Raw genomic sequence first — 144,179 nt, 5'->3', positions numbered from 1 at the left:
TTCTTCGACCTCAACCTTCAAACCTGCCTGTCCAAAATGGCTACCGGCTCCTCGACATAATATAGATCTTTGTCCAACTGGACTGAGCTGAAGTCTAACACATGAGACGGATCGCCGTGATACTTCCGGATCTTGGAAACACGGAATACTTTATGAACTGCATAGAGACTAGGTTGTAGTGCAAGTCTCTAAGCCACCTCTCTAACCCTCTCAGGAATCTCAAAAGGCCCGATATACCTAGGGCTCAACTTGCCCTTCCTCCCGAAGCTCATAACACCTTTTATGGGCGAAACCGAGAGCAAGACCCACTCCCCAACCTTGAATGCAATGTCACAAACCTTCCATTCCACATAACTCTTCTGTCTGGATTGGTCTATACGAAGTCGATCCTGAATCAATTTAACCTTTTCCAAAGCATCCTGAACCAAATATGTACCCAATAGCCTAGCCTCACCCGGCTGAAACCAACCCACTAGAGACCGACACCATCTATCATACAAAGCCTCATATGGGGCCATATGTATGCTCGCCTGATAACTGTTGTTGTAGGCAAACTTTGTAAGTGGCAAGAACTGATCCCAAGAACCCCCAAAATCCATCACACACGCACGAAGCATATCCTTCAATATCTGAATAGTGCGCTCGGACTGTCCATCCGTCTGAGGGTGAAATGCTATACTCAACTCCACCTGAGTGCCCAACTCATGATGTATGTCTCTCCAGAAATGCGATGTAAACTGCGTACCCCAGTCAGAGATGATAGATACCGGCACACCATGACGCTTGAGAATCTCACGAATGTAAACCTGATCCAGCTACTCCGAAGAGTAAGTAGTAACCACATGAATGAAATGAGCTGACTTGGTCAATCTATCCACAATCACCCAAACTGCATCGAACTTCCTCTAAGTCTGTGGCAACCCAACAACGAAATCCATAGTGATGCGCTCCCATTTTCACTCTGAAATCTCTAGATTCTGAAGCAATCCACCTAGCCGTTGATGCTCATACTTCACCTGCTGACAATTTAGGCACCAGCTACATATTTCACTATGTATTTCTTCATCCGCTTCTACCAATAGTGCTGCCTCAAGTCCTGATACATCTTCACGGCACCTAGATGAATGGAGTACCATGAGCTGTAAGCCTCCTGGAGAATTAACTCATGCAAACCATTTACATTGGGCACACATAGCCTGCCCTACATCCATAATACACCATCATCTCCAATAGTGACTTTCTTGGCATCACCGTTCTGAACTGTGTCCTTAAGGAAAAGCAGATGGGGGTCATCATACTAACGCTCTCTAATACGATCATAAAGATACGATTGAGAAACCACACAAGCCAAAACCCTGCTCGGCTCTGAAACATCCAATCTGATAAAGTGTTTGGCCAAGGCCTGAACATCCAAGGCTAAAGGCCTCTCTGCTACCAGTAGATATGCCAAGCTGCCCAAACTCTCCGCCTTGCGACTCAAGGCATCGACCACCACTTTGGCCTTCCTGGGATGATATAGAATGGTGATATCAGAATCCTTAAGCAGCTCCAACCATATCCCCTGCCTCAAGTTAAGACCCTTATGTTTAAACAGATGTTGTAGACTCCAGTGATTAGTGTAGACCTCACAAGGGACACCATATAAATAGTGCTGTAAGATCTTCAAGGCATGAACAATAACCGCTAACTCGAGGTCGTGGACATGATAGTTCTTCTCATGCACCTTTAGCTATCTAGACGCGTAAGCAATCACCCTACCGTCATACATCAACACCACGCCGAGACCAATGCGTGACGCATCACAATACACCGTATAAGACCCTGAACCAATAGGCAACACCAACACTGGGGCTGTAGTCAAAGTAGTCTTGAGCTTTTGAAAGCTCTCCTCACACTCCTTGGTCTACCTGAATGGAGCATCCTTCTGGGTCAATCTAGTCATAGGTGCCGTAATAGACCAGAAACCCTCTACAAATCGACGGTAATACCCCGCTAAGCCAAGAAAACTCCAGATCTTAGTAGTTGAGGACGATTTGGGCCAACTCTGCACAGCTTCAATCTTCTTCAGATCTACTTTGATCCCCCACTTGATACTACATGACCCAAAAATGCCACTGAATCTAGCCAGAATTCACACTTCAAAATTTTTGCATATAGCCTCCTTTCTCTCAAGGCTGAAGCACAGTCCTCTGGTGCTGCTCATGATCCTCCTGACTCCAGGAATACATCAGAATGTCGTCAATAAACACAATGATGAAAGAGTCAAGATAGGGCTGAAATACATTGTTCATCAAGTGCATGAATGTTGCTGGGGTGTTGGTCAGCCCAAAAGACATCATAAGGAACTCGTAATGACTATACCGAGTCATGATAGCAGTTTTCAGGATATTTGGCTCCCGACTCTTCAACTGATGATAGCCTGAATGCAAGTCGATCTTAGAGCACACTCTGGCACCCTGAAGATGATCAAATAGGTCATCAATATGTGGCAATAGATACCCGTTCTTCACTATAATCTTGTTTAACTGGCGATAATCAATACACATTCGCATAAAACTATCCTTCTTCTTTACAAACAAGATAGGAGCACCCTAAGGCGATATACTTGGCCGAATGAAGCCCTTATCGAGCAACCCTTACAACTATTCCTTTAATTCTTTAAACTCTGTTGGGGCCATACAATAGGGTGGAATATAAATGGGTTGAGTGCCCGATAACAAATCAATACCAAAGTCGATATCTCTATCGGGTGGCATGCCCGGAAGATCCGTCGAAAATACGTCTAGATAATCCCTCACTACCGGAACTAACTCGACGGTGGGAGTGTCAGCACTAACATTCCTCACATATGCCAGATGCACATCACACACCTTCTCAACCATCCACTGAGCCTTTAGAAATGAGACAACCCTTCTAGGAACATAATCTAAGGTACCTCTCCACTCTAGCCGTGGTAGACCTGGCATAGCCAACGTCACCATCTTGGCATGGCAATCAAGGATAGCGTGATAGGGAAACAACCAGTCCATGCCCAAAATAACATCGAAATCCACCATACTGAGCAATAATAAATCAGCTCTGGTCTCAAAACCACTAGAACAACCAAATACGACCGATACACACTGTTAACAGTAATAGAATCTCCCATGAGTGTAGACACATAGATAGAAGAGCTCAGAGAATCACGGGATACACCTAAATACGGAGCAAAATAAGATGATACATAGGAATAAGTGGAGCCTGGGTCAAATAAGACAGATGTATCTCTATGACAGACCGGAACAATACATGTGATGATAGAGTCAGATGCAACTGCCTCTATCCTAGAAGGAAGGGCATAATATCTGGCCTGGCCTCCCCCTCTAGGGCGACCTCTACCTGTCTGACCTCCACCTCGAGCTGGCTGTGTAGGTGGAGAGGTAGCTGGTGTTGTAACCATAACCTGAGGACCCGATGGAGCACGCGGTGTTGATGTCGCCTAAACTCACACCACAAATATAGGTAGTGAGGCGGTCGAAGCAATAATAAAACCCAACGCAAGTCGGGGTCGAATCCTCAAGAAGTTAGAATTGGGATTAGGTATATATTTAGTGTAATTGTACAATATGCCTTAGATTACACTTCCACATTCTTGTTTGTTGTTTCTACTTCTACTTTAAACTATTGATTGTAATTAGAAAACTAGAAGACAATATTTTTGGTTTTGGTTGTTTTCCAAATGATAAAAGATCTAGGATCGTGACTTCCACCTAGTTGGTTACCTAATGGGTTGAAAACTCTAGGACAAGCCTACTTGATCGAGGTTGTAATATAGCAATCACACGCAATTACCCACTCTATACCTCTTGGTATTTTGAGTGGTTTTGCCCAATTTGACTTTCTCAAGTCCAAATGGGTATTGTACAAAATAAGTGATAATTGCCCAAGTCGGGTCTTACTATCTCTAGATTCAACCCTTTAATTGGGGCTACCAATTTCTTGTGTTCACCCCAATTTCTTGTTAGCCAAATTTTCCTAGACTTAGTCTCTCTTTCTCAAGTAGATACTAAGTCAATTAGGCATGAATCAATATTTGCAACCAATAATTCTTGAATTCAAGCAAGAACTATGCCAAAATATCACTAACCCAATAACAAACAAGTCCTAAATCAAACACCCATTAAGTACCCACACTAGGGTTGAGCCACAACCCTAGCTAGAAATTTAGCTACTCATGAAAAATGAAGAAATACAAAAAAATATTAAGATAGAATGCATAATAATTGATTAGGGAAAGAAAATCTAATGTTTAGAAGCTAATCTAGTACAATATTACTCAAAACAGTTAAGGAAAACGGCTCAGGTGCTCTCCCAAAACAAAACTTGCCCTAAAAATGACAAAAAAGTCTATTTATACTAAGCTAAAAATATCTGACAAAAATGCCTATGCGGAGGTTGTGCGGTCGCATAATTATGTGTGCAGTCCGCACAACGAGACTTGGCTTGACAGGTTCCAGTTCTGCGGCTGCACAATTCTGGATTACGACCACACTCCTTCAACTACTGCGGACCGCATATTTGTGAGTGCGGCCGCACTTTTGCTTCTGCGGCCGCACAATTATACTGCGGTCCGCACTCCTTGATCTTAGGCTCTGGCTGTATGAGACTTTTGTGGACCGCATAAAAATGAGTGCGGCCGCGCTCTTGATTATGCGGCTACACAAAAATGGTGTGGTCCGCATTTCTTCTTGAACTTGAAATCCCATCTCTCTGATATTTGTCTTATGCAGACCGCATAATATTGAGTGCGGCCGCACTTAACATTCTGCGGCCGCACAATTATGGTGCGGTCCGCACTCTTTCAGCTTGCCCAAAACCAGCTCTCTGAATCTCCTCTTCTGCGGCCGCACAATATTTGTGCAGTCCGCATGATATTTGTGCGGTCCACATACTCTGAAGAAGAACTGACATGACTCTTCCTTTATTTTGCGGCCGCACACAGTATTGTGTGGTCTACACTGTGGGCCTTTTGCCTTATTTTGGTCCTTGTCCACTTTTGACTCCTTTATAAGTTGATTTTGACTCCTTTGGCTCGTTTCCCAATGTTCCTGTACAAAAGCACATTTCATTAGTTTTCGGGAATACCTTTAAGAATTTTTGAGCTAAAACGCAAGTAAAATAGAGCAAATAAGCGGTCAAAATCCCTAGATATCAACTCCCCCAAACTTAAGCTCTTGCTTGTCCTCAAGCAATTAAGGTAATTCCTATCTCCACTAGAAAAAAAGGATATTTTAGCTAGCCTAAGGTGAATCAATCACACATCAATTGGGACCAACAATTACCCATATAACATATGAATTATCAACAATGCAATGATTTGACTTTTTGAGTACCATAGTTCTAATGCAACACTAGAGCATCAAGAGTTGACTCTATTCATCAAGGACGCTCACTCTTTCACGTAGGTCATTTTGGATCCCAAACTCCTCCTCCGCTACTCTCCATTAGCAAATCTCACTTTAGAATGTAACACTCGAATCAAGGATTGCGAAAAATGCGCTCATCTCTCTTAAAAGAATGTCACAAGTCCGGCTCTAAGTACCATAAGCTTGCCCCTCATGTAAATCACCACTAATGTAAGCTCACTCAACCTGAAATCATATAGGGCTTTTGCGGGATGTAATGAAGGCTTTTGGACCAAGGTAGGACTTGTTGGAATAGAATGGTTTCATCTTTCCTCAAGCACTCCATTTTCTCTTTTCGGCTCATACTTTTTCGACTCTTTGAGTTATTTTCTTTTTCCTCGGGGGAACTAGAGAGACGCAACGTCACTCTTTCTTGATCATGACATTTATTTTTTTCTTATTTTTTTACTCCATGCCTATCATCATTGTTTTCTTTGAACCCCTTCAACTTTTTACCTTATTCACTTTTTTTTTGGCATTTTTCTTTTTGTTCTTTCTTTCTTTCTTTTCTTTATACCTTTTATCACTTCCAAACTCCTCGTCTCTCCCCCAAACTTATGTTTTTACCGATTGTTTCTCAAAAATTCTAAGGAAAGATCGGGTGCCAAGAGAGGGTCATTACAAAACGGATAAAGGCTTGTAACGGGGTTGTTTAAAGAAAAAGAGCTTAGGCTCAAATGGGTTGACTAGGGATATCATATTGGTAGGCTATGGAAGATTTCAAATTTCAAATTGGACCAAGGAGAGCCTACAATCATTTCTCAAGCCAAGCTACACTTAGAATTTCGCCTAGAAAAATATTCGGGGCAAGTTCTAGACTATTAGCACGGGAACTTGGACTTGCAATTCAATACCTCACCTTTCAAGCTGCTGGATTGCTAAGGAGAACAGAGTCGAGGACCCACAATAACCCTAGTTGAGATTGAGAATCACAAATGGCTCGACTGAACCACTCGACGACTGCTTAAGTCAACACAAGAGTCAAAAGGTCACAACTAGAGATAATTTCTGCCAACAACTTAGTTTTAACCATAAGGTCGTGGGTAAATGTGTTGGTACCAAGTGAAGCATATTTGCCTAAACATAAAAGAAAACAGACTCAATCCCTTAAGAAGGTTGCCACGCCATCTATCATTGGGAAGAGCCACCCGATTCACACAAAATCCACCTTTGGAAAGAACCGTGGCATTAAGAAAAACAAAGGTTTATTGTTCACTCAAGCGTAAGAAGTTATACTAAAATAAAAAATAAGTTACTAAAATAAATAAGAAGTTATACTACTAAGAAAGACAAACTAAAGAAGCTAAACTACGGAAAGTAAGGCAAATGAATATACAAACTGAGGGGAAAATTAATATAAACATCAAGGGAAAGGGAAGAATATATACATAACCAAATAGAAAATAAAGATAAAAGAAAAATAGTATAAGAGTTATTACAGACCAAATGTCAATGTCAAATTAATCAAAATAGACCACCCCCCGAATAAAAATGAGCATTATCCCCAATGCTTATCAAAAATAAGAACAAGAAGGGGTAAAGAGTTAAGAGAACTACCTATGTGGTCTCAGTCTGCATGGCATCCTCAGCACCCTCGGTCTCCTCTAGCTGTATCTCATCATCACCTGACTGAGGGACAACAGGGTTGTTGAGCATCTGTATCATCTCCTCAGCGGTGTGGGCAGTCGCAACCGGCTCCTCAGACTGGCTGGCTGCTATATGTGATGCCTCTGGTAATGCTGGTGCTGAAGGTGCTCCCTCCATAAGTAGGTCCAGTGGTAGATCTCCAGTAGATGCAAGCTTGGTAACTATTATTGTCAACTTATCCACAGACTTCTTCGAAGCTTGATACTTCCACATTTTCTTTACCTGCTTGCCCAAATCCTCAATGACATCCCCATGTGCCACCAGAATCTCCATAATGGTCTTCTGGTTGTTCAAATTCTTCTTCAATGTTTCCTCCACTGACGGAGGTACCTTTGGTGCAGCCTGGGCAGAAGACTGTGCTGCAACAACACTGGATATGTCAGACAACTTTGAAGTAGCTGCCTGCATCCAGTTGTTGAGACTCGCCAATGTCTGGGAGACTCACAGCGCAGTCAGTGGATAAGTAGATGAAGCTGGCACTGATAATGGAGCTGATGGTCTGGAATAAGAGGGTGGTGGCATGTCTGATGTTCCGGTGGAAGGTCCGGCTGCTGTGGAAGGCATAGTATTTGTGGAAGGCTCAGCAGCTGAATCAGTAACTACTACCGTTGGCTCCTCAGACTAGCCAGCGGAGGTAGTTGCCTTACCCTTGAACTTCGGGTTGTCAGAACCCTGCAGGTGGTACCATGAGAAAGGCTTCTTGGCCTTTACCTTAGTATCATACTGCCTCGGCTCCACCTTTTGATCATTGAAGTACTATGTGAGGAAGTTCGGGTAGGGGTAGGATCTCTCATCCTTCTGGATAGCCAAAGTGATGTTGATTGACATTATAGCACCCACATTGATCGAGTACCCAGCCATAATTGAAGCCACCAGGACTGCTCGGGGAAGTGGGAGGTTGTTTTAATTCAAGCACGGGTCAATGCGACTGCACACGAAAGTCTGCCACCCTTTAGCTTCAAAGTTTAGGGTGGCTCAGACTATGGGAACACCTGCTGTGAGCCACAGAGGTGTTGATCCTCAAATAGCCAAAATCTATGCTAGCCACGGGCAAGCTGGATCACCCATAGCCAGCGTTTCCAAGTATTGGGCTGCCTCCACTTCTTCAAATCCCACATAAGAGTTCAAAGCACAAGAGTCGAATCGGATTTTTAGATTTCGCACTTTTGTCACCTTGGTACCCTTCTTAATGTGAGCTACATTGGTATAAATTTATTTAACCAAGTGATCATTTGCATCGAGGGCTCTTTGGGTGAACCCTTTCCATCATTTTCTCTCCTGGAACTTCCTGAGGACATTTGGGTTGTGCTTGTCCAAATCCTTCATCAAGAATTGTCGCTCAAAAGTGAGCGATCTCTGGGACCACCACTCTCTAAATCTATTAAAGGCAGTCAAGCTGACAAATCTGTCCTCCCACATCTCCTTCTTCTTTGTCCTCTCAAGACCACCCACTTAAGTGTCTCCCCCTCTACCGTCATCCGGGACGTTATCATCATCATTAACATTGATTGGTGCAGCCGAGGCATGTGAGGAAGAGGTCTCAGAATCATGGCTACCCTCTTCTGAACCTTTAGAAGAACTAGCAGCAGAAGATGATTCAGCAACCAAGTGGAATATACCCTGGACTTGTTGAGATTGGGTGTTAGGTGGGGCTTGGTTAGAGTTTCCCTTAGAAACTTCCCTAGACGGGAGATACTCACTGGTGTCTGATGATTCAAGGACTCTGTTGGCTGTAGCCTTCTTACTTAATACTCTCTGGATGGCTAGTGGTAGGTTACTCTTGCTTCGTCCTCGTCCTAGGCCACGGGAGGATTCTGCCCTCACTTTTGATGTATCTCCTCCACCACGTGATCTAACCATCGTCTGCAATTCATAACAATAAGAATCAGTTAGAGTTCAGGTACATAGGACACATATATATGCATGATAGTTTCAGGTTAGTTATGAAAAAAAAAACATAAGAGGCAGTGCAGACCGCACAAAAGTGAGTGCGGCCGCAGACTGCCAATTGAGGACCGCACAAAAGTGAGTGCGACCGCACAATCAAAAGTGCAGACCGCACAATTTTGAGTGCGGCCGCACATCCCTAAGTTCAGACTACTGGGTCTCTGATCATTTAACAGTGCGGACCGCACAATTTTGACTGCGGACTGTATAATTTCACTGCGGACCGCATATTTTTGAGTGCGGTTCGCACAATGCAAGCATACAGATGCCTTAACTTAGAGACTGCAGACTGTACGAAAGTGTGTGCGGCCATACAATTTGGATTAACACGGCACTGCTTTATGATTCATACAAGTTTTGCAAGAATTAGACATGGCCCTAACAATTAAGCATGATTAGCTATTTACCCATGCCTCAATTAACAATTATGAAGCTACCTATATGATTTTGGGAAAAGATGACTAACTATTAACATTTTTAGGCATGAAATTAACCCTAGACAAAAGAACAAAACTAAGAGAAGATAAAAAATCTAAAGATGAAATGAACATACCAATGATGGAGGATGCATGCGAGAATCTAAGATATTAAATGCTTGAAATTTGAGAATTAGTGGGGGTTGCACTGTGTTTTCTTAGGGCTTGAAGGTTTAGAGAATGTAAAGTGTAAAAAGTTGAGAAAAGACCTATTTATACTTTGACCCGTCGGGCCCAGACCAACCTGAGTGCGGCCGCACAATTTTGAATGCGGTCCGCACGTATTACCTGTTCCTTCGAAGACATTCTGCGGACCGCACAAGAGTGAGTGCGGTCGCAGAATTTGTGTGGACCGCACAATTTTGTGTGCGGCCGCACTTTGTTAAAGATTTTTGACAGGCCAAACTTCAGAGAGCATGCAATTTTGATCTTCCAGTTATGCGATCGCACACAGAATTGTGCGGCCGCAGAGTGATTGTGCGGTTCGCATAATTTTGGTGCGGTCTGCACTTTTGTGACACTTAGGCCAATATTTCTTGCTTAGTCCCTGCAATGCACACCCATTCCTGCATATACTTCAAAACTAGTTAGCACAAAACAAAGCCTATCTAACAAAGGAGAAAGAGAAAAAGAAAAAGACACATGTGTTGCCTCCCAAGAAGCGCCTGATTTAACGTCGCGATACGACGCAAATTATCAATCATTTAAAATGAAGGACCGCCACAATGTGGCCATCATCAACCTTGCCAAGATAATGTTTAACCCGGTTCCCATTGACTCTAAACACCTCGTCATTCTTATTTTTCAAATCTAGAGCACCAAAGGGGGTTACATTCACCACTTCAAAGGGGACACTCCATTTTAACATCAACTTGCCCGGAAATATCCGTAACTAGGAATTAAACAATAGCACAAGATCACCCTCTTTAAATTCCTTGTTGTGGATGTACTTGTCATGGAGGTACTTCATCTTCTCCTTGTAAAGGGACGAGCTTGTGTAGGTATGATACCAGAATTCATCAAGCTCATTCAATTGTGACACCCTTAGATTTGTCGCGACATCCCATTCAAGGTTCAACTTTTTCAAAGCCCTCATGGCCTTATGCTCAAGTTTTACCGGAATATGGCACGCCTTCCTGAACACAAACCGGTATGGAGACATCCCGATCGGTGTTTTGTAGGCCGTTCTATAAGCCCCAAGAGCATCATCAAGTTTTCTTGACCAATCTGTCCAGTTGGCATTGACTGTCTTTGACAAAATACTCTTTATCTCTCGGTTGGAGACTTCAACTTGTCCGCTTGCTTGAGGATGGTAGGGGGTTGATACTTTGTGAGTAACACCATACTTGTTGAGTAAGGTATCAAAAGCCTTGTTGCAAAAATGCGAACCCCCATCACTAGTAATGGCTCTTGGGGTACCAAACCTCGTGAAGATGTTCTTTTTCAAGAATGCCACCACATTCCTTGATTCATTGTTGGGCAAAGCAATGGATTCAACCCATTTAGATACGTAATCCACCGCAACTAGAATGTAGGTGTTCCCACAAGAGCTAACAAACGGACCCATAAAATTAATACCCCACACATCGAAAATATCTATCTCCAAAATGGTGGTGAGAGGCATTTAATTCTTCTTTGAGATCCCACCGGCCCTTTGGCATTCATCACACCGCTTGACAAGCTCACTAGCATCCTTGTAGAGAGTAGGACAATAGAATACACAACTCAAAACCTTTGCCGCCGTTCTTGATCCACCATGGTGACCACCATACGGTGAAGGGTGGCAAGCTCAAGAATACCCATTTGTTCTTCCTGCAGCACACATCTTCGGATCACACCATCGGTACATATCCGGAAAAGATATGGATCATCCCAATAATAGTCAAGGCAATCCCGTTTGAGCTTCTTCCTTTGGTTTGAAGAGAACTCATTTGGTACAATGCCACTCACAAGATAATTGGCAAAGTCGGCGAACCATGGAATCCCGGTCATAGAAATGGCTAGGAGTTGCTCGTTGGGAAATGAATCATTTATTTCAAGGCCATCATGTGGCCTCCCCTCCTCCTCCAATCGGGACAAGTGGTCCGCCACTTGATTCTCACTACCCTTGCGGTCTTGAATCTCTAGATCAAACTCTTGCAATAGAAGCACCCACCACATCAACCTTGCCTTAGAATTCTTCTTACTCATCAAGTACCGAAGCGCCGCATGGTCGGTGTGAACAATCACCTTTGTACCCATCAAGTACGCGCGGAACTTCTCCATAGCAAATACAATAGCAAGGAGCTCTTTTTCGGTCACTGTATAGTTGACTTGGGCTTCATTCATGGTCTTGCTTGCATAATAGATCGGATGGACGATTTTGTTGATACGTTGCCCCAACACCGCTCCAACCGCCACATTACTTGCGTCGCACTTGAGCTCAAAAGGCAAGCTCTAATCCGGCGCGGTAATAATAGAAGTAGTAGTCAACTTGAACTTAAGCAACTCGAATGCCTTAATGCAATTTTCATTGAAATGGAACTTGGCATCCTTCTCCAAAAGTTTACACAAAGGGTTCACCACCTTAGAAAAATCCTTGATGAATCGGTGATAGAACCCCGCATGACCCAAAAAGCTCCTCACTCCCTTTACGGATGTAGGGGGAGGGAGTTTGGAGATCACTTCAACTTTGGCCTTATCAACCTCAATACCATACTTTGAAATCTTGTGACCAAGGACAATGCCTTCCTCGACCATGAAGTGACATTTCTACCAATTCAAAACCAAGTTAGTTTTCTCACATCTTGCCAATACCTTATCCAAGTTGTTCCAGCAATCAACAAAAGAATTCCCAACGACAGAGAAATCGTCCATGAAGACCTCAAGAATATCTTCCACCATATCCGTAAAAATAGCCATCATACACCGTTGAAAAGTCGCCGGTGCATTACATAACCCAAATGTCATCCTCAAGAATGCAAAGGTACCATATGGACAAGTGAAAGTGGTCTTCTCTTGGTCTTCTTGAGCAATAAGAATCTGATTATAGCCGGAGTATCCATCCATGAAGCAATAAAAAGCACATCCGGCCAACCTATCCAACATTTGATCAAGAAATGGAAGCGGAAAATGATCTTTCCGAGTGACTTTGTTGAGATTCCTATATTCCATGCACACTCTCCACCCGGTAACAGTTCTTGTGGGGATCAATTCATTCTTGTCATTAGTTATCACAATCATGCCCCATTTCTTTGGGACACATATTGCACCGGAGAAGTCCATGAGCTATCGGAAATGGGGTAAACAACCTCGGAATCCAACCACTTTATGATCTCCTTCTTCACTCCTCTTGCATTGCTTCATTCAATCTTCTTTGATGCTCCACAGAGGGTTTGGCATCCTCCTCCAAAATTATCTTGTGCATGCAAAAGGCGGGGCTTATACCCCGAATACCCGCCAATGTCCAACCTATATCTTTCTTCCTTTTTTGGAGCACCGCCAAAGTAGAATCGACCTGTACGTTAGTCAAGCAAGAGGAAAGAATAACAGGTAAAGTGGAACAAGGGCCAAGAAACTCATACCTGAGATATGAAGGCAAAGGCTTTAAATCCAAAGTGGGAGGCTCCTTGATTGAGGGCTTTGTTGGAGGAGTCTTCCGGTTCTCAAGATCTAAGGACAATTTTTGGGATTCATAAGTATATGACCCCATTCCTTGCAAAGCATTGACACATTCCACAAAGCCTTCCTTCTCATCATCATCATGATTGAGCAACACAGCTTCCAAGGTATCCTCAACATTCATCACATCACTAGCATCATCAACAATTACTTCGGTCACTAAATCCACGAATGAGCATACTTCGTTGCTATTTGGTTGCTTCATCGATTTGCACGCATGGAAAACCACCTTTTTGTCACCCACCCGGAAAGTGAGCTCGCTAGCTTCCACATCAACAAGAGTCTTCCCCGTAGCAAGGAAAGGTCTTCCCAAGATAATAGGCACCTCATAGTCAAGCTTACAATCAAGGATCACAAAGTCAGCTGGAAGGATGAACTTATGAACTCGGACTAACACATCATCAATAATTCCTGATGTTCTTTTCATAGTCCGATCCGCCATTTGCAACCTCATAGATGTGGGACTTGGTTGCCCAATTTCCAAGGTTTTGAACACAGAGTAGGGCATCAAGTTGATACTTGCCCCTAAATCACATAAAGCTTTGGCAAAGTCTGCGCTCCCGATAGTGCAAGGGATTGTGAAAGCACCTGGATCTTCCAATTTTGGAGCCATTGAGTGCATAATAGCACTCACTTGATGTGTCATCTTGATAGTTTCACAATTCATCGACCTCTTCTTGGTGACCAAGTCCTTCATGAACTTTGCATAACCCAACATTTGTTCCAACGCCTCAACCAATGATACATTGATAGACAAATTCTTCATCATGTCAATAAAGTTTTTGAATTGGTTCTCACTATTTTTCTTTGCAAGCCTTTGAGGGTATGCATGAGGAGGCCTTGACATTGGTGCCTTAACCTTTGGCACTACCAGTTCCGGTATGTCAATCATGTTCTCCCTAGACGGGTTCACCTCTTCTTGTGTCTCCTCCATGTTTTCATCAATATCAATTCTTACTTCGTCATTAGCTTGAACCACATTTCTTGGAATTTCATCTTCTTGAACTACAACATCATCATCCATAATTCTTCTTTGATTTGAGGTGGTTGCATCTCCATCTTTTCCACTTCTCGTAGTCATGGCCATAGCATGTCGCGTATTATTTCCCCCCCTTGGGTTCACTACCGTATCACTTGGTAGTGCTCCCATAGGATGAGTGTTCAATGCTTGTGAGATTTGGCCAAGTTGAACCTCCAAATTGCGGATTGAAGTATTGTGGGAGGCTAATTGAGCATCAGAGTTGGCATTTTTCTCCATCATTTGTTTAAAAATAGTTTCAATCCATCCCATCTCATTGTTAGAAGAGCTTGGGCCTTGAGAAGGATAGGGAGATGGATTGCTCGGTTGTTAGAACATCGGGGGATTTTGAAAACCCGACCACTGGTTGTTGTTGTTGTTGTTGTTCCACCCTCCTTGATTACCTCCCCAATTACTTTGATTGTTGCCACTCCAATTGCCTTGGTTTTCTTGATTATTCCAATTGATTTGATTGTTGTTGCCACCACTCTAATTGCCTTGGTGGCCTTGGTTGTTCTAATTTCCTTGTGATCTCCATTGTTGTTAATTTTGAGCATTGTTTCTTTGACCTTGATAATTGTTGACGTATTGCACTTCTTCTTCTAGCTCATTATACGAATCACCTTGGTCATACCCACTATCATCTTGCATGAATTATTCCGGACGGCTTTGCCCTTGTTGACCTTTTTGCCGTCTCTTGTTTATCATCATATTTACACCTTCCATCGCATTCACTTGTTTCTGCCCTTGAATTTGTTGTAGCTGAGCTTTGGCCAATCGGTTCATTGTGGTTGTTAACACTGCGATAGCTTGCCCATGATCTTGAAGTTCCTTGTGTAGGTGAATGACATTGGGGTCACCTTGCAGAACATTGGCCCTACTTTGCCATGTCAATGAGGTATCCGCCATCTCATCCAAAATTTCACAAGCTTCGGCATAAGGTGTGTTCATGAAGTTCCCGCCAGCGAGTTGATTTACCACACAGATTTGTTGTGTTGATCCCCCTGTACAAGGTTTGTTGGATCATGACCTCGGTCATATCATTATTCGGGCACTCTTTAACTATGGTACGATATCTTTCCCAAATCTCATGCAATGGCTCATTGGGCTCTTGCTTGAACGCTAGAATTTCATCCCGTAGTGCAGCCATGTGCCCCGGAGAGAAGAATTTGGCAATGAATATTTCGGCCAACTCATCCCATATATGGATGGATGATTAGGCAATCTCTCTAGCCAGTCCAATACTTTTCCCCGTAAAGAGAAAGGGAATAGCCTCAACCTCAGCGCGTCCTCAGAAACATTGGTTTGCTTGCTCCCCCAACAAGTATCGACGAACCCCTTGAGATGCTTGTAAGCATTTTGATTTGGAGCCCCGATGAAGAATCCCTATTGCTCAAGTAGTGTAAGCATCACGTTGGTGATTTGGAAGTTGCCCGCCCTAATGTGGGGCGGGACTATAGCACTTGCATAACCCTCGTTCGGCAATACCCGGTGCGTTGCCGCTCTTGGTGGAGGTGGGGGAGGGGGAGGGACGGGAACATTATTATTAGGTGGTCAACCTCGCCTATTTGCTTCAGGTTCGGGAAGAACCTCATCTCCTTAATCATCGTCCGCTTCCTCCCCCAACTGCAAATTACCAATGGGCTCGTTGTTGAGAGCCATTCTCGTACCTATAAGCAATTCAAAAACAAAATTAGTGTCTCGGAAGGAAAAGAAGACAAATCACACAAAAACTTAGATATATAGCTAAATCCGTTTAACTCCCCGACAACGGTGCCAAAAATTAATGTCGCCAAAACTCACACCACAAATATAGGTAGTGAGGCGGTCGAAGCAATAATAAAACCCAATGCAAGTCGGTGTCGAATCCTTAGAGAGTTAGAATTGGGATTAAGTATTTATTTAGTGTAATTGTACAATATGCCTTAGATTACACTTCCACATTCTTGTTTGTTGTTTCTACTTCTACTTTAAACTATTGATTGCAATTATTAAACTAGAAGACAATATTTTTGATTTTGGTTGTTTTCCAAATGATACAAGATCTAGGATCGCGACTTCCACCTAGGTGGTTACCTAATGGGTTGAAAACTCTAGGACAAGCCTGATTGGTCGAGGTTGTAATATAGCAATCACACGCACTTACCCACTCTATACCTCTCGGTAGTTTGAGTGGTTTTACCCAATTTGACTTTCTCAAGTCCAAATGGGTATTGCAAAAAGCAAGTGATAACTGCTCAAGTCGGGTCTTACTATCTCTAGATTCAACCTTTTAATTAAGGATATCAATTTCTTGAGTTCACCCCAATTTCTTGTTAGCCAAGTTTTCCTAGACTTAGTCTCTCTTTCTCAAGTAGAGACTAAGTTAATTAGGCATGAATCAATGTTTGCAATCATTAATTCTTGAATTCAAGCAAGAACTAGGCTATATATCACTAACCCAATCCCAAACAAGTCCTAAATCAAACACCCTGTAATATGGCCATTATTTTGTCAAATGGAGTCCATCTCACATAAGCATAAGCATCTTTGCAAAGTGTAGACTTTGTTGGCAATATTCTTTGGGACCCAAAATATTGCATTGTGTGTTGGACATCATTTGCACAAGTTGTATCTCTTCTTTTATACCTAAGAGGTCAAGACTTTTTTGCCTATAAAAGGGAAGGCCATTAGTTCATTTTACACACACCAACAAGACTTGTCTTTAATTCTTGTTTCTTCCTTTATTAAGAGTGTTTTGTATGAGAGTTAAGTGTTGGGAAGCACTTGTGTGAACCCTTTCTTTGGAGTGATCTTGTGAGGTTATTCTCTTAGGGTATTTGGGATTAATTAGAGTGTTTACTCTAATTTTGTACTCTCTTTTGTACTCTTATTCTTATAGTAAATTGCTCCTCTCCACTTGTGGATGTAGGTCACTTTGACCGGACCACGTTAAATTTGTGTCTTCTTTATCTACTTCAATTGTCGTTGTTATCAACTTCCATTGTCTTTGTTATTGTCATTATACTGTTGTTTGGCTATATTCCGCACTACCCGGGTTCCCGATCCTAACAAATTGGTATCAGAGCCGGATCTAACCAGGTTAGTTTCAATAGCCAAAATGACTGTAACAAAGACCTATGTTGAGAAATTTGACCGAAGTGCAAACTTCGGAATGTGGCAATTAAAGATGGAAGCTATCCTAATTCAGGATGGCTTAGACTTGGCGTTGCAAGGAAAAGAGAAGAAGCCGGATAAAATGACGGATGAGGAGTTTGCCATCATAGACAAAAAGGCAAAAGCAGGTATTATTTTAAATCTCTCAAATGAGGTTTTACGTGAAGTTTCTGTAGAAACCACAGCTAAAGGCATGTGGAAAAAATTGAAAACCTTATATATGAAGAGGACAGTGGAAATTAGACTTTACCTGAAGCAGAAGCTTTATACAATTCGTATAGGTGAAGGTACCTATATTCTCTCTTATCTTGACACATTTGATTCCATTCTTATGGATTTGAGTAATATAAATGCTGAAATTAAAGATGAGGATCAAGCCGTGTTACTGCTTTGTTCTCTACCCCCATCTTTTAAGCATATAAGAGATACTATGCTTTATGCAAAGGATAATATCTCTTATAAGGATATTAAATCTAGCTTAAAATCAAAGGAAAAGATAGATAGTGATATTACTGGGGAAGTTAGTGGAATTCAAGCGGAAGTTGGCTTTTTTGTTAGGGGCAACTCCGACTCCATATCCAGATACAATAATTTACAGTGTCGCTATTGTCATAAGAAAGGTCACATTATCTCCGAATGCTATAAGCTGAAAAATAAAGAAAAGCATAAGGAAAGAAAAAATGAGCACAAAAATACTGACACCGCCGAAGCTAGTATAGCAACTGATGAGATTGAGGGAACTATATTGTTAGCAACTGAAACTAGTTTCAGATTAGACAATGAGTGGATTTTAGATTCCGGTTGTTCATATCATATGTGTCATAGAAGGGACTTATTTTCTACATATGATTCAGTTGCCGGTGGAGTTGTCCAATTGGGTAACAATATTACTTGTAACGTTATTAACAAAGGTACAATTCGGGTCAGAATGCATGATGATGTGGTGAGAACTCTCACCGATGTTAGATATGTTCCTGAGTTGAAGAAAAATCTCATATCTTTGGGCACTTTAGAATCCCTTGGGTGCAAATTCACTAGTGAAGGTGGAGTTCTGAAATTTTTTCAAAGTGCTCGTTTGATCATGAAAGCACACAGATCTGGTTCGTTGTATACTTTATTGGGATCCACTATTATAGGCCCTACTACAATTTTGGTATCAGACAATTTATCTAATTTTGATGGCATTAAATTTTGACATATGCCCATTGGGGCTTTTGCGGAGAAGGTGGAACAAATTTACTATATCATCCAAAATTAGGCCAAGGTGGAGATTTGTAATATGGCCATTATTTTGTCAAATGGAGTCCATCTCACATAAGTATAAGCATCTTTGCAAAGTGTAGACTTTGTTGGCAATATTCTTTGGGACTCAAAAATATTGCATTGTGTGTTGGACATCATTTGCACAAGTTGTATCTCTTCTTTTACACCTAAGAGGTCAAGACTTTTTTGCCTATAAAAGAGAAGGCCATTAGTTCATTTTACACACACCAACAAGACTTGTCTTCAATTCTTGTTTCTTCCTTTCTTCCTTTATTAAAATTGTTTTGTATGAGAGTTAAGTGTTGGAAAACACTTGTGTGAACCCTTTCTTTGGAGTGATCTTGTGAGGTTATTATCTTAGGGTATTTGGGATTAATTAGAGTGTTTACTCTAATTTTGTACTCTCTTTTGTACTCTTATTCTTATAGTAAATTGCTCCTCTCCGCTTGTGGACATAGGTCACTTTGACCGAACCACGTTAAATTTGTGTCTTCTTTATCTACTTTAATTGTCGTTGTTATCAACTTCCATTGTCTTTGTTATTATCATTATACCGTTGTTTGGCTATATTCCGCACTACCCGGGTTTCTGATCCTAACACACCCATTAAGTACCCACACTAGGGTTGGGCCACAACCCTAGTTAGAAATTTAGCTACTCATGAAAAATGAATAAATACAAGAAGAAATTAAGATATAATGCATAATAATTGATTAGGGAAAGAAAATCTAATGTTTAGAAGCTAATCTAGTATAATATTACTCAAAACAGTAAAGGAAAACATCTCAGGTGCTCTCCTAAAACAAAACTTGCCTTAAAAATGACAAAAGGTTCTATTTATACTAAGCTAAAAATATCTGACAAAAATTCCCCTGCGGAGGTTGTGTGTCCGCATAATTATGTGTGCGGTCTGGACAACGAGACTTGGCTTGACAGGTTCCAGTTTTGTGGCCGCAAAATTCTGGATTGCGGCCGCACTCCTTAAACTATTGCGGACCGCACATTTGTGAGTGCGGCCACAGAATTATAGTGCGGTCCGCACTCTTTGATCTTAGTCTCTGGGTGTGTGAGACTTTTGTGGACTGCATAAAAATGAGTGCGGTCGCGCTCTTGATTATGCCGCCGGACAAAAATGGTGCGGTCCACATTTCTTCTTGAACTTGCAATTCCATCTCTCTGATCTTTATCTTCTGTGGACCGCATAATATTGAGTGCGACCACACTTATCATTCTGCGGACGGACAATTATGGTGCGGTCCGCACTTCTTTAGGTTGCCCAAAACCATCTCTCTAAATATCCTCTTCTGCGGCCACACAATATTTGTGCGGTCCGCATACTCTGAAGAAGAACTGACATTGCTCTTCCTTTGTTTTACGGCCGCACACAGTATTGTGCGGTCCACACTGTTGGTCTTTTGCCTTGTTTTGGTCTTTATCCACTTTTGACTCCTTTATGAGTTGATTTTGACTCCTTTGGCTCGTTTCCCAATGTTTCTGTATAAAAGCACATTTCATTACTTCGAGAATACCGTTAAGCATTTTTGAACTAAAATGCAAGTAAAATAGAGCAAATAAGCGGTCAAAATCCCTACTTATCAGGTGACTGAATGGTCTGTGGAGGTGCACCCCTCCTGAGTCTGGAGAAATCCCAAACCACATGACGAGTGTCACCACACTCAAAACAATCTCTCGGAGGACGTGGTTGCTGTGACTGGCTCGGGCCTGATCGACTGGACTGACCGCTGAAAGCATCCCATGCAAGAGGTATACTAGACAATGGCAGTGTATAATATGGAGCCTAGGGCCTAGGAGTGGCCGGAGTATCGTTGGCTGATGGAAGTGCTGAATGAACAGGGCGACCCACATAGCCCCTACCCTGATGAGCTACAGCTGGGGCACGAGTACCACTATATGTTCCAGACTCTCGAGACCTCTTGGCCTTTCTCTCCTCCGTCTCCCAAGGCAAAATACCCTCAAATCTCCTAGTATTCCCCACTACCTGCTGGTGTGCGATGTCCATCTCCAACTCTCACGCCATGCTAAATCTGATACTTGGATTGAGCCCCTCAATAAATCAACGAACCCCCTCCCGAACAGTAGCAACCAAGGCTGGTGCATGCTTGGCCAAATCATTGAACCGGACCGCATACTCTGATACGGTCATAGAACCCTGGCACAGCTGCTCAAACTCTGCGCGCCGTGCATCTCTGAGTCTCTAGGCGACACTCCCTCAAGAACATATATGAGAACAGAGTCCAAGTAAGTGAAGCTGCCTTGGCCAGACTACCCAACTCGTATGCTCGCCACCACTGATAGGCCGCTCCTCTAAGCTTGAACGTAGTGAAAGAAATCCTACTAGACTCCGCAACATCCATAGTACGGAGGATACGCTCGCACTCCTCAAGAAAATCCTGGACATCCTCTGACGCCAAGCCACTGAAAGTAGTGGGTGGTACTTCTTGTATCTCTCAATCCTGAGCTGCTCCTTCTCAGAAATTGTTGCCCTAACCTCGGGCTGAACTGGGGCTACCGGCTGCATCGGTATGACCTCAGGAACCTGGTCGACCTGGACCCGCTGCTCTGGGGTACGGGCGATGGGAGTCTGTGCTCCTCCCCGGGCCTGAGATGTGGCAGGAGCAAGTGGTATCAACCCTGCCTGAGCCAATTATGAGCACCTAAATTTTGCCCCACATAGAAAATTACTCCTAAAAAAGTCCAAAATAATTTTAATCTCTTTTATAAAGTTTTAGGAATTTTTCTTTATTTGTTTTGCATTTATTCACGTTATTCATGCATATTTGCTTTGTGATGCAACCTGCTTTTGTAAGTTGAGCAAAAGTAAGAGAAAGTTTTGTATATTGAAGTCATATTGTCGTAATTAGTGAGGTAGCTTAATTCACTTTAATGACTTTACTTCTTTTCCATACAAAGCGCCTGATGATTTTATACAGATAAGGATCCATGAGTAAGCATTTGTTTAAACTAATTCTTTAGAGGGATGTGTGCAACTCTGTATTTTAAATGACTAGTAGGTAGTTTAAGTCAGAGTCCTCGCAATGATCCAAAGCTTAGGCAACAAATACTCAATATCGTAGTTTTGCTTTAGGCGCGATTAATAAATCATCGTGGTCATGGGTACAGTTCCCGTGGCATGATCACGATACATAAATCCCAATTCGAGTGTGTGTTTCACGCAACTTGATCACAACTCCAAATAATAATAAAATAAATATGTTGTAAGTCGCGGGTGTATTTCACGTTACTCGATTTGCAATGTGTACAAAAATAGCGAGTGCGCGACATCGCGACTTGTTCAAATAAATTCCATAAACACTAAAAATGCGATTAAATTAATTGAAAGCGGTTAGAAGTTAAAAATGCACAATAGGTTCTAAATATGTCATAAATCAGATAATTAGGCCAAATATTAATTATGAAGCGACCGTGCTAAAACCACGGAACTCGGGAGTGCCTCACACCTTCTCCCGGGTTAACAGAATTCCTTACCCAACCTTTTGTATTCGCGGACCATAAAAATAGAGCCAATTTCCTCGATCTGGGATTTTAAAATAAACCGGTGACTTGGGACACCATAACAATTATTCCAAGTGGCGACTCTGATTAATTAAATAATCCCATTTCGATTAACGTCACTTTAATTGGAAAAACTCCTCTATCCCTCGGAAAAAAGGAGGTGTGACACCAATGTGCTGAACTTGTCAGAAACTGGGCGAGAGTCTCCTGGAAAGTTGGTGCAGTAACAGGCGTCTCAGGTGCTTGCCCTCCAACTGGAGCTACTGGTGGCTCATATGTAGTAGCTCGTGCGGGTGCTGTGGCTTCACCACGTGGACGTCCTCGGCCTCTACCCCAACCCCGACCTCTCACAGCTCTAGTAGGGGGCGCAGGTGTCTGGTCATCTGATCCAGCTGTAGGTATCCTCACCATCTGTGAGAGAATAGAAATACAGAAATTTAGAATCCGAAGTCAATATCTCGCACGATAAGGAATCAAAGAAGTGAAGCTTTTCCTAGCAGTTCCATAGCCTCCCAAAGATAAGTACAGACGGCTCCGTATCGATCCGCGAGACTCTACTAAACCTGCTTATGACTCATAATACTTATGAACCTAGAGCTCTGATACCAACTTGTCACGACCCCAATTTCCCTCTGTAGGTTGTCGTGACGACACCTAGTCTCTAAGACTAGGTAAGCCTAACAATTATGCAGAATAACTGAATATAAAGCTGAATCTCAACCTCAACATCTGAAATAAATAAGAACTGCGATTCAAAATAGTTACAACTCCCAAAACCTAGTAGAAATAAGTCACAAGCTCCAAAGAGAAAATAACTAAACATCTCTATACTTCAGAGTCTAATGAGGAATGAGGAAAACAACATAATAAAGATAAAGGGGGACTCCGAGGTCTGCAGACGCTATTAGATGTACCTTGAAGTTTCCACGTACAAGCTATCTCACTAGTACCTGGTCTGGTAAGCAGTACCTGGATCTGCACAAAAAGATGTGCAGAAGTATAGTATGAGTACACTACAATGGTACCCAGTAAGTGCCAAGCCTAACCTCAGTAGAGTAGTGACGAGGTCAGGTCAAGGACCCATTAGAAATAATTAGAAACAAGGCAGAAGATATAATAATATATTGAAATGACTAAGAAGTGAACAATTACAATTTACAGAAAGATAACAACACGAGATTCAAGAAGACAACTACAACACATGAGGAAAACAAGATTCTTACAAGTTAAGAAAATAACAACAACAACACAAAAAATAGAAGTAAACAACAGGGGCGCTCTCGAGGTACCGCCTCTTCCCAAATGTAAATATGCAACAGGGGCGCTCCCGAGGTACCGCCTCGTAGTCCCAAAAGTAAATATGCAACAGGGGTGCTCCCGAGGTACCGCCTCGTAGTCTCAAAAGTAAATATACAACAGATAACCAATGAGACAATGAAATTACAACAAGGAATCCTACAGTTAAAGGCTGGATACAAAATCAAGGAAGCAGGTAATTCAACTAAGCATGTTGCACAAATTTCAAGTAAGAGATAAGACACGTAGACAAGTGACATTAGACTAAACATGATGACTACAAGTGTTAGAGTAACTCAATTAAGGAAATAAAAGGAAATATTTAATAAAAACAGGATTTTCAATATTTAGCCCGTGTACGCACTCGTCACCTCGTGTACACGGCCTTCACGTATTGCAATTTACCATAACAGTACCAAATCCTAAGGGAAATTTTCCCCCCACAAGGTTAGACAAGTCACTTACCTCAAACCTCGCTCAATCAATCAATAAGGAGACCTTTACCTATATTTTCCAACTTCGATCGACTCGAATCTAGCCAAAACAATTACATACTACAATATAACTATAATAAACTAATTTGAATAATGAAACTACAACTTTAGCAAAGAATTAAAAATTCACCCCAAAAAGTCGACCCGATACCAAGTCTCGGAACCCGACCAAAATTAAAAAAATCGAACACCCATTCGATATTGAGTCCAACCATAAAAGAATTACTCAAATCCGACCTCAAACCGTCTTTCAAATCCCCAAATATTTGCCTAAGAAGTCTTTCCAATTTTTCCCCAAATTTCCAACTAAAAACACTAATTAAATGATGGGAACAACAATAGATTCGTGGGAATTAATCAAAATCGAGTCTAGAATCCTTACCCAAATGTTTTCTCTGAAAATCACTCAAATTACAATCCGAGCTCTATATCTCAAAATATGAAGAAAATGGCAAACCCTCGATTTTAAACCTTTTGCCCAACAATTTTTGCTTTTGCGGACAGAAATTCCGCTTCTACGGTACCGCACCTGCGGTGAAACATTCGCATATGCGGAGCTCACTTGAGATCCCAGACTTCGCACTTGCGCACCAAGATCTGCATCTGCGGAAGCGCTTCTGCGGAAACCCTTACTACCTCAGCTTCCCTCACTCTCTGCTTCTGCGACCATCCTTCCGTAGGAGCGACTCCGCTTCTGTGACCTCCTCGTCGCACCTGCGACCACTGGCCACCCTCTTCAGTCCCTCTTCTGCGCTTTCCCTCTTGCATATGCGAGCTCGCACCTACGATCAAACTTGCGCAGGTGCGGTCGCGCCAGAACTGGTTCACTTCAGCCATTCTTTAAGTTTCAAACTCGATCCGTTAACCATTCGAAACCACCTCGAGGCCCCCGAGGCCTTAACCAAGAACTCTCACAAGTCCTAAAATATCATACAAACTTACTCGAGCCTTGAAATCACATCAAACAATGCTAAAGACACGAATTGCACATCGATTAAAGCCTAGTGAACTTTAAAACTTCTAACTTCTATATTCGACGCCGAAACCTAACAAATCAAGTCCGATTGACCACAAATTTTGCACACAAGTCATAATTGATATTACAGACTTATTCCAACTTTCAGAATCAGAATCTGACCCCGATATCATAAAGTCCACTCCCGGTCAAACTTTCTAAGAATCATCCAATTTTTCAACTTTCGCCAATTAACGCATAAATGATCTACGGACCTCCAAATCAACATCCGGACACGCTCCTAAGACCAAAATTATCACACAGAGCTATTGGAACCGTCAAAACTCCATTCCGTAGTTGTCTTCATATAATTCAAACTACGGTCAACTCCTACAACTTAAACTTCCATTTTAGGGACCATGTGTCCCATTTCACTCCGATACCAAAAACCAAACCTCCCGGTAAGTCATGTAACCACAGAATATAATAGAGAGGGAAATAAATAGGGGTTCAGGGCTAATATTCTCAAAACAACCGGCCGGATCATTACAAAGCTGGTTGCCATAAAGGGTTAGAGGCAATCCTTAGATTTACAAAGAGTTCTGTCGAGACACAAATAAGAAACACATCATATGATCGATTAGCAAATTTAACACTTATCGTGGACTGTGTCGGAGCCAGAATTTCCGTCGAGCAGATTTAAAAAAAATTAAGGGAATTTAACACCTAATATATATGCAGTGTAATTTTCCAGCGAAGGAGTTCGAATGAACCCTCTTCCGCCACCCTAGCTCCATCCATGCCCATGGAGCCTGCATATGAACAAGGCGACGCTAGATTTGAACTCTATGAATTTTAAATTTAAGGATAGTAACCAGTGACAGACCCAAAAATTTATACAAACGGGTTCAATCAGAGATCACGGTAGTCAATTGTATAAGTGCACCAATAAACACCATTTGTGCAATGATCTTTTTTTGTTTCCATCACGACTTCAAAATGAAATCACATTTTTTTTAAAAAGTTGGGGAAATATTTTTTTAAATGTTTAAAATTTATCTATATAAATTTAAAAAATTATTTTAGAAAATTTAGCAATTTTAACCAAAAAAGTGTTTAACCAACTTAAAAATTATATTATAACTCTAAAAAATATAATGTACAAAATTATAAACAAAAGACACATCAAAAAAGAGTTTTAAACTAAACTAATTAATCCAAGATGATTAAAGAAAAAGATATTGTACGCCAAGCTAAAACTTTGAGTATAGCACAAATTAACAATTTCAATATAAACTAAACTAAATTAAAATAAAAGATTACAAGTAATTTCAACAGAGCACTCTCATTCTTTTAGTAAAACTTATGAAAAAGAGAACCAAAATTCACTTTGTAGAAAGCTTTAAATTTTTTTGAACTAAACTGAAGTTTAATAGCAAGGAATCATAAAAAGGAGAAGAAAAAGAAAGACAAGAAAAGGAATAACAATGAAACAAGCCAACAATACACAAAATAATATACTCCTACGACTATAACAAAAGTGATGAAATGGAAAATAAATTCAAATGTGTGTTCAAAATACACATTTAACAACAGGGGCAAAGCTAAAAGAAAATATGTTTAAATTCAGTGCCTTAGGAAAGGTTCGAACTGCCAACAATGGACTTATTTTGAATCCATTTGAACGTTGCTCTGCAACTTATGTTTGTGCCAAGTTGGTTCAACTACATTAATATATATCCCTTTCACGTTTTTCTGATAAAATTCACAAATAAAAATAATTAATTTTTCTGATGAAGCGGGTTCAACTGAACCCCCTTCATACAAGGTGGGTCCGCCCCTGATAGTAACATCAAATCTGATTTTAACTTTCGTACGTAATTAATAGTCTTCTAATACAAAAATAAAATTTGGATTAAAGCTACTGAATTACCTTCTAGCTCCGTCTCAGCATATGAATGATCAATCACTCTTACCCTGTTATAATGATATGTTTTTTAAAACACATATATAATTTATTCCTAGAAGAAGTATTTAATTGAAACTTCCCATGCCTTGAAGCACAAGGTAAGATACGAAGAGCAGTGAAGCCATAACATATTAGCTTTCTCGGGAATAAGCAACCTCTTCTACAATAATTATTCCCCGTCTCAATTTATGTGCAATTTTCTTACATGTCTTTTAAACATTTTTGTTGTTGTAGTCTCTATAAAATTTATTTGGACAAAGGGAGTATATTACAATAATGTTTAATTAAAAATTTAAAAGTTTGTGTGATGACCCGATAGATCATCTAGAGTTTTAAAATTTAATTCTATGTTTTGAAACCCCAAATAGCTCCTTTTTGCCTTTTTCGATTTGCGTGCGTGGTCCGTGTCTTTTTCCGGAAGGCTTTTATGTGAAAAATTGATTAAAATGTGAATTCATGCCTTGAAAATTCATTTGAGTTGACCTCGGTTAACGTTTTATGCAAAAGGACCCGGATCCGTATTTTGACGGTCCCGGTGGGTCCGTATGGTGATTTGGGATTTGGGCGTTTGTTCGGAATCGAATTCGGAGGTCCCTAACTCGAGTTATCGCATTTTGTCGGAAACTTGAAGTTTAAAGGTTTAAAGAATTGAAAGACTTGACCAAAGTTTGACTTTATTGATACCGGGTCCGAATTTTAGTTCCGGAGCTTGGCATATGTTCATTACTATATTTATGACTTGTTTGCAAGATTTGGTGCAAAACGTAGTTGGTTTGACGTGGTTCGAACGTCCGGTTGTTATTTTGGAAATTCTTAAGTTTCATTGAAAATTTTATTTGGTTTGGTGTTCGATTCGTAGTTCTAGGTGTTATTTTGGTATTTTGATCGCGAGAGTGAGTTCGTATGAGGTTTTTGGACTTGTGTGCCTGTTTGGTTTGTAGCCCCGAGGGCTCGGGTGAGTTCCGGATGGGCTACAGAGTGAATTTCTACTTAGAAAATAGCTGGTGCAAAACCTGTTTCTGGTGCAGGCCTCAGATCTCGCAATTGCGAGGTCTGGCTTCGCATTTGCGATATGGTAGTGTCCCTGCCAGGTTCGTATTTTCGAGCTACTTCCTTGCATTTGCGAAGAATAGATGGGCACCAATGGTTCGCAATTGCGAACAATTACTTCGCAATTGCGAAGTGGGGCTGGGAGAGCAGAGTTCGCATTTGCGATCATAATGATCGCAATTGCGAGGAGTCCAAGTTCGCATTTGCGAACAAACCATCGCAATTGCGATGGCAGCAGTAGTGTGAGACCTTAGCATTTGCGAAGTGTTTTTCGCATTTGCGGGGTTCGCAATTGCAATTGCGACATCTGCGCCTGGACTTAAGCTGAGTTAGACGAGATTTTTCTCATTCTTCCCAATTTTCAACCCTAAATACTTTAGAGGCAATTTTTCCAAGAGCTTTTCCTCCCCAATTAATTGGTAAGTGATTCTAACCTACATTCTTTCAATTATTCATTACATTTCATAAGATTTCAACTTTAATTCTAGGATTTTCATGGTAGAAATTGGGGATTTGGGTAGAATTAGGGATTTTTATAAAAAATAGAATTTAGACCTCAAATTAAGGTCGGATTTCGAAATAAATTACATAATCGGGCTCGGGGTGAATGGGTAATTGGATTTTTGTCTGAACCTTGGGTTTTGACCAAGCGGGCACGGGGTTGATATTTTTTGACTTTTTGGGAAAAGTGTAAAAATCCTATCTTTATGTATATTAATTGATTCACTTAGCATTATTTGACGTTATCGAGTCGATTGTGGTTAGATACGATTGGTTTGGAGGCAGATTCTAGAGAAAAGGCCTCTGTAGAGCTCTGAGTTGACAACGGATTGAGGTAAGTATTGCGGTTAACCTTAACTTGAGAGATTACGACTATTTTGCCTAGTTGCTATGTGTTTAAATGTTTGGGTACAATGTATATGTGAGGTGACGAGTACTTATATGTTGTTGTTCGGTCAAAGCATGCGGGTGAGACTTGTTTCTCACAATTTATATCCTTCTTTGATTACGATATCCATGCTTAGACTAGTCTATTACTAAATTGATCGTTTTTATGCATTTTTGAATTATTTATGATAATTGAGTATTTTTGGAAGTTGATGTTTGGTATTGTGGAACTGTTGTTGGTAGTAAGGTTTATTCTTACTTATTCTATCTCCCTCATCATATATATATTCACTGCTACCTGGTAAGGGAGAGTATTAAAGCACGAAGGGTGATGTCGTGCCGATTATTATTTTATTATTGATTAATACATAGTAAGGAAGAGAGTTAAAACACGAAGGGTGATGCCGTGCCGTATATATTGTTTCATGATGAAATTGAGAGTAAAAACATGAAGGGTGATGCCGTTCCATATTTTTTATTTTATGGAGAGATTGAGAATAAAATCAAGATGGGTAATGTCGTGCCATTATTGTTGTTCCATGGCGAGGTTGAGAGTAAAAGTACGATGGGTGATGCCGTGCAGTCTTTACTCATTATGTTATCCATTTCCATTTGTTGGTGATTTACTTGACGGTTTTATGTTGTTATTTCTCTGATAGCTATCGTATCCTGTTCCCCTTCGCATGCCCCTTCCCAATAGCACATGTTTAATCTTTATTGTTGTTATGTTGTACGTATATTTTTGTTTGCACATGTTTTATTACGTGAGTATCTTATCATAGCCTCGTCACTATCTCGTCGAGGTTAGGCTCGACACTTACGGAGTACATTGGGTCGGTTGTACTCATACTACACTTTGCACTTCTTGTGTAGATTTTGGTACTGGTCCCAACTGTACGTGAGGTGCATCAGCTCGGATTGGCATATTTGGATACTCGAGGTAGATCTGCTGGCGTCCGCAGACCTTGAAGTGTAACGACCCGACCAGTCGTTTTGAGCATTTACGTTCCTTTCAACTATTTGAAGTCTTGAATTACTTCCTACGAGGTATTATGACTTATGTGAATTGTCGGTTTTGGTTTTAAGGTATTTCAGAGTTAGCTTGGAAGAATGAATTTTTATGTTGGAAGCTTAAGTTGAAATAGTTGACCGGATATTGACTTATGTGTAAACGACCTCATAATTTAATTCTAATGATTTCAATAGCTCCGTATGGTGATTTTGGACTTAGGAGCATGTCCGAAAAATTATTTGGAGGGCCGTAGTGGAATTAGGCTTGAAATGTCGAAAGTTGAATTTTAGGAAGTTTGACCGGGGGTTGACTTTTTGATATCGTGGTCGGAATCCGATTCTGAAAATTGGAATACCTCTGTTATGTCATTTATGACTTGTGTGCAAAATTTGAGGTCAATCGGACATGATTTGATAGGTTCCAGAGTCGTTTGTAGAAATTAGAAATTTCAAAGTTCATTAGGATTGAATTGGGGTTTAGTTCATGGTTTTAGCGTTGTTTAAGGTGATTTGAGGATTCGACTAAGTTCGTATGATGTTTTAGGACTTGTTGGTATATTTGGTTGAGGTTCCGAGGGGCTCGGGTGAGTTTCAGATGGTTAACGGGTTGGATTTTGGACTTGGAACTCTGCTGGAATGTTTCGGATGCACCATCTGATTTCCTTCATCTTGTTCGCGAGTGGAGCCTCGCGTTCGCGAAGAGGAATTGAGAGGCTGGCAATATTTGCTCTTCGCGTTTGCGAAGAGAAGAACGCGTTCGTGAAGGGTGGACTGGGTGTGCATCGCGAATGCGAGAGGTGTTTCGCGTTCGCGAAGAAGAGAGGAAGCACCTGAGGACCCCAGGCAATTGGTCTACGCGTTCGTGTAGGGGTGTCGCGTTCGCGTAGTGAGGGGAAACGAAGCATCACTTTCGCGATGGGTGGAACGTGTTCGCGTAGAAGGCATTGAGTCAGAGGCATTTTGTGCATCGCGAACGCGAGGGTGATGTCGCGTTCGCGAAGGAGGAATTTGGACGGGAACTATTTTGTGCTTCGCGAAATCAGTTTTTGACGATTTGGAGATCGGATTGAGGCGATATTTGGGTGATTTTCAGAGGAAACTTTGGGATAAGTGTTCTTAACTCAATATTGGTTAAATTACTCGAATCCATGGTTATTTTTATCATTTATTTAGTGAATTGAGTTGGGATAGTTTGCAAATCCTCTTGGTTTAAATTGAAGATTTGAGAGTTAAGTTGGGATCGGATTTTAGTAAAATTGGTATGGTTAGACTCGTGGGCTGCACGGGCATTTTTGAGCTAATTTTTGGATTTTTATGGAAAATTATTATTTTCTTATGGAATTAATTCCAATAAATTTTATTGACTGAAATGAATTATATATGGCCAGATTCGAGGCGTTTGGAGACCAATTCACGAGAAAAGGACATTTCAGAATAAGAATTTCACGTCTTGATGTAAGTAACAGTTTTAAATCTGGTCCCGAGGGTATGAAACCCCGGATTTTAGTATCATTTGATTATTTTGGAGGTGACGCATATGCTAGGTGACGGGCGTGTGGGCGTGCACCGAAGGGATTGTGACTTGGTCCGTCCCGGGAAACTGTAAAGTTGAATAATTTATTGTTAGCTATATGCTCTCTATGTGTTGATAAAACTTGACAGTAAATCATTTTAGAAGTCATGCTTAGGCTATGTGATAGTATTGGTGAGACCCACAGAGGTCGCGTACTTGTTGAATTGCCTACTAAATGTTATATGTACTCAGTCTCAGTTGTTACTTGCACATTTTTTCTCAGTCTCTGTTATTATTATTGATACATCATATCATTGTTGTTTGGGCTGGTTTCGTGGTAATTGAGAGCCCGAGAGACTAGAGAAATTTATGACTGAGTGAGGCCGAGGGCCTGATTGTGAAATATTGATATTATAGCACATAAGTTGTCCGTGCAGCACGTGAGTTGGCCGTGCAGATTCTTATATTATACTATAGCACGTGAGTTGGTCGTGCATCACGTGAGTTGGCCGGGCGGATCCTTATATTATATTATAGCACGTGAGTTGGCCGTGCAACACGTGAGTTGGCCGTGCAGATCCAGATATTTATATTATGGAATGTGAGTTATCCGTGTAGCACGTGAGTTATCCGTGTAGATTATAGCGCTTGGGTTGTAGGAGCCCCTCCGGAGTCTGTACACCCCCAGTGAGCGCAGGTACACATTGAGAATGAGTGATGAGGACCGGGAGCCCAGGGAGTGATGATGGCTGGGAGGCCAGTGAGTGGTTGTTGTCCTAAGAGGTTGTACTTGATTTCCATTTGTTGTCGCACTTATTTGCTATCTGTCATTATTGGGAAATCTCTGAAATATTATTGATATACGGATTACATGAACAGGAACTGTATAAAAATTGATTTGATATTAAACTGCCAGATTTGATAGTATGTCTATTCTTTGCTGGAATTACTGGAAATAAACCATAATTATGTAGCTCGTTATTTATTATTGTTACTTACCGAGTTGGTTGTACTCATACTACACCCTGCACTTCGTGTGCAGATCCAAGTGTTCCCGGACATAGCAAGTGTTGATCCTTTCACGCGATTGATTTTCAGGAGATTTTGAGGTTGCTGCCGTGTTTCGCAGACCTTGTTTCTTCTTCCATATCTCCTTGTTTATTGTATTTGGTCTCAGAATATTATAGACTGTATTTTCCCGACTTGTATTTAGATTAGATGCTCATGTACTCAGTGACACCGGGTTTTGGGAGTCTTATATTTGAAATTATGAGATTTCTTTTGCTGAATTTAATTATTTGTTTTCAATTTTAAAAGATATGGTGGATTATTGAGATTTTTGGCTTGCCTAGTATTGAGATAGGCGCCATCACGACAGGTGAGATTTTGGGTCGTGACAAGTTGGTATCAGAGCCTAGGTTACATAGGTCTCACGAGTCATGAGCAAGTTTAGTAGAGTCTTGCGGATCGGTACAGAGACGTCTGTACTTATCTTCGATAGGCTGCTGAACCCTTAGAATAATTTCACTTTCTTGTATTCTATCGTGCGGAATTGATTCAGCTTGAAACATAACTCTTTGAATTCCTTCCACGTATTCGTATGCGCACATGAGCGCTCGGTATCAGTTGTGCATCACCGGCTTGTGATTCTATAAACGATGTTTGAGGTAAGTATTCTGTGTTTTGGTGATGGGCCAGTCTGGAGGACTTGAGGCCATGGTTAGACTGTAGCTTGAGCTCGATAGTTTCAGTTGTAACCTGTACAGTGGGACTCATATGTCCGGTAATGACCCTACAATGGAATTTGTGGCTCGATAAGCAGTGGAATGACTTTGTGATGAGTATGATGTAACTGCGGGATGTGTTAAAACGATTTGAATGTGACGAGAAGTGTTTTCTTGAAATGTAAAGGAAGGCCATTGAGTGCTTTATTTTCTTTTTGATGTGACGTACAATCTCGAGTGTGAATATTTTGAAAGATCTTTCACGTTGTTAAATTTTGGGGCAAAGTAAATTTTCGTGTGTGATTAATGAGTTTGGACTCGGAAAGATTAAGTGATTTCATAGTAATTGTGGCTGTGAAAGGGTATAACAATATGCCAATTTGAGACTAAGCAGGTGGATTATCCCATGCGCAGTAATTTATGTAAGTGTGTTCCTTATGATGTGAATAGAGAGTTTCTTTTCTGCCAACGGGGTGTATGTGTTGAGACTTGAATTTGAATCTGGTCGAGAAAATGACTTGATTGTCGCGAGAATAAATGCTAACTTAGCGGATGATTGAGGTATTTTATGGTGGGTGTTGCATAAGCTTGAGAATCATTTTCGTTGAACTAACTACAATATTATGATAGTAATGAAGTATGGGTATTATGAGTTATCGAGTGTTTTGTTCTATGGATTTGAGCCAAATGGGGGAGTCTGTTATTGACAATTCAATTTCATGGATATATGTTAAATTTTAGTTTTGGTTTGAGGCATTCTTGTGGGTTAGTTATGACTTACAGAGGTGGAGATCGAGGATGACTCGGGTAAGTAAATTCCTGGATACGGGTTACATTGAACTTTATGAAAATATGAAAATTATGGAATGATTAAGTTGTTAATTTGAAGGATGTAGTGCACACGAAGTATGAATTCGATTGGTCGTGTTAAGGCAGGGTTACTTCTTTGAGTGTTAATCGTGCTAAAGGAGCACATATCTTTCGGCTCGTTTGGGGCGGAGTAAATTAGATTTGAGCAGAGTGGATGACTCTCGAGAGGGTTTTAATGGATTCAAAATGTATATGTGGAAATTGAAATTTTTTCGAATTTGTATATCATTAGAATCGGTTACTTACATTGGATGGTATCGGGATGTGCGGTAATTCTGTTTGACTATGGATTCTACATTTCAGTATAAGAAAGTAAAGAGGAACAATTTTAAATTCGCATAAGGTATTTTAAGAGTGAGTGTTATGGTTGGGGTATTTATGAAGGTGCTTAAGAAGAATACAATAGCTTATGGGCCTTAGGGCGATGTGGTTTTATGTTAGGACGTCTTGTAGTGAGCTTGGGTAAGGATAATAGTGTTTTGACAAGGAGAAATGTCAACCTGAGGGTGATTCAGAAGAAACTCAGAGAAAATAGGACAAATGGTTAACATGATGGATCAATATGGTAATGGTATGCTCGGTTCTTTTGGTTCATATGATGATGTGAGGCTTTACGGGTGTTTGGTGGCAATACTCTTGGATTTGGCAATTTGTGTGGATTGGTGGAGTTAGAAGGATTCAGTTCTGATAGCTTGGTTATGTGCAAATGGATTTCAAAGTGTTCTTAATGGTTTATTCCATGGATTGAACCAGATATATTCTACCTGTGTAGGGAATGTGTTGCGTATTATGAATTCCTCCTGGAAGGAAGCAAGATGAAGGTTACTGAATGACCGGGTATGTAATTTGCTGGTTACCCAAAGTTGATAATGAGATTCTCGTGCTTGTCACATAATGACATGATAGATGTGGTATGTGGCGCGGGATTACGATTTACATGTACAAGGTGGCAGTTTATTTTTGAAAGGAAGATCACGAATTTTGGACAGAATGGTCAATTTCAGATAATTAGATGAATATTATAATTGCTCGGTAATCCTTGAGAAGGGTGCGCATTTCAAAGGGCGCATTGTGTTTTGACTTACGGATGTTCATTGGTATTGTAGTACTCAACTGGTTGATAGACTACTGATATTCAAATTATTGCTATGTGGCACGGAAGAATTATGAAAGTATTCCTTATGGGAAAATGGTGAATGGAAAATGTGTTAGTCATTCTAGTGCTGGAGTTGGGATCAGTTACGGTGATTCATGTGTTTGATGAATTTGGAGACTGGGAGTTCTCAGAAGTATATTATTTCGGGTTGCGGCCTGTTTGAGGTGAGTATTTTATTTTAACTCAGTGGATGCACTAGTTTCGTTAATTATTTGTGATAGCTACGCGCTATAAGTGTGCATATATGTGAGGTTGGAGCCCATGTGCAGGCATTAGAGCAAGTATTCATATTCGGAAGAATGCTTAGGCTTATATATGCCTAGAGTCGACTGTTAAGCGTAAAGTTATAACGTTTCCCATATTCGTACCTTTGTTGAGAACTATCTGGGATGTACTTGAGGTTACAAAGAAGATGATTCCCTAAATAAACTGGGTAGTTACTAATTCTGCGTAAAATTGCCAATTTGAAGTGTGATAGCAGACTTTGCACATTCTTGCACTATGGAGTGCTATTTATTCCAGTCCAGGAGCATGAAAATATTATTTCATTATCATATATAAGTGTACTTGTTTAATTTCTCCTCTATAATATGCTGGGACTGGAGGCCTGTGACCATGCTGGGCGATTCATATTATTGGCACATGAGTTGTCCATGCCATGTGTGAGAATTTTATTTCTATGATAATTTATCTGATTCATTAATTTCCTTCCTCTACAATTGTGCTCATGCGCCTAGGTTATCCTCTTCACGAAATTTGAGGAGTTGGTTGTAACATTATGGTTGTGGTGGTGCTTGTTGAACTTGCAATATGGTTCCCTTCCATAAAATATCTCCCACATTTGGGTACACGGATTGCGCAGTTGTGTCTTGAGTTATATTGATGTGGCGTGTCTGTGGGATAGTTGTGTTTAATTATATAAGTTCATTGGACCTAGAATGGGTACTATCAGGTTTGATTACGGTATATTCGGGAGGATAATATTGAAAGTCGGCTTAGAAGGTGATTATAGTTCTGGTTGGGGCGAGAGAGCTCCATGACTTGTTGCTCTGATAAGGGGTCATGAGATTTTTGCATGTTTCTTTTATTATCAGCAGTGTACGAAGGTTTTGGAATGAGGTTTAGCTTGATATGAGGTTTTATACTAGTACTTGGTTGGTTTGGAGTAATTACTGTGATCGGAAATTGTGCTGTGAGCATGTGAGTTGTGTAGTATGCAATGTGATTATATCTGGGGTTATGGCTATAGCTTGATACAGCTTGTTCAGGCTTATACAGTGTGTAGATGGGAGATTCGGGTCTTGAAAAGAATTTTGGATATTAGAAATTTGGCTCCCAGGTTTTTGGGCTAATGTTAAATTAATGATCTTCAGTTATGTTGTGTGGTCAGGCCTATATAGAATAGGGTAACATGAGATCACCCCCGGGTATGTGTGTGGTAAGGTGGAATAGAGATTTGAAGGTTAAGAACAACTGTTGGCACGTTCGAGGACGAACGTATGTTTAAGTGGGGGAGATTGTAATGACCCGACTAACCGTTTTGCGTATTACGTTCATTTCAACTATTTGAAGTTTTGAATAACTTCCTACGAGGTATTATGACTTGTGTGAATTGTCGGTTTTGGTTTTAAGGTATTTCGGAGTTAGCTTGGAAGAATGAATTTTTATGTTGGAAGCTTAAATTAAAATAGTTGACCGGATATTGACTTATATGTAAACGACCTCAGAATTTAATTCTGATGATTCCAATAGCTCCGTATGGTGATTTTGGACTTAGGAGCGTGTCCGGAAAATTATTTGGAGGTCCGTAGTGGAATTAGGCTTGAAATGCCGAAAGTTTAATTTTGGGAAGTTTGACCGTGGGGACTTTTTGTTATCGAGGTCTGAATCTGATTCTGAAAATTGAAATACCTCTGTTATGTCATTTATGACTTGTGTGTAAAATTTGAGGTCAATTGGACGTGATTTGATAGGTTCCGGAGTCGTTTGTAGAAAATAGAAATTCCAAAGTTTATTAGGCTTGAATTGGGGTGTAATTCATGGTTTTAGCATTGTTTTAGGTGATTTGAGGGTTCAACTAAGTTCGTATGATGTTTTAGGACTTATTGGTATATTTGGTTGAGGTCTTGAGGGGCTCGGGTGAGTTTCAGATGGTTAACGGGTTGGATTTTGGACTTGGAACTCTGCTAGAATTTTTTTGATGTACCATCTGGTTTCCTTCATCGCGTTCGCGAGTGGAGCCTCGCGTTCACGAAAAGGAATTGAGAGGCTGGCAATATTTGCTCTTCGCGTTCGCGAAGAGAAGAACAAGTTTGCGAAGGGTGGACTGGGTGTGCATTGCGAACGCGAGAGGTGTTTCGCGTTCGCGAAGAAGAGAGGAAGCAGCTGAGGACTCCAGGCAATTGGTCTACGCGTTCGCGCATGGGGTGTCGCGTTCGCATAGTGAGGGGGAATGAAGCATCGCGTTCGCGATGGGTGGAACGCGTTCGCGTAGAAGGCATTGAGGCAGAGGAATTTTGTGCTTCGCGAACGCGAGGGTGATGTCGCGTTCGCGAAGGAGGAATTTGGACGGAACTATTTTGTGCTTCGCGAACGCGAGGCACTGACCGCGTTCGCGAAGAAGAAAAGCCTGGGCAGTGAGTTTTTGACAATTTGGAGCTCGGATTGAGGCGATATTTGGGTGATTTTCAGAGGAAACAACGGGGTAAGTATTCTTAACTTAATATTGGTTAAATTACCCGAATCCATGGTTATTTGTATCATTTAATTGGTGAATTGAGTTGGGAAAGTTTGAAAACCCTCTTGGTTTAAATTGAAGATTTGAGGGTCAAGTTGGGTCATTTTTTGGTAAAATTGGTATGGTTAGACTCGTGGTTAAATGCGCTTCCGAATTTTGTAACTTTTGTCGAGTTCCGAGACGTGGGCCCCAAGAGCGATTTTTGAATTTTTATGGAAAATTATTTTTTTCCTATGGAATTAATTCCAATGAATTTTATTGATTGAAACGAATAATTTATGGCCAGATTCGAGGCGTTTGGCGACCAATTCACGAGGAAAGGACATTTTAGAATAAGAATTTCACGGCTTGATGTAAGTAACGGTTTTAAATTTGGTCCTGAGGGTATGAAACCCCGGATTTTGGTGTCATGTGATTATTTTGGAGGTGACGCACATGCTAGGTGACGGGCGTGTGGGCATGCACCGAAGGGATTGTGACTTGGTCCGTCCCGGGAAACTATAAAGTTGAATAATTTGTTGTTAGCTATATGCTCTCTATGTGTAGACAAAACTTAACAGTAAATTATTTTAGAAGTCATGCTTAGGCTATGTGATAGTACTATTGAGACCCACAAAGGCCGAGTACTTGTTGAATTGCCTGCTAAATGTTATATGTACTTAGTCTCAGTTGTTACTTGCACATTTTTTCTCAGTCTCTGTTATTATTATTGATATATCATATCATTGTTGTTTGTCCTGATTTCGTGATTATTGAGAGCCCGAGATACTAGAGAAATTTATCACTGAGTGAGGCCGAGGGCCTGATTGTGAAATATTGATACTATAGCACGTGAGTTCTCCGTGCAGCACGTGAGTTGGCCGTGCAAATTCTTATATTATACTATAGCACGTGAGTTGGCCGTGTGGATCCTTATTTTATATTATAGCATGCGAGTTGGCCGTGCAACACGTGAGTTGGTCGTGCGGATACAGATATTTATATTATGGCACGTGCGTTGTCCGTGCAACCCGTGAGTTGTCCTTGCAGATTATAGTGCTTGGGCTGTAGGAGCTCCTCCGGAGTTTGTACACCCCCATTGAGCACGCGTACCCATTGAGAGTGAGTGATGAGAGCTGGGAGCCTAGGGAGTGATGAGGGCTGGGAGTTCAGTGAGTGGTTGTTGTCCTAAGATGTTGTACTTGATTTCCATTTGTTGTTGCACTTAGGTTCTATCTTTCATTGTTGTGAAATCTCTGAAAGATTGTTGATATATGGATTACATGAACAGGAACTGTATAAAAATTGATTTGACATTAAATTGCCAGATTTGATAGTATGTCTATTCTTTGCTGGAATTACTGGAAATGAACCATAACTGTGTAGCTCGTTACTATCTTCAGTTCCTTATTTATTATTGTTACTTACTGAGTTGGTTGTACTCATACTACACCATGCACTTCGTGTGCAGATCCAGGTGTTCCCGAACATAGCGGGTGTTGATCTTTTCGCGCGATTGATTTTCAGGAGATTTTGAGGTAGCTGCCGTGTTTCGCAGACCTTGTCTCTTCTTCCCTATCTCCTTGTTTACTTTATTTGATCTCAGACTATTATAGACCGTATTTTCCAGACTTGTATTCATATTATATGCTCATGTACTCAGTGACACCGGATTTTGGAAGTGTTATATTTGAAATTGTGAGATCTCTTCCGCTGAATTTAATTAATTTTTTTTCAAGTTTAAAAGATATGGTGGATTATTGAGATTTTTGGCTTGCCTAGTATTGAGATAGGCGCCATCACGACAGGTGAGATTTTGGGTCGTGACATGAAGTCCCCTTCCTCCTTCCTTATTTACTGTTCATTTCATTCGAGGCAGTTATACTTATTTCACACTTTATTTGTACCAATTTTAGAAGCTCGTGCACTTGTTACTCCAGATCCGGGTTGTACTTAGATATTTTGGGTGTTATTCCACATCGCACTTTGTTTTAGTTTCATTTCAGTTTAAATTGTTTAATTATTTGAGTTGTTTAAAACTGGCTTAAGAATTTCTCGAATGTTGGCTTGCCTAGCAAATGAAATGTTAGGCGCCATCATGATTCTGAAGGTCAGAAATTTCGGGTCGTGACAAGTTGGTATCAGAGCACCAGGTTACCTAGGTCTCACGAGCCACGAACAGGCTTAGTAGAGTCTGGAGGATTGGTACGGAGTCGTCTGTACTTATCTTCCAGAGGCTACAGAGTTTAGGAACAATTTCACTTCTATTCTTCTGTGTCGTGCGATTTTGTTCTATTATTGATGATTGAACTCTTCTACTCTTGTTCTCTCGCAGATTGTGAGGACACGTGATGTATCTTCAACTGAACAACAGCTGGAGCCCCTAGTGGCAACTCCTACGAGAGGCAGAGGTCGAGGCCGAGGTCGCGCCAGAGGCTGAGGCTGAGGCTGAGCTCAGCAGTGGAGCCTCAGGTGGATTTTGATGAGGAGGTTCCAGCTCAGACTGTACCTGTTGGATCGGCTCAGGTCCCGGAGGGGTTCATCGCTACTCCAGTGCTTCAGGATGCTCTAGTCCATTTGGTGGACCTTATGGAGAGTGTGACCCAGGACGATACATTTCCGGTGGCACCAACAGTCTCTTAGGATGGGAGAGGAGCACAGACTCCCACTACTCATACTCCGGAGCAGATGGCTCCCCAGTATCAGACTCCAGTAGCCTCGCCAGTTGGGGTAGTTCAACCAGTTGTTGCGGCACAGGCCTGTGATAGGCCCGCCATGTCTTTTGAGGGCTTATTGAGGTTGGACAAGTTTACTAAGCTCTTTCCAGTTCACTTCAGTGGTGAACTTTCTGAGGATTCATATGATTATCTTGACCGTTACCATGAGGTGCTGCGGAACATGGGTAGAGTTGAGACCAATGGAATCGATTTTGCTGTGTTTCAGATGACGGGTTCCGCCAAGAGGTGGTGGAGAGATTAGATGTTGAACAAACCAGCTGGGTCACCTACACTTACTTGGGAGCAGTTCTCATAGTTATTTCTAGAGAAGTTTCTCACTATCACACTGAGAGAGGATTACCGCAGGCTGTTTGAGCATCTCCAACAAGGTAGTATGACTGTTACTTAGTACGAGACCCGTTTTATGGATCTAGCTTGTCATGCTCTTCTCTTACTTCCTACTGAGAGGGAGAGGGTGAGGAGGTTTATTGATGGACTCACTCACCCTATAAGGATACATATGGACAAGGAGACCTAGGGTGAGATTTACTTTCAGACGGCTACTAACATTGCTAGGCGGATTGAGATGGTTCTTGCACAGGAGAGAGAGGGCAGGGGTCTGATAAGAGGCCTCATCATTTCGGGTTCAGTGGTGCCTCGTCTAGAGGCAGGGGTACTTTTGGTAGAGGCCATCCTCCCAGGCCGTTTCACTCAGCGCTCCAGGCATCTCACAGTGCTTCAGGTGATCGCGGCCCTTATATGTCTCATCCCGATCAGCTAGCCTACAGTGCACCACCAGCTCCTATTAGTGCACATCCGCTCCAGAGTTTTCAGGGTGGTTACTCAGGTCTAAAAGGTCAGTTTTCAGGGTAAGCATTCACAGCACCTAAGGTAATGTTATACTTGTGGTGATCCGAGGCACATTGCTAGATTTTAGACTTAGGCACCAGGCATCTCACATCAGCAAGGTTCTCGTGCCATGGTTCCGGCATCAGTTGCTTCACCGCCTTCTCATCCACCTAAATGCAGGGGTCAGACATTCATAGGTGGAGGTCAGGCCGTTAGAGGTAGAGGCCAGCCAGTGAGAAGCCGTCCTAGGGATGCGGTTCAGAGTGGTGGGGTCCAACCCTGATTTTATGCTTTTACAACGAGGTCTGAGGCTGAGTCATTTGACACTGTTATCACAGGTATTGTCCCAGTTTTCCATAGAGATGTTTCAGTTCTATTTGATCCGGGCTCTACTTATTCTTTCGTGTCATCCTACTTTGATGCTTCCTATCTGGTTGTGCCTCGCGATTCTTTGAGTGCTCCTGTGTATGTGGCCACACACGAGGGAGATTTTATCGTAGTAGATCATGTCTATCGTTTGTGTATGGTTACTATTGGGAGTCTTGACACTAGCGTAAATCTTCTACTTCTTGATATGGTAGATTTTGATGTCATCTTGGGTATGGATTGGCTGTCACCTTATCATGCTATATTGGATTGCCACGCCAAGACAGTGACCTTAGCCTTGTCGGGGTTGCCTCGATTAGAGTGGAGGAGGATTCCTGGCCATTATACCATTAGGGTTATCTCTTATGTGAATGCTCGGCGTATGGTCGAGAAGAGGTGTCTAACTTATTTGGCCTATGTCCATGATTCTAGTGCGGAGGTTCCTTCCATGGATTCAGTGCCTATTGTTTGTAAGTTTCTAGAGGTATTTCGTGCAGACTTGTCGGGGATGCCGCCCGACAGGGATATTGATTTTTGTATTGATTTGGCTCCGGGCACTCATCCCATTTCTATTTTACCGTACCGTATGGCCCCGCCAGAGTTAAAATAATTGAAGGAGCAACTACAAGATTTTCTTGATAAGGGCTTCATTAGGCCTAGTGTCTCGCCCTGGGGTGCGCCTGTGTTGTTCGTGAAGAAGAAAGATGGATCGATGAGGATGTGCATAGACTATCGACAGTTGAATAAAGTCACCATCAAGAACAAGTATCCATTGCCGAGGATTGATGACTTATTTGATCATCTTCTGGGTGACAAGGTGTTTTAGAAGACTGATTTGAGGTCTGGCTACCATCAGTTGAAGATTAGGGCATCCGATATCCCTAAGACAGCTTTTCGGACTCGGTATGGGCATTATGAGTTTCTAGTGATGTCATTTGGGTTGACAAATGCCCCAATAACATTTATGGATTTGATGAACTGGGTGTTCAATCTCGACTTGGATTCCTTCATGATTGTATTTATTGATGATATCTTGATCTACTTCCATAGTCTAGAGGAGCACGAGTAGTATCTTCGGATTATACTTCGGAATCTGAGGGATATCCAGTTATATGCCAAGTTTTTAAAGTGTGAGTTTTGGTTGGACTCGGTCGCATTCTTGGGGCATGTCGTATTGGCAGAGGGCATACAGGTAGATCCTAAGAAGATTGAGGCAATTCAGAACTGGCCCAGACCCACTTCAGCTATGAAGAACCGGAGTTTCCAGGGTTTGGCGGGTTATTACCGTCGGTTCGTGGAGGAGTTTTCATCTATAGTAGGCCCATCGACCAGATTGACCAAGAAGGTGCCCCATTCAGATGGTCGGATGAGTGTCAGTTGAGCTTTCAGAACCTCAAGACTTCTTTGATTACGACGCCAGTGTTGGTGCTTCCCACAAGTTCAGGATCTTACACGGTGTGTTATGATGCATTTCGTATTGGGCTCGGCGCAGTATTGATGCAGGATGGTAGGGTGATCGCATATGCATCGCGACAGTTGAAGGTTCATGAGAAGAATTACCCTGTTCATGACTTAGAGTTGGAAGCCTTTGTTCATGCACTAAAGATTTGGAGGCATAATCTTAACGACGTGTCGTTCTAGGTGTTCACGGATCATCGGAGTCTACAATATTTGTTCAAGAAAAATGATCTCAATTTGAGGCAGAGGAGGTGGTTGGAACTGTTGAAAGATTATGATATCACCATTTTGTATCATCCTGGGAAGGCCAATATAGTGGCCGATGCCTTGAGTAGAAAGGCAGTGAGTATGGGAAGCCTTGCGTATATTCCAGTTGTTGAGAGGCTGCTTGCTGCGAATGTTCAGACTTTGGCCAATCAGTTCGTGAAGTTGGATGTTTTAGAGCCCAGTCGTGCTCTAGCTTGTACAGTCGCTTGGTATTCCTTGTATGAGCTCATCAGAGAGCGTCAGTAAGATGACTCTCACTTGCTTGTCCTTAGGGACACGGTGAGGCACGATGGTGCCAAGCAGGTTACTACTGGAGATGATGGGGTTTGGAGGATGCAGGGTCGTATTTGTGTGCCCAATGTAGATGGACTTGGTGAGTTGATTCTTGAGGAGGCCCACAGTTCCCAGTATTCTATTCTTCCGGGTGCAACTAAGATGTATCAGGATTTACAACAACATTATTGGTGAAGGAGGATGAAGAAGGATATAGTTGCATATGTAGCTCAGTGTCTAAATTGTCAGCAAGTCAAGTACGAGCATCAAAGACCTGGTGGTTTTCTTCAAAAGTTAGAGATTCCCTAGTGGAAGTGAGAGCGTATCACTATGGATTTTGCTGTTGGACTTCCACGGACTCAAAGGAAGTTCGATGTGGTATGGGTCATTATGGACATGCTGATCAAGTCAACACATTTCATTCTTGTGGCAGTTACCTAATCTTCAAAGCGGTTGGCTGAGATTTATATCCGCGAGATCGTCTGCCTTCACAGTGTGCCCGTGTCTATCATTTCTGATCGAGGTACACAGTTCACCTCGCACTTCTGGAGGGCAGTACAACGTGAGTTTGGCACCCAGGTGGAGTTGAGCACGCAAGTGGGATTGTGCACATCATTTCATCCCAGACGGACGGACAGTCCAAGCGCACTATTCAGATATTGGAGGACATGCTTCGCGCTTGTGTTATTGATTTCGGGGTTTCTTGGGATCAATTCTTGCCACTTGCGCAATTTTCTTACAACAACAGCTACCAGTCGAGCATTCAGATGACTCTCTATGAGGCATTATATGAGAGGCGGTGTCGTTCGCCAGTTGGATGGTTCAAGCCAGGGGAGGCTCGGTTGTTGGGTATAGATCTGGTACAAGATGCCTTGTACAAGGCCAAGATTATTTAGGATCGACTTCGCACAGCTCAGTCTAGGCAGAAGAGTTATGCCAACCGTCGAGTTCGTGATGTTGCATTCATGGTTGGAGAGTGGGTATTGCTCCGGTTTCACCCATGAAGGGTGTGATGAGGTTTGGGAAGAAGGGCAAGTTGAGCCCTGATAAGTAGGATTTTAACCTGTTATTTGCTATCTTTTACTTGTGTTTAGGGCCAAAAATGTGTGAAGGTATTCCCAGAAACTAATGTAATATGCTTGCTTGCAGGGATTGTTCAAAATGAGCCAAAGGAGTCATAATCAACTCATAAAGGAGTCAAAACTTGAACAAAAACTAAGAATAGGGCAAAAGATATGAAACGCGGACCGTACAAATATTGTGCGACCGAGAAAGCTACAACGCGGTCGCGAGCACTATTTTGAGGTCCACGAAAGAAAGATTCAGAGAGATGGATTTTTAGGCTAAAACATGAATGCGGACCGCGTCAAAAAGGTGCGTCCACGAAAGTCCCTGCGCGGCCGCGATTGGAATTACGCAGACCGCGATTGCTGAAGTTCAGAGAGCTTACATTTTAAGCAAAAACAAGAAGTGCGGTCCTCGTCAAGATTTTGCGGCCGCGGAAGTCTCCTGCGTGACCTCGATGGAAATTACGCGGTCCACGAAACCCAGATCCTGAAGTGAAGAACGCGGACCGCAACCAGAATGACGCGACCGCTAAAGCAGGAATGCGGCTGTGGTCAGAATTACGCGGCCGCGTAACCTCCGCAGGGGTATTTTTTTCCCGAAAATTTTAGCTTAGTATAAATAGAACTCTTTGTCATTTTTAGGTTATGTGGTGTATTTGCTGAGCACGGGAGACGACTGGAACTTCCCTTTTGGGAAAGTTTGTATTAGATTCACCTTTTAACATTAGATTTTCATCTTTTAATTTAGTATTATGAATTTTATCTTCTTTTCATCTTTGATTTCTGCTATTGCTATGAGTAGGTAGACCCATAGCTAGGGTTGTGACCCAACCCTAGTGTGGGTATTTAATGGGTACTGAATTTTAGGGCTTGAATATTTATGGGTTAGCGATATTTAGCCTAGTTCTTGCTAGAATTGTAGAATTAGTGGTTGCAAACACTGATTCATGCATTTATGACTTGGTCTCTTCTTGAGAAAGATGGATTAAGTCTAGGAACATTAGGCTAACAAGGAATTGGGGTGAACTCAAGAAATTGATAGCCCCAATTAAAGGGTTAAATCTAGAGATAGTAATACCCGACTTGAGCTAATATCACATGACTTGCATGAATACCCATTTGGACTTGAGAAAGCCAAATTGGGCAAAATCACTCAAACTATTGAGAGATATAGAGTGAGTATTTGGGTGTGATAGCTATATTACGACCCCAAATTAATCAAGTTTGCCCTAGATTCTTGCTACCCGTTAGATGTCCACCTAGGCGGAAGTCACTACCCTAGTCCTTTTAAACACTTGAAAACCAACATAAAAAATATTGTACTTAGCTTTAATCATTGCATACAATAAAATAGAATTAGAAGTAGAATCAAAACCAAAATGTGTGGAAGCGTAATTAGGAACAAAACACGCAACTAGACTTAGATATAAACCTAATTCCAAATCAATAACTCCTTGTGGATTCGATCCCGACCTTGTTGGGTAAAACTGGATCGACCATCCTCACTACTCAATAGTAGTGCAGGCTTAGACTCAATCAATTTTTGGCGCCGTTGCCGTGGAGTTAAACGGTCTTAGCTAAATATCTAACTATTTGTGTGTTTTGTTTTTCTTTCCTTCCGTTTTTCTAATTTTTGTGTGTCAATTGCTTTTAGGTACCAAATGGCTCTTAACGAGGTCCTCGAACATATTCCTCAGGGGGAGGAGGTAGATGAAAATGAAGTGGATGAGGTTCATCTTGAACCTCATGTACAAAGAAGAGGATGCTCTCCTCATGACAACGTTCCAAACCCTCCCCACCTTCTCCAAGGGCAGCACACCAGGTGTTTTCCAATGAAGGCTACGCAAATGCAATTGTCCTGCCCCGGATTCGGGCAGGCAATTTTCAAATAACCAATGTCATACTTACTCTCTTGGAACAGAGGGGTTTCTTCACCGGAGCTCCACATCAGAACGCATATAAGCATCTCAAAGGTTTTGTAGATACATGATGGGGGAGCAAGCAGACGAATGTATCTGAGGACGCTTTGAGGTTAAGGTTGTTCCCTTTCTCACTTAGAGGGAAGGCTTTAGATTGGCTTGAGAGGCTACCCAACCTTTCCATCTCCAGTTGGGATGAGTTGGCCGAGAAGTTCATAGCGAAGTTATTTTCTCCGGGACATATGGCAACATTGAGAGATGAAATCCTTGCTTTTAAACAAGAGCCAAATGAACCATTACATGAGATTTGGGAACGGTACCGGGCAATGGTCAAAGAATGCCCCAACAACGATATGACTGAAGCAATGATCCAACAAACCTTTTATAGGGGTATCAACACAACTAACTAGTGTGTGGTGAATTAGCTCCCAGGGGGTAACTTCATGAGCATTCCATATTCAGAAGCATGTGAAATATTAGATGAGATGGAGGACACCTCTTCAACTTGGCAAAGTCGGGCCAACGTTCCTCAGGGTGACCCTAATATTATCCACCTTCACAAGGAACTTCATGATCACGGACAAGCCATAGCAGAGTTGACAACTACCATGAATCAGTTAGCCAAGGCACAACTTTAGCGGGTTCAAGGGCCAAAGCAAGTAAATGCCATGGAAGGAGTGAATGTAATGTTTAACGAGAGGAGACAAAGAGGTCAACAAGTTCAACACAATCAGGATCAATTTGAGCAAAGTGGTAGTGGGTACAACCAAGATGACTCTTATGACGATCAAAGTGAAGAGGTTCAATATGTGAACAATTACCAAGGTCAACGGAGCAATGCTCCAAATCAACAACAGTGGAGATCACAGGGAAACAATCAAAATTGGGGCAACCAAGGCCAAGGGAATTGGAATATTGGCAACAACAACAATCCGAACAATTGGGGGAACAACAATCAAAATTGGGGGAATCAAGGAAATAAACAAGGCAATTAGGGTGGTAATAATAATAGTAATTGGGGAGGTAATGGAAACCAAGGGGGTTGGAATAACAATAATCAAGGGAACCGGGAGTCGGGATTTCAAAGGCCTCCGATGTATCAACAACCCAACAACCCGCCTCCATATCCGTCACAAGGGCAAAGTTCTTCCAACAATGAGATGGGACAGATAGAAAGTATGTTTAATCAAATGATGGAAAGAAACACCGACTCCTATGCCTAAATAGCCTCCCACAATACTTTTATCCGCAACTTGGAAGTCCAAATGGGTCAAATTTCTGAAGCCTTGAATACTCGCCCTAAGGGGGCACTACCAAGTGATACAGTAGTAAACCCGAAGGGTGGAAACAATATGGGCCATGCTATGGCGGTGACTACAAGAAGTGGTAGAGGTGGAGTTGCTAGTACCTCCAAACCAGGAAAGATCATGAATGATGATGTGCTTTTGCAAGAAGAGGATGAGCTAAGAAATGATGAGAATCTGAATGATGAAGTGAGTATAGACATTGATGAAAACATGGAGGAGACACAAGATGATGTGAACCCGTCTAGGGAACACGTGATAGACATACCAGATCCGGTAGTACCCAAAGCCAAAGATCCTTTGCCAAGGCCTCCTCCACCATATCCTCAAAGGCTCGCCAAGCAAAACAATGAGAACCAATTCAAGAAATTCATTGATATGATGAAAAGTTTGTCCATAAATGTGCCTTTGGTTGAAGCTCTAGAACAAATCCCGGGATATGCCAAGTTCATGAAGGACTTGTTAACAAAGAAGAGGTCAATGAACTGTGAGACGATCAAAATAACACATCAAATGAGTGCCATTGTGCATTCCATGGCTCCAAAGCTAGAAGATCCCGATGCCTTTACAATTCCATGCACTATTGGTAGTGTCGATTTCGCCAAAGCCTTGTGTGATTTGGGAGCGAGCATTAATTTGATGCCATATTCTGTGTTCAAGATATTGGGGATTGGGTAACCAAGACCTAATTCCATGAGGCTGCAAATGAAGGATCGAACAATGAAGAGGCCATTGGGGATAATTGATGATGTACTAGTTTAGGTCGACAAGTTTATACTTCCCGCAGATTTTATGATACTCGACTGTGAGGTTGACTATGAGGTTCCAATCATATTGGGGAGACCTTTCCTAGCTATAGGGAAAGCCTTAGTTGATGTGGAAGCTGGGGAGCTCACCTTCCCGGTAGGCAATGAAAGAGTTGTGTTCCACGTGTGCAAGTCAATGAGGCATCGTAATAGCAATGAAGTATGTTCGTTTGTGGATTTTGTGACTGAGGTGATTGTTGATGACACATGTGCTATGATGAATGTGGAAGACCCTTTGGAAGATGTGTTGTTGAATCATGATGAGGATGAGAAGGAAGGCTTGGTAGAATATGCAAATGCTTTGCAAGGAATGGGATCCTACACATATGAACCTAGAAAACTTTCCTTGGACCTTGAGAACCAGAAGACTCCACCAACAAAACCCTCAATCGAGGAGCCACCCACATTGGAGTTGAAGCCCTTGCCTTCACACCTCAGGTATGAGTTCTTAGGCCCTTGTTTCATATTACCTGTTATTCTTTCTTTGTGCTTACCTTACGTGCAGGTAGATTCCACCCTTGTAGTGCTTTAAAAAAGAAAGAAGGCAATAGGTTGGACATTGGCGGATATTCAGGGTATAAGCCCCGCCTTTTGCATGCACAAAATCATATTGGAGGAAGATGCCAAACCCTCCGTGGAACATCAAAGGAGGTTGAACGAGGCCATGTAAGAGGTATTCAAGAAAGAGATCATCAAGTGGCTAGATGCAGGGGTTGTATACCCCATTTCTGATAGTTCATGGACTTCCTGGTACAATGTGTCCCAAAGAAGGGGGCATGGCTGTGATCACAAATGATAGAAATGAATTGATCCCCACAAGAACTGTCACCGGTTGGAGGGTATGCATGGATTATAGGAAGATGAACAAAGTGACCCGGAAAGACAATTTTCCATTGCCATTTCTTGACCATATGTTGGATAGACTTGCCGGACGTGCTTATTATTGCTTTTTGGATGGGTATTCTGGATATAACCAGATTCTCATTGCACCTGAAGATCAAGAGAAAACCTCCTTCACTTGTCCGTATGGCACATTTGCGTTCTCAAGGATGCCGTTTGGTTTGTGTAATGCACCGGCTACTTTTCAGCGGTGTATGATGGGAATATTTATGGATATGGTGGAGGACTCTCTCGAGGTGTTCATGGATGATTTCAGTGTTGTGGGGGATTCCTTTGAAGAATTCTTGGATAATCTTGATAAAGTATTGGCCCGATGTGAGGAGACTAACTTAGTGCCTTAGTGCTTAATTGGGAGAAGTGCCACTTTATGGTCGAGGAGGGCATTTTCCTCGGCCATACGATCTCCAAGAACGGTATTGAAGTGGACAAAGAAAAAATTAAAGTGATATCAAAACTCCCTTTTCCGACTTCCGTCAAGGGAGTGGGGAGATTTCTTGGTCATGCAGGGTTTTACCGTAGGTTCATCAAGGATTTATCAAAAGTAGTGAACCCCTTATGCAAGTTGTTGGAAAAAGATGCCAAGTTTGTGTTCAATGATGATTACATGAAAGCTTTTGAGCTACTCGAGTATAGGTTGACTACCACTCCCATCATTACCGCACCCAATTGGAGCTTACCATTTGAGCTCATGTGCGATGCTAGCGACGTTGCAGTAGTAGCGGTATTGGGGCAAAGAATCAACAAGATATTTCATACGATCTATTATGTAAGCAAAACAATGAACGACGCCCAAGTCAACTATACGGTGACCGAGAAAGAGCTATTAGCCATTGTCTTCGCCGTGGAAAAGTTCCGCCCGTACCTCATGGGTACCAAAGTGATTGTGCACACCGATCACGCGGCACTTCGTTATTTGATGAGTAAAAAGGACTCTAAGGCTAGGTTGATGAGATGGGTTCTTCTTCTACAAGAGTTTTACCTTGAAATCATAGACCGAAAAGGGAGTGAGAATCAAGTGGCAGACCACTTGTCCCGCTTGGAAGAGAAGGGGCGGTCCCATGTTGGCCTCGAGATTAATGATTCATTTCCGGATGAACAACTCCTCTCCATGTATGTGACTAGGATACCTTGGTTCGCCGATTTGGCTAACTTTCTTGTGACCGGCATTGTCCCGAATGAGCTCTCTTCAAACCAAAGGAAGAAACTCAAATGAGACTTCTTGGATTATTACTGGGACGAGCCATATCTTTTCAAAATTTGCAATGATGGTGTTATCCGGAGGTGTGTTCTGGAAGAAGAGCAATTGAGTATTCTTGAACCTTGCCATTCCTCGCCCTATGGTGGTCAACATGGTGGGGCAAGAACTGCTACAAATGTCCTAAGCTGTGGATTCTATTGGCCTACCTTGTACAAAGATGCTAGCGAGCTCGTTAGGCATTGTGATGAGTGCCAAAGAGCCGGAGGAATTTCCAAAAATAATGAAACGCCTCTCACTATCATCCTTGAGATTGATATTTTCGACGTGTGGGGCATCGACTTTATGGGGCCATTTGGGAGTTCATGTGGGAACACTTATATTTTTGTTGCTGTGGATTATGTTTCCAAATGGGTTGAAGCTGTGGCTTTGCCCAACAATAAGGCACGGAGTGTGGTGTATTTCTTAAAGAAAAATATCTTCACAAGGTTCGGCACCCCAAGGGCTATCATTAGTGATGGGGGTTCTCATTTTTGCAACAAAGCCTTTGACACTTTACTTTCCAAGTATGTTGTCAATCATAAGGTGTCAACCCCTATCATCCCCAGGCAAGTGGACAGGTTGAAGTCTTCAACATGGAGATCAAGAGCATTCCATCCAAGACTGTCAATGCAAACTGGACTGATTGGTCAAGGAAACTTGACCATGCTTTATGGGCCTATAGAACAACTTACAAGACTCCAATTGGTATGTCTCCATATTGGTTGGTATTTGGAAAATCATGTCATTTTTCGGTTGAATTAGAGCACAAGGCCATGTGGGCGTTGAAGAAATTAAACCTTGAATGGGATGTAGCTTCCAATCTCCGGGTAGAGCAACTAAATGAACTTGAAGAGTTCCGATTCCATGCTTATTCCAGCTCGTCCTTGTATAAGGACAAGATGAAGTACTTACATGATAAGTATATCCGAAACAAAGAATTCAAGGAAGGTGACTTGGTTCTTCTATTCAACTCTCGATTACGGATGTTTCCAGGAAAGCTCAAGTCGAAGTGGAGTGGTCCTTTCGAAGTGGTACATGTGACTCATTTCGGTGCTCTAGATGTGAAAAACAAGAATGGTGAGATCTTTAGGGTCAATGGGCACCGAGTGAAGCACTACTTTGGCAAGATTGATGATAGCCACGTTGTGACATTGATCCATTTCAAATGATGATGGTAACATGCGTCGTGCCGTGACGTTAAATCAGGCGCTTCTTGGGAGGCAACCCATGTGTTTTTTTTTTCTTTTGATTTTCTTCGTAGATTAGAAATTGTTTTGAACTAACTTACTGTGAAGTATATGTAGGAATTGGTTGTGCAGTGCAGGTAATTGGCAAGGAAAAAAATTGGCTAAGTGGTAAACTTTCGCGGACCGCGCTCAAAACTTTGCGGACAGCATGAGCACTTCGCTGCCACACAATTCTGCGCGCTGTCGCGTAGCTGAAATGGGCAAAATGCTAACTCTGTCAAGTTAGCCTGTCAAAATTTCTTTAGAGTTCGCGATCCGCATTCAAATTTTTGTGGTCTGCACAAATTGTGCGGCCGTGACCAGTCTTTCGCGGACCGCGCCCGTGCATATGAGGCAGACCTACAGAAAGGTAAAAAGTGCGGACCGCGACAAAATTTCACGGCTGCACTCAGGTAAGGCGGTGGGGATACTGGTTTCTGAGTATAAATAGGAGTTCTTAAAACATTTCACACTTTACGAACCCTAACCTCTCAGACGCACCTAAAGCACTGTGTATCCTTGCTTGGTTTCAAACTCATCTTATTCTCATCAATTATAGATTTCCAACAATATTTTACAACTGGTATGTTCATTTCAATAATTTGATTTGATCTTTTTCTTTTCTTTTCTCTTTGTTTTAATTTTTCTTTTATGATAGGGTTAGAATCATGCCAAAATATCAAATTAATGCTTAATTTTTGATTATCAACATATGGGTAGTGTTTGTATGCATAATGGGGGTTGGGGTTAGTAACTTTGCATCTTTAATTGCTAGAATTCTTGGGTAATTAGTGAAAACTTTAGTTTTAGGTGTTCATCAGTACCGATTTATTTTGAATTTCGCGGTCGTGGTCATTTTTCCGTGGTCCGCGATAGGGTATGCGACCGCGTCCAAAAATTACGCGGTCCGTGATACCCTAGCTTCAAGGCACTGATAGGTGTTTAGAATTCGCGGCCGTAGTCATTTTTCATGGTTCGCGATTGGTCTTTCGTGGCCGCACCCAACTTTTTGCGGTCCGCGCATTTGAACTTCAGAGACTCTATTATTTGCGTTCGCGGCCGCGTTCATTTTTATGCGGTCCGCGATTGGTATTTCGCGGCCGCACTCATTTTTGTGCGGTCCGCGGTTGATCAAGTTCAGAGAGCCAATAGTCTGAGCCTGGACTCTTCGCGGTCACGTTTACTTTTACGCTGTCCGAAATGGGCAGTTCGCGGCCGCACTCATTTTTGTGCGGTCCGCGATGCCCTGTTCTGAGAAGCATTGTTATTCATTTCATCTGTACTGCTTTAACACATAATTGAACCCTAATTCTAACTGTCTTTCACCACTTGTGTGTTGCAGAAAATGGTGCGCTCTTGTGGGAGAGGAGACACTTCAAAGGGGAGAGCAGAATCCTCCCGAGGCCGGGGTAAAGGAAAGTAAACCTTACATTTACTATCTCATAGGGTAGTAGGCAAAAAGGCTACCCTCGTTAGACCTCCTACCAACTCATCGGACACAAGTGAATACCTCCCATCCCGGGAGACATCTGAGGGGGATTCTGTACAACCACAACCGGGGGCACAATCATAACAACTCCCCGACAAATTCCATTTAGTCGATGAGCCTACCTCCTCCTCGAGTTCTTCTGATGGCTCAGAGGGAGGTAGTCAGGCATCCGAACCATCTCCCCATCTGCTACAACACCTGCCTCAACAGCTGCCCCAATAAATATTGATGATGATGACGAGGTCCCGGATGACGGGAGAGAGGGTGAAACAATTATGGGAGACCTGGCTAGATCAAAGAAGCTGGAGGTGTGGGCTGATAGGTTTGTAAGTGAGAAGGCGTATGGCAAATTTCAGGAATGGTGGCCCTAAAGGTCGCTAACCCTTGAGCGACAATTCATAACAAAATACCCAAGCCACCACAATCCGAATATCCTACGGCAATTTACAGAGAGAAAAGGATGGAAATGGTTCACCTTCCGGTTGAAAGATGCCAATGAATACCTTGTCAAGAAATTTTATGCCAATGTTGCCCACATCAAAAAATCTACCCCAACTTGATGTCCTACAACATCTCCAATGCAGTTCAAAAAGAAAAAAGATCATATCCCTACCCCAACTTCCTCACAGAGTATTTCCATGACCAAGGGGTAGAGCCGAGGCATTTTGATGTGGAGGTGAAGGCTAAAAATCCTTTTTCAAGGGTAAAGCCATTACCCCCATTGGCCAGTCTAAAGAGTCAGGGGTAGTGGCCACCGGGTCAGTTGCCGAGCCCTCCACAACAGGCGGTACTTCTGTCGGAGCAGCTGCCATGCCTCCTCCTTCCTCCGGGCCATCCATCACAGTGCCATTATCCATGCCTTCATCTTCCACCTACTCTCAAAATGCACTATGGGTTTCACAGACACTATCCAGCCTCAACAACTGGATGCAGGCAACTACCACAAAGCTGACTGTCCTATCCAGTGCAGTAGCAGCATAGTCTTTAGCCTCATCAGATCTTAAGGTACCTCCATCATTGGAGGAATTTTTGAAGAAGATTCTAGACAACCAGAACAAGATTCTGGACGACCAGAAGAAGATTCGGAAGACTCTTGATATACATGGGAGGATTATCAAGGATTTGGGGAAGCAGGTGAAGACGATGAGGAAAACTCAGGCATCTAAAGATTCGGTGGAGAAGTTGAGCAAAGAGGTTCAGAAGATTGCTTCTTCCGGTGATATTCCACTGGACATGCTCATGGGGGAGACAGCCCCAGCAGCACCTACACCAATGCATGAGGCATCAGATGTAGCAGCTGGCTAGTCTGAGGAGCCGGCTGCCACTACACATATTGCTGAGGAGATGATCCAGATGCTCAGGCACCCCGTGGTCCCCCAGTCATAGGATGTGGAGATCCAGTTAGAGGACACAGGGGGAGTTGATGATCCTATACAGTCTGAGGACCTCACTCATGTTCCTGACCCGATGCAGACAGAGACCACATAGAGAGTTCTCTTGACTCTCTAACCTTTCCCTGATCTTATTTTTATATTAGCATTGAGGACAGTGCTATTTTTTATTGGGGGGGGGGGGGGATCCATTTTGATTTGATTTGTGATGACATTTGGTATGTAATAACTATGACACTATTTTTCTTTATCTTTATTTACCATTATTTTCATTTTGGTATGTATATAATTTTACCATTCGATGTATATATATTCATTTCCATTATGTATATATTCGTTTACTCCATTTTGTACATATTCAGTTTACTTTACGTAGTTTACTTCATAACGTTTTTCGTTATTTTTCCTTAATAGCTTAGCTTCTTTTTAAGTTGTTATTTTTTTTTTTTTTTTTTTTTTTTACATTTTGTGTGAACATTAAGCCTTTAGTTTTCTTAATGCCATGATTCTTTCCAATGGTGGATGTTGTGTGATCCGGGTGGCTCTTCCCAACGATGGATGGCGTGACAACCTTCTTAAGGGATCGAGTCCGTTTTCTTTTTGTTTTGGTGTATATAGTAGTAGTAATGAATAAAAGTGTCTCAAGCAGGCTTCACTTGGTACTAATACATTTACCTTCGACCTCATGGTTAGAGACAAGTTGATTGGCAAATATTAGCTCTCGCTGTGACCTTTAGACTCTTGCGTTGACTAAAACAATCATCGAGTGGTTTTCTTGAGCCATTTGTGATTTTCAATCTTAGCTAGGTTTGTTGTGGGCCCTCGACTCTGTTATCTTTAACAATCCAGCAGCTTGAGAGGTGAGGTATTGAATTGCAAGTCCAAGTCCCGTGCCAATAAGTCTAGAACTTGCCCTGAATGTTTGTCTAGGCAAAATTCTAAGTGTAGCTCGACTTGAAAGATGACTGTAGGCTTTCCTTGGTCTAATTTGAACCGTAGCCTACCAATATGATATCCTTAGTCAACTCCTTTGAGCCTAAGCCTTTTTCATTCAATAGCCACATTACAAGCCTTTATCTGTTCTATAATTACCCGCTCTTGGCACCCAATCTTTCCTTAGCATTCATGATGAATAATTGGCAAAAGCATAAGTTTGGGGAAGAGACGAAGAATTTGAAAGTGATAAAAGGTTCAAAGAAAAAAAAGAATTGTTGAAAACGAAAGGCAAAGAAAATGAAGAAAAGCCAAAATAAAAAAGAAATACGTCCAAAAAGAAAGTGAAGTTTGAAAAGGAAAGGCAAAGAAAATGAAGAAAAGCCAAAAAAAAAAGAAATACGTCCAAAACGAAAGTGAAGGTTGAAGGGATTCAAAGAACGCAATGTTGAAAGGCATCGAATGATGAGAAAAGGAGAAAAATGACTGTCATGAGTAAGAAAGAGTGACGGTGTGTCTCTCTAGTTCCCCTAAGGAAGAAGAAAATGACTCAAAGAGTCAAGAAAGTATGAGCCGAAATGAGAAAAAGGAATGCTTAAGGAAAGATGAATCCATCATAGTTCGATAAAGGCCTACCTTGATCCAAAAGCCCTCATTACATCCTGTTAAAGCCGCCCTATATGATTTCAAGTTAAGTGAGCTTACATTAGTGGTGATTTACATAAGGGGCAAGCTTATGGTACTTAGAGCCGGACTTGTGGAATTCTTTTGAGAGTGATGAGCGCACTTCTTCACAATCCTTGTTTTGAGTGGTACATTATGAGAAAGTGAGATTTGCTCATGGAGAGTAGAGGAGGAGGAGTTTGGGATCCACAATGACCTATGTGATAGAGCGGGCATCCTTGATAAATTGAGTTAACTCTTGATGTTTTAGTTTCACATTAGAACTATAGTACTCAAAAGGTCGTAATGTGATGTTGTTGATAATTCATTTGTGTTGAGGTAATTGTTAGTCCCAATTGATGCTTGATGGAGACATCTTAGGCCAACTGAGATATCCTTTTCTTTTTCTTGTGGAGGTGGGAATTATCCTATTTGCTTGAGGACAAGCAAAAGCTTAAGTTTGGGGGAGTTGATAAGTAGGGATTTTAACCTGTTATTTACTTTCTTTTACTTGTGTTTAGGGCCAAAAATGCGTGAAGGTATTCCTGGAAACTTATGTAATATGCTTGCTTGCAGGGATTGTTCAAAATGAGCCAAATGAGTCATAATCAACTCATAAAGGAGTCAAAACTTGAACAAAAACCAAGACTGGGGCAAAAGATGTGAAACACGGACCGCACAAATATTGTGCGACCGCGAAAGCTACAACGCGGTCGCGAGCACTTTTTCGAGGTCCGCAAAAGGAAGATTCAAAGAGATGGATTTTTGGGCTAAAACATTAACGTGGACCGCGTCAAAAAGGTGCAGCCGTGAAAGTTCTTGCGCGACCGCGATTGGAATTACGCGGACCGCGGTTGCTGAAGTTCAGAGAGCTTACATTTTAAGCAAAAACAAGAAGTGCGGTTCACGTCAAGATTATGCGGTCGCAGAAGTCTCCTGCGCGACCGCGATGGAAATTACGCGGTCCGCGATGCCCATTTCCAGAAGTGTAGAACGCGGACCGCAATCAGAATTACACGGCCGCTAAAGCAGGAGTGCGGCCGCGGTTAGAATTACGCGGCCACATAACCTCCGCATGGGTATTTTTGTCCGAAAATTTCATCTTAGTATAAATAAAATTTTTTGTCATTTGTAGGTTATGCGATGTATTTTCTAAGCACGTGAGACGACTGAAACTTCCCTTTTGGGCAATTTTGTATTAGATTAACCTTTTTAACATTAGATTTTCATCTTTTAATTTAGTATTATGAATTTTATCTTCTTTTCATCTTTGATTTCTGCTATTGCTATGAGTAGCTAGACCCATAACTAGGGTTGTGACCCAACCCTAGTGTGGGTATTTAATGGGTACTAAATTTTAGGGCTTGAATGTTTATGGGTTAGTGATATTTAGCCTAGTTCTTGCTAGAATTGTAGCATTAGTGGTTGTAAACACTGATTCATGCCTTTATGACTTGGTCTCTTCTTGAGAAAGAGGGATTAAGTCTAGGAAAACTAGGCTAACAAGGAATTGGGGTGAAATCAAAAAATTGATAGCCCCAATTAAAGGGTTAAACCTAGAGATAGTAATACCCGACTTGAGCTAATATCACATGACTTGCATGAATACCCATTTGGACTTGAGAAAGCCAAATTGGGCAAAATCACTCAAACTATCGAGAGATATAGAGTGAGTATTTAGGTGTGATAGCTATATTACGACGCCAAATTAATCAAGCTTGCCCTAGATTCTTGCTACCCGTTAGATGTCCACCTAGGCGAAAGTCACTACCCTAGTCCTTTTAAATACTTGAAAACCAACATAAATAATATTGTACTTAGCTTTAATCATTACATACAGTAGAATGAAATTAGAAGTAGAATCAAAACCAAAATATGTGGAAGCGTAATTAGGAACAAAACACGCAACTAAACTTAGTTATAAACCTAATTCCAAATCAATTAACTCCCTGTGGATTCGTTCCTGACCTTGTTGTGTAAAACTGTATCAACTATCCTCGCTACTCAATAGTAGTACAGGCTTGGACCCGATCAAGCCCTAGGTATATCGGACCCTTCGAGAATTTTGAGAGAGTGTGTGAGGTGGCTTATAGGCTCGCATTGCCACCTAGTTTATCAGCAGTCCATCCGGTGTTTCATGTGCCTATGCTCCAGAAGTATCATGGTGATCCATCCCATGTGTTAGATTTCAGCTCAGTCTAGTTGGACAAGGATTTGACTTATGAGGAGGAGCTGGTGGCTATTATAGCCCGGCAGGTTCGACAGTTGAGGTGAAAGAGTTATCCTTCAGTTCGAGTGTAGTGTAGAGGTCAGCCGGTCGAGGCAGCCACCTGGGAGTCCAAGCCGGACATGCGAAATAGATGTCCACACCTTTTCGCAAGTCCAGCTACTTTTCTATGTCCGTTCGAGGATGAATAATTGATTTAGAGGTGGAGAATATGATGACCCGATTGGTCATCTAGAGTTTTAAACCTTAATTCTGTGTTATGAAACCTTAAATAGCTTCTTTCGCCTTCCTCAATTTATGTGCACAGTCAGTGTCTTTTTCCGTAAGGTTTTTATGTGAATAGTTGATTAAAATGTGAATTTGTGCCTTGAAAATTCATTTGAGTTGACCTCCGTCAACGTTTTGAGAAAAAAGGACTCGGATTCGTGTTTTGACGGTCCCAGTGGGTCCGTATCGTGATTTGAGACTTGGGCATTTGCTCGAAAACGAATTCGGAGGTCCCTAGCTCTAGTTATCTCATTTTGTCTGAAACTTGAAGTTTAAAGATTTAAAGAATTTAAAAACTTGACCAAAGTTTGACTTTATTGCTACCGGGTACAGATTTTAGTTTTGGAACTTAGCATAGGTTCATTACTATATTTATGACTTGTCTGTAAGATTTTGTGCAAAACAGAGTTGGTTTGACGTGGTTCGGACGTCCGATTGTTAAAATGAAAATTCTTAAATTTCATTAAAATTTCATTTAATTTTGTGTCTAATTCATAGTTTTAGGTGTTATTTTGGTGTTTTGATCACGCGAGTGAGTTCATATGAGGTTTTAGGACTTGTGTGCATGTTTGGTTTGGAGCCCCGCGGCCTCGGGTGAGTTCCGGATGGGCTACAGAGTGAATTTGGACTTAGAAAATAGCTGGTGCAAAACCTGTTTCTGGTGCAGGCCTCAGACCTCACAATTGCGAGCTACTTCCTCGCATTTGCGATATGGAAGTATCCCTGTCGGTTTCGCATTTGAGCTACTTCCTCGAATTTGCGAAGAATAGCTGGGCACCAATGGTTCGCAATTGCGAAGTGAGGCTGGGAGAGCAGCGTTCGCATTTGCGATCAAAATGATCGCAATTGCGAGGAGTCCAAGTTCGCATTTGTGAACAAACCATGGAAATTGCGATGGCAGAAGAAGTGTGAGACTTTCGCATTTGCAAAGTGTTTTTCGCATTTGCGGGATTCGCAATTGCGACATCTGCGCCTGCACTTAAGCTAAGTTAGACAGGATTTTTCTCATTCTTCCCAATTTTCAACCCTAAAAACCTTAAAGGCGATTTTTCCAAGAGCTTTTCCTCCCAAATTCATTGGTAAGTGATTCTAACCTACTTTCTTTCAATTACCCATTACATTTCATAAGATTTCAACCTTAAATCTAGGATTTTCATGATAGAAATTGGGAATTTGGGTAGAATTAGGAATTTTATAAAAATTAGCATTTAGACCTCAAATTGAGGTCAAATTTCGAAAGAAATTACATAATCGGGCTTAGGGGTGAATGGGTAAATGGATTTTGGTCCGAACCTCAGGTTTTGACAAAGCGGGCCCGGGGTTGATTTTTTTTTTTTGTGACTTTTTGGGAAAGTGTAAAAATCCTATCTCTATGTATTGTAATTGATTATCTTAGCATTATTTGACATTATCGAGTTGATTGTGGTTAAATACAAGTTGTTTGGAGGCGGATTCTAGAGGAAAGGCCCGAGTAGAACTCTGAATTGACTGTGGAGTGAAGTGAGTGTTGTGGTTATCCTTAACTTGAGAGATTAGGACTTGTTTGCCTACTTGCTACGTGTTTGAATATTTGGGTACAACGTATATGTGATGTGACGAGTACTTATGTGTTGTTGTTGGGTTAAATCATGCGGATGAGACTTGCTTCTCGTAATTCATATCCTTCTTTGATTACGATATCCATGCCTAGACTAGTCTATTACGAAATTGAACGTTCTTTACGCATTTATGAACTATTTATGATAATTGAGTATTTTTGGAAGAGAGTAAAAGCACGAAGGGTGATGTTGTGCCGTATTTATCATGTTATGATGAAAATGAGAGTAAAAGCACGAAGGGTGATGCCGTGCCGTATTCATTATTTTATGGAGAGATTAAGAGTAAAAACACGAAGGGTGATGCCGTGCCATTATTATTGTTCTACGGTGAGGTTGAGAGTAAAAGCACGATGGGTGATGTCGTGCAGTCTTTATTCATTATGTTATCCGTTTGCATTTGTTGGTGATTTACATAACGGTTTTATGTTGTTATTTCTGTTATAGCTATCGTACCATGTTCCCCTTCGCATGCCACCTCCAAATAGCACATGTTTAATCTTTATTGTTGTTATGTTGTACGTATATTTTCGTTTGCACATGTTTAATTACGTGAGGGTCCTGTCATAGCCTCGTCGAGGTTAGGCTCGACACTTACGGAGTACATTGAGTCGTTTGTACTCATACTACACTCTGCACTTTTTGTGCCTATTTTGATACTGGTCCCAGCTGTACGTGAGGTGCATCAACTCGGATTGGCATATTTGGAGACTCGGGGTAGATCTGCTGGCGTCCGCTGATCTTGAAGTCCCCTTCCTCCTTCCTTATTTACTGTTCATTTCATTCGAGGCAACTATACTTATTTCAGACTTTATTTGTAGCACTTTTAGAAGCTCGTGCACTTATGTTTCCAGATCCGAATTGTACTTAGATATTTTGGGTATTATTTCACTTCGCACTTCGTTTTAGTTTCATTTCAGTTTAATTGGTTTACTTATTTGAGTTGTTTTAAAACTGGCTTAAGAATTTCTCTAATGTTGGCTTACCTAACAAGTGAAATGTTAGGCGCCGTCACGATCCTGAAGGTTGGAAATTCGGATCGTGACAGATTGACTCTAAACAACGTATGATGGAGTTTCTATTTCAGTGAGTTCTGGCGAACGCAGAGACGCACGAGGGGCCGCCAGATTCGGGCCTAAGGTAAGGATTAGACACCAATTAAGATAAGAGCAAAATTCAAATGAAGTTTTCTTTCTTTTAACATATTTTGAATGTACTAATTATAAGCAGGTTCTCACATGGTTTTCTGACAAAAATACAGACAACATTTGCATTACGAAAATAACATGCATGCATTTTTGCAGTCAGTCCTATTACTATTATTTTGGGGATGTTCTAGTTGGAGGGCTCAAAAATTTCAATAACTATTCATTGAACAGAAACCAATCATTGGTAGATATGTAATTAGTATTTGAATATAATGTTTTTGTCAGGATGCCATGATCTCTAATGAAGAATGGTTATAAAGATATAATCTTTGTCCGAATGCAGTAGCTGATCTAATCACAGTCCCCGTTGTTTAATTTATCAAAACGAAAAGCAGTAGGATCTAGTCTAGTGAAAATAGGTTTTTAGCGTCAATATTTTCTTTTTGGTAATTCTTAAGTTAATTGAAACCCATTTTGTCTTCGACAGGAGACTTAATTTGATAGAAACTAAGGGTCCACCAAACTTATACAGAGGACTAGATTTTCTATTAGTTCCCAAAGAACACACTCACACAGCTATAAGTAAATAACACAATAGAGTTTTACGTGGAAAACTTCCAGCTCACGAGATTAAAAATCACGACCTACCCTTGTAGGATTTCAACTTCACTACTAAACAAACTTAAGATTACAAACTATTGTAACCTAGGAATTAACCTCTTAATCCCTCACTAACTTGTAGTAACTCTATTACAAGCCCATTTGTAATAACTCTATTACAAAGCTTACAACTCGACTAACTCTAGCCAAGACACAAACACATGGTTTATGATTTTACAAAGGTTTCCTACACAATGCTTCTAACTAAACTAAATAGGAATTACAAGTAAATCACTTTGACAAAGATGCTACACAACTAAGGACATATGATGACTTAATGCAGAAAACTGGTTTTTTGTTATGTTGCCCTTTTCTCTTGACGCCTTGAATGTCACTTGCAGGTTGGCAATACACTTGAGAGAGAGTTTGATCGATTCTGGAGTGTGCAAATGAATTGTTTTTACTTTGCTTCATATTAATATTACATAAGTAACATCACTTGAATGATGCAGGCATGTTTGGTACAAAGGCATTCCCCATAAAGTGACTGCTCATCTGTTTGCACTATTGCGTGTGTGCAAAGGAATAGTTACAGTCACTTGACAGCTGTGGGGAGTTGGCTAGTACTGTCAGTAAGGGAGCTGATGTTGATCTGTTCCCTCTGTTATTTCTTGGACTCTAAATGTTGGAACATGTCCCAGACTTGAGACTTGTTGATCTTTGAGCACTCAGAAGAAGTGGAACAGGTTCCCCATCTGGTTCTCAACAAAGTTTATTAAATCATCAAAATATAGCAAGATACATAACTTATCAATTTTTTCCTTTTTGATGATGACAAACTTGTAATTGAAATTCTCCCTGAGACCGTGCTTGTTCTCCCTCAATTAATTTTCTCCCTTTTGGCATTATAAAAAGATTAGTGACAGGCAATAAGCAAAAAGAAGTTTAGCCTGATTAATTCATGTCACTTGTGTGCACACAAACATGACTAAAAATAGAGCAAGAAAGAAGACAAGATAAGCATAGCAAAAGGACAGGATATTCATTGATTTTGGAAATAAATAAGGAGCAGTTCCATTTGTCGCATAATCATTCCACAAAATAAAAACATCCAAAAAAAGGAGTACCAGCCACTAAACATATCCAACTTCAGAATACCAAAACAGAAAGACACTAGAACTTGACACTGGAAAGTAAATGCTTTTAAGGAGAACTGGAAGGGGGAGGCAACGATGAAGAGGCAAGAGTTCTAAGGAGGATATCCATTCGAGCAATAGCAGACCCTTGCTCAGTGAGTAACCTCTCCTTCAGGTTCTCTACCTGTTTCCTGAGATCAGTATTCTCATTGGTCAGACGACAACCTCTACGCTTTGTGAGCTGCTGGAACCTGGTACCTCCGAAACCTGACTAAGTTGTCCCTCAAGGATAACATTCCTTGCCTTCAACATCATTATTTCTTCATAGGCAGTATTCTGGGCTTCAATTAGTTGAGAGATATTGGAATTGCTGCCAACCCCTCCTTTCTTATCGATGCACTCACACTCTTCTAAGGTAGTTTTAGAGAAGCTCTACTTGTGAGTACCCACCGTAGCCTTTCCCAAAGGGCTTTGAAGAACTCCAAAACTTTGATGAGTAGAAACCCGTAGGGCAGCCCATGATTACCATCTTTGAAATCTGCCACTTTCTTCATGTGCTCAATCATGATACCCATCAGATTATTAGTAGAATAAGTATCCAGTGCTTCCATGTGGAACAAGTCTGCTTGAGACGTAATAGAACACCTTTCTGGATGAGGGAGCAATACCTTGTTCACTATCTCAAATAACAGCTAATACACTAGAAGGAGGGCCTTCTTGTGTACCCGTTCCCCCTACTGCACTACATCATCCTTCAGAATGACATTTTTTAGGTTTGACGAACAAGTCCCCTCAATGGAGAATATTCCGTCAGTAGGCACGCCTAAGATGGTTCCCAACACAGCTTCATCCAACACAAAATCAACCCCATTCACCTTTTACAGATGTTGTCTTCCTCGACTGTGAAAATATCAGCATAAAAACTGCGCACTTCGGCCTCATATACTTTAGGACTCTCATTTATGAACAAAGGTGTCCACTGTTGAAAGTCACAGATATCTACCAGTTGGTGCATTCCTGGCATGTCAAGAATATCAGGGGCAAATGTTCTGCCCCACAACAGTTTCCGAGTTCTCAGATTTTCCCTTCCTTCATTCTTGGCCACTCCCACCTTGGTCCTTTTTGAGGAACCAGGTTCCTCATTAGCACCAGCCTTTCGTTTCACTGATTTTCTCACACTTTTAGCTTTCTCTGTAGGTTTCTCAGACACCTTCTCAGACATGTTCTTACCAGACCCCTCAGCTACTTTTTGTCCAGACTCACCCACTTCAACATTACTAACTTCCATCACTTTCACAGATGACTCTTTTCCAGAATTTTGAACCGCAAGTTTCTTGGAGGACTTACGGATTAAGGGACTGGGTTCCTCATCCACCTCGTCATCAATGTCCACAACAAGAGCTGTAGGCACTACCTCTTCATGTACTAACTTTCCACCCTTCACCAACCTTCTTCTCTTCTTTCCTTTCTTACTTTTCTTTAGAGCTGACTCAAGAGTCTCCTTCTGTTGCAGCCTTGTAGTAGGTCTTTTAGGATTGGGTGTTTTGGGAGTTTCCCTGCTACTCCTAGCACTAATAAAGCTTGCAAGAGCCACATTATCATAGTATTCTCAACTACCGTTATTCTCCTCCTCAGACAGAGATCTCATCTCGGGAGCAACAATAGCCAATGGCTCAGCATAGAAATGAGGAGAGGGAGTGGGATCAGTACTGACCTGGGGTTCTTTTGATGAACAGGGTGCTTCATCACAAGTAGGAGCAGAGAGATCCTCTTGAGCAGAGGGATTAAGTCCCTCGAGTGGTTCCCTAGTAGTACTTTCAGGTGCCAAATTTTTTATAGGTACCAGTTCCCTATCCTCTTCCTGTAGACTCTCACCTTCCCCCTGAGACCCATTGGTTTCAGACACTACTTCATAGCAACCATCCACACACCCCTTAGCAGCTATTGACAACATATTTTCTATGGCCTCTTGTTCTTCTAACCCCAAAGGAAACTCACAAGGCACAAACGAAATATTACTTGTAAGATCTGCAATATTCAAATCGAGACTTGGGCTATTCATTGAGTTAACCACACTTTGTTATGCCTCAGAACTCTCTTCTAAACGCAGACTAGAAACTTCCTGATTTTCTTCTCTCTCTACTATTTCTCCCTCAGCCATTTTTTTCGGCGAGGCAGAGGGAGAGGCTGTAGCCACAAATCTCTTAGGATTCGAAGTTTTGTGACTCCGATGAGAACCATAACTTAATTGGGGTGGAGAAGAGGCAATGGGTGGTTGGGAATCTTGCTTAGGGTTTGACCTGGGTGGCGTAAGGTACTTAGACTCTGTCACTAGTACTTCAAAAGATAAAGATACAGTGGGGATGACACTAGGGACATTTGAGGCTTCGAGATTCTTAGACAATATAGAGTGTAGTGAGAGTTTATGAAAGAAGAGAGTGTTTGGTTGTTGAGAGAAAAAGGGAAATTTTGGCTTTTGATGTGAATAGTTATGAGAGTGACAGAGTTTGGGTTTATTAAAAGGGGGTGAGGGACAGGTTGGGAACGAGTATTGATTTTCTAGGTAGACGGGTCATTTTGTAACGGGTAGTACGCTTGGGTTCCAAAGAGAAGAAGGTGACAATTTAATGACGTGGCACCTTTTTTAGTCGTTTAAAATGTTGTGCATGAGAGTACAAAAGGAACTACTAACATGTGTCGCAGGACCCAGGTTCCCTGATAGATTTGGTAAATGTGATCCTCATCCTTTTGCGAAGATGCAAAACATTAGCTCCTTTTTTGTTCTGTAATCATCATGCATGTCTACCTGTAACGGTATAGAAATAAGTTAGACCTTGTCAAAAAACACTTTTTAGCAATTCCACCTGTACATTTCTTTCATAGCCAATCATCAAGGGACCATGACCTCAACTTGATTTTATCAACCCTAGTGCAAGACGATTCTTTTCAAAATGCTCTCTACCCAATGCTTTGGTGAAAATGTCTGCAATTCGATCTTCTGTGCTGCAGAACTTCATGCAGATAAGCCCATTTTCAACATTGTCTCTGAGAAAATGATGTCGCACATCAATGTGCTTTGTTCTCTTATGCTGAACTAGGTTCTTTGCCATGTTGAGAGCATTGGTGTTGTCACATAGTAATGGCACACAATCAGAAAACATACCAAAATCTTCTAGTTGCTGCTTGATCCATAACAGTTGAGCACAGCAAGAGGCAACTGCCACATATTCAGCTTCTACAGTTGAAAGAGCCACTGATTTTTGTTTTCTTGTACCCCATGAAATTAGACACGAACCCAGAAAGTGTGCCATGTCAGAAGTGCTTTTCCTGTCCACAAGATAACCAGCATAATCAGCATCAACATACCCGATCAAGTCAAAGTTGTCTCCTGAGGGGTAGTAGAGAACCTGGTCCTGTGTTCCCTTAAGATATCTCAAGATTCTCTTGGCAGCCTTCAGATGAGATTCCTTTGGATTTGATTGAAACATGGCACATAGTACCAAACTAAAAACTATATCTGGTCTGCTTGCTATGAGATACAAGAGTGACCTAATGATACCTTTGTACATGGTCTCGTTCACAGGGGAACCAGGTTCATCCATGTCCAGTCGAGTGGCAATGGCAATAGGTGTGTCAATGACTTTTGAGCTTTCTATTTCAAATCTATTCAGAAGCTCTTTGATGTACTTCTGCTGAATTATCATTGTGCCCTTAGGAGTTTTCTTGACTTGTAGGCCTAAGAAGAAATTCAATTTCCCCATCAGGCTCATTTCAAACTCATTTCCCATGAGCTTTGCAAACTCCTCACACAGAGAATGATTTGTTGCACCAAAGATGATGTCGTCGACATAAACTTGCATAATGAGCAGGTCCCTCTCCCGTTTCTTCAGAAATAAGGTGTTGTCAATTTTGCCTCTTGTAAAACCATTTTCTAGGAGAAATTTGGACAACCTTTCATACCATGCATGAGGAGCCTATTTCAACCCATATAAGGCCTTGTCGAGTTTGAAAATATGCTCAGGATGCTCATGACATTCGAAGCCAGGAGGTTTCTTGACGAATACTTATTCTTTTATAAAGCCATTTAGAAATGCACTTTTGACATCCATTTGGAACAATTTGAATTCCATATGGGATGCAAATGCAATAAGGATTCTAATGGCCTCCATTCTAGCAACCGGGGCAAGAGTTTCATCATAGTCAATCCCTTCTTCTTAATTGTACCCTTGAACTACTAGCCTTGCCTTGTTCCTTGTTGTGTTCCCAAACTCATCAAGTTTGTTTCTGAATACCCACCTGGTTCCCATAACAGGTCTATCAGTAGGTCGAGGAACTGGGTGCCATACGTTGTTCCTCTCAAATTGATAGAGTTCATCTTGCATAGCAGTAATCCAGTCAGTATCTTTCTATTCTTTCTTGATACTTTTGGGCTCAATTTGAGAGAGAAAGACTAAGAAGACAAGTGAGTTTCTCGACTTCGATCTAGTTTGAATCGCTGAGTCAAGATGAGTTATCACATTTTAAAGAAGGTGTGAGCTTTTGTGCTTCCAGTTAGACACCTGAATCTCATTGTGAGAGCGTCCAGGTACTTCTGAATGTGACCCATGGATGATGTGAGTCCCACTTCTCAGCTCAACATCTAGGGTTTTTTGCACATCATCAGCAACTTTGTTCTCAGCTTTAGTTGTTGTGATCGAGGAACCAGGTTTCTCTACATCCGCTGGAGAGACCGTTGCATCATCATCATTTGATTCCTTGACGTAGCTCATCATGTCAGCCTTTCAATTTTCCCTATCAATGACTTCACCAGGGACTGTTGACTGCTCTCCATCTTGATCAGTCTTATCATGTGAATCTTTCCCACGTAGGTGGTGTGATTCATCAACGATCACATGTATGCGTTCCTTAACACATTGAGTTCTTTTGTTCTAGACTTTGTATGCTTTGATTTGTGATGAATAGCCCAGAAAGATTCCTTCATCACTTTTGGCATCAAATTTTCCAAAAGCTTCCTTACCATTGTTTAGGATAAAACATTTGCAGCCAAATGTTCTCAAATGTGTTAGCTTGAGTTTCCTTCCGTTCAGCAGTTCATACGTAGTCTTGTTCAGGAGGGACCTGATCATGCACCTATTCACCAAATAGCATGCAGTGTTAACTGCTTCTGCCCAGAAGTTTTTAGCAATGCCACTGTCAATTAGCATTGTCCTCGCCATGTCTTCAAAAGTCCTATTTTTCATCTCTACAATACCGCTTTGTTGAGGTGTTCTTGGATTTGAGAAATTGTGACTTATGCCATTTTCAACACAAAATTTGTTGAATTTTGCATTATCGAACTCTGTGCCGTGATCAGATCTTATGCACGCAACATTGTGTCTTACCTTCACTTGGATTTTCTTCACGAAAGCAACAAACACTGGAAAAGTTTCATCCTTGGTTTTGAGGAACAAGGTCCAGGTGAATCTAGAATAGTCATCCACTATAACAAAAATGTACTTCTTTCCTCCTCTACTTGGCACCCTCAGAGGTCCACACAGATCCATATGGAGGAGATCGAGTGGCCTTGAGGTGCTAACATCCTTTCTGATCAGTTTGTTCAGCAACGTAAATCTTGCATGACCCAATCTTCTGTGCCATAGTTCAGCATCATCATCAACAACACTCAGGCAAGTGAGATCCCCATTTTGCAGGGACTCAAAATCAGCAAAATAAATGTTCTTGTATCTTTTTGCCATCTGGACCACTTCACCAGTCACAAGATTTGTAACTGTGCATACTTTTGACACAAATTCCACTTTATTTCCTTTGTCGCAGATTTGGGAAACACTCAGTAGGCTATATTTCAAGCCGTTCACGTAGTACACATTTTCAATTGATTGGGTGAGTGACTTCCTAATTCTTCCTACTCCTAGAATGTATCTCTTTTTGCCATTGCCAAAGGACACACTCCCTCCTTGAAGGCCTTTGAGTGAAAGAAAATCATTGATGCTTCCAGTCATGTGCTTTGAACAGCCACTATTCATGTACCATTTTTGGCTGCTTCCTTTCACTGCTCCCTGCACAAGAGAATCAAGGATTAGACTTAGGAACCCAAACAAGTTTGGGTCCCTTGTAGTGAGGAAAGGGTCGAATGAAACTACTTTTTGTCCAGGAAGGAAGTATACATTTTTTAACGGAGGGACCAGGTTCTTTAGCAGTAGTTGCCTTTTCAACAAACACCTTGTTTTTCTGTTGGGACACAATTCTAGCCTTACAATTTTCTTTAAAGTGACCAGTGTTGCCACAGTGAGTGCAAAGCTAGTTATCAAGGACAGTAACATATTTGTTATGTGGATTGTAGGGAGTCTTTTCCCTTTGGAACCGACGCCCTGCATGTTCCCACCATTGCTTGTATACATGGCAACACTTGTATCAGAGGACCAGGTCCACTTTAGAGATTTTTCGAGGTCATTTTTAACTTTGCATAAATCTTCTTGAAACTCACTGTTTCTTTCAAGTTCAAAACACAGACTAGATTTCACAGATTGTAGTTTATTTTCAAGCTTAATGTGTGCCTCACTTGTAACTTCCTTCCCCTTTTGGACAATCACAAAATTGTTTCCCTTTCTTAATTCCTCTATTGTTTCTTTTAGGTCCATGATGACTACTAACAAGTCATCTCTCTCATTCTCTATGTTTTCAGCCTTTTTAATTAGAACACTTTTTTCTTTCACTAGATTCCCAATGGTTTCTTTTAGGTTGGCCACTACAACTACCAAATCATCTCTCTCAATTTTCTACCTCTCCTAAATCTATAGTTAAGACATTCTTATTATTTATAAGATTTTGATAAGCGTCAACTAAAATATTTCCCAAGGATATGAGCTTTTTCTGAGAGTAAGACTTCAGATTTCTCTGAACGTCTAGAAAGTTTACCTCATCATCATCATTAGATTTTGCCATCAAGGCAAAGATGGAATCATAATCAGCTGCTTCACTTTCGACTGCCATCATGGAGGTGTCACCTTGTGCATCACCTTCTCCAAATTCGCTAGAAGAGTCTCCCCATGCAGCAAGAGCTTGTTTCACAACATTGTCGGTGACTTCTTTTCTTTTAAATCTTTTGTCAGAAATAGAGTTCCTCTTGGCTGTTTTGTCTATGTTGTGCTTGTACTGGTCTTTCTTGAGGAGGGGAAAATCCTTGAAGAAATGTCCTGACTTCCCGCACTTATGACATAATTCATATCCTCTTGGCTTGCTGGAGCTGCCCTAATTTGGAATACCTCTATTTCTACGGACCATCTGAAATCTCTTTGTCAAGTAAGCCATATCAGCATCCTCACCACTTGATTCATTATTTTCTGTCTTGAGCACTAGGTTCTTCTCCCTTTTGGGATCTCTTCTCTCATGATCCTTTTTCTTCTTCATTTCATAAGTTTTCAAATTACCAATGAGTTCATCAATGGTTATCTATTGTAGATCATTTGCCTCCGTGATAGCATTTACTTTGCTTTCCCAGGAACTAGGTAATATGCTGAGTATTTTCCTGGTAAGTTTGTTCCTTGGAATGATTTCTCCTAGGGAATAGAGCTCATTGATAATAGAGGTGAAGAGAGTGTGCATGTCCTGAATGGACTCATCATCCTTCATCCTGAAGAGTTGATACTCAGTGGTTAGCATATCAATCTTCGACTGCTTTATTTGAGTTGTCCCTTCGTGTGTTGTTTGGAGAGCTTCCCAGATCTCCTTAGCAGGTTGACAAGCCGAAATCCTGTTGTATTCATCTAGCCCAATGCCACAGACGAGGATTTTCTTTGCTCGAAAGTTGTTTTCTATAGCCTTGCGGTCAGCATCGCTGTATTCCTTCCTAGACTTGGGAACTGTCACTGCTGCTTCCCCAATGGTTTTCATAGGAATGAAAGGACCGTCACAGATAACATCCTAGAGCTCTGAATCTTCATCCATGATAAAATCATGCATCCTTGTCTTCACCATCCATAGTATTGACCATTGAATCTTAGTGGTCTGTAGGTGGATTGACCTTCTTCGAAGTTTGGTGGAGCAGCCATGATGATCCTTTCTGTGATGACCCGCTATGTCATTTTTAATTTTAACCTTCATTTATGTAGTCCGAGACCTTGAATAACTCTATTCAGCCTTCCTCAATTTGCATGCGCAATCAATATCTTTTTCCGAAATATGTTATGTGAAAAACCAAAGAAAATGTGAAATTTTACCTTTAAAACTCATTTGAGCTGACTTCGGTCAATGTTTTGAGAAAACGGATCTGGTTCAGTGTTCTAACGGTTTCGGTGGGTCCGTATCATGATTTGGGACTTTGGCGTATGCCTGAAATCAAATTTAGAAGTCCCTAGCTTGCATTATCTCCATTTGACGGAAACTAAAAATTTAAAGGTTTAAAGAATTCTTAAATTTGGTCATAATTGAATTTTGGTTGATATTGGGTCCCGATTTGGATTCTGAGAGTTCGATCATCTTCGTAACAATATTTATGACTTATGTACAAAATTTGAATTTATTCCGAGATGTGTAGGCACGTTTTTCGTTATTTTTTAAAATAAATAATTAAAAGGTTTGATTTTATAAAGCTTGAATTTCTAAAGTTTGGCCGGAGTTTGACTTCTGAGAAAATGACTCCAGAATGGAATTTTGATGATGTTAATAGCTTTGTATGGTGATTTTGGATTTAGGAGTGTGTCCGGATATTTATTTGAAAGTCCGTAATTGATTTTGGCGTGAAATGGCAAAATTTGGAAAAATGGAAGATATTTAAAAAGTTTGACCAGAAGTTGACTTTATTGATATCGGGGTCGAAATTCAACTCTGGAAATTGGAAAAGCTCCATTGTGTCATTTATAACTTGCATGAAAAATTTGAAGTCATTCCAGATTGATTTGATACGTTTCGGCACAAGATATAGATTTTGAAAAATTTCATAAACTCATAAGTTCGATTCGAGGTGCGATTCGTTGGTTCGGTGTTGTTTGATGTGATTTGAGGCCTCGACTAAGTCTATAATATGTTTTGAGACTTGTTGGTATGTTCGGACGGGGTCCCGAGGGGCTCGGGTGAGTTTCAGAGTGGTTTCGGGCCATTTCTAGGCCATTTTTAACTGCTGGTTTTTGGCTACAGCAGTGTGCATCGCAGAAATGTTTGTCGCGCAGGGCTGAGTTTGGAAGCATATATCTCGTAATCTGTAAGGAATTTCGAGATAATATAAAAATAAAAGTTATAACTCTTTGAGTCTAGTTTCTAGAACTATAAACCATTCATCATTTGAACATTTGTACAGAAAGTTATAATCGATTAACTGAAACCTGGTACTGCAGTTGTTTTGCCTGGCAGTGTGCATCGCAAAAATATTTGCTGCACATGGCTGACTTTGGAAGCTTATATCTCATAATCTATAAGAAATTTTGTGATGAACCTAAAATAAATTTTATAATCTAGTTTTCATAAATTTAAACTGTTTGACAGTTGGAGTTGGGTACAAAACGTTATGGTTGATATACTACAAGCTGTCTGGGAAGAGTTTTTGAAAGAGTTTGATGTTTTAAGCATAAGCGTGTAATGATCCAAATGTCCATTTCTGGTTCTAGATCTTGAAATTTGATTTCGAAACTTCCGAGAGTTTGATAATGAATTATAAGAATGATTTGGAATGTTTGGTCTAATTTCATCAAGTTGCGATTGGGTTTTTAGCGCGAAACATGAGTTAATTGTTTAACGAGCGAAATTGGTCTCGCATTGAGAAAATGAGCTCCGAATCGAGTTTCGATTGAACGACTAGGTTCGTATTATTATTTGTGACTCATAGTAATAAGAATCGTCTAATTACGAGGTCGTATGATGGAGTTAGAGCGTTTTTAGTGAAATATTAAATTGTTGGTTCTAGCAGGTTTCTGGTGCGGACCTTTAGTGACGGGAAATGGACTTTTAGTAACGGACAATGGACTTTTAGAGATGGGAAATGAGTTTTTATTGAGCAATTTCATTTTTTAGCTCATTTCAATATTTTTGGAGCTAGGGAATTCGGATTTGGGAGATTTTTGAGCGGACTTTCACCAAATGGATTGGGGTAAGTGTTTCCTACTCGATTTTCATAATATTTCACGATTCCATGATTATTTCCATCTTTTATTAGTGAATAAATTGGAAGAAAATGGGATTTTTGCACAAACTTTCAAAAACAAAAATTTAAGATTTGGATGTCGATTCGTTATCGGAATTTGGTAAATTTTGTATGGTTGAATTCGTATCGGAATGGGTGTTCGGATTTCATGAAAATTCTGTCGGGTTCCGAGAGGCGGGCCCCACGTTGAATTTTTAATGCAAAATTTAAGTTGACATTTTATTATCTGAAATTGTTTTCGATGAATTTTAATGAAGTTATACAATCAATTTGGATAGATTTGAGCTGGTAGGTATCTTGCCTAACTTTGAGTGGGGGAATTACCCCTTAGGCATTGAGTCGTATTTGAAAATTGTGTGATTGAAAATCATGTACCCGAGGTGACGAGTACGTACTTGGTTTATCTGTGCAATTTATATCGGTTAAAAATTGTAGACATCCTTATATATTAAATTGAAAAATTATTGAAACATAGTAAATCCTTTATTTGTCATGCCTCGTTCCTTTTTTGTCGGGTTTATATTTTATATGATAATTTGGGGTGATTTCCATTTGGATTTTATGTGAATTCCATGTCTTTGTTGATTTGATATTTCTTGAAATTAATTTCATTATGGATTTTTCATCTATAAATAATTAATTAAATAAGCTTAAAAAGATGTGTTAATATATTTATAAAATATTTGGATTAAAGAAGGTGTTGTCGTTTGCTGAGTTACTTTTCCATCTCTGTTGTTGTTTCTGAGGTTTTATATATGTTGTGTGGATCCTTGGGCTATTTTCTTTGAAATTAATTGAATTTTGTTGTATCTTTGGAGTTGGTTGTGGCAGGTGAGAAAATTGTGATATGAATTCTTGTATTGTGTTGTCGTTTAAACACTCTCTTTGATATTATTTATGCTTCCTACATTGCTTATTAATGATATACATGTGCTTGGTAAGGAAGAGTGTAAAGCACGAAGGGTGATACCGTGCCATTTGAGAGTATAAAGCACGAAGGGTGATGCCATGCCATTTGAGAGTGTAAAGCACAAAGGGTGATGCTATGCCATTTGAGAATGTAAAGCACGAAGGGTAATGGCGTGCCATTTTAGTTATATTATCATGTGAGGAAAAGAAAAAAGCACGAAGGGTGATGTCGTGCCATTTGAGAGTGTAAAGCACGAAGGGTGATGCCGTTCCATTTTAGTTATATTATCATGTGAGGAAAAATATAAAGTATGAAGGGTGATGCCGTGCCATTTTTAATATGCACGAAGGATAATGTCGGGCCATTTCATTTATATTATCATGTGAGGACGAGAGTAAAAGTACGAAGGATGATGTTGTGCCATTATTTTTATATTATCATATGTCCATGGCACAAAAGGTGTTTCTGTGTAGGCGAGGACAAGAGACATACATTATATTGAGATATCTTTTCATTGTGTATACATACATGACCTTATCTTGAGTTGTTATTGTACACCTATATTTTCTATATGTCTTGTAGTTGTTGCTTCCTGTGAGCCTCCCAGTTTATTTCTTTTATTGGTATTGGTATTTCTCCTACCTAGTTGGTTCTGTTATATGTATGCACGGTGAGAAAGAGATAAAATCTCGAAGAGTGTTGCCGTGCCAATTGATTTGATCTACATATATGCATCGGGTGAGAATGAGACAAGTGCACGAAGGTATTACCGTTCCATTCGATGTGATATATTGAATATATTTCTCACACCAAGAAAGTTAAATGTGGTATCACATAGTGACTTTTACTTGAAAGAATTATATTTGAAAGGCATTTACTTGAAAGAATAATATTCGAAAGATATTTACTTGAAAAAATTATATTTGAAAGATATTTATTTGAAAGAATTATATTCGTAAGATATTTATTTGAAGGAAGTATATTCGGGTTATATTTAATTGTATGGATTACATTCTAAAGATTCTTATTTGAAAAACTCATAGATAAAAGATGTATATTTTGAAGGACTTGATTAATTGAATGTACTTGTGTTTATTATTCGTTTGAGCAATATTTTTAGTGTTCCTGTTGCCTTGCTGTTTATGTCACAAGTTGATTATTGTTTCCATCATTGCTATTTGTTTTCTGTTATTTCTGTATGCTATGTTGCACAGGTTATTTGACTAGTGAGTGTCTTGACTGTACCTTGTCACTACTCCACCAAGGTTAGTCTTGATACTTACTGGGTACCGACTGTGGTGTACTCATACTACACTTCTGTATATTTTTGTGCAAAGCCAGGTATTGGAGATATCGGATTCGGGCAGAGGTGTGATTGCAAGGATTCAAGGTAGGAATACTTGGTCGTCGCAGTCCCTTGGAGTCTTTCCATTATATTGTACTATCAACTCGTATTCGAATAGTATTGTATATTCGATCCTTGAGATCATTGCATGTATTTAGTTAGAGTTCGTGACTCTGTATTACCAGTCTTGGGAGGTTGTTATAATTATATGTTTAAAAAAAATGGTTCGAAATGAAATTGTAATCGGCTTACCTAGTCTTAGAGACTAAGTTCCATCACGACGCCTGTAGTGGGATTATGGGTCATGACAAGTTGGTATAGTAGCTCTAGGTTCATAGGTTCTATAAGTAATGAACGAGTCTAGTAGTGTCTTGCGAATCGATACGGAGACGGCTGTACTTATCTTTGAGAGGCTACAGAACTGTTAGGAAATTTTCACTTCTCTCATTCATGTCATGTAGAATTTGTTGATTTTGGAATTTGAGCCTTTGTATCTCTATTCTCTCACGGATGGTGAGGAGACGCGCTATCGGGTCAGCTGAGCAGACACCCGCATATTCTGCTAGGGCCGCATGAGGCCACAACCGAAATAGAGGCCGAGGAAGGGCATGTGCCGCTGTTAGAGCACTTGTTAGAGTAGCAATTGAGGAGCCGCCAGTAGCTCCGGTTGGGGGACAAGTACTAGAGACATCTGTTGTTACCCCCGGATTTCAGGAGACTTTAGCACAATTCCTGAACATGTTTAGTACATCGACTCCGGCAGGATTGATCTCTGTTTCGACAAATATTTCACAGATTGGGGGAGGAGTTCAGACTCCTACCACCCGTACTCCAGAGCAGCAGGTTCACATTGGTCAGGTTTCGGGTATAGTACTGGTACAGCCTGTTATTCCGGTTCAGCCTGAGTTCCGGCCAGAATATAAAAAAAAGAACAAAAGAGACTTGAGAGATTTAAGAGGTATAGTCTACCTAATTTTAGTGGCACAACTACCTAGGATGCCCAGGGATTTCTAAAAAAAATGTCACTGTATTCTTCGCACCATGGGCATTGTGGAAGTGAGCGAAGTTGCCTTTACTACATTTCAGCTGTCAGGAGCAGCGTATCAATAGTGGCAAGTTTATGAAGAGGATAGACCGGCCGATGTAATACCACTAACTTGGGCTCAATTTTCGGAGATGTTGTTTTAGAAAGAGTTTGTTTCCCAGACTCTCCGGGATGCATGGTCCATAGAGTTTGAACGATTGTGCCAGGACACCATGACAGTGTCAGAATATGTCATCAGGTTCGGTAAGTTTGCCCGTCATACTCCTACTTTGGTTCCTACAGCTAGAGAGCAAATCCATGGATTTATTAAAGGACTCAATTATGATCGTAAAATTTTGTACGACTCGAGAGCTACAGGTTGATACTTCATTTCGGCTAGTGGTAGAAATTGCCAAGATGTTAGAACATGTTCGGGGTGGAGGACGGGTTGGTAGAGGGCGTCCTAGAGGTGGAGGCTCGGCCCGTTGATATATTTTCTATGGTATGATAGAGGTCGCTACATCATATCATGTCGTTACAAGTACCATCTCGATTTATTATAAAGGAATAATTTTCTTAACTTGATTCAGTTCTGAGTATCGAGGCAAGTCCTCCTATTATGCTCCACTTATGAGTGTGCTTCATGATTCTATAATCTACTTATGTGTTTACTCCTGTTGGGAGATTCTATGGAGATAGCCATATCTATCATTTTATGTTAGTCACTAAAAAGAGTTGTGAGGCTGAAAGTGACTTTCTATTACTCATTACGGTGAGTTTGATGTAGTTTTCGGATAACTGACTATAATTTGTAAATTATATGCGCTACCGGTATGGGGGTTTATTATATGTTGCGACCTTGTTTAACAGAAATTATTTTAAAGAAGAAAATGGAAAGATTTCGATTGGCACGATGTGCATATTACTTGTGATTCAAAGTTGAGGACGGGATCCTCGCATTTTAATATGATTTGATATGTTTAAACCGGGCTACAAGCCGCGGTGGAAGTTATATCAGGATGAGACCCTTGTGGTTAAATTCATGTGTTTTAAATTCTCCCTTTGTGAAATTTAATTTGTACTATGGTATTAATGGGGATTCATGCCTGTTAGGCTTATTTGATAATTCTTGTATGTGTTTTTTTTGCGCACATTTAGCCATATTCGTATTGTAATTATTGAGTTTTAGCCTACGATGTGAGTGCCCATGTGGCGTTAAATGTGACTCGTTAATTCGGGTAAATAATTATGAGGTCTTCATGCCTCGTGTCTCGTTGTTAGTAAGGTGAAGGTTTGAAACGAGATTTTTGTTAACATGAGGTAAATTGACGATGTTGTAATTGATTATAAATAACTATTAAGACCAGAGATGTGGTTATGGGTATACGTATGATGTATGCGTAGGCACGAGTTTCTACCGCCGGTTGAGGCTAATATCCTGCGTTGATATGAAAATCGAACTTTTTGAAAATGTTTAGAGTGTAAGAAATCTGGTTTTAAAGTTATAAATGTGGATAAAAGAAATAATCTCAATTGAGATAGTGTGGTCAGATGTATGTCGATTTCGGTGACGTAGAATCACCCGCGAGTATATGTGTAAGAGAAAAATCAGCAATTTGATAACCTCAGAATAATTTTTGCCACGTTCGAGGACGAACATATGTTTTAAAGGTGGAGAATGTGATGACCCGATATGTCATTTTTAATTTTAACCTTCATTTATGTATTCCGAGACCTTGAATAGCCCCATTCATCCTTTCTCGATTTGTGTGCACAATCTGAATCTTTTTTCCGGAAATTTTATGTGAAAACCAAAGAAAATGTGAAAGTTTGCCTTTAAAACTCATTTGAGTTGACTTCGGTCAATGTTTTGAGCAAACGGATCTGGATCAGTGTTCTGGCGGTTCTGGTGGGTCCGTATCATGATTTGGGACTTGGGCATATGCCCAGAATAAAATTTAGAAGTCCTTACCTTGAATTATCGCCATTTGACGGAAATTAGAAATTTAAAGGTTTAAAGAATTCTTAAATTTGGCCATAATTGGATTTTTGTTGATACCGGGTCCCGATTTGGATTTCGAGAGTTCGATCAGCTTCGTAACAATATTTATGACTTATGAACAAAATTTGATGTTATTCCGAGGTGTGTAGGCACGTTTTCTGTTAGTTTTTGAAAAACATATAAAATATAAGGTTTGATTTTATAAAGCTTGAATTTCTAAAGTTTGACCGGAGTTTGACTTTTGAGCAAATGAGTCCGGAATGGAATTTTGATGATGTCAATAGTTTCGTATGGTATTTTTGGACTTAGGAGTGTGTCCGGATATTTATTTGGAAGTCTGTAAATGATTTTGGCTTGAAATGGCGAAATTTGGAAAAATGGAAGATTTTTAGAAAGTTTAACCGGGTGTTGACTTTATTGATATCAGAGTCGGAGTTCAATTCTGAAAATTGGAACAGCTACATTATGTCATTTATGACTTTCATGCAAAATTTGAAGTCATTCCGGATTGATTTGATACATTTTGACACAAGATATAGAATTTGAAAATTTTCATAAACTCATAAGTTTGATTCGAGGTGCGATTCATTGTTTCGGTGTTGTTTGATGTGATTTGAGGCCTCGACTGAGTCCATAATATGTTTTGAGACTTGTTGGTATGTTCGAACAGGATCCCGAGGGGCTCGGGTGAGTTTCGGACCATTTCTAAACCATTTTTAACTGCTGGTTTTTGGCTACAGCAGTGTGCATCGCAGAAATCTTTGCTGCATAGGGCTGACTTTGGAAGCTTATATCTCGTAATCTGTAAGGAATTTAGAGATGATCCAAGTATTAAAGTTGTATCCCTTTGAGTCTAGTTTCCAGAAATATAAACCATTCATTATTTGGATATTTTTACAGAAAGTTATGATCGATTAACTGAAGCCTGGTACTGTAGTTGTTTTGCCTGGCAGTGTGCATCGCAGAAATTTCTGGTGCACATGGCTGATTTTGGAAGCTTATATCTCGTAATCTATAAGAAATTTGGCAATGATCCAAAAATGAAAGTTGTAGTACTTTGTATTTATTTTTTATAAATTTAAACCATTTGATAGTTGGATTTTGGTACGAAATGTTATGGTTGATACACTACATGCTGTCTAGGAAGAGTTTTTGGAAGAGTTTGGTGTTTTTGAGCACAAGCATGTAATGATCCAAAGATCCATTTTTAGTTCTAGAGATCAAAATTCGATTTCGAGACTTCCGAGAGTTTGATAATGAATTATAGGAATGATCTGGAATGTTTGGTCTAATTTTATCAAGTCGCGATTGGGTTTTTAGCGCGAAACATGAGTTAATTGTTTAACAAGCAAAATTGGTATCGCATTGACCAAATGTACTCCGAATTGAGTTTCGATTGAATGACTTGGTTTGTATTATTATTTGTGACTCATAGGAACAAAAATCATCGAATTCTGAGTTCGTATGATGGAGTTAGAGCCTTATTAGTTAAATATTAAATTGTTGGTGCAAGCAGGCTCTAGTGAGGACCTTTATTGACGAGAAATGGACCTTTAGTGACGAAAAACATACTTTTAGTGACAGAAAATGGGGTTTTATTGGTCAGTTTCGTTTTTTAGCTCATTTCAATATTTTTGGAGCTAGGGAACTCAGATTTGGACGATTTTTGAGAGGCCTTTCACCAAATAGATTGGGGTAAGTGTTTCCTACTCGATTTTCATTATATTTCATGATTCCATGATTATTTTCATCTTTTATTAGTGAATCAATTGGAAGAAAATGAGATTTTCGCAAAATCTTTCAAAAACGAAAATTTAAGATTTAGAGGTCGATTCATTATCGGAATTTGGTAAATTTAGTATGGTTGAAATCGTATCGGAATGGTTGTTCTGATTTCGTGAAAATTCTGTCGGGTTCCGAGAGCTGAGCCCCGCGTTGGCTTTTTAATGCAAAATTTTAAGTTGATATTTTATTATTCGAAATTGTTTTCGATGAATTTTAATAAAGTTATACAATCAATTTGGATAGATCTGAGCTGTCCGGAGGTCAATTCAAGCAAGAAGACCATTTTGGAATATCAGCATAACTTCAAAAAGGTAAGTATCTTGCCTAACCTTGAGTAGGGGAATTACCCCTTAGGCATTGAGTCTTATTTGGAAATTGTGTGATTGAAAATCATGTACCCGAGGTGACGAGTACGTACTTGGTTTATATGTGCAATTTATATCGGTTAAAAATTGTAGACATCCTTATATATTAAATTGAAAAATTATTGGAACATAGTAAATCCTTTATTTGTCATGCCTCGTTCCTTTTTTGTCGGGTTTATATTTTATATGATAATTTGGGGTGATTGCCATTTGGATTTTATGTGAATTCCATGTCTTTGTTGATTTGATATTTCTTGGAATTAATTTCATTATGGATTTTCCATCTATAAATAATTAATTAAATAAGCTTAAAAAGATGTGTTAATATATTTATAAAATATTTGGATTAAAGAAGGTGTTGTCCTTTGCTGAATTACTTTTCCATCTCTGTTGTTGTTTCTGAGGTTTTATATATGTTGTGTGGATCCTTGGGCTATTTTCTTTGAAATTAATTGAATTTTGTTGTATCTTTGGAGTTGGTTGTGGCAGGTGAGAAAATTGTGATATGAATTCTTGTATTGTGTTATCGTTTAAACACTCTCTTTGATATTATTTATGCTTCCTACATTGCTTATTAATGATATACATGTGCTTGGTAAGGAAGAGTGTAAAGCACGAAGGGTGATACCGTGCCATTTGAGAGTATAAAGCACGAAGGGTGATGCCATGCCATTTGAGAGTGTAAAGCACAAAGGGTGATGCTATGCCATTTGAGAATGTAAAGCACAAAGGGTAATGGCGTGCCATTTTAGTTATATTATCATGTGAGAAAAAGTATAAAGCACGAAGGGTGATGCAGTGTCATTCTTAATATGTACGAAGGATAATGCTGTACCATTTCATTTATATTATCATGTGAGGACGAGAGTAAAAGCACAAAGGGTGATGTCGTTCCATTATTTTTATATTATCATATGTGCATAGCACGAATGGTGTTTCCGTGCAGGCGAGGACAAGAGACATACATTATATTGGGATATCTTTTCGTTGTGTATACATTCATGACTTTATCTTAAGTTGTTATTGTGCACCTATGTTTTCTATGTGTCTTGTAGTCGTTGTTGCTTCCTGTGTGCCTCCCAGTTTATTTCTTTTATTGTTATTGGCATTTCTCCCACCTAGTTGGTACTGTTATATGTATGCACAGTGAGAAAGAGAAAAGCACGAAGGGTGTTTCCGTGCCAATTGATTTGATCTATATATATATATATATATATATATATATATATATATATATATATATATATATATATATATATATATATCGGGTGAGAATAAGACAAGTGCATAAAGGTATTACCGTGCCATTCGATGTGATATGTTGAATATATTTCTCACACCAGGAAAGTTAAATGAGGTGTCACATGGTGACTTTTACTTGAAAGAATTATATTCGAAAGGTATTTACTTAAAAGAATAATATTCGAAAGATGTTTACTTGAAAGAATTATATTTGAAAGATATTTATTTGAAAGAATTATATTCGTAAGATAATTATTTGAAGGAAGTATATCCGGGATATATTTAATTGTACAGATTACATTCTTAAGATTTTTATTTGAAAAACTCATAGATAAAAGATGTATATTTTGAAGGACTTGATTAATTGGTTGTACATATATTTATTATTCGTTTGAGCAATATTTATGGTGTTCCTGTTGCCTTTCTATTTAAGTCACAAGTTGATTATTGTTTCCATCATTGCTATTTGTTTTCTATTATTTTTGTATGCTATATTGCACAAGTTATTTTACTAGTGAATGTCTTGACTGTACCTCGTCACTACTCCACCGAGGTTAGTCTTGATACTTACTGGGTACCGACTGTGGTGCACTCATACTACACTTCTGTACATTTTTGTGCAGAGCCAAGTATTGGAGATATCGGATTCGGGCAGAGATTAGAGTGTGATCGCAAGGTTTCAAGGTAGGACTGCTTGGTCATCGTAGTCCCTTGGAGGCTTTCCATTATATTGTACTATCAACTCTTGTTCGAATAGTATTGTATATTCGATCCTTGATATTATTGCATGTATTCAGTTAGAGTTTGTGACTCTGTATTACCAGTATTGGGAGGTTGTTATAATCATATGTTTTAAAAAATAGCTCGAAACGAAATTATAATCGGCTTACCTAGTCTTAGAGACTAAGTGCCATCACGACGCCTGTGGTGGGATTTTGAGTCGTGACACTTTCTAAGTGTTAGCCTGATAGAAAGAACCTGCTCCGATACCAATTGTTTGAAACTAAGGGTCCACCAAACTTATATAGAGAATCGGGTTTTCTATTAATTCCCACGGAACACACTCACACAACTATAAGTAAATAACGCAATAGAGTTTTACGTGGAAAACTCCCAACTCAACAACAACAACAATAATAACATACCCAGTATAATCCCACAAGTGGGGTATGGAGAGGGTAGTGTGTACGCAGACCTTACCCCTACCTGGCGAGGTAGAGAGGCTGTTTCCACTAGACTTTCGGCTCAAGAAAAGGTAAAAAGAGAGAAAGGAAGAAGACAAAGAAGAAAGAGGAAGAAGAAAGAAAGAATAGGGGGACAAATGACGATAAGGAAAATGGGAGAAAGACAACTATAGTAACAACAATAACAATAACAACAACAACAACAACGAAACCAGTAACAGAAAATAGCATCAAACAGTAACAAACTGGAACATACGATACACAAAGCGAACGAAAAAAAAATAAAGAAAGGAGCTTCTAATACTACTAAAAAAGAACGGGGAACTCTTGACTACCTACTAGCCAACTACCCTAATCTTCGACCTCTACACCCTTCTATCCTGGATCATATCCTCAATGAGTTGAAGTAGCGCCATATCCTGCCTAATCACCTCTCCCCAATACTTCTTCGGCCTTCCTCTACACCTTCTCAGCCCCGCGGCGGCTAGCCTCTAACACCTCCTAACTCGCGGGATTAAAAACCACTACCTACCCTTGTAGGATTTCAACTTCACTACTAAGCAAACATCATATTACAAACTATTGTAACCTAGAAATTAACCTCTTAATCCCTTACTAACTTGTAATAACTCTATTACAAGCCCCTTTGTAATAACTCTATTACAAAGCTTACAATTTGACTAACTCTAGCCAAGACACAAACACATGATTTATGATTTTACAATGGTTTCCTACACAATGATTTTAACTAAGCTAAGTATGAACTACAAGTAAATCACTTTGACAAAGATGCTACACAACTAAGGATATATGATGACTCAATGCAGGAAGCTGGTCCTTCGTTATGTTGCTCTTTGTTCTTGACACCTTGAATGAGACACCTTGAATGACACTTGCAGGTTGGCAATACACTTGAGAGAGAGCTTGGTCGATTCTGGAGTGTGCAAGTGTATTGTTTTTACTTTGCTTCATGTTAATATTACATAAGTGACATCACTTGAATGATGCAAGCATGTTTGGTACAAAGGCATTCCCCATAAAGTGACTTCTCCATTGTTTGCACTGTTGATTAAACATAGCAAGACACATAACATATCATAATTAAATAAAGGGGGCTTTGATTTAATTTAGAAAATACTATGCATCTAGGCATAAAATGTTGTTAGTAACGCATATGTACCTCAGTTTAGTATTTACAATGGCTCATTACGTGTAGAGGCGGACCTACCTTAGGGTTAGTGAGGTCACCGAAACCCGTGTGGTGCATCGCGAATGCGTATAGTATTTTGTGGTAGTGAGCATTTTTGTTCATCGCGAACGCGGTGGTTTTCCTGCATTCACGAAAGAAGACGTCTGGGCAGTGCATATAGTACTATATTTCGAAGGTTTCAGACATTTTTTCATTTTGGGAACTATGGAGTTCGGATTGGGGCGATTCTTGAAGAAATCTTTACCTTATGAATTGGGGTAAGTGTTCTCTACTCGAATTTAGTTATATTTCATGAATCTATCTTTGATTTTAGCATTTGGTTGATGAATTTTGAAGAGGAAATTGGGGGTTTTGGCCTAAAGTTTCATAATATGAATTTTTGAGTTTTAAACATCGAATTGGAGTAGGATTTGAGTGAAACTAGTATGGTTGGACTCGTAATTGAATGTGTTGTTGAATTTTATAAATTTTGTCGGGTTTCGAGGTGTGGGCCCGGGTTGGGCTTTTGGCCGATTTTGGGCTTTTGATTCAAGATTTGATCTTTTTCGATCGGAATTGGTTCCTTTAGCATTGTTTGATGTATTTGAGTTGTTTTGGTTAGTTTTGAGCCGTTCGAAGGTCGGAACGCGTGTGATGGCATCTTTGGAGCATCGCTTGGCTTGCTCGGCATTGGTATTGGCTTGTTCGAGGTAAGTAACTCTTTTAATCTTAGTGCTGAGGGTATGAAACCCCAAAATACGTGTTATGTGATTGGTATTGAGGTGACGCACAAGCTAGGAGATGGGCATGTGGGCGTGCATGATGTCGCCTAAACTCACATCACAAATATAGGTAGTGAGACGGTCGAAACAATAATAAAACTCAACGCAAGTCGGAGTCGAATCCTCAGGGAGTTAGAATTGGTATTAGGTATATATTTAGTGTAATTGTAAAATATGATTACACTTCAACATTCTTGTTTGTCGTTTCTATTTCTACTTTAAACTATTGATTGCAATTATAAAACTAGGAGACAATATTTTTGGTTTTGGTTATTTTCCAAATGATAAAAGATCTAGGGTCGTGACTTCCACCTAGGTGGTTACCTAATGGGTTGAAAACTCTAGGACAAGCCTAATTGGTCGGGGTTGTAATATAGCAATCACACGCAATTATCCACTTTATACCTCTCGGTAGTTTGAGTGGTTTTGCCCAGTTTGACTTTCTCAAGTCCAAATGGGTATTGCACAAAACAAGTGATAAATGCTCAAGTTGTGTCTTACTATCTCTAGATTCAACTCTTTAATTGGGGCTATCAATTTCTTGAGTTCATCCCAATTTCTTGTTAGCCATGTTTTCCTTGACTTAGTCTCTCTTTCTCAAGTAGAGACTAAGTCAATTAGGCATGAATCAATGTTTGCAACCATTAATTCTTGAATTCAAGCAAGAACTAGGCTAAATATCACTAACCCAATCACAAACAAGTCCTAAATCAAATACCCATTAAGTACTCACACTAGGGTTGGGCCACAACCCTAGCAAGAAATTTAGATACTCATGAAAAATGAAGAAATACAAGAAGAAATTAAGATAGAATGCATAATAATTGATTAGGGAAAGAAAATATAATATTTAGAAGCTAATCTAGTACAATATACTCAAAACAGTAAAGAAAAAACGGCTTAGGTGCTCTCCCAAAATAAAACTTACCCTAAAAGTGACAAAATGTTCTATTTATACTAAGCTGAAAATATCTGATAAAAATGCTCCTACGGAGGTTGTGCAGCCGCATAATTATGTGTGCGGTCCGCACAACGAGACTTGGCTTGACAGGTTCAAGTTCTGCGGTCACACAATTCTAGATTGCAGCCGCACTCCTTCAACTACTGCGGACCGCACATTCGTGAGTGCAACCGCACTCTTGATTCTGCGGCCGCACAATTATAGTGCGGTCCGCACTCCTTGAACTTAGTCTCTGGCTGTGTGAGACTTTTGCGGACCGCATAAAAATGAGTGTGGCCTCCCTCTTGATTATGCGGCCGCACAAAAATGGTGCGGTCCGCATTACTTCTTGAACTTGAAATCCCATCTCTCTAATCTTTGTCTTCTGCGGCCGCACCAGAATTGTGTGGTCCACACTTTACATGTCATTTCTTGTGAGAGGTGTTCTTCATTATCTGCGGCCGCACTCAATAATGTGCGGTCCGCACAGTGCCCTTTTAACATTGTTTTTGTCCTTCTCCAATATTACTCCTTCTTGAGTTGATTTTCATTTCTTTAGCTCATATTCTAACACTCCTGCAAGCAAGCATATTTCGTTAGATTTCGGGAATACCTTTAAGCAATTTTGAGCTAAAACGCAAGTAAAAGAGTGCAAATAAGCAGTCAAAATCCCTACTTATCAACTCTCCTGAACTTAAGCTTTATCTTGTCCTCTAGAAATTAAGGCAATTCCCACCTCCACTAGAAAATGGGCTATTTCGGATGGCCTAAGGTGAATCAATCACACATCAATTGGGACCAACAATTACCCACAACACGAATGAATTATCAACAATGTAATGATTTAACTTTTTGAGTACCATAGTTCTAATGTGACACTAGAGTATCAATAGTTGACTTTATTCATCAAGGAAGCTCGCTCTTTCATATAGGTCATTGTAGATCCCAAACTCCTCCTCCTTTACTCTCGTTAGCAAATCTCACTTTAGAATGCAACATTCAATTCAAGGATAGTGAAAAGTTTGCTCATCTCTCTCAAAAGAATGTCACAAGTACGGCTTTAAGTACCATATGCGTTCCCCTCATGTAAATCACCACTAATGCAAGCTCACTCAACTTGAAATCACGTAGGGCTTTTTCGGGATGTAATGAAGGCTTTTTGGATCAAGTTAGGACTTGATGGACTAGAATGGGTTCATCTTTCCTTAAGCACTCCATTTTCTCTTTTTGGCTCATACTTTGTCGACTCTTTGAGTCAATTTCTTTTTTCTCGAGGGAACTAGAGAGACGTAACGTCACTCTTTCTTGATCATGCCACTCATTTTTATCCTTTTCTATTTACTCCATATCTTTCATTCTTGCTTTTCTTTGAATCCCTTCAACTTTTTACTTTATTCACTTTCTTTTTGGCTTTTTTTTTGTTCTTTCTTTCTTTTCTTTGCCTTCCCTTTTCTTCATTTCTTTCTCTTCTTTGTACCTTTATATAACTTTCAAACTCCTTGTATCTCCCCCTAAACTTATGTTTTTGACAATTATTTCTCAGGAATGCTAAGGAAAGATCGGGTGCCAAGAGAGGGTCATTACCAAATGGATAAAGGCTTGTAACGTGATTATTGAAAGAAAAAGGGCTTAGGCTCAAATGGGTTGACTAGAGATATCACATTGGTAGGATATGGAAGATTTCAAATTTCAAATTGGACCAAGGAGAGCCTACAATCATTTCTCAAGCCAAGGTACACTTAGAATTTTGCCTAGAAAAACATTCGGGGCAAGTTCTAGACTATTAGCATGGGTACTTGGACTTGCAATTCAATACCTCACCTCTCACGCTGCTAGATTGGTAAAGAGAACGAAGTCAAGGGCCCACAATAACCCTAGTTGAGATTGAGAATCACGAATGGCTCGACTGAACCACTCGATGACTGCTTAAATCAACACAAGAGTCAAAAGGTCACAACTAGAGCTAATTTCTACCATCAACTTGTTTTTAACCATAAGGTCATGGGTAAATGTGTTGGTACAAAGTGAAGCATGTTAGAGACCCTTTTATTCATTACTACTATTTTTTGCCTAAACATAAAAGAAAATGGACTCAATCCCTTAAGAAGGTTGTTACGTCATCTATCGTTGGAAAGAGCCACCCGGTTCACATAAAATCTACCTTTGGAAAGAACCGTGACATTAAGAAAACCAAAGGTTTATTGTTCACTCAAACGTAAAAAAAGAAGCTAACAAACCAAAGGTTTATTTTTGATAACCAATGCTTATCAAAAATAAAAACAAGAAGGGGTAGAGAGTTAAGAGAACTCCCTATGTGGTCTCAGTCTGTATGGCATCCTCAGCACCCTCGGTCTCCTCTAGATATATCTCATCATCACCTGGATGAGGGACAACAGGATTGCTGAGCATCTTTATCATCTCCTCAGTGGTGTGGGCAGTCACAACCGGCTCCTCAGAATGGCCGGCTAGTGCCTCTGGTGCCTCAGGTACTGCTGGTGCTGCATGTGCTGTTGGAATTGTTGTTGTTGTCTCCATGAGTAAATCTAGTGGTAGATCTCCGGCAGATGCAAGTTTGGTAACTGCTGTTGTCAACTTATCCACCGACTTCTTCGAATCTTGAGACTTCCGTATTTTCTTTACCTGCTTGCACAACTCCTCAATGACATCCCCATGTGCCACCAGAGTCTCCATAATGGTCTTCTGGTTGTCCAGAATCTTCTTCAATGTTTCCTCCACTGCCGAAGGTACCTGTGGTGCATCCTGGGCAGAAGATTGTGCTGCAACAACACTGGATATGTCAGACAACTTTGAAGTATCTGCCTGCATCCAGTTGTTGAGACTCGCCAATGTATGGGAGACTCGCAGCGCAATCAGTGGATAAGTAGATGAAGCTGGCACTGATAATGGAGCTGATGGTTTGGAAAAAGAATGTGGTGGCATGTCTGATGTCCCGCTAGAAGGTCCGACTGCTGTGGATGGCATAGTATCTGTGGAAGGCCCAGCAGCTGAATCAGTAATTATTACCTTTAGCTCCTCAGACTGGCCAGAAGAGGTAGTTGCCTTACCCTTGAACTTCGAGTTGTCAGAACCATGTAGGTGGTACCATGAGAAAGGCTTCTTGGCCTTTACCTTAGTATCATGCTGCCTCGGCTCCACCTTTTGATCATTGAAGTACACTGTGAGGAAGTTCAAGTAAGGGTAGGATCTATCATCCTTCTAGATAGCCAAAGTGATGTTGGTTGACATTATAGCACCCACATTGATCGGGTACCATGCCATAATCGAAGCCACCAGGACTGCTCGGGGAAGTGGGAGGTTGTAATCATTCAAGCACGGGTCAATGCGGCTGCACACGAAAGTCTGCCACACTTTAGCTTCAAAGTTTAGGGTGGCCCAGAATATGGGAACCCCTGCTGTGAGCCACGGGGGTGGTGGTCCTCTAGCAACCAAAATCTTAGCTAGCCACGAGCGAGCTACATCACCCATAGCTAGCTTCTCAAGATACTGAACAACCTCTACTTCTTCAAACCCCGCATACTTGTTCAAGGAGCAAGCATCAAACTTGATTTTCAGATTTCGCACTTTGTTTATCTTAGTGCCCTTCTTGATGTGAGCCACGTTTGCATAAAATTCTTTGACCAAGTGCTCATTTGTATCTAGGACACTTTGGTTGAACCACTTCCACCCCTTGCGCTCGTTGAACTATCTAAGGACATTTGGATTATGAATATCCAAATCCTTGAGTAAGAACTGTCGCTCAAGTGTGAGCGATCTCTGGGACCACAATTCCCGGAACATGTTGAAGGTTGTCAAGCTCACGAATCTATCCTCCCACATATCCTTCTTCTTTGTCCTCTCAAGACCACCCACTTGAGTGTCTCCCCCTCTACCATCATCTGGGATGTCATCATCATCATCAACATTGATTGGTGCGGCCGGGGCATGTGAGGAAGAGGGCTCAGAATCATGGCTACCCTCTTTCAAACCTTTAGAAGAACTAGCAGCGGAAGATGATTCATCAACCAAGTGAAATATACCTGGGACTTGTTGAGATTGGGTGTTAGGTGGGGCATGGTCAGAGTTTCCCTCAGACACTTCCCTAGATGGGAGATACTCACTGGTGTCTGATGATTCAAGGACTCTGTTGGTCGTAGCCTTGTTGCTTATCACTCTCTGGATGGCTAGTGGTAGGTTATTCTAGCTTCGTCCTCAAACTCGTGGGGGTTCTGCCCTCCATTTTGATGAATCTCCTCTATCACGTGATCTAACCCTTGTCTGCAATTATAACAACAAGAATCAGTTAGAGTTCAGGTTCATAGGACTGAAATACATGCATGACAGTTGCAGGCCAGTTGTGGATAAACAGTCTTAGGAGAGGCAGTACGGACCGTACAAAAGTGAGTGCGGCCGTAGACTGCCAAGTGCGGACAGCACAAAAGTGAGTGCGGCCACAGACTGCCAAGTGCGGACCGCACAATTTTGAGTGCGGCCGCATAGCCCCAGGTTTAGACTACTGGGTCTCTGATCATTTAACAGTGCGGCATGCACAATTTTGACTGCGGATCGCACAATTTCACTGTGGACCGCATATTTTTGAATGCAATCCGCACAATTTAAGCATACAGATGCCCTAACTTAGAGACTGCGGACCGCACGAAAGTGTGTGCGGCCGCACAATTTGGATTAACACGACACTACTTTACGATTCATACATGTTTTGCAAGAATTAGATATGGCCCTAACAATTAAGCATGATTAGCTATTTACCCAGGCCCTAATTAATAATTATGAACTACCCACATGATTTTGACCAAAGATGACTAACTATTGACATTTTTAGGCATAAAATTAACCCTAGACAAAATAACAAAACTAAGAGAAGATGAAAAATCTAAAGATGAAAAGAACATACTAGTAATGAAGGGTGCAGGTGAGAATCTACATAGATGAAATGCTTGAAGTTTGATAACTAGTGGGGGATGCATTGTGTTTGTTTAGGGCTTGAGAGTTCAGAGATTGTAAAGTGTGAAAAGTATTGAAAAGACCTATTTATAGGTTGATCTGTCGGGCCCAGAACTTACCTGAGTGCGGTCGCACAATTTTGAGTGCGGTCTGCACTCTTTACCTGATCCTTTGAAGAAGTTCTGCGGTCCGCACAAAAGTGAGTGCGGCCGCAAAATTTGTGCAGACCACACAATTTTGTGTGCGGCTGCAAATTGTTAAGGAATTTTGACAGGCCAAACTTCAGAGAACATGCATTTTTGGTCTTCCAGTTGTGCGACCACACAGAGAATTGTGAGGCCGCAGAGTAATTATGCGGTCCGCATAATTTTGGTGAGGTCCGCACTTTTGTGACACTTAGCCAATTTTTCTTGCTTAGTCCCTGCAATGCACACCCATTCCTGCATATACTTCAAAACTATTTAGCACAAAACAAAGCCTATCTAACAATGGAGAAAGAGAAGGAAAAAGTTACATGGGTTGCCTCCCAAGAAGCGCCTAATTTAACGTCGCGGCACGATGCAGATTACCAATCATTTGAAATAAAGGACCGCCACAATGTGGCCATCATCAACCTTGCCAAGATAATGTTTAACCCGGTGCCCATTGACTCTAAACACCTCGTCATTCTTATTTTTCAAATCTAGAGGAAAAAAGGGGGTTACATTCACCACTTCAAAGGGGCTACTCCATTTTGACTTCAACTTGCCCGGAAACATCCGTAACCGGGAATTGAACAATAGCACAAGATCACCCTCTTTAAATTCCTTGTTGTGTATATACTTGTCATGGAGGTACTTCATCTTCTCCTTATAAAGGGGTGATCTTGTGTAGGCATGATACCGAAATTCATCAAGCTCATTCAATTGTGACACCCTTAGATTTGCCGCGAATTGAATCCGTAAATATATTTCTTGATGAACTATAATAAGTAGACCCAAACCTTTAATTATCTTTTGAACTTCATAGATAGAATTCGGGAGTACATTTTCTTTGGGTAAAACATCACTCAATAATTTCAATAAAGAGTCAAATGAGGTATTACTCCAGCCATGTAGACACTTCAGTTGAAAAAAATGCATTACAAAAGAGAGTTTGGAGAACTTTTCACAATCAAGATATAGCTTTTGCTCTGCATCTTTTAATAACATATAGAAAATTTTAGCTTCTGTATTAGGCTCTTCGCAACTAAACTCATTGTTCTCATCAAACTCATGACTATTAGTGGGAATACCATGATACAAGTCATGTAACATTTCAAAAGTGGAAGCATTATCATTTCCTATATCTGAATTTATACTAGCATTTGTTCCATCATCCGAAGATGAATCCGGCTCACCATGATAAATCCACCTATCATATGTTGAATCAATTCCTCGCCTAAGTAAATCTGTCTTCACTTCTTCTCGTATTTTCCAAAGAACATTATTACACTTAATACATGGACATTGGATTCTTACACCAACATTAGGATTAGAAAATGCAAAGTTTAAAAAATATTCCACACCATTCAAGTATTGAGGTAACGTCCTATTCTTGATGAATATCCAGCTCTTATCCATCATGTACTTACCTATAATAAAATAAAAAAGTAAAACTATATGATTAACCTTCTTTCTATTTTTTATTGTCTATTGTATCAGAAACAAATGATTGAGAAATGCTTAGAAACATAAGGCTTTGGATCTGGGGAGAGTAAGATGTACGCAGCCTTACCCCTACACTGGAAGGGTAGAGAGGTTGTTTCCGATAGACCCTCGAGCTAAAGAAAAGATGAAAAGAAGTAATAGCAACAAGTAGAACCCCACTAATGAATTATCTTACCAGATTCAACACCACTAACTATTGCAAGATTATCCAATTTACAGTCAAAATCTTTCAGTACAATGTCAAACTGAACTTAACCAGAAACAAACTAATAACAAGATATGTTTAATTTAGAAACACTAAGATGCATGCATAAACTTCATATAGCAAAAAGATCAAAATTTGAACCAAAGGAAAAGATTTTAAAAAATATATCAAAAACCACAAAGCATTAATTTGGATACACACTAAGTTGAAACAGAGAATAAAAAGTCCAAAAAAGTCAAGAACCAAAACCAAGAATTAACTAAGAAACCCCATACCAGAGATCACGAATACAATGACTTGCTTGATTATTTGCATACTTATTAGAGAAAAGAGATCAAATGTGCGGAAATAGGTTTTTTAACAGCACATGTCGGTGCAGTCTTAACTGCGATAAGCCCTCTATGAGGTCTGAACTCTGCGTCAGTTGGATTATGTTACTTTGCATCAGTTGGATTATGTTACTTTGCATCAGTTGGATTATGTTCACTTCAAATAATCAAGAGATGCAATTACTTAGACTTTCAAAACATATTCTTGGCTTAAAACAAGAACTATTTCTTCTCCTCAGCAGATAGGGAAATGAACCAGAAAATACTACTGCCCCACCAGACTATTAGGTCCCATCATAATAAAATGTTGTAAGTGCTCTCTCAACTAAGGCCTCTCTTTTCCTAATCTTTTAATAATAATCACCACTTTTTTAACATTCTTATTTCTTAGCAAGAAAGTTTCTTGCTTACACCTGGCTACTTTTTACATTAAGTACCAGTCCTACAGAATCTCAACCAAGAGTTTATAGCTATATGTCACTCTTACAAACACCTCCTTTCACCTTTAGAAAACCTTTTTATCTGCAGGTGTATTGTTAGACTATCACGCCAATATGTTACAATTCCCTATATCCAATATGCCAAACATGTTAAGACTTTCAAAACATATTCTAGGGGTGTCACAATGTCAAAACTCCCACATCTTTAAGCCATATAATTATGATTATTATGAGAGCACATCAACACAAATAGTGTTATGTAGTAATAATACACTTTTTCTAAACACCTTCGGCGCTTATGCAGATACATTCAAACTCATCGATTGTCATCAACAAGATGTAATTTACATGGAACATCATTATAAGCCAATTGCTGGATACAATGCTTTCCACTTGGCTTGCTTTCTCCCAACAAACCTAAAAGAGAAACTTTTCACTAAAGAACTAACCTTATACTTAGCAGGAAGAAAAAGGAACTCCTGCTTCAGTTTATCTAGTGTGGAATATTTAGATGCTTCTTCAATCTTAATAGGATTTCTCAAACAATCCCAACAAAAAACATTTTTTATGCAAAGTTTCTTTCTTATAAGGAATTAGAGGAGAAAAGTTATATATCGTATTCTGGAATATCACAATTTAAGATTCCCACCATACCCAACTAAGTACTTCAACAATAAAGGCAATCAAAACAGTATTTTCATAATTCGGTGAAGCAATAATCGGGTAAAGTAATTGAAGATAGAGTTCTTACCGGTTCTTCTCCAATCAGCAGCAATACGATGCAACAAGGAGGACGCAACAGAGAAGGAGCTCGTTCAAGAATAGCTGATAATAAAAACCCTAGGCAGAATGGTTATTAGAGAGTGCGCTAAAATTTTGGGAAAAGTTATTAAAGAGCGAAAGTTTGTCGCGTTTCATTTTGGCGGAAAATTAGAATGTTTTAGGCCACAACCCACGCACCTTATTGGCATAATAATATGTATACCAACAAATAGAGTTTATTGTTGCCAGTTTATTATGTTAAAAGTTCTATTTTTAGCAACACCTAAAATTAGTTGTTGCCATTTATTAAACTTCAGCAACAATACCATAGTTGTTGCCAGAACTTAGTGGCCATTTTTAAAAATTTAAAGTTAATTATTTAAACCATAGAATATGGCGACAACAATAACACGTTTGCCAACAATAAAGTTTTGTTGCCAAAAAGTCTATGCTACAGCAACAAATTTATCGGGTTGTTTTCATTTATCCATTTTAGCCAATAATATTTCAGTTGTTGCTAAAACGTTATTGCAAATTCCATACTTTCTTGTAGTGCCATTCAAGGTTCAATTTATTCAAAACCCACATGGCCTTATGCTCAAGTTCTACAAAGATGGCATGCCTTCCCGAACACTAACCGGTATGGAGATATCCCGATCGGTGTTTTGTAGGCCGTTCTATAAGACCAAAGAGCATCATCAAGTTTTCTTGATCAACCCGTCCGGTTGGCATTGACTGTCTTTGACAAAATACTCTTTATCTCCCGGTTGGAGACTTCAACTTGTCCGCTTGCTTGAGGATGGTAGGTGGTTGATACTTTGGGAGTAACACCATACTTTGTGAGTAAGGTATCAAAAGCTTGTTGCAAAAATGCGAACCCCCATCACTAATAATGGCTCTTGGGGGACCAAACCTCGTGAAGATGTTCTTTTTCAAGAATGCCACCACACTCCTTGCTTAATTGTTGGGCAAAGCAATGGCCTTAACCCATTTAGATACCTAATCTACCGTAACTAGAATGTAGGTGTTCCCACACGAGCCAACAAACGGACCCATAAAATCAATACCCCACACATCGAAAATATTTATCTTCAAAATGGTGGTGAGAGGCATTTCATTCTTCTTTGAGATCCCACCGGCCCTTTGGCATTCATCACACCTCTTGACAAGCTCACTAACATCCTTGTAGAGAGTATGCCAATAGAATCCGCAACTTAAAACTTTTACCGCCGTTCTTGCTCCGCCATGGTGACCACTATAAGGTGAAGAGTGGAAAGCCTCAAGAATACCCATTTGTTCTTCCTCCGGCACACATCGTCGGATCACACCATCGGTACATATCCGGAAAAGATACGGATCATCCTAATAATAGTCAAGGCAATCCCATTTGAGCTTCTTTCTTTGGTTTGAAGAGAACTCATTCGGTACAAAGCCACTCACAAGATAATTGGCAAAGTCGGCGAACCATGGCATCCTGGTCATAGAAATGGCTAGGAGTTTCTCATCGGGAAATGAATCATTTATCTCAAGGCCATCATGTGGCCTCCCCTCCTCCTCCAATCAGGACAAGTGGTCCGCCACTTGATTCTCACTACCCATGCGGTCTTGAATCTCTAGATCAAACTCTTGCAATAGAAGCACCCACCGCATCAACCTTTTCTTAGAATTCTTGCTCATAAAATACCGAAGCGCCGCATGGTCGGTGTGAACAATCACCTTTGTACCCATCAAGTACGGGCGGAATGTCTCCATAGCAAAGACAATAGCAAGGAGATCTTTTTTGGTCATTGTGTAGTTGACTTGGGCATCATTCATGGTCTTGGTTGCATAATAGACCAAATGGAATATTTATTTGATACGTTGCCCCAACACCGCTCCAACCGCTACATCACTTGCGTCACACACGAGCTCAAAAGGCAAGCTCCAATCCGGTGCGGTAATAATAGGAGTAGTAGTCAACTTGAACTTAAGCAACTCGAATGCCTTCATACAATATTCATTGAAATGGAACTTGGCATCCTTCTCCAAAAGTTTACACAAAGGGTTCACCACCTTAGAAAAATCCTTGATGAATCGGCGATAGAACCCCGCATGACCCAAAAAGCTCCTCACTTCCTTCACGGATGTAGGGGAGGGAGTTTGGAGATCACTTCAACTTTGGCCTTATCAACCTCAATACCATACTTTGAAATCTTTGACCGAGGATAATGCCTTCCTCGACCATGAAGTGACATTTCTCCGAATTCAAAACCAAGTTAGTTTCCTTGTCCAAGTTGTTCAAGCAATCATCAAAAGAATTCCCAAAGATGGAGAAATCGTCCATGCAGACCTCAAGAATATTTTCCACCATATCGGTGAAAATAGCCATCATACACCGTTGAAAAGTCGTTGGTGCATTACATAAAAACGGCATCCTCGAGAATGCAAAGGTACCATATGGACAAGTGAAAGTGGTCTTCTCTTGGTCCTCTGGAGCAATAAGAATATGATTGTAGCCGGAGTATCCATCCAGGAAGCAATAAAAAGCACGTACGGCCAACCTATCCAACATTTGATCAAGAAATGGAAGCGGAAAATGATCTTTTCGAGTGACTTTGTTGAGCTTCATATAGTCCATGCACACTCTCCACCCGGTGACAGTTCTTGTGGGGATCAATTCATTCTTGTCATTAGTTATCACAGTCATGCCCCCTTTCTTTGGGACATATTGCACTGGAGAAGTCCATGAGCTATCGAAAATGGGGTAAACAACCCCAGCATCCAACCATTTTATGATCTCCTTCTTCACTACCTCTTGCATTGCTTCATTCAATCTTCGTTGATGCTCCACGGAGGGTTTGGAATCCTCCTCAAAAATAATCTTGTGCATGCAAAAGGTAGGGCTTATACCCTGAATATCCGCCAATGTCCAACTTATAGCTTTCTTCCTCTTTTGAAGCACCGCTAGAGTAGAATCTACATGCACGTTAGTCAAGCAAGAGGAAAGAATAACATGTAAAGTGGAACAAGGGCCAAGAAACTCATACCTGAGATATGAAGGCAAAGGCTTTAACTCCAAAGTGGGAGGCTCCTCGATTGAGGTATTTGTTGGAGGAGTCTTCCGGTTCTCAAGATCTAAGGACAATTTTCGGGGTTCATAAGTATATGACCCCATTCCTTGCAAAGCATTGACACATTCAACAAATCCTTCCTTCTTATCATCATCATGATTGAGCAACACAACTTCCAAGGTATCCGCAATATTCATCACAACACTAGCATCATCAATAATTACTTCGGTCACTAATTCCACGAACGAACATACTTCGTTGCTATTTGGTTGCCTCATCGATTTGCACACATGGAAAACCACCTTTTCTTCACCCACCCGGAAAGTGAGCTTACCAGCTTCCACATCAACAAGAGCCTTCCCCATAGCAAGGAAAGGTCTACCCAAGATAATAGGCACCTCGTAGTCAACCTCACAATCAAGGATCACAAAGTCCGCTGGAAGGATGAACTTATCAACTTGGACTAACACATCATCAATAATTCCCAATGGCATCTTCATAGTCCGATCCTCCATTTGCAACCTCATAGATGTGGGTCTTGGTTGCCTAATTCCCAAAGTTTTGAACACATAGTAGGGCATCAAGTTGATACTTGCCCCCAAATCACATAAAGTTTTGGCAAAGTCGACGCTCCCAATAGTGCAAGGGATTGTGAAAGCACCCGGATCTTCCAATTTCGGAGCCATTGAGTGCACAATAGCACTCACTTGATGTGTCATCTTGATAGTTTCACAATTCATCGACCTCTTCTTGGTGACCAAGTCCTTCATGAACTTTGCACAACCCGGCATTTGTTCCAACGCCTCAACCAATGGTACATTGATAGACAAACGCTTCATCATCTCAATAAACGTTTTGAATTGGTTCTCACTATTTTTCTTTGCAAGCCCTTGAGGGTATGGAGTAGGAGGCATTGGCATTGGTGCCTTAGCCTTTGGCGCTACCAGTTCCGGTATGTCAATCATGTGCTCCCTAGACGGGTTCACCTCTTCTTGCGTTACCTCCATATTTTCATCAATATCAATTCTCACTTCGGCATTAACGTGAACCACATTGCTTGGAATTTTATCTTCTTGAACTACAACATCATCATCCATAATTCTTCTTTGATTTGAGGTGGTTGCATCACCACCTTTTTCACTTCTCGTAGTCACGGCAATAGCATGTCCTGTATTAATCCCCCCCCCCCCTTTGGGTTCACCACCGTATCACTTGGCAGTTCTCCCTTAGGATGAGTATTCAATGCTTGCGAGATTTGGCCAAGTTGAACCTCCAAATTGCAGATTGAAGTGTTGTGGGAGGCTAATTGAGCATCGGGGTCAGTATTTTTCTCCATCATTTGTTTAAACATATTTTCAATCCGTCCCATCTCATTGTTAGAAGAGCTTGGGACTTGAGAAGGATAGGGAGACGGATTGCTCGATTATTGGAATATCGGGGGCCTTTGAAACCCGACCTCCAGTTGTTGTTATTGTTCCACCCTCCTTGATTACCTCCCCAATTACTTTGAGTGTTGCCACTCCAATTGCCTTGGTTTCCTTGATTATTCCAATTTCTTTGATTGTTGTTTCCACCATTCCAATTGCCTTGGTGGCCTTGGGTTTTCCAATTTCCTTGATTTCCTTGTGATCTCCATTGTTGTTGATTTTGAGCATTGTTTCTTTGACCTTGATAATTGCTGACGTATTGCACTTATTCTTCTTGCTCATTATACGAATCACCTTGGTCATACCCACTATCATCTTGCATGAATTGTTCCAGGCAGCTTTGCCCTTGTTGACTTTTTTGTCGTCTCTTGTACATCATCATATTTACACCTTCCATCGCATCCACTTGTTTCGGCTCTTGAATTTATTGAAGCTGAGCTTTGGCCAATTGGTTCATTGTGGTTGTTAACTCTGCGATAGCTTGCCCATGATCATGTAGTTCCTTGTGTAGGTGAATAACATTGGGGTCACCTTGCGGAACATTGGCCCTACTTTGCCATGCTGATGAGGTATCCACCATCTCATCCAAAATTTCACAAGCTTCGGCATAAGGTGTGTTCGTGAAGTTCCCGCCGGCGAGTTGATTTACCATACATTGATTTGTTGTGTTGATCCCCCTGTAGAAGGTTTGTTGGATCATGGCCTCGGTCATATAATTATTTGGGCACTCTTTAACCATGGTACGATATCTTTCCCAAATCTCATGCAATGGCTCATTGGACTCTTGCTTGAATGCTAGAATTTCATCCCGTGGTGTAGCCATGTACCCCGTAGAGAAGAATTTGGCAATGAATTGTTTGACCAACTCATTCCATGTATGGATGGAATGATTTGGCAATTTCTCTAGCCAGTCCAATGCTTTTCCCCATAAAGAGAAAGGAAATAGCCTCAACCCCAGCGCGTCCTCAGAAACATTGGTTTGCTTGCTCCCCCAATAAGTATTGATGAACCCCTTAAGATGCTTCTAAGCATTTTGATTTCGAGCCCCAGTGAAGAATCCATGTTGCTCAAGTAGTGTAAGTATCACGTTGGTGATTTGGAAGTTGCTCACCCTAATGCGGGGCGGGACTATAGCACTTGCATAACCCTCGTTCGGAAACACCCGGTGTGCTGCCGCTCTTGGTGGAGGAGGGGGAGGGATGGGAACATTATCATTAGGCGGTCGGCCTCGCCTATTTTCTTGAGGTTCGGAAAGAACCTCATCTCCTTGATCATCGTCCACTTTCTCCCCCAATGGAAAATTACCAATGGGCTCGTTGTTTAGAGCCATTCTCGTACCTATAAGCAATTCAAAAACAAAATTAGTGACTCGGAAGGAAAAGAAGACAAATCACACAAGAACCTAGATATATAGCTAAATCCGTTTAACTCCCTGGCAACGGCGCCAAAAATTGATGTCGCTCAAACTCACACCACAAATATAGGTAGTGAAGCGGTCGAAGCAATAATAAAATCCAACGCAAGTCACGGTCGAATCCTCAGGGAGTTAGAATTGGGATTAGGTATATATTTAGTGTAATTATACAATATGCCTTAGATTACACTTCCACATTCTTTTTTGTTGTTTCTATTTCTACTTTAAACTATTGATTGCAATTATAAAACTAGGAGACAATATTTTTGGTTTTACTTGTTTTCCAAATGATAAAAGATCTAGGGTCGTGACTTTCACCTAGGTGGTTACCTAATGGGTTGAAAACTCTAGGACAAGCCTGATTGGTCGGGGTTGTATTATGGCAATCACACGCAATTACCCACTCTATACCTCTCGGTAGTTTGAGTGGTTTTGACCAATTTGGCTTTCTCAAGTCCAAATGGGTATTGCACAAAACAAGTGATAAATGCTCAAGTCGGGTCTTACTATCTCTAGATTCAACCCTTTAATTGGGGCTATGAATTTCTTGTTAGCCAAGTTTTCCTAGACTTAGTCTCTATTTCTCAAGTAGAGACTAAGTCAATTAGGCATGAATCAATGTTTGAAACCATTAATTTTTGAATTCAAGAAAGAACTAGGCTAAATATCACTAACCCAATCACAAACAAGTCCTAAATCAAACACCCATTAAGTACCCACACTAGGGTTGGGCCACAACCCTAGCTAGAAATTTAGATACTCATCAAAAATGAAGAAATACAAGAAGAAATTATGATAGAATGCATAATAATTGATTAGGAAAAGAAAATCTAATATTTAGAAGCTAATCTAATACAATATAACTCAAAACAGTAAACAAAAATGGCTCAGGAACTCTCCCAAAACAAATCTTACCCTAAAATGACAAAAAGTTCTATTTATACTAAGCTGAAAATATCTCTCAAAAATGCCCCTGCGGAGGTTCTGTGACTGCATAATTATGTATATAGTCCGCACAACGAGACTTGACTTGACAGGTTCCAGTTCTGCGGCCGCACAATTCTGGATTGCGGTCGCACTCCTTCAACTATTGCGGACCGCACATTTGTGAGTGCGGCCGCACTCTTGCTTCTACGGTCGCATAATTATAGTGTGGTCCGCACTCCTTGATCTTAGGCTCTGGCTGTGTGAGACTTCTGCGGACCGCATAACAATGAGTCCGGCCGCGCTCTTGATTATGCGGCCGCACAAAAATGGTACGGTCCGTATTTCTTATTGAAATCCCATCTCTCTAATATTTGTCTTCTGCGACCGCACCAGAATTGTGCAGTCCGCAATTTACATGTCATTTCTTGTCACAGATTTTCTTCATTATCTGTGGCCGCAGTCAATATTGTGTGGTCCGCACAGTGCCCTTTTAGCCTTGTTTTTGTCCTTCGTCAATATTACAAGCAAGCATATTTTCTTAGATTTCGGGAATACCTTTAAGCAATTTTGAGCTAAAACGCAAGTAAAAGAGTGCAAATAAGCAGTCAAAATTCTTACTTATCAGTGCACCATGTGAATTGGGACTCTATTCTTTCCATGGTACTGCATAGTGGTCCTACTTTGTTGGTATTCGTGTTTTCAGCATGTGATAAAGTAGTTAAGGTGTCAATCATGCTAGATATCATGTTTAGGCATTATGTCGATACTGTTTGGACCCATAGTGGTCGTTTCTTATTGTCATCTCACTGATTTCATTAATATTTCATAGCCAGTCATATCCATGCATTCATACCATATCTCACTCTCAGATATTATTTATTGATACATCATATCATTGTTGTCGGGCTAGTTTCATGACATTGTGAGCCCGTGAGTGAGACTGGAGAGATTAATGACTGAGTGAGGCCGAGGGCCTAAATGAGAGTGATATTTTGGGATTGGGCTGCACGCTGCAGCATGATATATTGATTATATTTACGGGATCGGGTTGCACGCCGCGACGAGCCTTAGGGTTGTAAATGTATATGGATCGGGTTGCATGCCGCAACGGGCCTTATGGCTATTTATATATTATGGGATCGGGCTGCACGCCGCAGCGATATAGCGCTTGGGCTGAAAGGAGCCTCTTCAGGAGTCTACACACCGCCAGTGAGCGCAGTTAACTATAAATACGGATCGGACTGCACGCTGCAGCGGGTATTGTACAGTGCTGAGTGATTGAGTGTGCTGAGCATAGTGAGAGAAAATGCAAGATAATGAGATTAAGTACTCTGAGAGTGTGAGTACATGAGTTCATCCTTAAGATGCATTGTATTTGACATCAGTACTTGAGATACATGCATAGAGATGCATTTCCTTTTGCGACCCGATTTTTGGGACATTTATGACATCCTCACGCTATCGGAAAATGAAACATCTTACTATTTGTTGAAAGGAGTTTTGGGAAAAATCACAGTTTTCAAACTTACTCGTATTTTGGCATTTTCGATAAAAGATTTGGATTTTCACTGAGATACTTGAAAAGAAATGCCTATTTTTATGGAAACTGTGAACGGACTGAGCCTTTTATTTATGAGATACTCTTGTGTTACGTGTACTATGTTGTTATGAACTGTTGTGGAATATTGGTGTTGGACTCGACCTTTCTGTTAGCTCGTCACTACTTTCAACCTAGAGTTAGGTTTGTTACTTATTGAGTACATAGGGTCGGTTGTACTCATATTACACTTCTGCACCTTGTGTGCAGATGTTGGCGGCTGATTTTGTTGTATTCGATGGGAGCTGTATTGAAGATGTACCTGCGTCTCGGTGGTAGCTGCCTCCTGTTCATGGTAGTTTTAGATCTGTAAAGCTCTGTTTATGTACTATTCAAACAAACTATGTATTTATTTCATTTCCGTTTTGTAAACTCTATTCTTAGAAGCTCATGATTTGTACTACCAATTCTTGGGGAATGTATGAGATTCAGAAAATTTCTTTACTTAATTGTTGTATTAATTGTTATTGGAATTAGTTAGTGGTTAACTGGCTTACCTAGCGGGTTGAGTTATGTGATGACCCAAAAGGTCATCTTATGTTTTAGAACACGAATATGCGCTCATAAGCCTTAAAACCTTATTTTCACTCATCTCGATTTGCGTGCGCAATCTGGACGTAAATCCGAAAAGCCTTTATGTGGAAATTTATGAAGTAATAATTTTGTGGGATTTAAAATTTATTTTTAGTTGACTTTGGTCAACGTTTTGAGTAAACGGACCCGGACCCGTGTTCCGACATTCCCAGAAGGTCCGTAGTAAAATATGGGACTTGGGCGTATGCCCGGAATCAAATTCCAACATCCCTAGCTCGAGAAATGAATTTTTGATGAAAATTGTAAGACTAAAATTCTATGGATTTAAAGAAATTGATTAATATTTGATCTCGTTGGATCCGGCCCGTATTTTGGTTCCGGAGCCTAGTACAAGTTTCAATATAATATATAAGTCATGTCTGTGAAATTTGATAGAAATCGGAGTTAATTTGACGTGATTCGGACGTCCAGTTGAGAAGATATGAATTTTATGTGTTCTTGAGAATTTTATTTGATTTGGTGCTAAATTCGAAGTTCTAGGTGTTATTTGGCAATTTGATTGCGCGAGCAAGTCCGTATGATTTTTTAGATTTATGGGCATGTTCGGTTTGGAGCCCCGAGGGCTTGGGTGAGTTTCGGATAGGCCACGGGAAATTTTGAACTTGGAAAATTTTGCTGGTATAACTGAACCTGTTGCAGGCCTCTGATCTCGCAATTGCGAGATCATGCTTCACAAATGCGAAATAAACAGGCCTAGAAATTGCGAGGTATCTATCGCAATTGCGAAGAAAGCCTGGGCCAGCATGTTCTCGCAATTGCGAGATATTCTTCGCAATTGCGAAGGGAGTCTGGGAAGGGTAGGTTCCAAAATGCGAACAATAACTCGCATTTGCGGGGATCAGTGGTCGCAAATGCGACACTTTCCTCGCATTTGCGAAGGCAGCGGGATTGTGAAGGGCATCACAATTGCGATTGTTCCTTCGCAATTGCGAGATTCGCATTTGCGAAGCTCATGTCGCAATTGCGACACCTACAGTTCAGTAAAACGGGCTTAGACGAGAGTTTTCATTCATTCTTCATATTTTCAAAACCCTAAACCTTAAGAGGCGATTTTCCAAGGACCAAATCTTCCCCAAATCATAGGTAAGTGATTCCTAACTCTTTTATTTCAATCTTTTACATCTTATAACAAGATCTCAACCTAGAATCTAGAATTTTTATGGTGAAATTAGGATTTTTGGGTAGAACTTAGGAATTTTGAAATTTGGAGATTTAGACCTCGAATTTAGGTCGGATTCCAAAACCAATTATATATCCGGACTCATCTCGAAATGGGTGTTCGGATTTCGTAAGGTTTTCCGAGATTTGAGACGTGGGTCCCACTGCCAAATATTTTAATGAATTTTGGACTTTATCTGAAAAATTAGTAAATTCATATGAAATTAATTCCTATGATTAGTATTGAGTATATTGAATTATTTATGAATAGATTTGAAGCTTTCAGAGTAAAATTTAAAAGAAAAAGTTGCGGTTGAGTAATTGATTGGAATTTGCAAAGCGAGGTAAGTGTCGTGGTTAACCTTGACTTGAGGGAATAGAACCCTTAAATTATTTGTTATGTGAAATACATGTGAACGACGTATAGATGAGGTGACGAGTGTCTATACGTCATCAAATTAATTATTTGCATAATTGCATGAAAAATCATAAATTATTTTAAATCATGAATTAATTATTATAATAATTGTTTCTCTCTTATTCTTTGTCAAATATTAATTCTTGAATTCCTGCATTAATTGTTACATGCTATTTGAATTATGTGCCTTAATTGTCATTTGACATTTAGCATATTAAATATTAAACTGGATATTTTCTCTCTGATTTCTATAATAATTTACTATTTGCATTTGTTTGTTTCGTAATCAAATCATAATTATTGTATACTTGTTGTCTTATAATTTTATATTAATTGTTGCATTTATTGAGAAAATTTCATCTATAAGAATTGGTAAAAGTCCATATTGGAGGATCGGGTTGCACGCCGCAACAGAATTCGGATAAATAATTATGAGGTCTTCATGCCTCGCATCTCGTTATTAGTATTGTGAAGGTTTGAAATGAGATTTTTGTTAACATGAAGTTAATTGACGATTCTGTAATTGATAATGAATAAATATTAAGACCAGATTAACCCAGAAGGGTGCCCCATTTAGATGGTCAGACGAGTGTGAATTGAGCTTTCAGAAGCTCAAGACCGCTTTGACTACAACGCTAGTGTTGGTATTACCCACAGGTTCAGGATCGTATACGGTATATTGTGATGCCTTTCACATTGGGCTTGGTGCAGCATTAATGCAAGATGGCAAGATAATTGCATATGCGTCGCGGCAATTGAAAGTTCACAAGAAGAATTATCCTGTTCATGGCTCAGAATCGACAGCCATTGTTCATGCGCTAAAGATTTGGAGGCATTACATTTATGGTGTCTCGTGTGAGGTATTTACTGATCATCGTAGCTTTCAGTATCTGTTCAAACAAAAGGATCTTAATTTGAGGCAGAGAATATGGTTGGAGTTGTTGAAATACTATGATATCACAATTTTGTATCACCCCGAAAAGGCCAATGTGGTGGCCGATGCTTTGAGTAGAAAGGCTGTGAGTATGGGCAGTCATGCGTATATTCCGGTTGGTGAGAGGCCATTAGCTGCAGATGTTCAGAATTTGGCTAATCAGTTCATAAGGTTAGATGTTTCAGAATCCAGTTGGGTTCTAGCTTGCACAGTCGCCCAGTCTTCTTTATATGAGCGCATCAAAGAGAGGCAATATGATGATCCTCATTTACTTGTCTTTAAGGACGCGGTGCGGCACGGTGATGCCAAATAGGTTGATGTGGGGGAAGATAGGGTTCTACGAATGCAGGGTCGTATTTGTGTGCCTAATGTGGATGGGCTTCGTGAATCAATTCTTAAAGAGGCACACAGTTCCAGGTATTCAATTCATCATGTATCAAGATTTGGGGAAACATTATTGATGGAGGAGAATGAAAAAGGATATAGTTGTATATGTAGCTCGGTATCTGAATTGTCAGCAAGTTAAGTACGAGCATTAGAGACCTGATGGTTTTCTTCAGAAGTTAGAAATTCCTGAGTGGAAGTGAGAGCGTATCACTATGGATTTTGTTGTTGGGCTCCCACGGACTCAGAGAAAATTTGACGCAGTTTGAGTCATTATGGACAGGTTGATCAAGTCAGCACATTTCATTCCAGTGGCAGTTACATATTCTTCAGAGAGGTTAGCTGAAATTTACATTCTTGATATTGCCCCCTACAAGGTGTACCCGTGTCTATTATTTCAGATCGAGGTACGCAGTTTACCTCACATTTCTAGAGGGCTGTACAACGTGAGTTAGGCACGCGGGTGGAGTTGAGTACAATATTTCATCCACAGACAGACGGACAGTCAGAGCGCACTATTCAGATATTGGAAGATATGCTCCGCTCTTGTGTTATAGACTTTGGAGGTTCTTGGGATCATTTCTTGCCACTTGCGGAATTTGCTTATAATAATAGCTACCAGTCGAGCATTCATATGGCTCCATATGAGGCATTCTACGGAAGGCGATATCGATCGCCAGTTGGTTGGTTTGAATCGGGAGAGGCTCAGTTATTGGGTACCGATTTGGTACAAGATGCCTTGGATTAGGTCAAGATTATTCAGGATTGACTTTGCACAGCTCAATCTAGGCAAATGAGTTATGCCGACCGTAAAGTTCGTGATATTTCATTCATGGTTGGAGAACGAATATTCCTCCGAGTTTCACCTATGAAAGGTGTAATGAGGTTCGGAAAGAAGGGCAAGTTGAGCCCTAGGTATATCGGACCCTTTGAAATTCTTGAAAGGGTGGGTGAAGTAGCCTACAGGCTTGCATTACCACCTAGTTTATCAGCGGTTCATCCGGTGTTCCATGAGTCTATGCTCCGAAAATATCATGGTGATCCATCCCATGTGTTAGATTTCAGCTCAGTCCAGTTGGACAAAGATTTGACTTATGAGGAGGAGCCGGTGGCTATTCTAGCTCGGCAGGTCTAACAGTTGAGGTCTAAGAGTTACCCTTCAGTTCGAGTACAGTGGAGAGGTCAGCCTATTGAGACAACAACTTGGGAGTCCGAGTCCGATATGCGGAGTAGATGTCACCACCTTTTCACCAGCTCAGGTACTTTTCTATGTCCATTCGAGGACAAACGATTGTTTTAGAGGTGGAGAATGTGATGACCCAAAAGGTCATCTAATGTTTTAGAACATGAATCTACGCTCATAAGTCTTAAAAACCTTATTTTCACTTACCTCAATTTGCATGCGCAGTCCGGGCGTAAATCAGGAAAGCCTTTATGTGGAAATTTATGTAGTAATAATTTTTGGGATTTAAAATTTATTTTTAGTTAACTTTGGTCAACGTTTTGAGTAAACTGACTCGGACCCGTATTCTGACATTCCCGAAAGGTCCGTAGTAAAATATGGGACTTGGGCGTATGCCCGAAATCGAATTCCGAGGTCCCTAGCTCGCGAAATGATTTTTTGATGAAAATTGTAAGACTGAATTTCTATGGATTTAAAAAAATTGATTAATGTTTGATCTCGTTGGTATCGGGCCCGTATTTTGGTTCCGGAGCCTAGTACAGATTTAATATAATATATAAGTCATGTCTGTGAAATTTGATAGAAATCGGAGTTGATTTGACGTGATTCGGACGTCCAGTTGAGAAGATATGAATTTTAAGTGTTCTTGAGAATTTCATTTGATTTTGTGCTAAATTCATAGTTCTAGGTGTTATTTTGGTAATTTGATCGTACGAGCAAGTCCGTATGATATTTTTAGACTTGCGAGCATGTTCGGTTTGGAGCCCTGAGGGCTCAGGTGAGTTTCGGATAGGCCACGGGATGTTTTGAACTTGGAAAATTTTGCTGGTATAACTGAACATGTTGCAGGCCTCTGATCTCGCAATTGCGCGATCAGGCTTCGCAAATGCGAAATAAACAGGCCTAGCAATTGCGAGGTATCTATCGCAATTGCGAAGAAGGCCTGGGCCACCAAGTTCTCGCAATTGCGAAGGGAGTCTGGGAAGGGCAGGTTCGCAAATGCGAACATTTACTCGCATTTGCGAGGATCAGTGGTCGCAAATGCGACACTTTCCGCATATTTGAGAAGGCAGCAGGATTGTGAAGGGCATCACAATTGCGATTGTTCCTTCGCAATTGCGAGATTCGCATTTGCGAAGCTCATGTCGCAATTGCGACACCTGCAGCTCAGTAAAATGGGCTTAGATAGGAGTTTTCATTCATTCTTCATATTTTCAAAACCCTAAACCTTAATAGGCGATTTTCCAAGGACCAAATCTTCCCCAAATCATAGGTAAGTGATTCCTAACTCTTTTCTTTCAATCTTTTACATCTTATAACAAGATTTCAACCTAGAATCTAGAATTTTTATGGTGAAATTAGGATTTTTGGGTAGAACTTAGGAATTTCGAAATTTGGGGATTTAGACCTCGAATTTAGGTCGGATTCCAAAACCAATTCTATATCCGGACTCGTCTCGGAATAGGTGTTCAGATTTCGTGAGTTTTTCCGAGATTTGATATGTGGGTCCCACTGCCGAATATTTTAATAAATTTCGGACTTTATCTGAAAAAATAGTAAATTCATATGGAATTAATTCCTATGATTCGTATTGTGTATATTGAATTGTTTATGAATAGATTTGAAGCTTTCGGAGTCAAATTTAAAAGGAAAAGTTGTGGTTGAGTAATTGATTGAAATTTGCAAAGTGAGGTAAGTGTCGTGGTTTACCTTGATTTGAGGGAATAGAACCCTTAAATTATTTGTTATGTAACTGCATGTGAATGACGTATAGGCTAGGTGACGAGTGTCTATACGTCGTCAAATTAATTGTTTGCATAATTACTTGAAAAATCATAAATTATTTTAAATCATGAATTAATTATTATAATAATTATTTCTCTCCTATTCTTTGTCAAATATTAATTCTTGAATTCCTGCATTAATTGTTACATGCTATTTGAATTATGTGAATTAATTGTCATTTGACATTTAGCATATTAAATATTAAACTGCATAGTTTCTCTCTGATTTCTATAATAATTTGCTATTTGCCTTTGTTTGTTTCGTAATTAAATCATAATTATTGTATGCTTGTTGTCTTATAATTTTATATTAATTATTGCATTTATTGGGGAAATTTCTTCTATAAAAATTGGTAAAAGTCCATATTGGAGGATCGGGTTGCACGCCGCAACAGAATTGATTATAATGAATATATTGGAGGATCGGGTTGCACGCCGCAACAGACTTATTAAAAAGTCCATATTGGAGGATCGGGTTGCATGCCGCAACAGACTTATTAAAAAATTCATATTGGAGCATCAGGTTGCACGCCGCAACAGACTTATTAAAAGTCCATATTGGAGGATCGGGTTGCACGCCGCAATAGACTTGTTTAATAGTCGACATACATATATATATATATTGGGGGATCGGGTTGCACGCCGCAACAGACTTGATTAAAATGAATATATTATGAGAGCGGGTTGCACGTTGCAACAAAACTGAATGTGAATATATTGTGAGAGCGGGCTGCACGCTGCAATAGAACTGAATGTGAATATATTGTGAGAGCGGGTTGCACGCTGCAATAAAATTGATAAAAATGATAATTGATTATGACTGATGAGATGGCTTCAATTATTATAAACGAGTTACCCAATTTATTTCTATTATTGTTGTTGTTACTAATATTGCGTACAGGAAATGTAAGTGACCCGCCTTAGCCTCGTCACTAATTCGTCGAGGTTAGGCTCAACACTTACCAGTACATGGGGTCGGTTATACTCATACTACACTCTGCACTTCTTGTGCAGATTTTGGAGTTGGCCCCAGCAGCGTACCATAGACTTGCTCGGATTTCAGCTACTCAGAGGAGACTTGAAGTATAACTGCACAACGTTCGCAGTTCTGAAGTCCCCGTCTACTTTACTTTAGCTGTATGTTTGCTTCCAGACGACTTTATTTTATTCAGACCTTTATTTGTATTTATTTTAGAAGCTCGTGCACTTGTGACACCAATTCTGGGATGGTATTTAGATACCATTATTTTTATAGATTAATCACTATATTTCAGACCTTACTTCCGCGTTTATTTCTTTGTTATTAATAAATCTAAAGATTGTTTAAAAATTGGTTAATATCATTCTAACGTTGGCTTGCCTAGCAAGTGAAATGTTAGGCGCCATCACGGTCCGAAGATGGGAATTTCGGATCGTGACAGGCTAGGTGCCGTCACGACTAGTTGGATTTTGGGTCGTGACATATAACTTGCTTTTTGGTATGGCTAGCTTGAATTCGGTTAATTTATTTGCTTATTTTGATAAGGAAAGAACAATGACATTGACCAAGTATTATCCAGATGAGTTTCTTGAATTGAAACTTCGAGATCTTAGTCACCAACTTGACACTTTCATATTGCACATGTGACGTGGTGACCCTAAGTTTTCTGATTTGAAAGGAATTGGTGATTTGGCAAAAGCCTTGGTTGAGGCAAATCTTACATAGAGTTATTCACTTGTTTATTTACTTGTAAAGTTAACTCTAATTTTACATGTCGCGACCGCAATGGTAGAAAGAGCATTTCCATCCATGAATGACATCAAAGATGAATTACGTAGTAGTATTAGTGATACATTTTTAAATGATTGTTTAGTTTGTTACTTTGAGAAAGAAGTATTTACAAATGTAAGTTATGATGCTATTATTGACCATTTTCAAAATACAAAAGCGCGTGGAGTTCAAGTATGAACGAATGATATACTTTTATTATATTAGTATCACATTGATGATATTCGATAATATTAAAGTTAGTATTTTGCTGATAAGTTATCATATATGTTTTCATAGATTTACGCCGAACTTTATCACTAGTAATTGGCATGTTTAAGACAATAATACCCCCACCATGCTCAAATCATGGGTCCGCCTCAGAAAACCGTAGATATAACAAAAATAGTGAAAGTGCATTATAATTTCATTTCTTAATGAACGAATAAATCACGGTGCCAGTTAAGAGGCCAAATTAAGATGTGGTTTCCTAATGATGAGGAATTATCCTAAGATAATCGATCCGAAAGTCATACATTATAAATGTATTCAGCTGTATAAATGTGTGTAACAAAAGCTCAAATTATTCCTTCATTATTCAGAATTCCGAAAGAATATATATATATGTTGACTTCATTATGTACAATTGGTTTTTTCTATACCGCAATGAGAGTTCAATTTTTATGTGATGCTCACTAGAAATAATACCCAAGAAACTAGAAATTTCTAGATCTGTGTGAAAGTATATAAAGGCTCATGCCGATTTTCAAGTAGAATTGAAACTTTTAAATAACACACTTGTTTGCGGGACCAACATAAAAGAAATTCTCTTTTTTTTTTCTTTCTCCTGTTATTGAGCTATGACTATTCTCAATTCGCACCATTTAAGGCTCACTAAAGAGGAAAAGCGTTTTCTATCAGAATTTTTTTTTAATTTTTAATACTCAAATATAAACATCTAATTAAGGGCGAAAAGTTCTCATCCATTCCACTATAACCCTTAGTGGTCGTTTGGTCAGTGGGATATGAATTAATAGTTCCGAGATTATATTCAGGATTATTTTATCCTATATTTGGTTGAATTATATATAGAATTCGAGATTTGCAGTCATAGGATTAATTATACTATAATTTCGGTATTGTTCTACTCCTATCTCACTTTGAGGCTGAGATAGTAATCTCGGATTAACTAATCTTAGGATAAAATACTAAAATAACAAAGATGTCATTCTCCAAGACTCTTTCCCCAATGTTCTTCAGAATATCCAAGGTTAAAATTAAAAATAAAAGTTTATCTCAACTTATCTAGTATACACCAAAAATATATTTTTATTATACCTAACATATCTAAATTTTAGGCCAATGGACCAAACATCTACCAATATAAATATATTTATTAAATAATTCTGTTGTTATTTAATTCTCATATATAATTATGACACTATAATTACGGGATAACTTGTTCCCCAGTGACGTACGCAGGATTTTTCGTAAATAGTGTCACAATTTTATAATGTAAACAATAAACAAATCTCTATAACATCATATTAAAAAAACATAACTCGAATCATATTAATTAAACACAACTATAATTACGGGATAACTTGTTCCCCGTGGCGTACGCAAGATTTTTCGTAAATGGTGTCACAATTTATAATGTAAACAATAAATAAATCTCTATAACATCATATAAAAAAAACATAACTTGAATCATATTAATTAAACACAACTCAATTGAATCATATTAATTAAACACAAATCAATTATATTACAACTCTTCTTGATAATTTTTTATTTTTTGAAATGTATTCAAAATAACCTTACTAGAAATATACTAAATGTACTTTCATTTTTATAAAAGGCACCTAACTATCACTCAAAAACTCATAATTAATCTGTGAATGTTCTTAATCAGTATAATTTTCAAGAAGAAAAAAAATTAGCAGAACAACTTATAGATGCAGCAATTTAGTTCTTGACCCATTGTTTTAGGTTTTTGTTATTGTTTTTATAGGTCAAGTATTATTCGGGATTAATAATTCCGAGATTATATTCGAGATTATTTATCCTATATTTGGTTGAATTATATATCGAATTCGGGATTAGTAGTCATAGGATTAATTATACAATAATTTCGGTATTATTCTATCTCACATTGAGGCTGAGATAATAATCTCGGATTAACTAATCTCAGGATAAAATACTAAAATAGCAAAGATGTCATTGTCCAAGACTCTTTTCCCAATGTTCTTCAGAATATTTAAAATTGAAAATAAAAGTTTATCTCAACTTATCTAGTATACACCAAAAATATATTTTATATTATACCCAGCATATCTAAATTTTAGGCCAATAGACCAAACATCTACCAATATAAATACTTTCTGCATTTCAAATTAGATGAAGTACTTTCCTTTTTAGTGTGTTCCAAAATAAATGACACATTTCTAAATTTTGAAATAATTCAACTTTAAACTCTTCATTTTACCTATTTTACCCTTAACAACAGCTTTTATAACCACACAAATGTCATGGCCCCATAAAATTTTTACCCCTTAATCTTTTAAGATTATAAGTTTTAAAAGTCTTTTTTTTTCTTAAACTCCGTGCCGAGTCAAACAACTTCATCTAAATTAAAACGGAGGAAATATATTTATTAAATAATCCTACTGTTATTTAATTCTTCCAAGCTGACTAGCTAGTCCCTATTCATTTTTGGGAATGGAGGCATGCATAAAATGATAAATTAAGTACTAAGAAACACTCAAAGAAAATATTTTAGTACAGTATTACTTTTTTCGGTTCATAATAAGTGATTTTTTTAAAAAGAATTTATAGTCCAAAATAAGTGATTTTTTCATATTTCAAGAATGAATTAATTATTTTTTTCCTACATTGCCATTGGAGTAAATAATATTGAAGTATGTGTTAGGGTATTTATGTGAAGAGATAATAAAAGTTAATATAGTCAATTTCATTGCTAATTAATGATAAAATATGAATTTCTTAACATGTGTGAAAATATTCAAAAACAAAATAAAAAAAATCAGTTATTGTAGTTATTGTAATTATTGTAGACCGGATGAAGTGATATTTTTACCGTAACGAATTCAACAAAAAATGAATATTCTAAGGTCGTGGGGGAGTAGGTAGAGTTGATGAAATCGTGAACTGGAACTGCAGAAAAGCTTGAAATCTGGATTTATAGGTGCACCAGACAGACTATACCTACCTCAAATTCATCATAAATAATGACTACTCTGTCCGGTCAAAAATAAGGGACCAATTTGTCTCTTTATTTTGATCCAAAATAAATGTTCATTTATATAATCAAAAAAAATTGAATGTGTTTTTTTAAAATTATCCTTATGTACATATCTTAAAAAGTCTTTTACTCCTCATATTAATTATACTGCAATATTTAATTAAGAGTAGTTTAGTCACACTAACTATTTTTCTTTACAATATTATATTTTCTTAATGGGTGTCCAAGACAAATTGATCATTTATTGTGGACCGGAGAGAGTATATATCTAGAGTAATACGGCTCTAATAAATTTAACTTTTATATACAACCATAAGATAAAGTATATTTAAATTGAGTACTATATTTTAACATGTTATAATGTTATAATAGATGACATGTCATATTTTCATATTACAATCATTCTTTTTTATGAACAACTACCTAATAATTATTTTTATAGGTGAATATTATAAACAAATTTCGGCGTATAAAATTAAACTAAGCTTCAATTGTCTTTTAGAGATAGGGATGATGATACCTCCTCCGGTCCATTTTAAGTAACTTTTTGATCTTTTTTTTGTTGTTCATAATATTTAATTTTTTCAAACATAAAAAGAAATTAACTTTTTTTTTCTAAAGTTATCCTTGGAGTAAAGAGCCTAGGAGTATTTGTTGTATTTTTTAACGAATAAATTATGGTTAATATGGTCAATTATATTGTTAATTAATGCTAAAAGGTGAATTACTCAATATGTATGAAAATAGTCAAAACATTACTTAAAATGGACCGAAGGAAGTAGTACATTTAGCTCTAACTAAAGGAGCATTAAAAGTTGTAACGACCCGACCGGTCGTTTCGAGAGTTGTAGCCCCGGTCCCCTTTTTCTGCTCATTTTTGTACTTCACCGTTGTCTTATGACTTATCGGGTTAGTTGGCTCGGGTCCAGAGAGAATTCATAGTGAATTGAGACACTTAGTCTCTTAATTGAAAGCTTAAGTTGAAAAAGTCGACTGAATGTCTACTTATATGTAAACAACCCCGGATTTAAATTTTGATAGTTCTGTTAGATCCGTTGGGTGATTCTGGAGTTAGGAGCGTGTCCGTATTGTGATTTGGAGGTCGGGAGTAGAATTAGGCTTGAAATGGAAAAAGTTGAAATTTTGAAAAGTTTGACCGGCAGTGGACTTTTTGATATCGGGATCGGATTGGATTTTCGGAAGTTGAAGTAGGTTCGTGGTGACATTTATGACTTGTGTGCAAAATTTGAGGTCAATTGAACGTGATTTGGTAGGTTTCGACATCGTTTGTAGAATTTTGAAATGTCAAAGTTCATTAGGCTTGAATCCGTGCACGATTCGTGTTTTTGATTTGCTTGAGGTGATTTGAGGGTTCCACTGAGTTTGTATTGGGTTATAAGACTTGTTGGTATGTTTGGTCGAGGTCCCGGGGGCCTCGGGTTGAATTCGGGTGGTTAACGGACTTGGAAGTAAGTTTAGGAAGCAGCTGAAGTTTTACTGCTACTGGTGTAATCGCACCTGCGGAGTGGGAACCGTAGGTGCAAGCCCGCAGAAGCGAAAAGGAGGAGGCTTGGTAGTGGCCGCAGGTGTGAGGTCCTTTCCGCACCTGCGAGGCCACAGATGCGGACCTGTTGCGCAGGAGCGCTTCCGCAGGAGCGCTTCCGCAGAAGCGGAAAGGAGTGCGCACGTGCGGTAGCTGGAGAAGTTAGTGATTTCTGCAGAAGCAGACTCTCAACCGCAAAAGCGGGATTTGGGCCGCAGGTGCGGAAGACCCAGACAGAACATATAAATACGAGGTTTCGAGATTTTTCATCATTTCTAACAGTTTGAGCTTGGATTTTAGAGATTTTGAGAGGGTTTTTCAAGGGGAATTCTTGAGGTAAGATCCTTGTGTCCATTTTTCTTCAATGATTACGTTTCCCCACTGATTTTATACCTAGGTGGTGAGTTTTGAGGTAAAATTTGGAGGTTTGAGGCTAGGGGTCTAAAGAGATAATTTTGGAGAATTGAATGACCCTTTGATATCGGATTTTGATAAATTTGGTATGGTTAGACTCGTGAGTGAATGGGCTTTCTTGTTTTGTGACTTTTGTTGGATTTCAAGAAGTGGACCCCGGGGGCCGGTTTTGCGCCAATTTCAGATTTTGGCTTATAATTCGTATTTTTCTTATGGAATTAATTCCTTTAGCCGTATTGATTGTATTGTATTGCTTGTGGCTAGATTTGGGACGTTTGGCGGCCGATTCGCGAGGCAAGGGTAATTTGGAGTAGAGTTTTGGCTTGGATTGAGGTAAGTAACAGTTTTAAGTCTGGTCCTGAGGGTATGAAACCCCAGATTTTGTTGTTATATGATTGTTTGGTGGTGACGCTCATGATGGGTGACGAACGTGTAGGCGTACACCTAGGAATTGTGACTTGGTCCATTCCGTGAAACTGTAAAGTTGAATAACTTGTTGTTTCCTATATGCTCTCCCTGCGTTATAGAAATTTGACTGCAAATCATGTTAGGAGTCATGCTTAGGCTTTGTGACTACACTGTTGGGAGCCGCAGAGGTCGTGTACTCGTTGAATTAATGTCTAATTGCCATTTTGTACTCAGTCACGGTTTACTTGTGTAGCATATCTCAATTCCTTCTTGTTTCTTGCTGATACATTATATTATCTTTGTTTGGGCTGATTTTTATGATTTCTGAGAGCCCGAGAGACTGGAGAGGTTGGTGACTGAGTTAGGGTATGAGTGCCGAGTTGTGAGCTATATGTAGGTATATGGATCGGGTTGCACGCCGCAACGAGTCTTATGGCTGTATATATGGATCGAGTTGCATGCCGTAACGAGCCTTAGGGTTGTATGTATATATGGATCGGGTTGCACGTCGCAACGAGCCTTATGGCTGTTTATATGGTATTGGGCTACACACCGCAACGATATAGCGATTGGGCTGAAAGAGCTCTTCCGGAGTCTGTACACCCCTAGTGAGCGCATGTACCTATTGAGTGTGAGTGTTGGGGGATGAGAGCCAAGTGATGAGCTATTGAGAAAGATTGAGTGAATCTTGCCCTGAGAGACGGTATTTGCTTCTATTGTTGTTGCACATAGTTTTTATATGTCATTGTTTTGAACCTTTTGAGGGATTTTGTATCAGTATTTTTCTCGAACTTGGCATTTATAAATTGATTTGACTTAAACTGTCGAATTTGAAAGCAGGCCTACTTTCTTGTTGAGATTTATGATAATGAGCTATAACTGCATAGCTCGTTACTATCTTTCAGTTCCTTATTTATTATTGTTACTTACTGAGCTGGTTGTACTAATGCTATACCCTGCACATCGTGTGCAGATCCAGGTATTCCCGATCATAGCGGGTGTTGATATTTGAGCAGCTGATCCCGAAGACTATCGAGGTAGCTGCATGGCATCTGCATGCCTTGTCTATCCTTCATTATCTGTATTGCATTTCAATTTTTATTCCTTAGACATTGTACTAGGCTGTTCCTGGTATAGATGTTCATGTACCCGATGACTCCCCGAGTTTTGGATAGATTGTATTGTGTAGCGGGTTTATTTTTGTTCCTAAAAGGTTTTCTTACATATTAATTGCTTTCGTCTAAAATTTTAAAGCTTTTACTGTGTTAAGATAGTTGAGCAGTGGCTTGACTAGTACCACGATAAGCGCCATCACGACGGTTAGTTTTTGGGTCGTGACAAGTTCTTATCAGAGCCTAGGTTACATAGGTCTCACGAGTCATGAGCAGGTTTAGTAGGGCCTTGCGGATCGGTACATAGACGTTTGTAATTATCTTCAAGAGGTTGTTGAACCCTTAGAAAACTTCACAATTCTTGAATTCTTGTCGTGCAAAACTGTTGATTCGGGTAACCAAACTTCTGTTGTTATATTCTCTCATAGATGGTGAGGACACGTACTACTGGGCAGGGTGGACAACCACCAGTACCACTAGTCAGGGCTGCGAGAGGCCGAGGTCGCGATAGGGGCCGCGGTAGGGGCCGCAGCATGGGCAGAGGTGCAGTTCGCACAGCAGCTAGGGCAGCACCTGTAGAAATACCGGTTGCCCCAGTTCATGAGCAGGTTCCAGTTGTGGATGAGTCTGTGGGACCAACTTAGGCACCACATGTGCCCATTGTGATTCTAGGCTTTCAGGAGGCCTTAGCTCAGATTCTGACAATTTGCATCGGCCTTGCTCAGGCGGTTTCTGCTCAGGCCACACCTGCCACTTCTCAGGTCGGGGGAGGTACTCATATTCCTATTGCTCGTACTCCATATCAGGTAGTACAGGGACTTCAGATACCGGGGGCACTACTAGCCCAGCCAGTTGCAGCTGTTGAGGCCCATGTGGTTCCTGTTATGTCTGATGTTGAGCAGCGGAGATTGGAGAGGTTTTGGGAGACTCCATCCTCCATCTTTCAGTGGTACAGAGGCGGAGGATGCCCGGGGTTTCTTGGACAAGTGTCAGAGGATTCTCCGTACAGCAGGTATTCTGGAGACTAGTGGGGTCTTGTTCACTACTTTTCAGTTCTCTGGAGCTTCCTTCAGTTGGTTGGAGGCTTATGAGAGGCGTAGGCCGATCGGCACAACACCCCTTACATGGCAGGAGTTCTCCGTTCCTTTCCTGGAGAAGTTTGTGCCTTAGTCCAGCAGAGAGGAGCTGTGCAGGCAGTTCGAGCAGCTTCGTCAGGGTGATATGTCTGTGACGCAGTACGAGATGAGGTTTTCTGAGTTGGCCCGTAATGCAGTCTGGTTGGTCCCCACCAATATAGAGAGGATCAGGAGGTTCATTGATGGCCTTACATTTTAGCTGAGGTTGCTTATGACTAGAGAGAGGGTGTCTGGTGCTACTTTCGATGAGGTTGCCAACATTACTCGTCAGAGAGAGATTGTTCGTAGCCAGGAGGGGATTGAGAGGGAGGACAAGAGGCCTCGGGGACAGGGTGGATTCAGCGATGTTCCTTCGGGGGGGTCAGTTCTACCACGGCAGGGGTTGTCCATACATGCATTCTCAGACGGCTCGCCAAGTTTACCGTGGTGCATCATCTGGCCATAGTTCACATAGTTATCAGCAGGGTCACTCATCTCTCAGTGCCCTTCCAGCTCAGAGTTCGTCCCGTGCTCCATCAGGTCAGGGCTTGTCTATGCAAGGTCCTTCTACCAGTTATCCCGTGCTCGGGGCCCCCTTCAGTCCCCACCACCAGCACCAGAGAGTTGCTATGAGTGTGGAGAGTTTGGCCACATCAGGAGATATTGTCCCCGCCTTACGAGAGGTCCGGCTAAGTAGAGGATTCAGACTACGGCTTCAGTACTAGTTACTTCACCACCCGCTCAACCAGCTCGGGGTGGGGCCCAGTCAGCTAGAGGTCGCCCTAGAGGGGGAGGCTGATCAGATGGTGGTCATGCCTGATTTTATGCTCTTCCCGCCATACTAGATGTCATTGCTTCGGATGCTGTGATCACAGGTATTATCTCAGTTTGCCACAGAGATGCCTCTGTATTATTTGACCCTATTTCCACTTATTCATTCGTGTCATTGTATTTTCCCCATTATTTGGATATGCCCCGTGAGTCTCTAGTTTTATCTGTTCATGTATCTACACCGGTAGGAGATAGTATTGTTGTGGACTGGGTATACCGGTCGTGTGTAGTGACTATTGGGGGATTGGAGACCACAGTTTACCTCTTGTTACTTAGTATGGTTGATTTCGATGTGATCTTGGGTATTGACTGGTTGTCCCCATGTAATGTTGTTATGGATTGCCACGCTAAGACTGTGACATTGGCGATGCCGGGGTTGCCACAGATTGAGTGGCGAGGTTCTCTAGACTATGTTCCTAGTAAAGTGATTTCATACTTGAAGCCTCAACGAATAGTTAGAAGGGTTATCTATCTTATTTGGCCTTTGTGAGGGATGTTAGTGTAGAGACCCCTATTATTGATTATGTTTGCGAGATTTATCGAATGTGTTTCCTGCAGACCTGCCGGGCATGCCACCTGAAAAAGATTTTGACTTTGGCATTGACTTGGTGCCGGGCACTCAGCCTATTTCTATTCCTCCGTACATAATGGCACCAACTGAGTTGAAGGAGCTAAAGGAGCAACTTTAGGAACTCCTTGATAAGGGGTTTATTAGGCCTACTGTGTCACCTTGGGGTGCACCTGTTCTGTTTGTGAAGAAGAAAGATGGTACTATGAGAATGTACATTGATTATAGGCAGTTGAACAAAGTCATAATCAAGAACAAGTATCCTTTACTGCGTATTGATGATCTGTTTGACCAGCTTCAGGGAGCAAGGGTGTTCTTCAAGATGGATTTGAGGTCTAGGTATCACCAGTTGAAGATTCGGGACTCGGATATTCTTAAGACAGCTTTCAGGACCCGTTATGGTCCTTATGAGTTCCTTGTGATGTCCTTTGGGCTGACCAACGCCCCAACAATGTTCATGCATCTGATGAATAGTGTATTTCAGCATTATCTCGACTTATTTGTTATTGTGTTCATTGACAATATACTGATGTACTCTCATAGTCAGGAGGAGCACGCCCATCATTTGAGGGTTGTGTTACAGCAGTTGAGGGAGGAGAAGCTTTATGCCAAGTTCTCCAAGTGTGAGTTTGGGCTCAGCTCGGTGGCATTCTTGGGGTACGTGATGTCCAGTGAGGGTATTTAGGTAGATCTGAATAAGATAGAGGTGGTTCAGAGTTGGCCCAGACCGTCATCTGCTACAGAGATTAGGAGCTTTCTGGGCTTGTCCGGTTATTATCCTCGATTAGTGGAGGGTTTCTCGTCTATTGCATCGCCCTTGACCAAATTGACCCAAAAGGGTTCTCCTTTCCGGTGGTCGAATGAGTGTGTGAGTTTTGGGTGTTTGTCGATGCAGGAGGGTAGAGTGATTGCTTATGCTTCATGCAGTTGAAGCTTCATGAGAAGAACTACCATGTTCATGATTTAGAACTAGCTGCCATCGTTCATGCATTGAAGATTGGAGGCATTACGTCTACGGTGTGTCTTGTGATGTGTTTACGAATCATCGGAGCCTCCAGCACTTATTCAAACATAAGGATCTCAATATGAGGGAGCGGAGATGGTTGGAGCTGCTAAAGGACTATGATATAACTATTTTGTATCATCCAGGGAAGGCCAATATGGTGGCCGATGCCTTGAGTAGGAAAACAGTGAGTATGTGTAGTCTTTATTTTCTTCCCGTTGGAGAGAGACCTCTTGCGGTTGATGTTCAGGCTTTGGACAACCGGTTCGTGAGATGGGAGATTTCAGAGCCCAGTCGGGTTCTCGCGTGTGTAGTTTCTCGGTCTTTCTTATTTGATCGCATCAAAGATCGCCAGTATGATGATCCTCATTTGCTTGTCCTCAAGGACAGAGTTCAGTATGGTGATGCCATAGATGTGACTATTGAGGATGATGGGGTATTGAGGATGCAGTGTTGGATTTGTGTGCCCAATGTGGATGGGCTACGTGAGTTGATTCTTGAGGAGGGCCACAGTTCGCGGTATTCCATTCATCCGGGTGCCACAAAAATGTATCAGGACTTGAGGCAACACTATTGGTGAAAGAGGATGAAAAAGGACATAGTGGGGTTTGTATCTCGATGCTTTAACTGTCAGCAGGTAAAATATGAGAATCAGAGACCGGGTGGCTTGCTTCAGAGGATAGAGATTCTAGAGTTGTAGTGGGAGCGAATCACCATGGATTTCGTAGTTGGGCTCCCACAGACATCGAGGAAGTTTGATGCTATTTGGATGGTTGTGGATCGGCTGACCAAGTCTGCGCACTTCATTCCGGTGGGCACCACTTATTCTTCAGAGCGGCTGGCTGATATTTACATCCGAGAGATTGTCCGCCTTCACGGTGTGCCTGTTTTCATCATTTCAGATAGAGGCACGCAGTTTACATCGCAGTTTTGGAGAGTCGTGTAGTGAGAGTTGGGCACTCAGGTGGAGTTGAGTACAACATTTTACCCTCAGACGGACGGGCAGTTCGAGCGCACTATTGAGATATTGGAGGATATGCTACGTGCGTGTGTCATTGATTTAGGGGTTTCATGGGACCAGTTTCTGCCACTAGCGGAGTTTGCTTACAACAACAGTTATTAGTCGAGCATCTAGATGGACCCGTATGAGTCTTTGTATGAGAGGTGGTGTAGATCTCCGGTGGGTTGGTTTGAGCCCGGTGAGGCTAGGATTTTGGGTACAGACTTGGTTCAGGATGCATTGGACAAGGTTAAATTAATACAGGAGTGGTTTCGCACGGCGCAGTCTAGACAGATGAGCTATGCCGACAGGAAGGTCCGTGATGTGTCTTACATGGTTGGGGAGAAGGTTCTGCTGAATGTTTCACCAATGAAGGGTGTTATGCGGTTCGGGAAGAAGGGCAAGTTGAGTCATCGATTTATTGGGCCATTTGAGGTACTTCAGAGGATTGGGGAGGTGGCCTACAAGCTTGCCTTGCCACCTAGCTTGTCGAGTGTGCATCCAGTATTTCATGTTTCTATGCTCCAAAAGTATGTTGGCAACCCGTCTCATATTTTGGATTTCAGCACGGTTTAGTTGGATGGTGATTTGACTTACGATGTGAAGCCGATGGCTATTCTGGGTTGACAGGTTCGAAAGTTGAGGTCAAATGATATAATTTCAGTGAAGGTGCAGTGGAGAGGTCGGCCATTTGAGGAGGCTACTTGGGAGACCGAGCGGGAGATGTAGAGCAGATATCCACACCTCTTTGATACTCCAGATATATTTCTAGACACGTTCGAGGACGAACATTTGTTTAAGAGGGGGAGGATGTAACAACCCGACCGGTCGTTTAGAGAGTTGTAGCCCTGTTCCCCTTTTTCTGCTCATTTTTGTATTTCACCGTTGCTTTATGACTTATCGGGTTAGTTGCTCGGGTTCGGAGAGAATTTAGAGTGAATTGAGACACTTAGTCTCTTAATTGAAAGCCTAAGTTGGAAAAGTCGACCGGATGTCGACTTATGTGTAAATAACCTCGGATTTGAATTTTGATAGTTTCATTAGCTCTGTTGGGTGATTCTGGACTTAGGAGCGTGTCCGGATTGTGATTTGGAGGTCGGGAGTAGAATTAGGCTTGAAATGGTGAGAGTTGGAATTTTGGAAAGTTTGACCGGGAGTGGACTTTTTGATATCGGGGTCGGATTGGATTTCTGAAAGTTGGAGTAGGTTTGTGGTATCATTTATGACTTGTGTGCAAAATTTGAGGTCAATCGGACGTGATTTGATAGGTTTCGATGTCATTTGTAGAATTTGGAAATTTCAAAGTTCATGAGGCTTGAATCCATGCAGAATTCGTGTTTTTGATTTGTTTGAGGTGATTTGAGGGTTGGACTGAGTTCGTATTGGGTTATAAGACTTGTTAGTATGCTTGGTTGAGGTCCCGGGGGCCACGGGTTGAATTCGGGTGGTTAACGGACTTGGAAGTAAGTTGAGGAAGCAGCTGAAGTTTTGTTGCTGCTGGTGTAACCGCACCTGCGGAATGAGAACCACAGGTGAGAGCCCACAGAAGAGGGAAGGAGCCCGCAGAAGCGAAAAGGAGGAAGCTTGGTAGTGGCTGCAGGTGCGAGGTCCTTTCCGCACCTGCGAGGCCACAAATGCGGACCTGTTGCGCAGGAGCGCTTCCGCAGAAGCGGAAAGGAGTGCGTAGGTGCGGTAGCTGGAGAAGTTAGTGATTTCCGCAGAAGCAGACTTTCAACCGCAAAAGCAGGACCGCATAAGCGGGATTTGGTCCATAGGTGCGGAATACCTGGGCAGAATATATAAATACGAGGTTTCGAGATTTTTCACCATTTCTATCATTTTGAGCTCGGATATTAGAGATTTTGAGAGGGTTTTTCAAGGGGAATTCTTGAGGTAAGATCCTGGTGTCCATTTTTCTTCAATGATTACGTCTCCCCACTGAGTGTTTACCTAGTTGGTGAGTTTTGAGGTGAAATTTGGGGGTTTGAGGATAGGAATTTTGAGAGTTAATTTTGGGGAATTGAATGACCATTTGATGTCGGATTTTGATAAATTTGGTATGGTTAGACTTGTGAGTGAATGGGCTTTCTGGTTTTGTAACTTTTGTCGGATTTCGAGACGTGGGCCCGGGGGCAAGTTTTGCGCCAATTTCGGATTTTGACTTATAATTCGTATTTTTCTTATTGAATTAATTCCTTTAGCCGTATTGATTGTATTGTATTGCTAATGGCTAGATTCGGGACGTTTGGAGGCCGATTCGCGAGGCAAGGATAATTTGGAGTAGAGTTTTGGCTCGGATTGAGGTAAGTAACAGTTTTAAGTCTGGTCCTGAGGGTATGAAACCCCAGATTTTGTTGTTATATGATTGTTTGGTGGTGACGCTCATGCTGGGTGACAGAAGTGTGGGTGTGCACCGTAGGAATTGTGACTTGGTCCATTCCGTAAAACTGTAAAGTTGAATAACTTGTTACCTATATGCTCTCCCTGCGTTATAGAAATTTGACTGCAAATCATGTTAAGAGTCATGCTTAGGCTATGTGACTACACTGTTGGGAGCCGCAGAGGTCATGTACTCGTTGAATTAATTTCTAATTGCCGTTTTGTACTCAGTCACGGTTTACTTGTGTAGCATATCTCAATTCCTTCTTGTTTCTTGCTAATACATTATATTATTTTGTTTGGGCTGATTTTTATGATTTCTGAAAGCCCGAGAGACTACATAGGTTGGTGACTGAGTTAGGGCCTGAATGCCGAGCTGTGAGTTATATGTAGGTATATGGATCGGGTTGCACGCCGCTAAGAGCCTTAGGGCTGTATATATGGATCGGGTTGCACGCCGGAACGAGCCTCAGGGCTGTATGTATATATGGATCGGGTTGTATGCCGCAACGGGCCTTATGGCTATTTATATGGGATTGGGCTGCACGCCGCAGCGATATAGCGCTTGCGCTGAAGGAGCCCCTCCAGCGTCTGTACACCCTAGTGAGCGCAGGTATATATTGAGTGTGAGTGTTGAGGACTGAGAGACGAGTGATAAGCTATTGAGAAAGAGTGAGTGAGTGTTGCCCTGAGAGGCGGTATTTTCTTCTATTGTTGTTGCACATAGTTGTTATAAGTTATTGTTTTGAAACTTTTGAGGGATTTTGTATGAGGATTTTTCTCGAACTTGGCATTTATAAATTGATTTGACTTAAACTGCCGAATTTGAAAGCATGTCTACTTTCTTGTTGAGATTTCTGATAATGAACTATAACTGCATAGCTCGTTACTATATTTTAGTTCATTATTTATTATTGTTACTTACTGAGTTGGTTGTACTCACGCTAAACCCTGCACTTCGTGTGCAAATTCAGATGTTCCCGATCATAGCGGGTGTTGATATTTGAGCAGCTGATCCCGGAGACCATCGAGGTAGTTGCATGGCGTACGCAGGCCTTGGCTCTCCTTCATTATCTTTATCGCATTTCAGTTCTTATTCCTTAGACATTATACTAGACTGTTCCTGGTATAGCTGCCCATGTACTCGATGACTCTCCGATTTTGGGATAGATTGTATTATGTAGCGGGTTTATTTCTGTTCCTAAAAGGTTTTCTTAAATATTAATTACTTCTGTCTAAAATTTTAAAGCTTTTACTGTGTTAAGATAGTTGAGTAGTGTCTTTCCTAATACCACGATAGGTGCCATCACGACGGTTGGTTTTGGGTCGTGACAAAAGTACTCGTGCACTATTATACATGTTTACACCACTTTTTGCCAACCCAAAAATGATAGTGCTACTTTTCGTTTCGAACATCAAACTAATTTGATTTTAATAAGAGTTTGAGTAATGTGCGACATAGACGGAGTCAAAATTTGAATTTTATGGGTTCTGAATTTGTCACAAAACTCATAACTTATTTTAGTTACTGGGTTTGCAATTGAATATTTATACATATTTAATGAATTTTCTAATATAAATACATGATCTAAACAAAAGTTATTGGATTCGTCCAAATACGTAACTTACGTGATAGCTCTGCCCATGCTGTGCGATAGAATAATATTATAAATCAGATCACGTAAAATAAATGGTAAAATAACTGACTAATAAGTAACAGGTTAAAATTATATTCATAGTATAAAAACTTTATTACACTATTAGCTTATGTAACTCAATTTGTTTTAGTAATACTATTAATCTATTATCATATCAAAGTGAGCTCAAACCTAAAGCTTTCAAGCCCTTTTAGCACCTTATTAGACGACCCGATCGTTTTGGACGGCGATATATAGAGAATCTATATATGTTTTATTTATCTATCTAGTGTTAGGATCGAAAAAATCAGGTGCCTAGGGATGGCAAGCGGTGTGGGTGCAGGGCGGAATTTCTCTTAACCCGCAAAATTTCAACTCGCTCCGCATAGCAGTTGCACCCGCGTTCATCCGCCCCTCATCCACACCCGCGTCCACCCGTCCCGTCCCGCTCCACATAAAAAAAAATTTCTTCATTTTGTTAGTTTTAATTTATTTTTTTAATCTTTTGGCTAGAAATTATTTTACACTTTTACTATATTTACTCGTATTTTTTATTAATTCTAACGATTACAGAGTACTTAGTTTTGGAAAGAAGAAGATAAGATACTTACGAGAATTAAATCTTGCACATATGCACTAAAAGTAACTTCAAAAAAGTTTTTGATATCATAATACCTCTTTGTTTTTTTAACTTTTTATATTTGATAAAAGTATATATGTTAATTTTAGGAAAAAGATCCAGTCAAGTAATATCGCCTCAAGTAATATTCAATGAACTTTTAGATTTATGCCATGTGGATCATAGAATAATTAATGGCTAAGATTCATTTTATTCCGATACTTATCGATCAGAAGAACTAATATTGGCAAAAATTACTAACAACAGTCGTTAAAATTAATCATGTTTCTCACTTCTAAAATATAAAATAAAGCAAAATATGGACAGCAGATGAATTTTTCGAAGAATCGTTGCTAAGAAATTTGATAATATTTGGCACCAAAATATGGCTAATATTCAATGAACTTTTAGATTTATACCATGTGGATCATAAAATAATTAATGGCTAAGATTCATTTTATTCCTACACTTATCGATCAGAAGAACTAATATTGGCAAAAATTACTAACAACAGTCATTAATATTAATCATGTTTCTTACTTCTAAAATGCAAAATAAAGCAAAATATGGGTAGCAGATGAATTTTTCGAAGAATCGTTGCTAAGAAATTTGATAATATTTTGCACCAAAATATGGCTAATATTCAATGAACTTTTAGATTTATACCATGTGGATCATAAAATAATTAATGGCTAAGATTCATTTTATTCCCACACTTATCGATCAGAAGAACTAATATTGGCAAAAATTACTAACAACAGTCATTAAGATTAATCATGTTTCTTACTTCTAAAATGCAAAATAAAGCAAAATATGGGCAGCAGATGAATTTTCCGAAGAATCGTTGCTAAGAAATTTGATAATATTTTGCACCAAAATATGGCTAATATTCAATGAACTTTTAGATTTATGCCATGTGAATCATAAAATAATTAGTGGCTAAGATTCATTTCATTCATATACTTATCGATCAGAAGAACTAATATTGGCAAAAATTACTAACAACAGTCATTAAGATTAATCATGTTTCTTACTTCTAAAATGCAAAATAAAGAAAAATATGGGCCGTAGATGAATTTTTCGAAGAATCGTTGCTAAGAAATTTGATAATATTTTGCACCAAAATATGGCTAATATTCAATGAACTTTTAGATTTATGCCATGTGAATCATAAAATAATTAATGACTAAGATTCATTTTATTCCTATACTTATCGATCAGAAGAACTAATATTGACAAAAATTACTAACAACAGTCATTAAGATTAATCATGTTTCTTACTTCTAAAATGCAAAATAAAGCAAAATATGGGCAACAGATGAATTTTTCGAAGAATCGTTGCTAAGAAATTTGATAATATTTAGCACCAAAATATGGCTAATATTCAATGAACTTTTAGATTTATGCCATGTGGATCATAAAATAATTAATGGCTAAGATTCATTTTATTTCTATACTTATCGATCAGAAGAACTAATATTGGCAAAAATTACTATCAACAGTCATTAAGATTAATCATATTTCTTACTTCTAAAATGCAAAATAAAGCAAAACATGGGCAGCAGATGAATTTTCCGAAGAATTGTTGTTAAGAAATTTGATAATATTTGGCACAAGTACATAGAAAAGATGGATACTTGTATTTATAATTTTGAGTTATTATTTGTAAAATTGCTTTCGAAAAATAGAAGAATTATATACGGGAGCTAGTAAGTAAACCTTAAACGACGATAAATCAGACAATAAAAAAGAAATATACCAAAAGAGTGTCACGACCCAAATTCCCTATAGGCTGTGATGGTGCCCAACGACGCCGCTAGGCAAGCCAAAGGTACACTAACCATGTGTTTATTCTTTTAATATTTTTGAAATTGTTGATTTTTAATCATTAAATAAGTGAGAGATGAGGAAATTTAATAAAATAAAGTGTAACCAATTATAAGATCAAGTGTGGTGAAATAAATACTCAAACTTTTCAAGTGTCTACTAACAAAAATTTCAAGACCTGGTGCCACAAGTGTATGAGCTACTAGTTGAATATACAAAACACTAAGCTATTATCTGAAATAAAGTAGACAGAAAGAAAAACACAAAATTAAAGGCTTCGGGTGCTGCAGAACAGAGCCCGGGAAGCAGCACACCTCCAAAGCCTCGAAGTATCAGGAGTGCGCGACGGGATAACCACCAGATGCATCTGCCTCAGAACCTGCACGGTTAGTGCAGAAGTATACCGTGAGTTCATAAACAACATGTACCCAGTAAGTATCTAGTTTAACCTCGAAGAGGTAGTGACGAGGGGTCAACATCGACACTTACTATGGGCTAACAATAAAATACAGGAATTATAAATAAGTATCGATTATGTAAATAATTACTACAACTCAATAACAAGCAGTGAATAATAATTTCTTCACTAATAATAATTTCCAAGTCAATTCCTGTCATTTAAATAATTATAACCGCTCAAGTCATAAATTAATATCAAGTACAAATAGGGTCCAAGTATTATCACGCACGATTTATGTCGAGGCCGTACGATCAGTAATATATTGTGTGCACTGCCGAGGGTCGAATGACACGAACCATAGATGCATCTATTAACATGGCAAGGTGAACGACCTGCTCCCATGAGAGTATAGGAATTTACCTCACTCGCAGAAATACTTGCGACGCGAGTGAACATAAATTTCTCAAAGTTATTATAAAATTATTCAAGTCTTTCCAAACATAAGAAATCCAAAATGGGGATTTTGAATCTTAAAATCCTTAATCTTGGTTCTATTTAAGATAATTAATATATATAATCAACATAACAGTGTAAACAAAGCATGGTGTAAATTTAAGACTGCCCGGACATCACATGGAATATAACTACGCACGGACTCTCGTCACCTAGTGCGTACGTAACTCCCCACACAAGTAATTTACAACAAAAATATACCTAAGGAGATGAGTTCCCTCTTACAAGGTTAGGCAAGAGACTTCACTCATCTCAAAGCTCGCTTTCTGGTAATTCACTCTAAAGACTTAACTCGGTGCCGAAAACTCCCAAACTAATCAAATGTTGTATAAATAAATCAGCATATATTCCATAGTTCATAATTTAACTATTAAGTAATTACCCAACTCAAATTGAAAGATTCTTAAAATTCACCCCCGGGCCCACGTGCCTGAATTTCGAAAATTTTCAAAGAAAGTTATTACCCATAACCTCACGAACTCAAATATAAAATTTTCACTCAATCCCATAACCATTTTCGTGGGTAAATCCTATTTTTTACCAAACCTAGGGTTATCCATCTAAACCCATACTTTTCACAATTTTTCATGTTAAAATCTACCCATAATCTATGTTTTAAACTCATATTGTATAGAAATCACTTACCTCAAAGTGCTAGGTGAAAACCCCTCTCCAAAGGCTCCAAATCTCCCATTGAATGAGAGAAATGAGTCACAAATGGTTTAACACCCTACTTAAATGAACCCTTCTACCCATCGGTATTTCTACACCTGCGGGAGGACCTCCGCTTCTGCGGGAAAACTTCTACATTCAACTGTCCGCTTTTGCGGAACATGCTCGACCACTGGCCCATCGCATCTGCGGCCAAGTCCTGCATCTGTGATTCCGCTTCTAAGACCATGGCCAGGCTACCTACCTCCGCATCTGCGGACCCCTCCACCGCAGAAGCGAGTTCGCTTCTGCGGAAAAATGCTTCGCTTCTGCGGAGCTCGCTGACCCCTCCTCTTTCAGCTTCTGCGAGCAAGGTGGCACATCTGCGGTGCTGCTTCTATGGCCATTCCACCGCAGGTGCGAGCTCACCAGTTGACAGGCACCAACAGCTCTTCTCTAAAGAGCTAACAAGCCCCGTCGACCCTCCGAATCCTGTACGGGGGCCCCGAGGCCTTGACCAACATACCCACAAGTTCGTAAACATAAAACGAACTCGCCTGCACCCTTGGAACACAGATACAACATTAACACTAAGAATCATATGCCAAAACCAATAGAATCATCTTATGAACTTCAAGTTCTTGTAACTTACTCCTAACGCGCCGAATCATACTTAAACTACTCAGAATGACTCCAAATTTTGCGTGCAAGTCTTAAATCACCATACGGAACTATTTTCAGGCTCCGAAATCTCAATAGGACCTCGATAATACTAAATCATGTTCAAACCAAATTAAAAATTTTAAAACCTTCAATGTGCCAACTTCCAATATTAAGCGTTAAAATGCTCCCGGGTCATCCAAAACCCAATCCGAACATACGCCAAAGTCTAAAATCGTCATACGAACCTATTGGAACCATCAAATCCTGGTTCTGAGGTCGTTTACGCAAAAATTGACTCAAGTCAAACTTAGCCCTTTTTAGCCAACCTTAAGGAACCAAGTGTTCCAATTTCAACCCGAATCCTTCCAAATCCCGAACTAACCACCCCCGCAAGTCGTAAAACAGTAAAAGTACATACCGGGATACTTATTTAGGGAAATGAGGATCTAGAAAGTAAAATGACTGATCGGGTCGTTATAAAGAGACATAAACATTTAATGTGGTTTGGTCAATCGACCTACGTATGTCCACGGTGGAAGATGAGCAATCCACTATATAAAAGAGAGTAAAAAATATCGAGAGAACAACCTCACGAAGAGGCAAACACAAGTGATACACTAACACTTGTCCCATAAAGTTCTCCCCCTAAACAAGACTCTCAAACTTCATATGGCTACATTGTGGATGATATTGAATGAGAAGGAAGAATTCTCAATTTATAGAAGTACAAAGAGTTTTCCTCCAAGAAAAAGGATGAGCCAAATATGGAAGAATTATATTTTTCTTTTCATAAAAGGAAAAATCAATTATAGTAAATATGTTTCTCTTCCTTCAAGAAATAGGAGAACCAAATATGGTAAGAAAATCAGGACAAACACCTAACAATTCTCCCATTGGCCTGAATTTTCTGACAAAATAAATTTGATCCATCTTCTTCCCATAATCTTCAACAAGCCGCATTTCCAAATCTCCACTGTAAAGTTTTTCTCAACGTAAGAAGCACTCCGGTCAAATTTCTCAAACAAAATCATAATTACCGTCAAATAGGTTGCGACTAGAACTAAACCCGCCAAGATGAACCTGTCTTGAACCTCACTCTGATACCACTTGTTAGGCTAAAATGGCCAAAAGATACTCTTAATATGGTGTGATATTGTCCTCTTTGGATCAAGCCCACACAGTTTTCTCTCCAAAAGGCCTCACACCATTAAGAGATTAAGAGTATCTAACACATTTGGAGATTAGTTGTGTGCCACCTACATGATCCCAGTATTTACTGTCACCGAAGCCCAAGGAGAGGCTTACTTTGCCATCTCCATACCCGTCTCGCCAAACCATTGGCTCCGATACCACTTGTTAGGATAAAAAAAATCAGGTGCCATGCAGAAGCTAGTAAGCAAACCTTGAATGACGATAAATCAGACATCAAAAGAGAAATATACCAAAAGAGACACAAACATTTAACTTGGTTCGGTCAATTGACCTACGTCCACGGCGGGAGATGAGCAATCCACTATATAAAAGAGAGTACAAAATATCGAGAGAACAACCTCACGAAGAGGCGAACACAAGTGATACACTAACATTTATTCCATAAAGTTTTCCCCCTAAACAAGACTCTCAAACCTCATATGGCTACATTGTGGTTGCTATTGAATGAGAAGGAAGGATCCTCAATTTATAGAAATACAAAGACTTTTCCTCCGAGAAAAGGGACTAGCCAAATATGGAAGAATTATATTTTTCTTTTCGTAAAAGAAAAAATCAATTATAATAAATACATTGCCCTTCCTTCAAGATATAGGAGAACCAAACATGGTAAGAAAATCAGGATAAACACCTAACATCTAGCTCATAAAACCTTGATAGATCGATATTGCTCAAGAAATGATTGACCAAAATTGTAATTATAAATAATAGAATTTGGTGAATACTGAATACTTCAGTATCTTTTAGAGCCTGTTTGGCAAAGCTATCAAAACTTGCTTATTTTGAAAAATTCTTTTGTTCAAAAGTGCTTTTGCAAAATAGTAGTTTGTGTTTGGCCAATTCGTTTGAGTAGTGCTTTTTGCAAGCTCGTTGTGTTTGGCCAATCTCTTAAAAAGTACTTTTAAGTATCAAATTACGAAAAAGGACAATAAAGGTTTAATTTGCGATTAGTATTATTTAGAAAAGAAATATAAATTTAAACATTTATTATAAAAGAATTTAATTAAAATATAAAACGTAAAGTAAAAACCATAAATTAAAAATGTCAGTCAATATAAAATATAATTATTCCAAAGCAATAACTTTGAGTGTTTGATATTACTTATTGTCTACATGATAATTTAAATATGTTAAAATACATCATTCAATATAAATTTAAAATCTACTCTTAGGAATATGAGAAAGAGAATAAAAATATGATTAAAATAAAAAGGAGAAGAAATGTATAATAGAAATAAGAAGAAAAGGGAAGGGGGAAGAACAATGTTAAATTAACGAGGGATAATTTGTAAAATATAAATTTATTGTAAGGTTATTTTTGTCTTGAATAAATTAATTTTCTACTTCTGAGAAGAAGCTAGAATTTGTAACTTTTTCCATTAGCAGAAAAATTACTTCGGCTGTTGCTCAAAAATATTTTTTCATTTTGGCCAAACACATTAAATTTATCAAAAAGTACTTTTTTGACCCTTTAAGAAATTTGGCCAAACATGCTCTTAGTATCCAACAACTATTAGTAATTAATATTTGACATGGGAATTTATCTCGCAATTTGAAAATTAGAAATAGAACTTATCTCCAGAATGAAAAAAATGAAAAGTTCCCAAGTAATAAGATTTTTATAAGGATAATATTTACGTCAAATCTTATATAGCCATGGTTTGCTGAATAGTAAGAAAATCAATCATTCACCTGTTAGTTCTTTAAGCATCAAGTTCTCTCTGATCCCAGCATCAATTTCTTGACTTTTCTTTATGTAAAGCCAAATATGAAATTCATTGAACTTCTTTTATCAACTAATTAAGGACTGAAAAATTGTAATAAACAATTATATGGATGACTATCCTTCATGATTAAGTCAACACATTATTTTCCATCATTATATTTGAAACTGCTCATAAATTGAAAAATTGACACATTAAAACAGCTGTGAACTCAATTTAAAGTTTAGCAAGAAATGTTTATTAACGTACGTACGACTTTCGAGAGTTTTATTATTTTTGGATATCCTCATTATTGGGAAAACTATATTTCATCATTTCTCATTTTGCCTCGTAATTGGCACCGTTTCTTCTTGTATTAAATAAATAAAATTATAATGAGCTTACATTATCTTGAAGATTGAATTAATTAAAGAATAAAAGGTGGCTATGCCTACGTACGTAGTGCTTAATCTTACAATTATATACGGGTGAAATCGAGCTTATGGTGCATCCTAACCTCCGACAAGATAAGTCATGCTCGAGATATGGCAATAAGGGACCGAAATCGAGCCAAAGTCCCACCGGACTAGAACCCGAGGCATGACGCTTGCCTTCGAGAATATCGAGGCCATGATCCCAGAATCGGTCCTAGCCTCGAACGACTTCGAAGAACGTTGTCATACAATCCAGCATAGCCAACAGAAGGCCTAAATATCCGTGGCCGGCCAAATGTTAAGGCGAAAATCTCGGCACGTATTGATAAGGAACCAGCAATCAGCGAATCAAAAGATTTTTTACCTTTTAAAGAGTTGTACCTAAAATAGGACTTCCCTATTATACAAAGGGGGTCTAATCATTCATTTGACACATTTTGTAACACGTACTCAAAAGCAATTATATTATTATTTTCTTTGTCTCCGGCTCTTGCTCTTTTTCATCTATACCATTCTTGGTGAGCTCGGATCGAGATGGACTATTTCATTAAGGCTGAAACTATCTAACTCGTGTGGATTCAATTTATTTTGTCTTTATTTATTCAATATCAATTCAATTTATCGCTTTGTATCAAATTAATCTGCGTATCCTTAAAATCACTTACAAATTTAATTGTTTTTCGATTTTGAGGGTAAACAGTTTGGCGCCCACCGTGGGGCTAAGGATAATAGTGGTAATTTAATACAAATTCCCGTAACGCACCCTATTTTACACTTGTTTTTTGAAATGTCTTTGATTCCAAGTTAAAATCGAAATGTCAAACCCACAGTCTGCCCCTCTAAACATTGATGCGGAGTCCAGCCACCATGGCAAGAACAACAATGCAACACCCGGTAACGAGGTGCCCCCAGTCGATCTCGGCGGAGTTCCGGTGGCAGACCCCATCGACGCCAGTTCGCATTTGGCCATCAACACAAATTTGCCTACCGAACCCGAGAACAACGTACATGGGGAAGTTCGATCAATTGCCCAGAATACGCACAATGGCGAAAACGATGGGATCAACTTGCTAGTGATCTTTGAAATGTTACAGGCTCAACAAGCAACGATAGCCCAGTTGCAGAACCAAAGCCGAGCGCCGAGCAAGGTTGAGCCCGAGCCATCCCAGGAAGTCACCCGTAGAAATGAACCGATAACGGAGAGGCCGAGTGAAAATGAATCGAGGACTAACCCCGAGATCATAATAATGCTCGAGGAATTTACAAAACGGATAGAATTGGAGGAGAAGAAAATCGACACCAATGACAAAAAAGTGAAATCCTACAATTCCAGAGTTGATCAAATCCCAGGAGCACCTCCGATATTGAAGGGCCTGGATTCTAAGAAGTTTGTTCAAAACCCTTTTCCTTCGAGTGCATCACCGAAGCCGATCCCAATTTTTTTTGCATGCCCTAGATTCCTAAGTATAACGGAACGACCGACCCAAATGAGCATGTAGCCTCCTACACACGCGCCATCAAAGGGAACGACTTGGAGGATAACGAGATCGAGTCTGTCCTGCTGAAAAGGTTTGGGGAAACTTTATCCAAGGGAGATATGATATGGTATCATAACCTACCTCCTAATTCTATTGACGCGTTTGCTATGCTTGCAGATTCATTCATAAAAGCACACGCTGGGGCTATCAAGGTCGAGACCAGGAAGTCCGACCTTTTCAAAGTGAAGTAGAGGGATAATGAGATGCTCAGGGAATTCGTGTACCGGTTTCAAATGGAATGGATGGACTTGCCTCCGGTCGCAGACGATTGAGCCGTTCAAGCCTTCACTCAAGGACTCAATGTTCGAAGCTCTTTGGCTTCACAACAGTTGAAGTAAAATCTGGTGGAGTACCCGACTGTCACCTGGGCCGACATGCATAATCGGTATCAATCAAAAATAAAGGTCGAAGATGATCAACTCGGGGCCCCTTCCGGGTTCATTTATCCCATCAGATCAGTTGATTGAGTCAGGAGAGACATTGATCGTGAACCAAGGTCGAACAGGGATCGGTATCAGCCATACAAAGGAGACTAAAGAGGTAGTGGCTCTGTGCAAATCGCCGTGAAAAGTGAAAGAAGAAGTGATCGACGTAAAAACAACTGGGGACTCATGAGCAAAAACAGTTTCGACAGGCCCATCGGGCTGAAAGAAGCGCCAAGGCCATCGGAGTACAATTTTAACGTCGACGTCGCCGCCTTCGTATCCGCCATTGGACGTATCAATGACACCAAATGGGCTCGACCTCTACAATATGATCTAGCCCAAAGGGATCCTAAACTAATGTGCAAATATCATGGCACTCATGGTCACAGGACAGAAGATTGCCAACAATTAAGAGAGGAAGTAGCCCGACTATTCAATAACGGGCATCTCCGAGAGTTCCTGAGTGATCGAGCCAAGAACCACTTTAGGATCAGAGATCCTGGTAAACAAGTTGAACAGGAGGAACCTCAGCATGTCATTAACATGATCATCAATGGGGTTGATGTTCCCCAGGGGCCGATGCTGAAGGGAACCAAAGTATCTATCATAAGGGAAAAATGGACTCGGGATTAAGTTTCGGAGGGAACCTTATCTTTCAACGACGAAGACGCTGAGGGGATCATATAGCCCCACAACGATGCACTGGTAATATCAGTACTCATAAATAAATCTCGAGTTAAATGTGTGTTAATTGATCCAGGTAGCTCGGCCAACATCATCAGATCGAGGGTCCTGGAACAGCTCGGCCTACAGGATCAGATTATGCCTGTGGTCCAAGTCCTAAACGGGTTCAGCATGGCATGTGAGACCACTAAAGGAGAGATAACGTTACCGGTGAACACCGCCGGGACCATTCAGGAAATAAAGTTCTATGTGATCAAGGGGAACATGAGGTACAATACTCTGTTCGGAAGACAATAGATTCACAACATGAGGGCGGTACCTTCAACGCTGCACCAGGTGTTCAATTTCCCGATGCCAGAAGAAATAAAAATAGTTTACGGGAAATAACCGGCCGCCAAAGAGATGGTTGCGGTCGACGAGGTGGTCCTGATATCAATACTTTCGGCACCAAAGAAGCTGGGTCCGGTAACCAAGGGAGAAACCAAATAGCAACTACTGACACTGGCTCCGTCCCAACCGGAGAAGCATTAGATGGGTGAGGACGACGATTATGGGGTTCCCAGGTCTTTCACAGCCCCCGATAATTCTGATGCTACCAAATTGATGGTCGATGAACTGGAGCAAGTCGTATTGATCGAGTGCTTGCCCGATCGATAGGTATACCTGGGCACGGGGTTGAATCCCTAGCTCAGGAAAAAACTCATTCAAAAGCTTATAGCTAACGAAGATTTTTTCACTTGGTCCCACCTTGATATGACAGGGATCCCGCCGAAAATAACCACTCACAGGCCGAGCCTGGACCCGAAGTTCCACACGGTCAAGCAGAAGAGGAGACCCTAGTCGGAGGCCAAATATGCTTTTATCAAGGATGAGGAATCTAAACTCTTTAAAATAGGGTCCATCCGGGAGGTTAAAAACCCGGACAGGTTAGCAAACGTAGGAGTATTCCCCAAAAAGGAGAACAAATTAAGAATGTATGTGGATTATAAAGATTTGAATAAAGCATGTCCCAAGGACTCTTTCCCTTTTTCTAACATCGATCGCGCTGGCCACGAGATCCTCTATTTTTTCGACGCTTATTCCGGGTACAACCAAATTCGGATAGACCCGGGTGATCAGGAAAACACTTCCCTCATCACCAAGTACGACACCTACTACTATAACGTGATGCCATTTGGACTAAAACAATCGGTGCCATTTACCAATGCCTAGTACATCGAATGTTCGAAGAACAAATAGGAAAATTAATGGAGGTTTACATTGACAATATGTTGGTTAAGTCCCTACGAGCAGAGGACCATTTGAAACATTTGCTGGAAACCCTCAACATATTGAAGAAATACAATATGAAGCTGAACCCTAAGAAATGTGCATTCGGAGTCGGGTCTGGTAAATTCCTCGGATTCATGGTATCCACCCGGGGAATCGAGATCAACCCCGATAAGATCAAGGCCATCAAAGATATCACTGTTGTGGACAACGTGAAGGCCGTACAAAGGCTAACCAGATGCATAGCTGCCTTGGGACGATTTATTTCGAGGTCTCATCCGACAAGAGCCACCGTTTCTTCTCATTATTGAAGAAAAGGAATAACTTCTCATGGACCCCGGAGTGATAACGGGGCTTAGAGGAGCTCAAGCAATGTTTTTTAGCCCACCGCTGCTTCACACGCTGAAGGTAGACGAACAACTATACCTGTACTTGGCAGATCGAAGATATCAGTAAGTGGAGTCCTGGTTCGTGAAGAGAAAGGTACGCAATTTCCAATTTACTATGTTAGTAGGACTCTTGGCGAGGCCGAAACTAGGTACCCTCACCTAGAAAAGCTAGCGCTCGTTTTGCTAAGCACCTCTAGGAAGCTAAAACTGTACTTTCAATGTCACCCCATATGTGTCGTAACCACTTACCCATTGAGGAATATAATGCATAAACTCGAGCTCTCGGGACGGTTGGCCAAATGGGACGTAGAGATAAGTGGGTACGACATCGAATATCGGCCTCAAACCTTCATTAAGTCTCAAATTTTGGAAAACTTTGTGGCTGACTTTACACCGTCCCTAATACCCGAGGTCAAAAGAGAGTTGTTGTTGAACTTGGGAACTTCTTCAGGAATCTGGACCCTCTTTACGGATGGCACCTTGAACGCGAAGGGGTTCGAACTTCCAATTATCTTGAAACCACCCGCAGGTAATATAGTTAGACAATCTATTAGGATTGTAAAATTAACTAACAATGAGGCCGAGTATGAGGCCATGATTGCAGGTCTCGAACTTGGCAAAAGTTTGGGGGCAGAGGTGATCAAAGCTAAGTGCGACTCCCTCCTTGTGGTGAACCAAGTTAATGGGATATTCGAAGTCAGAGGGGAACGAATGCAAAGATACCTAGATAAACTGCAGGTAATGTTACAACGGTTCAAAGAGTAGAGTCTACAACATATGACTCGGGATCAAAACAGCGAGGTCGATGCCCTTGCTAACTTGGGATCATCGGTCGATGACGATGAGTTCAACTCGGGGGCGATCGTACAACTCATGAGATCGGTAGTGAAGGAAGGTCATGCCGAGTGGAGGAAGGTCACGTACTCAATAAGCCTGACTTGGGACTGGAAAAAAAAACATATTGAATATCTGAAGACCGAAAAACTGCCTTCGGACCCTAAGGAATCGAGGACTTTGCTTACGAAGGCGGCCCGGTTCAGCCAGTCCGAAGATGGTACATTGTTCCGAAGAATATTCGATGGCCCACCCGCAATATGTCTAGGACCCAGAGACACCGAGTATGTTCTAAGGGAAATCCACGAAGGCACCAGCAAAAATCATTCGGGCGTCGAATCGTTAGTTTAGAAAATAATCAGAGCTGGCGACTATTGGATCGACATGGAAAAGGATGCGAAGGAGTTCATGCAAAAATGTGACTGATGTCAAAGGCATGATCCAATGATTCATCAGCCCAGAGAGTTATTACATTCGGTCCTCTCGCCCTGGCAGTTCATGAAATGGGGGATACACATCGTCGGCCCCCTTCCATGGGCACCCGATAAGGCTCAATTTATATTGTTTATGACTGACTATTTTTCTAAATGGGTGGAAGCCCAGGCATTTGATAAAGTTAGGGAGAAGGAAGTCATTGATTTCATCTTGGAACACATAATATGTCGGTTTGGAATGCCGGCCGAGATCGTGTGTGTCAATGGGAAGCAGTTCATCGGCATCAATGTAAGAAAGTTTCTCGAAGATCATAAGGTCAAAAGAATCCTGTCAACACCATATCACCCTAGTGGGAACGGGCAAGCGGAGTCCACGAACAAAACCATACTCCAAAACCTTAGAAATAGATTGACTGATGATCTCGTCCAATTTCATTCCTCTCTTTGAGGTTATGAAAACGGTCGATGCCATAGTAATACCCAACAAGAGTCAGGGTCGAATTCTGTAGGGAGCTATGAATGGGTGTTAGTAGTATATATCTTAGCGCATGAGTTTGTGTATCTAAATTTGCACTTCCGCAATGTTTGGTTTTGTTTAAAAATCTAAACTAAACTATGATTGCGGTTCAAAGAATGAAACTAGGAAATTATTTTTGTTATTTTCCAAATGATATAAAAGTCCTAGGGCTGTGACCTTCACTTAGGTGTTTGCCTAATGGGTTTTAAACTTTAAAGCTTCTTTTATTGGTCGGGGTGTATTATAGATATCAACACTCAAGTACCCACTCAATACCCCTCGGTCAGAGAGTGATTTTGCCCAATTTGGCTTTCTCAAGTCCAAATGGGTATCAAACAACATAGTCGATAAAAAGCTTAAGTCGGATTTTACTATCTCTAGGTTCAACCCTTTAATTGAGCTTATCAATCTCTCGATTGACCCAATTTCTTGGTAGCCAAGTTTTCCTAGACTAAGTCTCTCTTTCTCAACTAGAGACTAAGTCATATAGGTATGAATTAATGTTTGCAATCATTAATTCTTCAAATAAAAACAAGAACAAGGCTAGATAATAAACAACCAACCATACACAAGCAATAAATCAAACACCCATTAAGTTTATATACTAGGGTTGAGTCACAACCCTAGTGAAAATTTAGCTACCCGTGCTTAAACTAGAAGAAACAGGAGAAGAAATGATAATTAAACCCATATTGATAATTAAAATGATGAAATCAATATTCAAAAAGATCAAAATAGCAAAAACTACTAAAAAGAGTAAAAGAAACTGTCTACTGTAGCAGCTGATGTCAAAAATTGACCTAAAAAGTGAAACTCTTCTATTTATACAAAGCTGGAATTTTCAGACAAAAATACCCTTTCAGAGATTCTGCGGCCGCACAATTCCATGTGCGGTTCGCACCTTGCTTCAACTTGAAAAGGTTGGAAATTTGCGGCCGCATAATAATGAAGTGCGGCCGCACTGCCCTCTTTCTGTGGTCCGCACAATAATGTCTGTGGCCGCACTTTGTTCTTCCGCGGTCCGCACATGGAATTGTGCGGCCGCATAGATCTTCTTCTGCGACCGCACAATAATTGTTCGGTATGCATTTGTGTTGGACTGGAGGTGCAAGTTATCTGAACTTTTGCTCTGACCCAGCTTCTGCGGCCGCGCAATTTGTGTGCGGTCCGCATCTTGCAACATTCTCTGATGGAATTGCTTCATGACCTGCGGCCGTAGATGATATTATGTGGTCCGCACTTTGATCTTTTTCCCTGTTTTTGTCCTTGAGTTCAAATTAGTCCTTCTTGAGTTGGATTTCATCTCGGGAGCTCACCTTCAAATATTTATGCAATTAAGTACACTTCATCAGTTTTCGGGAACACAATTAAGCACTTTTGGGTTAAAACGAAAGCTAAAAGGCGCTAATAAGTAATCAAAATCCCCACTTATCAACTCCCCCAAATTTAAGCTTTTGTTTGTCCTCAAGAAAATAAAGAGTTCCCCCCTCCACAAGTTAAGAGCCATTCCAGATAATCAAAGGTGAGTCAATCACACATCAGTTGGGACCAACAATTACCTATAACATTTATGAATTATCAACAAGGCAACAAGTTAAACTTTTAAGCACGAATGGTTCTAATGTGACACTTGAGTATCAAGAGTTGAATTTATTCATCAAGGAAGCTCGCCCTTTCATGTAGGTCATTGTGAATCCCAAACTCCTCCTCGTCTACTCTCCGTTTGCCTATCTCACTTAAAAATATAACAAATAATTCAAAGATTTATGAAAGATTCATTCATCTCTCTCAAAAGAATGTCGCAAGTACGGCTTTAAGTACCATAGGCTTGCTGTAAGGCCCCGTAATTTTTTTTCTAAAAATCCGGATTCCGTGATGCCAAAGTAGGGCACAAGTACGCATTTTTGTGGCCCATTCTGCGGAAACAGAACCACTCTGCGGACCGCAGACACGGGCAAATTTCTGGCGCATTTTTGATGCCCAATTTTGCGGCCATTATGCGACCACATAACCGTTTTGCGGGCTGCATTCTTGTCGCATATCCTGCATTGGGATTTTTCAGAGGGAGGTTCTATGGTACACTATGCGACTGTAGAACCGTTTTGCGGTGCATTATGCGACCGCAGAAAAGGTCTGTGGGCCGCATAGTGACCGTAGACCAGACCAGTTCCTTTCCAGTTCTTGCCCCCATTTTTGCGGTCATTTTGCGGACCACATAACCACTATGAGGTCGCATATGCGACCGCAGAGCCCGTTCCGGATCTTCATTTTTGGAGTTTTTAAACCCGACCCTATTTCGTTAAAACACATCCCATGGATCATTTTGATCATATTTTCAGATATTTTTAGAGTGAGAGAGACGTCCTAGAGGGAGAAGTGATCTTCACAAAATTGTTCTTCAATTCTCACCTAAAACCTTGAGGATTATCAAGAGAGGCACCTAGTTCTTCTTCCTAAGAGGTAAGATTCTATCACCCAAACTCTTAATTTCAAAATGTGACTAGAATGGGCCATTAGTGAGGTAAGTCATGGGGATGGGGGGTGCTTACTTTGGATGCATGTGTTCCTAAGGTATGTGGGAAGAATGTGAGTTAAAAATGATAGAGAATGGGTTGGGGAAAGATGGAATTTTTCACAAAAAGGGGCTTAAAATATTGATGCACACCTAATGTTTGATAATATTCTCAAATGAGCTAAAACCATGTTCATCTTCCTAATTTTGGTTCAATTTTGTTATATTGCTAAAATAGATTGAAGTGGCTAATATTCCGGAATATCTTAAAGTTTTAAGAATCTCAATTGAGGTATGTTGGCTAAACCCCCTTCTCCTTAGAATCGAATCCCACGGTGTTCGTGTAATTTGAGTAAGCCCTTGATCATTATTGAATTGGCAATTTATAATGTGTTTGTGTTGAAGGATGTAAGTTCAATATTTATTCTAAATGCTTCATCATGTTATCTTGTTATTGAGGATGTGTTCAAAAATGTGGAATATGTGTTAGAAATGTTAAGACTTTATGTCAAGATCGAAATAAAGGTTGTTATGCCCAATTTGTATGAAAAGCCTCTATGTGCCTAAGATTCCCAAATTGCTCATATGTGAATTTAATGTCCTAAATGGGAATCCTTATTGTTGTTGATGATGATAATGATATTGAATGTGGAAAAGGGGTCTGGAATTATGAAATACGGCCAAGTGCCAAGAATGAATTTGTAATCGTAATCACTAGTGCCAATAAATTGAAATATGTGAAAGAAGTATGACAT

General features: G+C 40.2%; 1 protein-coding gene across 1 annotated transcript; it reads right to left on the bottom strand.

Moving 5' to 3' along the window:
* Window positions 1-71,074: 71,074 nt before the first annotated feature.
* On the bottom strand, window positions 71,075-71,515 carry LOC138903103 (uncharacterized). Its single transcript, XM_070191017.1, has one exon. The coding sequence runs from the start codon at window positions 71,513-71,515 to the stop codon at window positions 71,075-71,077; it is 441 nt and encodes a 146-aa protein (XP_070047118.1).
* Window positions 71,516-144,179: the final 72,664 nt, after the last annotated feature.

Source organism: Nicotiana tomentosiformis, chromosome 12, assembly GCF_000390325.3.
Source record: "Nicotiana tomentosiformis chromosome 12, ASM39032v3, whole genome shotgun sequence".
Lineage (NCBI taxonomy): Eukaryota > Viridiplantae > Streptophyta > Magnoliopsida > Solanales > Solanaceae > Nicotiana > Nicotiana tomentosiformis.
Note: the sequence above shows the minus strand (reverse complement) of the source record. Positions and strands in the feature narration are given on the sequence as shown.

What these genes read in the sequence shown, in the direction of transcription:
- LOC138903103 (XM_070191017.1), bottom strand. Translation starts at nt 71,515, where the DNA reads ATGAAAACCATTGGGGAAGCAGCAGTGACAGTTCCCAAGTCTAGGAAG.